The 144,179-nt window shown below is 39.6% G+C and overlaps 4 protein-coding genes and 1 pseudogene across 4 annotated transcripts in view; 3 read left to right on the plus strand and 2 right to left on the minus strand.

Annotated features, from left to right (window-relative positions):
* Window positions 1-489: 489 nt before the first annotated feature.
* USP20 (ubiquitin specific peptidase 20) lies at window positions 490-39,387 on the minus strand. Its single transcript, XM_072431838.1, has 25 exons — window positions 39,029-39,387; window positions 30,365-30,527; window positions 29,185-29,238; window positions 29,045-29,107; window positions 28,402-28,539; window positions 26,687-26,783; window positions 26,145-26,214; window positions 25,578-25,691; window positions 25,069-25,147; window positions 24,644-24,992; window positions 24,072-24,209; window positions 23,468-23,580; window positions 20,454-20,626; window positions 19,467-19,561; window positions 19,098-19,131; window positions 18,962-19,007; window positions 18,536-18,716; window positions 14,982-15,108; window positions 14,630-14,799; window positions 14,285-14,366; window positions 13,334-13,442; window positions 11,903-12,005; window positions 11,150-11,221; window positions 4,929-5,100; window positions 490-2,429 (listed from the first exon to the last, which is right to left on the minus strand). Exons 2-24 carry the CDS (start codon window positions 30,443-30,445, stop codon window positions 4,940-4,942), a joined length of 2,649 nt encoding a protein of 882 aa, XP_072287939.1. The 5' UTR covers window positions 30,446-30,527; window positions 39,029-39,387; the 3' UTR covers window positions 490-2,429; window positions 4,929-4,939.
* Window positions 15,378-16,164, minus strand: LOC140343750 (eukaryotic translation initiation factor 1b pseudogene; annotated as a pseudogene).
* A 4,760-nt stretch (window positions 39,388-44,147) lies between the features above and the next one.
* CZH9orf78 (chromosome Z C9orf78 homolog) lies at window positions 44,148-53,482 on the plus strand. The gene is made up of 9 exons (XM_072430107.1): window positions 44,148-44,326; window positions 46,017-46,076; window positions 47,967-48,018; window positions 48,467-48,537; window positions 48,642-48,719; window positions 49,593-49,790; window positions 50,409-50,545; window positions 50,974-51,072; window positions 52,269-53,482. The coding sequence occupies exons 1-9, from the start codon at window positions 44,241-44,243 to the stop codon at window positions 52,358-52,360; spliced, it is 873 nt and encodes a 290-aa protein (XP_072286208.1). The 5' UTR covers window positions 44,148-44,240; the 3' UTR covers window positions 52,361-53,482.
* Window positions 53,483-57,052: 3,570 nt separating this feature from the next.
* TOR1A (torsin family 1 member A) lies at window positions 57,053-66,211 on the plus strand. The gene is made up of 5 exons (XM_072431213.1): window positions 57,053-57,243; window positions 58,882-59,147; window positions 59,600-59,775; window positions 61,223-61,350; window positions 65,163-66,211. The coding sequence occupies exons 1-5, from the start codon at window positions 57,075-57,077 to the stop codon at window positions 65,405-65,407; spliced, it is 984 nt and encodes a 327-aa protein (XP_072287314.1). The 5' UTR covers window positions 57,053-57,074; the 3' UTR covers window positions 65,408-66,211.
* Window positions 66,212-96,068: 29,857 nt separating this feature from the next.
* Window positions 96,069-144,179, plus strand: part of ASS1 (argininosuccinate synthase 1) — a 55,515-nt gene continuing 7,404 nt past the window's right edge. The window contains exons 1-11 of the mRNA XM_072431214.1: window positions 96,069-96,222; window positions 97,055-97,243; window positions 99,365-99,421; window positions 101,718-101,792; window positions 109,029-109,099; window positions 109,457-109,487; window positions 115,120-115,210; window positions 118,748-118,832; window positions 124,597-124,661; window positions 136,464-136,595; window positions 142,271-142,427. Of these exons, the coding sequence (XP_072287315.1) occupies window positions 101,736-101,792; window positions 109,029-109,099; window positions 109,457-109,487; window positions 115,120-115,210; window positions 118,748-118,832; window positions 124,597-124,661; window positions 136,464-136,595; window positions 142,271-142,427 (689 nt within the window). The 5' untranslated portion in view covers window positions 96,069-96,222; window positions 97,055-97,243; window positions 99,365-99,421; window positions 101,718-101,735. The remainder of the gene's footprint in view (window positions 96,223-97,054; window positions 97,244-99,364; window positions 99,422-101,717; window positions 101,793-109,028; window positions 109,100-109,456; window positions 109,488-115,119; window positions 115,211-118,747; window positions 118,833-124,596; window positions 124,662-136,463; window positions 136,596-142,270; window positions 142,428-144,179) is intronic.

The following is a 144,179-nucleotide window of genomic DNA, read 5'->3' on the forward strand; positions in this document are numbered from 1 at the left end:
CAAACTTAATTAGAAGATTACTTTGTAATGATTGTGTTTCAGTATAAAGAGGAGAATGGAAGAAGAGGATGCTTTTATCTTTAAATGTCTTTGTCGGGTTATGAATGAACTGTGCCTGTTCCCACTCTTCTCTGCAGCCTGCTCCTTCCTGGGAGAACAACCGTATTATATTTGATCACTTTAATTGATGGCAATAACAAACTCTGGCTAAGGGCCATTACTGTGTTTCTTACTAAACTTTGTGTGCCTTATACTTTGTATATTGGATGCTTTTCAATTTGAGTAGAATTGACTTAACTCTATGTTTTAAAAGCCCCACTTTGCCTACCTTTTCATTTCTTACTTGACCGAATGGGGCTGGCTTCAAAACTAAGATGACTCCTCTCTGAGTTTTGTCTTTTTTATTTCTTTCCTATTGATAAAAAAAAAATCAAACTTACACAGAAAATTATTTTCAGGCTACAACAAAAAACTAATTCCAAACAGAGCAAGATTTGTGAATTTATTTTTTATTCCACCAGCTCATTGGCTGTGTAATACTGTACATATTATATAACTAAAACACAGCAGCATGCACTTCACAGTGATTAAAACATAAACATGAGGCAGATTACAGCACATTGTTTAAAGCTAAAAAGGCAAAAGTCTAGTAGATCTACAGTGCCTACATATCAAGTTGGGAAGGGATCAGGGCAGTTCTACATGAGCGGTGGGCCTACTTTACACAGCTTTGCCCCTGCTAGCAGACACCATATATAGTTCTCAACATCAGAAAGGATTGGGCCAACTTTGCCTGAGTGGTGGCCCCTACTCTACACAATGCCGCCCTGCTATCTGACCCTAAATATGGCCATAGCATATCCAACAGGTTCCTATAAAGTACAGCTTTTTTTATGATCCTTAGGTTGGAGTGCTAAACCTCTCTATGAATCAAGAAAGAGGGCCAGTCTTTTAATATTAGACAAAAAACCTGTAGTGTAAGAGTAAAAATTAAGTACTGTCATGTTTAGCGGTGCAATGCCACATTCACTTTGCAGTATATTTGTTTATATGTATTTATTTGTGGTTATCAAATAAATGCTTCATATGTTTCTAGTGACTAACCAGGGCACAGTGTTATCTGAGCTTTTTATCCCCCTGGTACACCACAGAACTATGAAGGGCATAGGTTGCATTATGTATGATGCACCTTTGCCTGGTAGACATACTGCTCCACCAGATTTTCGGGGTCACAGACCTTGGAAGAAGCATGCAACACAAGCTAGACTACTTGCTTTGGGTGGTGAATATGTAACAACTACGCAAAAGACAGCCTGGTAACTAACAAGTCTTCAAAAACATACTCTGTATTTGTATCATACCAGGCTTTCCTAAATGAGTAGGTTACCTGTGCCCAATTTGGCAAAGATACATATAGACAGATTTTTTAAGGTAATGTTATGTAAACTCCAACTTGTTCCTATATGCATATTACAACAGCGATATTAAGAGGTTAGGTTGAAGGTAAAACATTATAAATCTTTGTAGAATGCTCTCTAAATCTCCCTCCCTTTTTTTTTAACTCTTCCACAAACTGACCTCCTAAATCTGCATTAGTAAATTGTATACAAAACAGAAGCATTTAGACTATAAGCTAAATAAAGAAGGTACAATTCTAGCTTCTTTCTTTACAGCATTGTGCTACTCAAAGACTGGTCCTCTTTAACATTTACTCAATGTACAGATGTCAATTTCATGTCGCTAGAAAACAATTCTTTGTGATTTCTTCCAGTGATGTTAAAATGAGCAAAGTACAGACAGTGCTATTTAGTTCTATGGAAAGGATGGGAGAAAGACAAGCAGGATACACCCAATTTCATCCTCCTCAATAGGAATGATACCTGTGGACAGCTGTACATTTACTAGATTTTCACCTAGAACATCCAGAATGTTTATCTCTGGTGACAGCTATCTATCATGTGCACATAGCCTTAAACTTTGAACTGATCCTGCACATAGTAAATGTATTCTCTGCCCTTCACCAATGTTTTGAAAAGTGAGCATAATGTTAACAAGGCAATACTAGCAATAAGACAAGCTGGCTGCAAGCAATTTCAAAACTGCCACAATCCTAATCCTTGCTGTAAACATTTGTCACAATAGCAGCAGTCCCTCCTCCTGCCACGAGCACTATGGTAATCATACAGTTCTACCTTCTCCTGTACTAAAGATCTGAATAAATAGTTTTTAACATTAGTGAGTTTCAGCCTACATCGATCCACGGTTTGGTATACAAGGACTTGGGAAGTTCTTGTCTGTAACATTAGTTCAGAACAATAGTAAGGATAAAACAGTGTCTATGTGCAGAGCTTATCTGAAGGTGCTTCCAGGAGTGCAGTGACCTGGAACAACAGTCAATGCTTTCAATACGATTTCATGTCCAGGAGACCCTGCAAGAAAAAGAAAGCGAGTAACAAGACAAGTACCCGGCATAGATTTGATCAATAAGCAAAGCATATACACATTTGTACATTTGTATTTAGTAGTTTGTCAGGCACTACAATTTGATGAGATTGGTGATTAAGAGTTAGTGAGGTGCATATGCAAATACTCTGGACACAGTGGGTCAATGGGACAGTGAATTGCACATATGAAAAATAACCAAATATAGGGACTTTTAGGACCTAAAATAGCTGAATAAAAACCCAATACCAGAGTATTCCAAGTTTCTACATGTTTTGCTGAACTTGGTCCACTTCTTCAGGAAATAGGAGATATTAATTGTCCAGAGTGCACACTAATAGTCAGCAAAGAGCCCTTCTCACACAGATTGGTAAAGAGGACAGATGCAGGGCAGCGACATGACTAGATGAAGCAGCTTCCAGCTATCTGCATGTACAAATTTCACCACAGTCCGCAAAAATACAATTAAACATAAAATTTTGTACAACTTCTAACTTACGCTGTATTCCCGAGAAAGAGGGTAAGTCAATAAGGGTCAAATCATTTTTTTCAGGGATGGGTCAGTGATGGGTATGCTATGAAAAATGATAAAGGATGGAGAATAGACACTGAGGAGTAAAGATCATGCTCTGGTGATTGGTCACGGACACGTATTGTATATATATTAGTGATTAGTGCCTAGGGAGTTAAAAATACTTATGCTGATGATTTAGAGCTTAAGTAACATGGGTTGGAGACTATGCACTAAAGGACTCAGTCAACTAACCTCCTGTGTCACTGTCTGAATCTGTCTGTCATTTGAAACCCCTTTTTATTGTACAGCGCTGCGTAATATGTTGGCGCTATATAAATCCTGTTTATTATTACTATTAATAATAATAATAATAATAATAATAATATTAATATTAACCTGTCAGATACATAACTGGCTTTGCAGCAATCATAGAGTCCTCCCTATCTGCATTTTTAATTAGGCTGATACAGGCCACGGTATTGAGAAATAATGTGGAGTTTAACAAGAAAAGTATAGTATTATATAGTATTTTTCACTCTATCAAATTGGCGCACAATCTGCAGAATGGACAGTAAGGAGTGAAAACACAAAACAGAAAGTAATTCATTTATAAACAAATATCTGGGCAGGGTACCCTTTTACTTGGAATTTGAAAAAAGAAAAAGAAAGATTCTTCACTTGTCAAAAAAGACAGAAATGGTTGGAAAGAATGGAGATTCTGGCTAATCAATTACAATAAAATGTATTACCAAACTTTAAAGTTGCATTTACATTACACAGTTAAAGTAGTGCCATCATAAAGCATAATGCAAACATTGTATGCAAAGGGAACATTAACCTCCTTGCCGTTAAGCCCGACATTCGTGCGGGCAAAAAAAAAACGGCTAGGATGGTTAACCCTGAGATTTTTCCCATCCCCACTTACCTGGTCCCCCTGTGCTCATCCAGCGTCGTGTTCGTGTTCCAGCGTCGTCCTCCGTCGATCGTCGTCCGTCGATCTCCCTCTCCAGCGTCGGGTGTCCTTCGTCGGGTGCCAGAGGGACCAGGTAAGAAGCCGGCCAGCATCTTGTGTTCCGCCGGCCGGCATCTTGTGTTCAGCCAAGGCCGGCCGGCTTCTTACCTGGTCCCGCTGATCGTGCACGTCCTTCTTCTTCCAGCACCAGATGATCTCTAAAACGAGAACCCGTCCGGCGGAGAAAAAAAAAATGGACGGCTCCTCCCTGCGTGCGTGATGACTTCGGCGCGTGTGCGGGAAATTCAAATTGAAACTCATTCATTTATTTTGTATTGGATTCAATACAAACTCCTGTATTCAATCCAATACAAAATAATTCAAATAATTACAGAGTACATAACTGGTAAATTCAAACGCTCATTTTGTATTGGATTGAATACAAACTCCGGTATCCAATCCAATACAAAAAAATAAAATAAAAGTAAATACATTTTTTATATTCATATTATCTACTAGAACCCCTGTTCGGACATATTTCTGTAAGTTACAGGTCTACAATTTAAAAAAAAAATTTCATGAAAAACAGTGGATCACTTTTGGTACAGAAATCTAGACCTCAGTGTAACGCTCAGGTGGTTAAAACAACAATATGTAGGCAAGCTTGTCTACCTTATTTAACAAACACATTTTGTGGGTGTACCTGCTTCATCAGGGGATGGATAACAAGCTTGTGTTACCGTTTGTAACTTTGATGGTGATCATGCAAACAAGTGCAGAAACAGCAAATGGTTTATATCTTGAGTTACTAGATGAACATATATGGAGTGGCAAAAGGCACTGTTCAATGTCTGTTCAAACTCCGGCATTACTGATAGTGCTGAAAGTGCAGCTCCTTCAAAATGGGTTAGGATAAACCCCTTGCACTTTTGAACAGTGTCTGCTACAAAGATGGTCATACTTAGTATAGAGGGACACCGCCCATCGGATTTATTTAAAAAACAAAATTAGAGTAATTACTTTGGTCACTGCTAGCCAGCCCGTGTTTCTGCTTCTATCTTCTGCTCCCCATGTAAACTGTCAGGCTCTTGAGGCTGTGCGATGGTTTGTCGTATGGCTATCTCTGGGCCTCCACCATAAATGGTAAACAGGTAGTTCCATGTTTCTTCAGATATTTGGCCATAATCGGCACCTGGAAAAGACAAGAAATGCAGATATGGTAGAGCAGGAAATTATTCAATATTTCTGTTGTCTATCATTGCTAGGGGTGAGTCAGACTTTAGTACTGCAATAGAGAGGGAAAGGGTGAGCCAGGCATCACACCACAGAGAGTTCCAGGTTGGCATCTGTATATGAACCAAGCAATTCAATGTCTGGCTGTTCAGCTTGGTTGACATAGTTACAAAGTCAGGTTGAAAAAAGACATAAGTCCATCAAGTTCAACCATTAGGGAAATATACATATATCCCAGATATATTACCCTCTGGACATAGTTTGACTAAATAGTGTCCCCTCCAGTATGCTCCCTTCCCTGTTATGTATACTGAACCATTTTTTACACCTTCATCTGGCATTAGAGCTCTATAGTGGATATGTCTACAGATTATATACTCAATTCACTATGCCTGTACACACATGAATAAGGACATTTTATTTTAGAAATTTTTGTGATTTTAAAACTAATTGCACACTTAGCGTAGATTCTTGGCTTTGTAAATTCATGAATATATGCCCAAACTAATAAAAGGATATTTCTCTAGCTAGCCAAGTCACAAATGGATCTATTTATTAGGGTAGATAAAACTACAAACAAGATTCCTGCTGTCACTAGCCTGTGACATAGTCATACACAATTCAAAAGGCTCTGAGCTGGGGGGGGGGGGGAAACGTGGCCGGTTGATGGCTGACTGGGCAGCACGCTGCAAAAGCTCCTGCCCCTGCCCAGGGAAAACTACAATCAGCTCTGCATCTAAAGGATTGCTTACTTACCAGAATCATGGGGCCGCTACAGCCGGCATGATCCCTAGTATCTTCCCTCCTTTCAGACGGAACAGCCATGGCCTCATTTTTTGGAGTCCCCAGCAGCATGAGTTTAGAATTTAGATTTCCAGGATATCCAGTGGAACTCGCCACTGCAGCTCATACCATCTTTGCCAAGCTATTGGTTATACAACCTGATGTTGATATAGAAATGGACCAGGTTCATAGAACCCAGAGTCCACACAGTAGAGATCCACAACGGCCTAGAGGTGTCATCTGGTGGACACATTTCTACCGTACTAAGGGAGATATCATGCGTAAAGCTCACAATGCAAGTTCCATTGAGTATGCTGGTAAACATACCATACAGATGAGGATTTCCTTTTCATCTCATTGTTAACCAAGGTGGAAATAACCATGTCTCCCGCGATCTCTCAGATCTACCACAGCTCCTGTTGGATCTCAACCGTCCAGATGTTGTCCTCCCAGAAAGGCCAACTGCAGTTTCCTTTGTGAATCAAGGCCCTCCTACAGTTACTCACCATTCCAGACTGGCTACTCCCTCGTCTTTTACCACAGCTTCTGACCGCCCGACGGCCTCCTCCATGCCACTTCCAGCGCTCTCTCCAGAAGATCAATAAAGCAAGATGGGATTACCATCTCTTAAGTGCCTTCACCGCTACTCCTCTGGATACCTACCTTCTTCATGGTGCCTCCCCTGCTTCATCCTCAATTGTGGAAATCTCTGTTTGATCTGCATATTGCCCAGTTTCACAATGGCACCCTCTCGTTGCTTTTGATACCATTACCAAGTTGCCTGAGCCCATTTGTTGCAAACATGGTCATATACAGCACAGCCCTGCTGGTCTCTGCACTTACATGGCAGTGCCATTGAAACTATGAGATAATCTAGTGGTTGCCTTATGTAATTACGTGCAATATGCTATTGCATTTTTTCCCTAGATTTTGTACCAATTTACGTCAGTGTAAGTGGGTATTTCAGACTCTAGTTCCTATGTTTTGAATGTATTTTTCCCGATGGATTCTTGAGCTATATAAATTTACAATGCGAAAAGCGGCCCCCTTACAGGGGCATTGTGATATTTGGAAGGGATTGGCTATCAATACATTTCTGTACAACACAGCTCTTCTGGCTTGGGTATCCATATGGAACATTCGCCTTTATTATTAGATAAGTCTGTGGGTATTCCCTTTTTGTTTTGTGATTTTGCACAATAGGATGTTGCACTTCTTTTCTAGATTTTGTACTAGTAATGTGTGTTTCTTCCCGGCGAGACTGCTCGAGTCCCGCTGTGAGTCGTCACTTTACCCATATAGGTAACCCGCCTTACTAGGCGGCTTTTTAAGGTTTTTACTTTGCCCCAGTTTACTCATCGGTGGTTGGGACACTAGCCCATCCAATCTGTCGAGAGTCTTGTCCTTTTGTGTGTACCCTGACCCCCCCCCCCCATTCCCAGCCCTATACTACTTACCCTAGACCCTAACCCCCACTGACCCTTAGTCCCTCGGAAAACGTTAATTCTTACTGTAAATTCGGTACATCTGATCTGCCCATCTCCTTCCCAATGTAATCTTGCATCACCATGTCACAAATGGCCCAACAACCCCAATCCCTGAAAATCCCCACTCTCAACGCAGGGGGGCTTAACATTCTTTCTAAACAATCCCAAATCCTAAAAGGCCAACACCAGGCCACAGTACATATCCTTTTACTTCCTTTATGATTTGGCCCATCAAAAATATGGGGACAGGTCCCTCAAGCTTGTATACCAGTTTGGAGACAAATGTGGCAAACTCCTCGCAGGAGGTTTATATTCTAGAGCGCCAACCACATATCTTCCTTCCATCCGTACCCCCCAGGGTACAGCCACCTCTATTTCCCAGGACATCCTACAAGTGTTTCAAAACTACTATTCTGATCTATACAACCTCGACTCACCTCACACACCCTCACAGTCCCCAATGGAGTATATAGACTCTACAGCATTGCCGACGTTAGATCATGATATTGTTTCTCATTTAGAAACACCCTTAAAAACACTGAAGAGGATGTGTCCAAGGCCATCAAAACCACCCCAACAGGTAAAGGTCCCGGACCTGATGGTTTCACCCCAAAGTTTTATAAACTACATTTGCTTAATTTGACCCCATTCCTTACCAGAGTTTTCTCAACAATATCAGCAGACACCCTATTTCCGCCACAGAGCTTAGAAGCACATATAACAGTCTTACCTACACCAGGCAAGGAACATTCGGTATGTTCCAATTATAGACCTATTTCACTGATTAATGTGGACGCTAAGATTATTTCCAAATTAATAGTGAACAGACTCTCGCAGTACATGACATTTCTGATACACTCTGACCAAGTAGGCCTCATTCCAGGGACGGCGGCTAGGGGTAACACTTTTAAAACAATTTTACTAACACAAGTGGCCAAAACCTTAAAAGTCCCTATGTGCTTTCTCTCAATTGATGAGGAGAAAGCATTTGATAAGGTAAGTTGGGAATTATTGTACGCACCACTAAAACAAAGTAGCCTGGGCCGCACTATGGTCTCTCGTATCACAGCTTTGTATTCGGCCCCTCGTTCACGGCTCCTTGTCTGCACCAAATTTTTAATAATATAGGTACCAGACCAGAAGTTGCCCTCTGCCTCCCCTACTATACACATTAGTTATGGAAGATTTAGCAGTTGCCCCACGCACGAATCCCCATATTAATGGGGTACAGATAAGAGATATACAATATAAGATCTCACTTTATGCAAATGACCTTTTAATATACATAACATCACCTCACACTTCAATACCCTTTATGTTGAAGGAGTTTGACAGGTTTGGCTTAGTAATCAATTTTTAAGTTAATTACAACAAGTCAGAACTGCTCAACATCTCCCTTTCCCAGGCCCAATTCAACTCCATAGGCATAAACACTACTTTCAGGGTATGTAATAAAGCCCTCAAATATTTAGGAATCCAAATCACCTCAGACTCTTCCAAATTATTCACGTATAATTATTCCCCCCTACCTAGTAAAATTTAATCAGACCTCCACAGATATGACTTCTTACCCTTATCCTGGTTTGCCAGAGTTAACGCACTTAAAATGGACGCCTTGCCCCACATACTAAATATATTCCAAATAGTACCGATACACCTTCCAGCGTCATACCTACAAAAACATTTTTCATCATTTCTATGAAGGAGTAAAGGGCCAAGCATAGCCCTTTGTTCACTAATTAAACCTAAAATTAAAGGTGGAGCGGGTGTTTCCGACATCTCCTCATACTATAGGGCTTCTATACTAATAAGAATTGTGGATTGGTTTCATAACAGGGACAAGAAAAGTTGGGTGGCACTTGAGAATACATTATCTCCCCTAGACATAAGATCCCGACCATAGGTAGACACTGCACTAGTAAATACCAATCATCCTTTTCCTAAACTGACTAGATCTTTTACACGTCTAGGATAATCTCCTCTAAGATAGGTCCTTTGACCCCATTATTTGACAATCCCGCCTTTCCCCCAGCAATGAATGCAGAACGGTTCCTTATTTGGAACTTGGATAAGCATAGACACCTTCGGGACGTTTTGCCCAATGGGCGACATCAATCTTTTTCCTCAATGAATGTCAAAGATCGTGGCAATATGGTCCCTTGGTTTCATTACCGCCAGCTCTCCTATGTAAAATCTACATTCAGAGATACTCATGTTCTTCACAGAAGCACAACCGCCATAGAAACGATATTAAGGGCTACTGACTGTCCGATGCATAATATTTCCCAATTATATGCCATTTTTTTGTCAGATACCACGTCTAACTCTTTGATATATACTAGATATTGGGAGTCGGATTTGAACATGCATATTTCTAATGCTAACTGGGAACTGGCATTTATTTTGACACACAAACTTGCACTACCTTGCGCAGGAAACTAACTATAAGATCCTCTCCAGGTGGTATAGGTATCCTACAGATCTGCATGGTTTCTTTTACTTCCACCCAGACACATGTTGGGGAGGTTTAACGCAAAGAGGTACTATGCTACATATACGGTGGGAAGGCCAATCTATCCTTCGTTTTTGGATAATCTGACAGGTTCAGATGTCCCTAACAACCCCAAAGTATCATTGTTATCAGTTCAGTTAAATTTGCCAAAAAGAGTGTACAGAGCAGTTATCCCCAGGTTCTGGAAACAGACCAACACTCCCTCCATAAGAGATTGGTTTATGGAACTAGAAAAGATTTAGCATATGGAAATATTGGTAGCCAAAGACGAGGATATTACAAATATAAATCAATGTGGTCAGCATGGGATTGGTTTAAGGAATCTTCTCATTTCCAGACCTATCTGTTGGTTTCCGCCCCTTGGCATTACCGGAGAGAGTTACGTTAAATCTATGTATTCAATTTTTTTTCCATCTTAAGATTGGGTTGTCTATATTTTACGTGCACCATCATTTATTTCACTCTTGCCCCCCCCCCCCCCCCTCCCCTTATAACCCCTAGGGCTATGTTTTTTGTTTGTTTGTTCCTTTGTTTTTTCCACCCTTAAGTTATGGTTGAGTACCATTATTATGTGAATGACCTGTTATACAGATTGTCCCTCCCATTTTTCATGCTTTGGGTATACAATATTGTTTTGCTGAACATAACCTGAAACCATTTTTTATTGCTCTTCTTGTACAATAATTACATTTTTCTTCTTCCTTTGATATGTATTATATACCATATGTATGTTATGTCCACTTGTTATATGCATTCACGGGTAATTTGTTATTGCCTACTGTTGTTCTTCTGTTATTTTGCCTACAAAAACTCAAAAAAACTTGTCTGAAACAAAAGGCTTTGAGCTGAAACAAATACCGAATGTAACATTTAAATTATCGTCTACTAAATAATACGCAGCACAAGCTCAAATACCTTGAAAAATTATGTAGTATTACAGCTATATTAATGTATTACATGTTTCCCATGGAGAAAACAGAGTTCAGTCCTATTGCACTATAGAAGATATCTACTGTACCATAGAAGCATAATTTATTTTGTGTTGTATAAAGAAGAATTCACACATTTGTCCTAATTAGTTTTTTGTTTTCAGGGGCATAGTGACTTGTAGATATTCTCATCACACAAAGCTGAAATTCCATTGTGGTTATGTGGCTAGTTTAGTAAAGGGTAAAAACAAATACAGGTATCTGGAATGGGATAATATAATCATTATACGGCCTCACCTTGCTTGGGCTGAACAAGTCCTCCACTCTTTGTCAATGCCACTTTACTGTTATCTATTGGACCTGGAGGGTCTAGGTAAAAAGAAAGGACATAAATGAGAAAGCATCACAAGTAAATATTATACCTGAACCCTAAGACCTAAAATAAATATATGGAGGCAGACATACCGTATATTTGTCCACTACATAGTCAGTAACTTCTCCTTTGTAGTTCTACACTGTGGTTGTGCATTACTGTTTGTTTACGTTACTGATGATCTAGCCGTTTTGGTGATGAAACTGATTTAAAATGACTTAAATTTTACCTTCTAAACGTCAGGGCTTATTGAGTAAGTTTAGACACAAATAGATTACACTATAGAAAAGACCTGCCTGTTTAATGCCACCCTACAGTGGAAATCCACAATCATGGGTCCCAGTGCCAAGAAGTATGAACGGATGCCTCCAGAACCGTTGCCATTCCTCATGAGTTGTCTGCCCTTAAACCACTATGCTTTCAAAATGACTTCATGGCTATAATTGGCTGCCCTACATTTTTTTAAACCTAATGGCAAAACCTGGCAAGATATGAAGAAAGGAATAGGGACAGGAGTAGTGTAGGTATTTTCTCAAAACAACATTTTCAAGAGCGCCATCCCTGAAGTGGAGTTCAAATAAAAAACAAACTAGGTCACTAAAAATGTTCTTTTTTCCTAATCTTTTTTTATTCCTATACAAAATTTGTCTAGAATAAAAGAGCTGATGTAACCTTACCATTGTCTTTGCCTTTGACAAAAGCTTCCCACTCTCTGAACCACTGCATGCTGATGCAGTAGATGACACTGGGGGACTCTTCTGCCTGGAAGGCTTTATTTAGCTTTATAATACAGAGAGAATGGATTATTGTAGCATTCATCGTAGACATTTCATCACACTTGCCTAGGTTTATGTCAGCCAGAGCCAGACTGGCATGGCTACAGTTACATACAGCTGAAAATGCAATGAATTTGCAGTCATATTTAGAGCTCTCCAAGATCCTCAGGAAAAAAAGTTATACATGCTTATAAGTTTGCCAATGGATTTAAAAGGTTACCATTTTTTTTTAAACTGTTTCACTGGATAAAAACAAAAAACTCTGTAGGGTAGATTTTAAATTACTGCTAAATTGTCCAGGATTAGCCAGTCTAGCAAACCCGACTAAATCAATCAATGCAAAAATAATTTCAAAAGCCCCACAATTTCATTGCAAGATCCCCAGGTAAATTTTCAACAGTCAAAGTGCATATAACTTAATTTAGCATGCGCTGGAGGTGTGCCAGGAACAAACTATTGCTGTCCAAAAATAACTTTACAGCATGATTTTAGTTTGTCATTCAAAATATAGGCAAATCCCAGCCAGAGTATAGTGATTGTATTTAAAATACATTTATTCTTTACATAACATATGCATAACATAACGTAGCATGGCTACAATCTTTTTAATGTTTTTATATCTGTTTGGAAATCAGCTTTAAAGAGGAACTAAACCTAAAAGTGCCTAAAACAAAAAAAAATACACTTACCTTCAATCCCGCCGGCACTCCATCTTCGTCTCTTCTTCTTTCTATGTCACCTGACCCAGGCGCGAGATCGGGTGAGGTAGGTTGAGAAAAAAAACTTGCCGATCTCACTGTGCATGCGTAATATAGGCAAATTTTTTTTCTACGAAAAGGCTCCTTGGCATGCTGGAGATGCTCGGGCATGCTCAGAAGGAGCACTCAAGAGCCTCCTGGGATGCCTGGATCCCGGGAGGCTTTGTGCTACCCTTCATTCTCGATTGCCTGAGCAATCAAGATTTAGGGGGCGGTGTTGCACTCTTTTTTTTTTTTTAAAAAAGTGTTGAACTTAAAAAAAACAAAAAAAAAAACAAAACAAATTTTTACTTAACATAAAAGGGTTGTCTACCTTTTAATGTAAAGAGAAATTAGGTACTCTTTAATGACACATAATTGAATTAAATGTAGAGCCTTTAGATTTAACCACTTTATATATAAAAACACTTTAAATAATGACCGTTGAAGAGTGTTTGACATTGAAACAGGGAACAGGTTTCTGGCCCTGCATGTGAGACCGACAGTGGAATATGTGATTTTAGCACAAGGTTTACAAAACTGTTCTCAAAAATGTCTACACAGAGAGTACATCATATTTCACAATGTCTCTCACCTTAATAAAAGTGTCAATCTCAGTTTTCCGGCGCTTCGCCAAAGCTTCAATTTCTACCTGACATATTGAACAAACATAGAGATGGTTCACAGCCGGGCCGCCTCCAAATCTGCAAGGAAATTAGCAGATGGTGTCACAGAGCTGCCAAGGTGCCTCAGGCAGACCTTACCCAATCATTAAAATACTAGGCACAGACTTACACTTTCATTTTCTGAATATTATAACCTCAACCAGCTTTTTTTGATGACTGACAACATATGTGAATTGTCACAGCCATACCAATATTGTACTAGGTTCTTTTGCTGATATGTGGGGGAAAAAAGATAACAAATTACCCAAATCCTTTGCACAGTGCATAATATATTGATCCTATTACATCCATAGAATACAGCTATTACAGTGGGTCCTGGGGAGCCACATCTCTTGCTGTGCTCTTTATGATAGGCTTTTATTTCTGGTTTTCTTTTCTACTTCTGGGTTTTTTTATTTTACACTATGGAAAATGTAACAGGAGAGGGTAGAACACACAAATGGTGGAGGTGGGAACACTAAAAGTTCTAAAAATTTTGGGAGGAAGATCTCACTGCTGGAGTACACAAGAAAATATTTCCAGGGGGTGACATAAGTCACCAGGCTCCAACTATGTCTAAATCTCTTTTTTACCAAACACAGCCCATCTTTCTTAAAACTGAAAACTACCAAACTTTAGAACACTAAACTAGTCATTTGTTTTTTTTTAAGTTTTAGGAGTGCTGAGTATTACTGCATACTATTCTTACACAGAATACAATAATGTAAACATTCAAAAGATTGAACAGACATTACACAGTGCCTAAAAATTGTTATAAGAATAATTCACTCTCTAAATACGGTTGTTCAAAAATGGTTAAACTATTTTAAAAAAGTAAACAGTATTAAATGCCACATATTACTACTTAGTGACATAATTACCTATTGTACAAATACTCCCAAACATTTGGAGGCAGGATTACCACCAGGTCATCAATATAATGATACTTGTTAGGAGGAATTCCTATAAAAAAAATAACATAAGGTGTATGAACATGTATTAGGGTGTAAATCTACATGTAAATAACTAGCTACATGTGAGGCACAATATTTATAAATATGGATTAAAATACTCTTGTTTGTTTTTTGTCTGAAAAGGAAGAATGGTGTCAAGGTGCCCCTAATAATAGTCAATGCTGTCAAATACAATGACACCCCTAGCTACAAAGCTAAAAACCAATGCCTTTAATACATATGTCACAATAATGAATATATTTATTAGAATACCTCCATGTGAGCACAGGAAGCTCTGGTTGCTGATTGGTCCAGGCTCTGCAAATGTATTGAATTTATTCAGCCATTCCCGGGATATGTAGAACTGAAGCAGACCAGATTCCTTCATTTCTGCCAAAGATATGACTTTCTGCCTCTCCCGTTCTGCCTCTTCACTGCTTTTCCTGAGGGGAGAGAAGGAGACTTACTTAGAGCCAAAAGAAAAAGAGGTATGAAGTGTATGGATTGAGCAAAGCCAGGGGGCATCTACTATTTCTAAAAGGTCAGGATGTTTCAATGCAAATTCTGCTCAGGTATATTAAGATTAAAGTAAAGTCAAGCAATGAGATGGTAGATTTGCTCTTACCTATAGAAAAGGACATAGGCCTCTGCATTCTGAACCACAGTCTCATGCACTTCTGTGACGTACTGATCATCAAACTCATACCATTGACCATTAATCACATTCTGACAATATGATATATAGTGACCACCTGAAACATGACAGCACAGTGAGATTTTGGTAGTTTTTTTTATTCCAAGGAACACAATAAACACATACTCCTTAAACTCCATTTATAAAAACAGGAAATCTGACATTCCCTCAATCACAAACCCTGGTGGGAATTTTCCAGGGCCAAGTGATTCAATGGCAGTAGTTAATTCCCAACAGGAAGGTTTGAGGGAATGTCAGACTCCCCATTTTATCAATAGACCACCTTGACTGTAAATGGTCCAAAGCTACATACACCCGTGCAATAATTGTGGTTGGAAAGGATCTTTCACAATCCTTTCCAACGACGGCATGATGCATGAACAAGTGCTGTACATACAGCACCGTTCTGCTCTATGGAGAAGGAAGGGGGAGAACGACTAAGCGACACCCTGGTGCGCGTTCTCCCCCTTCGCTTCCATTACGATTGATCTGTACACACGCCAGATTCTTGTCTGATATTGGCCCTGAACCGATTATCGGGCGAGAACCATTGGACGTGTGTACGTAGCCTAAGTGTTTAGCTTATCACCCCAAGGTCACCTATCTGTAGCATCCCCAACAGAGACTGCACCTGTCCGTCTAGTAAAATGCTACCACTGTGGCTTATCACATCTTGTTCTACTGATGTCTTTCGTGGACTTCCCATTTTAGGTAACATACAGTAGGGTTTCACAAAGTAGCCAGCTGAGGCAACATATGAAGTTTGATCATTCACATTTCAGGAACCATGAACTTTTGCCCGTTCTTCCTTCACAATGCCATTTTCCAATAGAAAGTTTTCCGCTGGTCATCCTGAAATCGGTTGACTTCGCATATTTTGAATGTTCAATCACAGTACTATTACAAGCAAAATGTTCTTAAAGGCTTTTACAAGCTTATTTTTGTCATATTCATCTGTAATGCCCCATACAGTTGTCAGAGCCTTCCTTTCCTTTTGTTGTTGAGTTATTTTATTGATATAATCTTCAGTCCCTGCCAGGAGTAAGTCGACACCCTTAGTTGCATTAGCAAAGGGGTTGAAGGAGTTGAGGTTATGGATAGAGGAAATGCGATATTATTAAGAGCACAAAGGAAATTGTGTTGCTGGCTGGGCAGACCTGCAGGTACTGCCTTACTACCTCCAGATGTAAAAGCACACAGTAGATGTATGCGGTGTCACCTGAGCAGGTAATGCGGATACGCGAGCATCCTACAACAACTTCTACTGGAGCTTTAATCTGCTCGCTTTCAGTGTGACATCCAAAATATGGACAAGTACTTCATGTTGCACCAGAAGATTGTTTATAGATATATGTGTATATGGGTGTGTGTATATATGTTTGTGTGTGCGTGTAGGTACATGTATGTGTACGTATGTATATAAAGGTGTACATAAGGTACCCTATGTACCCATGCTTATACATACACTATAGGCCATATCCTAAAAGTTAGGTTTTATATTAAGTATAAATAAACAATGCAGGAAAGCATCAGTAGGAATGTTGTGTTTAAACATTGGAATCTGTTTCTCTTTGTACCAGCCATCTGGATCACCTAGAGGGGATGTCTGGTCAGTGATCATCAGACCTCAACCAAGGAACAATAAACAAACAAATAATAAACAGATGCCAGTAAACAAGATTTAGTTCCCATAACAAAACTGGTTACCAGTAGGGCCTTCAAGGAGTAATAAATCAATCAAGCCTGAGTCAGCAGAAGATGGATGCATATTTGGACAGGTGTGTTGGGGTGATGACTCGAAAATTAGATGACCACAGACATTTCAGCTCCAGCTTCCCATAATAAATTAAGCTGGGAGGTCCATTCAATTCCTGAAGTTACCTTAACCAATGCCAATCTAGGGGGGGGTGGGGGGGGGGTGCCAACCAATAGTCATCATACAGATCACACCCAGTAACCAATCCAAGAGCCCCAATGATACCTAATAAGAATTAACTGTTTAAAACTGGGAGCTAGGAGAATGGCAATGGGAAAGCCAGCCAGAAGCCAGACAAAAGCCAGCAGGAGAAGCAAGCCAGATAGTGCCAGAGGAAGCCTATGAGTATGAGTCACTGAGTAAGCAAGAAATAGTTAGCCATGCAAGAAGCATGGAAGCCAGGGAGAAGTTAGCAAGACACTGTTCTTAGAGAATAAGGCTCCTGGGGTACCCATCTACATCTTAGCAGGTAGCGATTCCTGAATGCATTCTTACATTGCCTTATATGTGTCTATGTTTTTGTTATGTTGGTTCTGCTGTTTGTAATTGCTGTATTATGTACTAACCATTATTAGATTACTACAGGGGTTTACCTACTAACAACCTTATTCTCATTTACTGTATGTTTTGTTGATTAAAGTTCCAATCTCTTTATCAACCAATATTGCTGTGAATGTTATGTTTCAACTTGTTTCTTAATAAACTGTTTTAATGACTAGCTATTACTTGTGCATGAACCTTCATTTATTGAATATATATGCCTTATATATGTGCCTTGATAGGGTGATATAATATCCATATTTATGCAGAGCATATTCATAATCAACACTTCAGGGTGACCAGAGGAAAAAAAATGTGCCAATCTCTTATGGAAATTTGCATTGTGAAGGAAGAACAGCTGAAAGCCAATGGTTTCTGAATAGTGAATGATCAAACTTCATAACTAATGATAAGGACTTTGCACACAACCCAGAAGACTGGCTGAAAACCACAGGGGAGGCAGCCAAGGCACTCACTCACTGATGTGTTTAATGGGATTGCCAAATTACATGACTTAAATTAGGGAACTGGGACAGCAAGTTACCTTACTTATAATATTGATGTCTCTGAAATGTTTCTTATCACCATTTCTTACAGACAGTAATAAAAAAAACCCAGTATAGCCAAACAAAATTGTTTTAGTTATAGCTGGCCTTTAATCAAGTACCAATCTTAAAACAAATGGGATGGATTATCTTTTGAGCTGTCCTGTACTGCATCCGACTGAATTCTTGTATTGTATGGCTAGCTGTTATTTTAAAATTTTGCATGCATTCTCCATTGAGCAATACCATCCCACCACACCAGTCATACAAGCTAACAAGCTATCTAGTAAAGGGGCCAATAAACATGAAACCAACTTCAACAATGCTAACAGCTTGTATGCTCATCTGTAGTGGGAACAGATCAAAATGACCAGCAGATTTACAAATACAGGCAACTGAGAATATGTGTAGATTATCTGGGGAAAAGTTTGGTTTTACAAAAAGTAACCCTCAGCATATAACTTCAGTTGTCTATTTCATTTTGACACATGCTTTTTGCAAATGGCAACTTCAGTTAAGGAGTTATTTTAATTACAGAATGTTACTTGTATGTGCTTTTTGATAGGATAATGTTAATGTGCTCCTATGTATTCATTTCACCCAGATTATTAATTCTATTCCACACTAGATTTTATTATACTTACTCCCTGCTGTGCCATGATGACAAATAACAGCCAATAGGTCGTATGTAGTGATATGGGACACGCAATCTTTAGCCAGGAAGGGGCGCAGATTTAGTCCCTCCAAGGGGAAAGAGACATGGCTGCTGATTTTCAAAGAATACATTACTTCATGACGGAAGCGTTTCAAGTGTATACAGAGAATCTGCAGGAAAAAGATTATAGATACAAACTTTAAAGGAATGTGTTGATTTTTATTTTTGAATACTAATAATAAATTACACCATTCCTTAAGGCTTAATTGGTGTGACATAGTTTTGCAGTACTAAAGTAAAACTTTTAGATGGCTCGGAAAAAGAATTCTGCACAATAACTGCATATGCAGTTATATTATATATAAAAAATTATTAGCTATAATATACAGAACATAATGTGAGGAGCGACACTCACCTCGGGAAGCCGTAAAACTTTACAATACTTGATACCATTTCGTAGCCTTCAGAAAAAGAAAATAAAACAGATTTCCAAAGCATTTCATTAAGTTAAATGTTTCTATAAAAGCACACTCAATGGAAAGTTCACTTACTTTTTACAGCGCTCACAACTATACATATTATCACCTAGGAGGAGACATACAAAGACAAATATGATAATTTTGCCATCACCATTTTTCAGCAGATTTCAGACAGCCATCTATCCTCCAACCACACAAAATTGGATGTGTCTACCACACACACACAGTTAGCCACTCTGCCTAGACACCAAGGAACCTACCAGCCATTATGGGCTTTGGGTTGAAATCAGAGTGCCTGACATACAACCACACAAACATGAGAAAAATGTACAAATAATGACACCTTTCATCCCAAGAACACCTTCCCACAAAATTACATACTGCACAGGTGGCCAGTCATATATTACAGTATATTTATTACAAATTAAACTTGCATCTAACCTTTCAATTCATCAGCAGCAAAGAAAGCCGCAAGGCAGTCCTCTAATGTGACTACAGGGCCCCAGAACCAGCTTGGAATGCAGGAGACAACGAACCTGTATAAACAAATCAAATAATCATGGTATGTCATTCACAAATGTCTAGTCACCTGTCCTTTTGTCAGATTTCATGCTGCAATTGGACCTTTCTGTTCTCTTGACTCTAAACGCTTGACATTAAAAAATTGGGTAGTCAAAGGTACAGGCTCAGACAAATTAATTAGGTGTGTCAGTCGCAGTGCTACACACTATAAGGAAAGGTGGCTATAGGGTTAACTTGTTATATTTGGTGGTTTTTAACTGCTGTTTGCTTTTGGAGTTTTAAAAGTTCAGGTCTAAATGTGTCTTGGAAAAAATTATAACTAATAACTAACTGGTTGCCAAGGTTAACTTAGACACTTTCTGCATCTAACCTTTTATTCCAAATAAAATCAATGAACTCCATTGTAAAATGATATTTATCTTTTTGGTTTACATAAATGCAATCATTTTAAAAGCTCTCTGTGAACTATAGCAGCCAAAGAAAGCAGGGAATGAAAGATTGATTAGATAAAAAAATCCATCCTGCCAGTCATTGTAAATTACCTTTCCTCTCAGAACTGTATCACAATGCACACGCCATTAAGAAAAAACAAACAATCCTGTGACTCATACAGTTTTATTTTAATTAATCTGCGGTATGGATAACTAGAATCTAGTAAGTTCTGGGTAATTTAGCACAATAAGGGGATTTAAATAGGTAAACAATTTCTTCACAGAGCCAGGATTAGGTGTTCCAAGATCACTAAGTTTTGCCAAGCCAGTTGAACAGGGTGTTAGAACAATGTTTAGGTGACATGCAAAGTTTTTGACCGTGTCATATTTATTGGAAAAATATTCAGTTTGCATCAGGTAGCACAATATATATTCATAAATCAGAGATCTTTGATATGTTTTAGATAAAGCTTACCTGCGGATATAGTCCATGAGAAAAGCCAGCCACCCCTGAGAGTTGTAGGCGTCTCCACAGGTGCCTGCTTTAGAGACAGCACTTTGATGAATGGTGGAATGAAGCTTTGCCAGATCCTCCTTTCCTGGGATAGGCAGGGAAAGGTCCTGAAAGGTTTCAATGGTAGAGGACACCTGATAGAAATATACATACAGTTAAATATACAAACAGGTAAAAATAAATTCAATATGTACATTACCGTATATACTTGAGTATAAATCGATCTGAGTATAAGCTGAGGTACCTATTTATACCATGGAAAACAGGAAAAATTGATTGACTCGAGTATAAGCCGAGGGTGAGAAATGCTGCAGCTACTGGCAAGTTTCAATATTCAAAATAAATACCAATAAAATTACATCAATTGAGGCATCAGCGGGGTATATGTTTTTAAATATATATTTCAATATTACAAGGAGGGCTCACTGTACACTGGCAATTCTGGTATCCAACCACCAGAGGGCTCTCTCACAATACACACTGGCAATCCCTAGTATCCAACCACTAGATCAGGGGTGCCTACACTTTTTAAATGACCAAGTCAAACTGATTTACCAACAATAAAAATGCTAAACATTTATATATATACAAGGGGTGCAGAGAAGTTCCTGGCTTTGCCCAGAAAGAAGAGAGCCAGACTTATGAAATAACACATATATTCCACATTTTCCCCCCGAGACTGATGAACTTTGTACAGCGTAGTTGCAGCTTTTGTAGACCGTTCAAATAAAAGTCCTTTGGTTGGGCCGCAAACCAGCTCTCAGCAGCACCTTGTACGTCAGATATGTCCTCAAAACGTTGCCCCTTCAGGTGTTTCTTCAAATTTGGGAACAGATAATAGTCCGAAGGGGCCAGGTCAGGTGAGTAGGGGGATGGTGGACCAATTGGAAACCCAGGGTGTTCAATTTGGCAGCCACAACATTGGACGTGTGCGCAGGTGCATTGTCCTCCAAAAAAAGGATCCCTTTGGTCAACTTTCCATGGCTTTTCATCTTAATTGCCTCCTTCAGCTGGTCCAGGAGGTTAGCATAATACTGTCTGGTGATACTAGAGCCCTGAGATAGGTAGTCCACCTACAGAATACCGTCTTTGTTCCAGAAAACGGACGCCATGACTTTTTTGGATGATTTCTGGGTTCGGAACTTCTTAGGCCGCAGGGACCCGCTGTGGTGCCATTCCCTTGACTGTTCCTTGGTTTCAGAATGTGGAGCCAGGTTTCATCCTCAGTCACTAACCTAGCAAAAAAGTCCTGTGCAGCTTCAAAACGGCTTTGGATGCTTCAACTCGTTCCTTCTTCTGTTCACTGTTCAAACATTTCAGCACCCACTTCGCTGAAAGCTTGCGCATATCTAGGATAGTGGTGATAACAAACCCAACACGCTCCCGTGAGATGTCAAGTATCTGGGCTTTCTTTTTTGTGCATTTTCGCGGGTCCTCAATAATCAGCTCATGGACAGCATCGTAGGTTGCCGGGTCAGTTGGGGTTGGGGGGCGCCCACTGCGGGGCTCATATTCAATGGTGAAATGTCCAATCTTGAAATGAGATATCCAGGTTTTGACAGAGCTGTAGGAAGGACACTTCTCCCCCAGTGTTTGTGACATCTCAGTGTGAATATCCTTTGCTGACATTCCCTGGAAAAACAAAAACTTCATGACGGCCCGTAACTCCAACGACGTGAAACTTGCTTGTGACTCCGCCGTCACAGCTTCTCACTAAAAGAAAAAACTGTTTTAAGAAACACAAGGACCTGATATTTGCACAGTTACATACTAAGATATTAGGCTGTCATATGCCCCCACACTCACTTTTCTTTTTCATCTGGAAGGGGGCAAATAGATAGATAGAGTATGGCACAGAAGTGACTGGAGCTAATGAGACATTGAATAGCAGAACATTGCACAGACATTGCACTACAAGACTGTAGTGACAGGAAAGCTACAGCTCACCTCTCATAGGAGAATGACTTGCTGCACAAAAAAAAAACTGCTGCACAAGAAACCCCCCCAGCACTGCTCACCCAGACTGACCTCTCTGCCTCCCTCCCCACCCCCTTACTGGTACACGAAGCTATCTCACACAGAAAGATATCCCTAGCATCCCTATAGACGTAGCAGCGGGCTGCTGTTTAACAGCAGGGAGGGGTAAGGCAGGGCTCTGCGATCGACATTTTGGGCACCCCTGCACTAGATGGTGACCTCCATCTAGTCCATCCATTAAAGGATGCCCTCTCACACAACATACTGGTAATTCTTGTATCTAATCACCAGAGAACGCCAAGCACAATGATCCTCTCCAGCTCTGTGATCCTCACATTCTCCAGCATTGCAGCTTCAGTAGGTCTTCTTTCAGGTTTGGAGTCTCTGGCCTCCTAACTCCTTGTGCTGGAGATTGCTGTACACAAGAAAAGAAGGGAGCAAGCACAGCACAGTGTACACAGCCCTGGCCTTAACACACCAGAGGTGTGTTGTGATGTAGGCGTGGCTTGTGTGGGTCCTGTCGAAGCCGCGCTCCATCCAGTGATGTTAGGGATTCCCTCTGCAAGCAGAGGGACACTGGTCTAGTCGGTGGTGCCCGCATCTCAATCGGGCCGATTCCTGACTGGAGTATAGGCCATGGGTGACTTTTTCAGCACATTTTGGGTGCTGAAAAAGTTGGCTTATTCTCAAGTATATACGGTATATCAAATAATACTTTTGTGTAGTGCTGGGAAAAACAACATGTAAAGTGTTAGAATAGGTGCATTTGTCAACCATACCTAGTAAAAGACATAGATTTTTTGAGGGATAAAGGAAATCTTAATCTCTAAAATTGTTTATAAGATCAGCTACATTATAAAGTAGTGCAACTTCCAATGTCTCAAGCGAACTATGTGTTATAAAACTTGTCTGATATTGGAAGAGCACTCCCCCCACTCGAAACTGGGCTCATCTTCTCACCTTTTAAGTAGTTCAGTGAACAGTACATAGTCACATACCCTGTCACAGGTGAGACACTGGACCAAGCTTAGAATGGACCCATCGAAGATATCAGAGATGACACTTCGATATTTTATCTCAGATTTGCGCTTTCCTCCATTCAGGATTTGAGCTGTAAAAGCAAAGTGACAAAGTGAAACAATCACACTTATCAAATTTATATGCTTTCCATTTTATAAAGCTTGGTATGTTATCAGAACTTAATGCCATAAGAAGTGATAACCTGTGCAGTAATCCTTGTACACCAACTTTCATGTGTTTTTTATCTCAACTATAAAATAACACATTATTAGTACTAGTTATGGTAACATTATTCCTAATATACCTAAGGAGAACCTAAACAGGATTCCTTCACTTTTCACTAAATGAGTCACTGATCTGATTCCCCTTCATGAATTGTGTTTGTGAATTTACGCCTGTCCTGTCGTGCTTTGTAAACAACATACTTGGCCAGAGGTCCACTAACTGTCTGGAACTGTATATGTTGTTGTTAATACTGGTAACAAAAAAAAGATTTTAGCCTTTGGTTTAAAAAAAATCTCTCATATAATCATGACACCATTCATCCTATTTTATGGACCTCGTTATTGTAAAAATGCTTACCTTTCTTTAAGACATAAGAATGTGCTGACCGCAAAGGGCTGGAACGGGGTGGGCTGCTGGAGAGCTTAGGGTGTGTTTCAGGAGGGTGAGGGCTGCAGGGGCGAGAGGAGCAGTTCATGTAGGCCTCATTGTCAGGTTCTAGATGGACAGAAAGAGAAAAGGAGAAGTTACGATTTTTTGAAGTTTCCTTTTTGGATTCCTTATTGACTTAAAATGTCACTGAACTATGCTAAGTAATTTCAGTTTGAAGCACCTATCTTACCACATTAGAAAAAGACCTTCTAATAAAGTGACTCCATAGATGGATATATATATAGATGCCTGCCACACCCACGGCAGCTTCCAGAGCTTGCCTGCTCCTATTGATATTATTGATATATTCCTATTGATCAATGAAGTTGTCTATTACAATCAATGTTCTAAAGGCTACTATAGAAATAAATTAGGGGCACCCAGAAGGCACCTGTTTTTTTTTTTTTCAATGAAACTGTCTCTATATAAAAGACCTAATCTTTTATACCTAAAAGGCCACATTACTTCATACTGAGGACACCGTTTCAGACAGGTCTTACCAGGTATCATTGCTGTGTCTACATCAGCATCCTCATCTGCCTGCTCAGAGCTTGTCCTGCGGTGAAAGTATGAAAGACCTCTTTCCTTCAACTTTTCCTTTTCTGAGATGGACCTTCCTGCTTCTTCCCGGATCAACAGCTCCATCTCAGCCAGGGAGCCATCTCCCCCATCCCTGTCACCTGTTTCACCTCCAGAGTCACAGGTCATGGAGTCATCATCTGCGATGCCACGTTCAGGCTCCCGCTCCAATTCCTCGTCCTCTTCTTGCTCCTGGCTTTCATGGGGTATGGGCTCCTTCAGTTCTTCATGTAATTGGTCCATCAGACATCGTAGGAACTCCTGCGTGTCCTGGAAAGTCAAGAAAAGCAAGTCAATTTATAGTCTGTAATGATAACTTTGTCCCATCCAAAATATGGTTACCTACCTGCTGAGCATATCCACGAAACAAGGGGTTAATCAGCTTTATCCCATGGGACAGACTTGAAGGCACCACATAACTAGGACTGAGAGCATACAGTTAGTTATTAACTAAAACTGAAAACTGTACAGTGTTCCCAGAAATGTTTACACTTTTCTATGGGAAGGGGAATTATTGAGACCTGCTGTCTTATCCATACACACACACATATATATATATATATATATATATATATATATATCATGTACAACAGTCTGAGGTATGCTTCATCATCCATCAACAGTGGGGAAAAACCCTAATAACCCCAATTTTCCCCAACCTTTGCCTTTTGGCAGAAGCAATTTCTATACATTTCTTATGGAGTATTGCCTGACCTATGTCTCATACTGTACTTTGTACTCCATCATTGTTAATATCAGTGAATAAAATCGCGGTCACTTCAAGCCCTATACAGGTTCTAGATGACCAATCAATAGATCAGGTCTTTGCAAAAAGAAACTAGAAATCAAGCTTACCGCTTCTTGTGCCAAAGTTCAGAGATGAGCTTCTGATAACTCTTGCAGAGTGCTGGTTTTTTATCTGTTCGCACCATTCCGCCACATTCTAGAAAGAACTGAGTCAGTGGAGGACTGAAAAGACAAAGGGGTTAATTTAAAATGATTTGCAACAACAACCATTCCAACCATTAACACACATTGATTCCAGTGGTGGGGGTAAACAATAATAATAAAAAAAAAAAACAGTTGTTCACTGCACTGTATACTGTACTGTGTATAAACTGAAATGATGAGCACATAAAGCTGACTAAACTCACAAATTTGATCTGGAAGGTCAACAAAATATATCAGCAACTATGTAGCAAGAGAGCTTGCATAAACAATCTATCTAAAAAACATCCAGCCAAGCACAACCCTTGTATTGCACAGATTATGGTGAAATGTGTTGCCGTGTATCTTCAGATCACACAAAGTAATCAGCAAGACTTGAAATACAAGACAGGCCAAAAGTGACAGCTGTTCATTTTCCCACTATGTGGCTACAGATATCTGGTAAAACTAACATGCAGCAATCTTGTAACTTACCAATTGGAAAGAGCTTGTAAGGCTGCATTCATATAACAAGAGTTCCCTATATTCTTCATCCCAGTAAGACCTTGAAGAAAGCAGTAAAGACACATTCAAAAACCATTACCAATCAAACTATTACTCTAATACATAATAAGTTTTACGTTTGCACAAAAGCAAAGATCACAAGGAACATTTTGGCAGTCCTACTTAGTGGGAAGCAGAGTTTATATATGTAATGACCAACTATGGCTGCCACAATTAAACTAATATAATTTAATAATGTTTAGTCAAGATGTATTAAAGTCTAAAGCCCCCCCCCCCCAATACAGCATAGATGTATTTCAAAAGAAATAGGTAGATATACTAATAATTTACTATGAGCAAGACATTTTTCTTTATTCATAAAAATATAAAATACAGCCTTTTATAGTGGTCAACAGCTCAAGGATAAATCTGCATGCTCACCTGAATGGCACAGCAATAGTTCAACTTCCTCCTCACCCTCAGTTAACACAAATTTTAATTACAGACAGAAGGTCTGAATATCTCTGAATTACCTCTGGGCTTTAAGTCATCTTCATCGCTCTCTGACTCGCCATAATCTGCCACTGCAATCGGTACAGATTTCAGTGAGTGAGTGGCAGAAGGCACATCCTGGAGACAGAAAGGTCAGCGTTAATTGTCTGCCACATATACACAGTGCCAGAAACACTATCATCATTTTAATGGCCTTTATAATGTCAACTGATGCTAGACAGATATGAATAAACATAAGATGGTATAAAAATAAACTATTACCTGCAACTTGTCGCCATATTTTATTCATAAATCGAGATTAAAAAAACTAAAATTAAAGTGGACTCCTTCTGATTACGGGCATTTAATAAAAACTTACATGCTTTTTTTTTACTTAACTAAAGCTGCGGTCTCATGACTTTACAGAACGGAGTCTTCCCTCTTGCTTACAGGAGGCAGGTTCTTTTCCCACGTGACTGCTTGCATGAAATGAATACTTCCTACAGGCAATCCAACAAAGTGGTTCTCTCAGGAACCAAAAGAATCTACAGTGGTGATGCCAGGACGAGGGGAGCGTTACGGCCTGGCCAACACTGACACATGCGAAATTCTGGGTTAGTAGTCCTGGGGACACAGCTAGTGAGGAACCTATACAGCAGATGTGGGTGACTAAAACATACTTTACAAAGCAAGAATAAAAAAAATAAAGGATGATTTAGAGTGGGGTGGGAAGCAGACCTCTGCAGGGGGATAATATTTGCTGGAGATTAGCTTTAATTTGTTATTGGCAGAGAATAAAGCTAAAAAGCTGGAATACTTTATTTTATCATCAATGGCTAATTATAAGCCCCACAAGGTGTAAGTGTACAGAAAAACTGCACTCTGAATTAAGGAAAACTAAATTTCCAAATCAAAAGTCCAATTAAAACACAACAAAAACATAACCATATGTTTGAGACCTAAACTTTTTTTGACTGGTTCACTTGTATTTTGTGCTACATCCCCCACCTCTTAAATGTAAGCTCTTTTGGGCAGGGTCCTCTTCTCCTCCTGTGTCATGGTTTTTATGTCTGTCTGTCATTTGCAACTCCTATGTACAGCTCTGCGTAATATGTTGGCGCTAAGTAAATACAGTTTATTATAATTAATAATATAATATTAAAGTAAGGTTGGTGTTTAATGTTTTTACAATTTTTCTCCCCCTGCTCTTATAACTGACTGCCTGCTGCTTCCAGTAATCAACTCAATAAAAATTATCTCACAGACCTATTGCAGCAAGAATTCAAATGTATTGTCCTTTGGTGATGAACCACTAAACAAATTCATTTATTGTGAGATACTAGGAAAATGGTAAGTCTAAAAACATGCCAGGTTAGGATATAACAGGGATATATCATGTGCATATTACATACAAAAACTTAGGAGAAGTCTCAATGAGCTTTCCACACATCTTAAATTTGATTGCTTTAGATTTATCAAATATATAATGTGTGGGGCTTCCTTAGAGACGCACATTTAACATACAACTTAGGTAGTTCCTTCCATCACATATTTGTTGGTAGATATTATGGAGAATGTACAGAAATTGTGTGGATTGTAGTGTGTGTGGCTTGTATCAGAAAGATATGCTGAGGATTACACGATGACACCTAATTATAACGCATATGGGTGCTCATAAAGAACACATATATTCAACATATTTAAGCATCTACTCACAGGACAGATAGCAAAAACACAAAATGCACACATGACGTACCCTGTGGCTGAACCTTGGAGACGTGGAGTGGGAGTGGGTAGGTGAGGGTGCCCCAGAGTCCAAGAACACTTCTTTCTCACAGGAGTAACACCAGACACGAAACGTGGTGAGGTTCACAATGAGATTATGCTTTTTTGCCTGAAAGAACATAAAAACCTGACATGTTGCCCATGTTCTTATTACTCTTCCCCCCCCCCCACCACCACCACCCAACCACTGCTGTATTCCCCCAGCAATGTGTGAAGACAGGTTCCTAATTGCAGAAAAAACATGCTAGGTCCGCACAATGTCATGTATGACAGGTATACTTTAAAGCAAACCTCTGCTTTGACCATGCAAGACACAATTTAAATGCCCTCCCAAGAAATAAGGAGACAGAGGATTCTGACAACCTTTTAAAAGAATTAGTGGCCTGGCTGTTATCCTAAACAGTGGTTTCAACATATTTTGACCACCTCGACACTAAGGTGTGCAGATCAGGAAAAACAGAACTGCTTATTGGCAAACATTTTCAGAGTTTAAATCTTCAACAAGGAGCAAGTAATGTCAGCCTCCTTGTTTCTGTCGTCTGTTATGACAGCTTTCTTTTTAGGCAGCAGAGGATTCACAAACCACTAATTAACAGTGTAAATGTTTCACCCACCTGGGCATGCAAAGTACTGTGATCGGCATAGGACTCCCCACATCCCACATATTGGCAGCCATCCTAAAACATAAAGAAGATGTAAATCAAGTCCTACACTGGCACATTGTAAAATATTCCCCTTATTTAAGGGTGCTCACCTGAAGACAGGCCCAAAGATTGGGTCCACCAGCTCCACATGACTCGCATGTTCCCTGTAGAAACAGACACTTAGAAGGTTAATAAATTCATCTGCAAGCTTGGTACCAGACAACATGAAGTAAAACCATAAGGAGCCAACTGCTTATGTGACCAGAATACTTCCATGTCAATTGCTGGAAACAAAAACTAACTTGGAAATGTCACATGGAGCAGCGGTCGCCAACCAGTGGTCCACAAGAAAATTTTGGTGGTCCACAGAAAAATTTGGACATTATTTACAATTTTTATGTTTCATTAATAATAAAACAAAAACAATAGTCTAATAAATTTCTATATTCTGACAATTTTCACCTTTATATTGTACTAAATTCAGGAACTGTACTAAAGATAGAAAAACAAGGCAGGCGCAGCATGACGTTAGTGTAGTGTTAAGTTGTATGAGACAACCGTTGCCAAGCCGTACGCTTCAGTATTGTTTCCACCATTACAACAGTCACCCCGCTCCGCCAATACAAATTCTCAACTGATTGTTCATTTCTCAGATCTTTAAGGTAAGTATGGCCTTAACTGTGTATTTTCTTTAACTGTTTTATTTAATGGCATCAAATAGTTTGACCTGATAGTCTTAGATTCAAATGAACCCATAATGAGTGAGAAAAAGCAAACTAATATTTTGTATTTCTTTATTAATACCAAAGATAATGCAACTAATGATAATAGTAACAATATTAATACTTCACTTCACCGTGTGCTGAACAATGAATCAGAGCCTACACAGTCCTTGTCAGCACCATTAGTAACATCATTACTTTACACATGTAATTATATTTTTAAAGAAATTTAAAAAAAAATGATGAATTTAGTAGACTGTGAGGTCTGAAAGGTTGGTGACCGCTGACATAGAGGAATCTAATGGGGAGCCCTTCTGTCCTAACAAACATCACAAAAATCTAAATGTATTCTGGTCAGTTCACACAAAAGCGACATTTTAGGTACTGGTAGCTCATGGCATTATAGGAATTTTTGGGTTACATCACCAGGCTCAGTTTCTATCTAGTTTGTTTACTCCAGTTACAAAAATAGCCCTCTTATCTGTATTCTCCATACAATTCAACAGGGATGTACAGATCCCATATAACAGCTAAACTCCATGTGATACAGGATATACAAGTAACTCACCTTGGCTTTTAAGATTAAATCTTCCTTGGTGACTTCTCCAATAGAATCCAAATGAGGGCAAAAGTCTACCATTTCACCCATTTTGAAGACTCTAAGAAGAAAAAGTCAGGAGTCCTCACTCGGACTCAGATAGCTACATAGGCAGGCAATGCTGGTTTAGTACCTAAAAAAAAATAGAAAATGCACACATAAGAAAACAGACAGCCAAAGATATGGTCAGACCACCTGATACTAAAACAAAGGCTCTTATACAGAGAAGTCAGATAAAGGACAAACAGAAATTTCTTCAGAACAGAGGAAGGTAAAGTTTTGCCAAAATCATTGCAAACTGTGTTGTATCCCTAGATAGGATTCTTTTTTAAACTGAAATGATAATTATTGGAAGTGGTGTTTGAATAAGTGTTAAGGTGCGTACACACTTCCAATTTTTATCGTTCCAATCGAACGACGAACGATCGATTGGGCAAAAAATCGTTCGTAAAAAAGTAACCAACGACGCCAACGAACGAGGAAAGTTGTTGGAAACGAACGACCGGACCGGCGGATCGGATTGGACGACGATCGTTGAACATCGTTCGTGTGTACGGTCGTTCGTTGATCGTCCAGGGGCTGAGCATGCGTGATGAACGAACGTCCGTTCACTTTCCTGTCGTGCACATAGTTCCTCTATCGCTTAAACGATCGTATCTATTGTGTGTACAATATCTACGAACGATCGTGTCGTTACCTCTATGTGCAGGATCGGTGCTATACGATCGTTCATATATATCGTGCAGGAACGTTCGTCGTTCGTTTTCCGACGATAATAATTGGAAGTGTGTACGTAGCTTTAGAGTTGGGCAAGGGTAATATATATGTAAATCCAAATCACAAAAATTTACTTTGTATATTACTGGTCAAGATTAAGCCACATAGGACAATACTGTAGTCCTGGGGTGATATAAGAATTAATATTTAAAGATTATGTATTTTCTTCATATAGCCAATATACCACGAACATTCCCACTCCCTCTTCCTAGTTATTACTAGTTTGAATGGGAGCAGTTAAATCTTTTTCCTTGCAGGAATTTATCTGCAATGTCTCAGGGTGATCTGCACCTCCATTAACTTCCTTTAAGCTCTCCACAAAATGTTGGAAAAGCAGAATGCTCCGCAATTGCACATGAAAGCCCATGAAAAAATACCTATGCTCCTGGGTGTCAAGGGGTTCACAGCACAGTTCCCCAATGCCAGTCTAAACAAGGCCAACTGTAAATGATAAATACTGTATGTAACTTTGCAGTAACTGTTTTCTACTTTCCATTCACACTCATAAAATAATTGAAACAAACTACAAAAACTGTAATATCTATTTTCTTCCAGGCAGCAGCATGATGTACAAGAGCTAAACTGAAATAATATGTGGGAGCTTGATAAATATAGGATTACAACCCCCATCATGCATCAATGTTAGATGCGGAAGAGTATCTCTGTATAGCAGGGGTTGAGAGAATTGGAATCCAGGACACAGATCTATCTGCATAATACATGGTCTCTGTATGCAGCTCCAGCTTAGGCTATTAAACTGCTGAATCACAGCTGATGATGAAATTCCCTCTGGAGAGTAACAGTGAAAAACACTGTCCCTTCTTCCATTGACCTCTTACCCACCTCTACGAGAACAAGCCTGTAGGATGAATTCATCCCTAAATGCGAAAAATAGCATTTTTTTGTAGGGTAGGGGGGTGGGGGGGAGTCCCTAAATCTTTTATTTATACCCCTTTGGTTAACTGCATATCCAGATTTGCTGTTTTTAAAGCCAAGGTATTGAAGCACTAGGATCTCTGTGTTTGAGCATTGGTGTGCCAACCGGTAACATTCTGGCCTAAAAGATTCACGCCGAGCCTGGATTTGGGAGTGAAGAATCTGTAATGCAGGAGCTTAAATTACCTGAAACTGAGATCACAGCACTGGGACAAGGAGACATTCCTATTTTTTTAGGAAATATTTTCTGTTTTTAAAAACATAAAAAATTCTCAGATCACTACTTTTACAGTTTGCTAAATGAGAATTGATTTCAGCTATTAGATCATTATACCATTATTTTAAAGGCATGTAGGGACTTGAAATTTGTTTGGTCAGTATGGCACTGTTGGCGTGTTTGCTTTTACCAAGTTGAAGTTTGATAACATGGAAAATTGTATTCCACATTTCTTAATAAATAGATCCCCATTGACTTGAGTAATGCCACTACAGGTTACTCTGCTGGACCTAGTTCTTTCTAACAATGCAGAACTTGTAACAAATGGGCATATAAAAGCTAGCAAAATACTTGCTTGTATTAAAAGATTAATAGACCGCAGAGATGGAGACATAATCCTGCCCCTGTACAAAGCATTGGTCAGACCACACAATATATAAATGGTCCATATAGAGAACTCTCTTCCCCATTATTCACTGTAAGGTCTGTGAAAATGTGGAATAGGCTCCCTCGGACCAATGTTCCAGGGAACAGCCGATTGCCTCATAGAATCAATAAAATCATATTTAGCTTCAATCCCGCAGCTCAGTCTGTCTGTCAGGAGGTTTCTTCCATCAGGTCCTGCGTCGTCCCTGTATCCGTCGTCGGCCCGGTGCAGAGAGAGCCCTAGGCGATCCCATCTTCTCCTCTCTTCTTCCATGTTCTTCTTCCTACGTCACCTGATCTCACACTGCAGGCGCGAGATCGGGTGGCGTAGATTGAAAAAAAACTTGGCGCCTTCTGGCTCATGATTAAAAAAACTAACTCCTATGACAGTGGTCACCAACCAGTGGTCCGTGGCTCTGTCCCCCGTATAGACACAACCCGCCCACTCTCCCATCGCAGGCTCAGATCTGCTACCGGTAGCTAAACATCCTGGGGGGACAGTAGCACAGGGCTGTGAACACAATTTTTGGTTGGTTAATAGTCTTTTGTGGTTTGAGGACACCTAGTACCTAGCTTGTTAATAAATACGCAAGGCACGTGCTGTTGTTGGTTGGACTGCTTTTGTGGTTGTAGAATTTGAGTGTAGTTCCCCATTGTAACATTTTTTTTATCCCCAGAGGACTCACCATGTTTGTCCTGAGCCTGAGAGACCAGAATGCTCCAACATCTGACTAGAGCAGTCTTTCACAACCTTTTTAACATCGGGGTACCCCTTGAAAAACCTTTCAAGTCCTAGAAAACCTCTTCTATAATTACTATATCCACAGGTCACAATATATTAGTATGGTGGTCAGTGAGAAAAATGTCACCCTCTCATAGATAAATCATTGGTGTCAGTGGTACCTGAGAGGTCCAATATGTTCCTTGCTCAATGAACCTTTAAGAACCTCTGGAAGAACCCTGTTGGAGAAACACTGAACAAGATGTTAGTTCTACCTCGCAGCTCAGCCATGGTTAGCACTGAAAATGTCCTCCTTGTTCCTCTCACATCCTATGCATTATTATTATTATTATTATTATTATTATTATTATTAATAAACAGGATTTATTTAAGGCTAACATATTACGCAGCGCTGTACATTAAATAGGGGTTGCAAATGACAGACGAATTGAGACAGATACATGAGGAGAGGACCCTGCCCTGAAGAGCTTACAATCTAGTAGGTGGGGGAATTTACACACAACAGGATGGGAGATATGTAGTGGTGGGAAGTAGTGACGATTTCAAAAGACAGAAGAAGATGGGTAGGCAATTTTGAAAAAATGGGTTTTGAGTGCTCTTTCAAATGAGCAGAAAGTAGGAGCAAGCCGAATAGGATGAGGAAGATCATTCCAGAGAGTTGGAGCAGCTCTAGAGAAGTCTTGTAACCGTGCATGTGATGAGGTTATGAGTGAGGAAGTCATTAGTAGGTCATTGGAGGAGCGGAGGGAGCAGCTAGGGAAGTACTTTTTTACAGGGTCAAAAAAGTAAGTGGAACAAGAACTGTGGAGAGATGTGAAGGCAAAGCACAGGAGCTTGAATTTGATTCTAAGGTGAAATGGAAGCCAATGTAGAGATCTACAAAGAGATGCAGCGGAAGAGGAGCGGTGGGAAGGATGGATGAGTCTGGCTGCAGCATTCATAATAGATTGTAGAGGAGAGAGTCGGGTTAGTGGAATACCAGAGAGGAGGATGTTACAGTAGTCCAGACAAGAGATGATAAGAACATGTACAAGGAGTTTGGTGGTCTCAGGGGACAAGTATTATGAATTATGGAATGTTTGAAAGCAGAGGGCTATTTACCAGTAGAAAGAGAGAGGTTGAATAGTTTGGTTAGGGCGGGGGCCAGGGTGGAAGAATGGACATGGAGTAGATCAGAGGGAATTGGGTCAAGCGGACAGGTAGTAGATGGAGATGATGAGAGAAGAGCATCTTTCTAGACTTCTTGATACACGCCTTGGCATGACCACAATAATGAATTTGCCCAACAAATCTGCCACCAGCAACACAATTTCTTGGAAAAAAAACCAAAAGTGCACACCACAAAAAACTCAAATTCTAACTTTCAGAAGGAGGTCAGTAATGGCAGCTATACAACATAATCTACATGGGACTAACAAGTCTGCCATTCAGGGTAAAAGAACAAGTTATCTTGCAAGACCATCCATGACCCACAAGTTCACTTTCCCTGTTGCTTATTTTGACCACCTCAAAATACAGCAGGATATGTGGGTTTGAATGAAAAAAAGTGGGAGAGTGTCTTTAAACCGTGACACATTTCCTAATTTTATCCCCATCCAAATACAATAACACAGATCAGTGCACATGCGTATTGACAAAACTGCAGAAAGGAGAACAGAGAGCAGACAGATGACTCATCAGCGTCCTGCTGCTCCTTCACTGTCTTCAGGCTGTGGTGTGCTCCTGACCAACCTGTTCTGCTCATACAGTGACACAGACCAGTAATTCGAGTATTAGGAGAATTAAATATTTTATGTCTTATTGTTTCCTCTAAGTGAAGAATGTAACCAATCGAGAAAGAAACATCCACCCAACCGTCTTGAAATTCTACCAACATAAGGATCGGTATTCCACCCATTTTATGTGACGATATAAAGGCTTTAGAGTAACGTGCAGATTTTAAAGGGCACCTCATCCAGTGTTCATTAACCAGGGTTCCTCCATGAGAAATGTTTGTCCCTCAGGCCAGTATAAGTGACACAGATGATCTTTTGGGCTTTCTGTAAGGGTGAAATTCTTCCAATTCGAGGGAGATAGATAATGGATACCCAAGGGGTTAGGGTTCATGAGGTTGCCAAGCCAAAGCATCACATTAGATATTGAATAAGAAATAGAAGGTTTTTAAGTGGCAACACTTTACTAATTCTTAGTATCATGTGCTATAAATAGGCCATCTGTGCTTAGAACATTGTGATAAACGTCTATTGCAATACCAATTGTACAATATTGTCTAAGGTCTTGTACGTTGTTATCATCTCGACGCGTTTCACCACCTGGCTACTTCAGGGGATTGGTTGGAGACTTATATTGTTAGTTGGTATTCAGGCGAGTGTGAAGAATGAAAGTAGCAATACAGTTAAAAAGATATGTTCGATGGGTGGATGGTGGTAAAAGGAGAGAGTTATTGAAAGAAGTTTTCTTCCAAGATATTAGGTTATGAACCTAGGTGGAAGTTTGTCCAGATGTGCGTACTGGCTCTATATATATATATATATATATATAGTTATGATATTGAAGGAAAAAGCTGGGTTATATTAAATCAACGAATGTGGTGCCGATTCATAGCCAGAGAGTTATATTCGTCCTACTGGCCAGCAATATAAGAGGAATTGTTCTCACTGACCACCATGCTAATATACTGTGAGCTGTGGATATAGTAACTAAAGCCAGGGTTCATTGAAGACCTAAAATTTATTCAAGGGTTCCTTCATGTTAAAATAGGCTTTAGAGTAACATGCATTGGTGCACTGCAGAGTCGTTGATTTTAAATGGCCTCTCCGCCACCAAGGCAGTGCAGATCTGACACATTGTGGTGCATGATGCTACTTTCCTGTTTTCTCAGGCATTTTATTGCAATGCCAGACACTTTGGCATGTGGTGCAATAGTGCAGGATTTGAGGTCCGTGGGCAAACTTATCAGCCAAAATAGTTTTTTTTGTATTGAAAAAGAGTTGGGAAAGATGTGAAGCCTCTACCAGGTTTTTACTGCAGTCTGCTCCCCCCCCCCCCCCCCCCCCCACCTGACCGCTGACCACTGTCATTGGGACAGAGTTCTAAAGTTGTCACCAGCACAGATTAATGAACAAAAATCTATCAATGGGGATTTGTTTTAAAAGTGAGGCTTGAACCTTACAATCTGACCCATCTCCTTTAATTCTACCAATAAATACATACTGTTTCTGACTACACCGATAGAATGGATGGTCTAGGTTGGGCCGCATATTACAGTGTTTGGTGCATCATTTAAACAGGCACTGCACACAGGAAGCTGGCTGACAGGTGGGTGGAGATCGGGGTTCATCTTCTCAATTGCTGCTCAATAACTGCAATTGTAATGATGAGCTGTAGGGTTTCCCCTCATTTCCTGTTCTGTCTGACACTGACAGAGGGGACACAGATAGAGATCATTTTTATCGATGTCTCCCCTCCAGATATTCACCCAGAACTCAGAAATTTGTATTTGGTTCTTGGGTAGTTCAGGGAATGGTTGGCCTTGATCAGGATTTATTTTTCTAGAATTGGGGTGACGGAGAGAACTCTGATTGTTTGGTAAAGAGTTTAAGCTCTCTATGGGGTCTGCGGGGGAGGAACTTCTGTACAGCTCAAATGATGAGAGCGCCAACCCGGTGCCTTGCTGCACATATCACAAAATAAGTCCATCGTGTAAAATAAGCCAAAACGTGTTGCTTGTTAATATGTTGAACCCGAAAGAATAGCCCCAATGGATAATCAAAAAGGAGTGGACTCCAATTTTCCCAGCCTGTGGTTACATATAGTGTTCCTGTGATAGGAAGAGAAGAAGGGAGGGAGGGAAAGCCAGGCTTCTGAAGGGCAACCAGAGTTAAATTTAAAAACACAAAATGTTGTTGTTCCAACAACATAATTTAAAAGATGGAGAGCTGTGTCTCTATAAATGAATCCTGGGCTAACATATAACTACTAATTTCGCAAAAAATAGCAATATGGTTTAGTATCATACTGGGTTAGCGATAGGGGTATGGTGTCCCACCCGACGTGTTTCGCCGAAACCGGGCTTCCTCAGGGGTAAGGGGAGACTTAGTATTATTGCTGGGGCTTTTTACCACATTAAGAGCCTTGTGATACCGAATTGCTACTTGTAAGTAATTTGGACGTGCTGCTGGTGTTTCCAGATCTCCAAGTGGAGTGAATGGTGTGATAGAAGCTTGAAATGTTTATTCCAGGGCTTTCATATGCACAATGGTTATGACATCTCTGTCTTAGTAAAAGTAAATGACAGCGGGGAAGATAAAGTATTGTCTTCTCATATGGAGTATTTTTGTTGTGGTATGGGGGTGAGCTGCGGGCAGCTGTCCAAAGGGGACGATGTCATAACCATTGTGTATATGAAAGTCCTGGAATAAACATTACAAGCTTCTGTCACACCGTTCACTCCATTCAGACATCTGGAAACACCAGCAGCACGTCCAAATTGATATCGGTCTCACTATCAAATCATTTACAAGTAGCAATTAGTACCTAGTATGATACTACACCATATTGCTATTTGTTTGCGAAATGAGTGTTTATTTGTTAGCCCAGGATTCTTTTATAGAGAAACGGCTCTCAATGTTTTAAATTATGTTGTTTGAACAATAAAATGTTTTTTTTAAATTTAACTCTGGTTGCCCTTCAAAAGCCTGGCTTTCCTTTCATCCTGCTTTCTCTTCTTCCTACAGATACACAAAATGTGATGCTGCATACTTGCAATCCTTTAATTATCCTGTGTCCCCGTTGGGGGGGATCCACCCTCACTTCCTCTCAGGGCAAACAAACAATTATGGGGATCCTCTACAATGGGGATACAGACCGGAGGATATTTTTAATTGGGCAAAGAAAGATTAGAACTTGTTTTGTACAGTCTTTCCCGGGGACAACCACAGTCCGTGTTTGTTTTTACACATATCACATGGACAGGAAGTGAGGGGAAATCTCCCCAATGGGGTCACATATAGAAATATGAACTAAAAGAAACTGCAAGCTGGACATAAGCAATACCCAAACCACTAATTATCCAAAATGAGTACAGTAAGCCATACTTGGTGCTTGCCATGGCACAGTGCATGTTACATACCTTTTTTTCATAGTCAAGCCCCTACATAAAAAACATATATATATATATATATACCATACTTGGTGCTTGCCATGGCACAGTGCATGTTACATACCTTTTTTTCATAGTCAAGCCCCTACATAAAAAACATATATATATATATATATATATATTCACACGCACACACATCAGCTTTTTCCAGTTTGTGTATATATAATATAATATATTATAAATATAGTATAATGGTTTTATCCCAGCCCAGTCTGGATCCCCAGTTCTGCTATGTAAACATATAACATTTATTCTATACTGCCATGTAAATAGCCATTGTCACGTGACAGCTTTGCTATGGCTGCAGAGGTGAGGGTACCCTGTGCTCACCAAAGCAGTGCCAGTCTGTGGGGTGCAGGGTGATGCTATACTTACCTCCCTATGCTACTGCTGCCAGCCTTCTCTTCCCCATCTTTATGCAGCTTTTGACGGCTGAACGCTGGCTCCACCCACATCTGCCAGGGACAGGGCGTGGCGTTGGCTGCATCAGAAGGGCAAATTGAGGTCATCACCGAGCGCCGGAAGTGCAGCGCTGCTTGCGTTTACATGATGTAGAGGGGGAGAAATAACTGGAAAAACGAAGAATTGAGAATAGTTCGAATCCGGTAAAAGGATCGTCTGTCCAGAGGATGTGAAATAGTCTGCTTAGTGCGAGCAAGCTACTTCCTATCCAGTACAAGGGCCTTATGATGCCCTCTAGTGGTCAGATCCAAATAAAGATAGGAAATAGCTCGCTCATACATGATGGCTAAATCCCATCCAGTAAACGGACCTTGTAATGCCCTCTAGTGGTCAGGTCTGGTATACCGATAGGAAATAGCCCGTTCATACATGACAAGGCGAATTCAAATGCAATACTAGAGCCTTATGATGCCTCCTAGTGGTCAGGTCTGGTATAAGGATAGGAAATAGCTCACTCATATGACATGGCTATTTCCCATCCAATACAAGAGCCTTATGATGCTCCCTAGTAGTCAGGTCTGGTATACCGATAGGAAATAGCCCGTTCATATATGACCTGGCTATTTCCCATCCAATACAAGGGCCTTATGATGGCCCCTAGTGGTCAGGTATGGTATAAGGATAGGAAATAGCTCACTCATATGACAATGCTTATTCCAATCCAACGCAAGGGCCTTATAATGGTCCCTAGTGGTCAGTTATGGTATAAGGATAGGAAATTGCTCACTCATATGACAAGTCTTATTCCAATCCAATACAAGGGCCATATAATGTCCCCTAGAGGTCAGGTCTAGTTTGAAGATACTGTAGGAAATAGCTCACTCATATATGACATAGCTATTTCCCATCCAATACAAGGGCCTTATAATGCCCCCTAGTGTCAGGTCTGGTATACTGTCAGGAAATAGCCTGTTCATATATGACATGGCTATTTCCCATCCAATACAAGGGCCTCATAATGCCCCCTAGTGGTCAGGTCTGGTATACCGATAGGAAATAGCCTGTTCGTATATGACCTGGCTATTTCCCATCCAATACAAGGGCCTTATGATGGCCCCTAGTGGTCAGGGATGGTATAAGGATAGGAATTAGCTCACTCATATATGACAAGGCTTATTCAAATCCAATACAAGGGCCTTATGATGCCCCCTAGTGGTCAGGGATGGTATAATGATAGGAAATAGCTCACTCATATATGACAACAAGGCTTATTCAAATCCAATACAAGGGCCTTATGATGCCCCCTAGTGGTCAGGGATGGTATAATGATAGGAAATAGCTCACTCATATATGACAAGGCTTATTCAAATCCAATACAAGGGCCTTATAATGTCCCCTAGTGGTCAGGGATGGTATAAGGATAGGAAAAAGCTCACTCATATATGACATGGCTATTTCCTATACAATACAAGGACCTTATAATGCCCCCTAGTGGTCAGGTCCAGTATAAGGTCCTTGTACTGTGCATGCGTGAGATGGACATTTTTTTTCCCTTTTCACGAAAAGGCTCCTTCTGCGCATGTCTGAGCATCTCAGTGTTACAGTCCGTTCTGTGACTGAGGTTAGATCCGTGAGACAAGCTGCACATGGGGTTATCTGACAGTCTCTTTGTTTTTACTTGTTTCTGTGTTGTTGTTTGTATTGAGCACTCCCCTTGCATCAGGTGCAGCTGGTGGTCATTACTGCTCCTCCATTTAGTCTGGCCTCACACTTAATCCTATGCGGTTGATATTCACTGCTGGGATGTGAAGAGCTGATGTGTTGTCCGCTCCAGCTTCTCTAGTTGCCATTAAGATAAGTTGAACTGATTTTGGTGTTTTGTTGTTCTTTGGTTGTTACTAGGCCTCAAGGGGACATTGGGTCTTTCATCAGGGAAGGAACCAGTAGTCTCAAGCCCAGTCACTACTCCTAGGTCTATACAGGGCTAGTAGGGCCTAGGTTCCAGTGTATGCGTATTCCCACCATCCGGGGCTTTTCATTCTGTCAGGGCTAGGTTCGGTTGTCCGTAGGGGCTGACTATTTCCTTTTCCCTACCATTGAAGGCCTAGTCCCTTGTATTTATCTTTCTGTTTTCCTCCCCTCCCCGTTATCCGTGACACTCAGAAGGAGCACCTAAGAGCCTCCCAGCATGCGTGATGTAAGGTATCCCCGGGGGCTTTGCACTCCTATTCATTCTCTATCACCTGTGTTTTTTGTTTTGTTTTTTTTTTTTAAAAGGGTGTTGCAAAAAAAAAATACAGAATTTTTACTTTACATTAAAGGGTATGCTTTAATGATCCCCTTGGCGTAAGGTAATGGTAGAAAGATAACTTTGGGTAGTTTGCTGGTCAAGCTCTAAGGTTTAAAGACTTGTATGAATTGGTAGAGAGAAATCCTCGCAGAGGGAGACACAGGCTCATGGTACCTGGAGGAGATTTCATTGAACAGAGGAGGTGTGGGTGACATCTTTGAAAATGTGGAAGGCACACAGGTCTCTGTGCTGCAAAAATACTGTGTGAGACCCGTGCAAGACAGCTGTTTGCATTGGAGTGCTGAATCTGTCCCCTGTCCTATGAGATAATCCTACTTTAGGAAAGTGTACTACCAGCTGATTGGGCGTGTACAGTGATGTCACAATCAGCCTATCCTGCTCTGTCTGTGCAAGCATCTCTTATCATTTTCTATGGGGTTTTGCTTCAGTGTGGGCTCCCAGAGAGTGGGTGTGTCCTATAGACCTCACCAATCAGATGTGCCCCGCCCACATTGTATTGTGAAATAATCCCACCCCTGGTACAGCAGCAGCATGAGATCAGTGTCCATGCTGCTGTCATTAACCCCTTATATCTCCCACACCGATTATTGTACAAATGTGAAATTTTCAGGGTACACAGGGGACCCCGAGAGCTGATACAAAACTTAATTTCAGCCTCCTGAATATAATGGGTAGCCAGATACAGGGTCTCAACAACAAAATTCAAATAGGAAATAGAGATTAAAGTGGAACATTACTGTGCATGTGAGATCACTATTTTATTCTTTCAATGACAAAAAAGTTTGTCTGTAAGACGTACGTATCCCAGGAGGCTCTGCGCGCCCAGTTAGTCTTTACCGCCATGGCACTAATGACCGAATGGGACGGGCTTTGTCTTTTTGCATTGTGAAATGTGAAAAATAAAAAAACAAAACCAAGGGTTATCTACCCTTCTATATGACATAAACATTTTGGTGATTGGCTATTTGAAAACCAGGGTTGCCAAATGGAGTTTGCATATTGGGGACCACTTCCATGGCATTGAGCATTAGGGTACTGCCAACTGTCTATGCGCTGTGGTGGCTTACATATAAATTTGCCCATTCAGCAAACGTTAAGGCTGCGTACAGACCGGGAGTGAGGTGGTACTGCGGGGACCCTTTCCTGGAACCCTGGCTCGGGGGAGACATTCGGTACTGCTCACTGCTGGCTGGAGTTATTTATTTAAATAGAAGGGTAAATAACCCTTTGTTTTGTTTTTTGTTTTTTTTTTAAACACAAAAAGGCAAAGCCCCTCTTATTCTGTTATTACTGCTGTGGAGGTAAGGACTAAATGAGAGTGCAGAGCCTCCTGGGAGATGCACATCACGAATTCCAGGAGGTTTGGGCTCTGAGAATGGGCATGCACAGGAGGGACTTTTCTGTTTTTAAAAAAAAGAAACATGGGGATCTCACACATGCGCAGAAAGAGCGATATATATATATATAATTTTTTTTTTACAAATACAGCATACGTCACGGATCTGTGCAAATAAAGGTGTCATTCACTTTAATGGGAAAAGATCACGGATTCTCATTAGGGGGGCTGAAATTGGGTTTAGTATCAGCCCTTGGGGTCCCCTGTGTACCCTGAAATATGCAAACTTCATTTGGGGTCCCTGGTCCTGAAATAACCAATCCCTGCAATTTTATAACACTTTTTGTTTTTTTATTTTTCAAAATTTTTTTTTAAACACAAAAATGCAAAGCCCACCCCATTCTGTCATTTGCTCCGTGGCAGTAAAGATTGAGCGCAGAGCCTCCTGGTATACGCACGCCATGAATCCCAGGAGGCTCCCAGAAAAGGCATGTGCAGGAGGGACTTTTGTCATTGAAAAAAGAAAGATGGCAATCTCACATGTGCAGTTTTATCAGCATTTTTATTGGAAATTACAGCTTCATACGTGGTAAATTTTTCTTTATTTTTACTTTAGTTCCACTTTGTTGAGAAAAGATACAAGACTTTTCTAGAGCTGCCCCCAGTCTCTGGAATGGTCTTCCTCGTCCTATTCGGCTTGCTCCTACTTTCTGCTCATTTAAAAGAGCGCTCAAAACCCATTTTTTCAAACTTGCCTACCCGGCTTCTTCTGTTTTCTGAAACCACCAATACTTCCCACACTACATATCTCCCATCCTTTTGTGTGTGAAATTCCCCCACCTACTAGATTGTAAGCTCTTTGGGGCAGGGTCCTCTCCTCCTGTATCACTGTCTGTATTAGTCTGTCATTTGCAACCCTATTTAATGTACAGCGCTGTGTAATATGTTGGCGCTATATAAATCCTGTTTAATAATAATAATAAAAAAGATCCTGGATTCTTATTAGGACTTTGTTTGGGACCCTATATCTGGCAACTTGTCATGTTTGGGGAGCTGAAATTAAGTTGAATATTAGCTCTCGGGGTCCCCTGTGTACCCTGAAAATTTCACGTTTTTACATAAATCGGTGTGGGAGATATTTAGGGTTATACATTGGGGGTAATGATAGCAGCACTCGTGCTGTTGCTATAAGAGGGTAGGATTATCTCACAATACAATGTGGGTGGGGAGGTCTAACTCCTGGTGTCTAAAGGACACGCCCACTCTCGGGGAGTTTACGCTAAAGTAAAATCCCATAGGAAAATATATGAGAAATGCGCGCGCAGACAGAGCAGACACCCCCCACCCGCTGATAGTGACGTATTTGTACACGCCCAATCAGCTGGCAGTACGTTAATTATAGGATACCCGGCTTCACGTTTAAAACGTAAAGCTAGGCCCACTTCCTGTTTTCTGCCTGTCGTCACTTCCACTTCCGTCTTTGTGTTTGTTGTTATTGCCTTACTTTGCATCGGAAAGAACGCGTGGAAAAATCAAAGATGCCGGCGGGGAAGTGTTTCAGAAGACGTAGAGCCTCCAGCTCGGATGAAGAGGAGGAAAATGAAGTGGTGACCAACGAGGTTAGGTGAGTGATATCACGAAGAACATGGAAAAAGGGCTGCAAATCTACTGGACTGCATGGAGGGTGTGCTGGGGCTTCTATATTATCACCTGCACAGTATGTTATCACACCCTATTATTATTATATATACAATGAGCAGCATGGCCCGGGGAACCCTGCATACTAAGGACTCTAAACCAGGCCTCAGCAGAGGTGTCTGGGGGCTCTAATATAATATTATTAAGTATTATAACATACACATTAGGTATTATATTATAAACAATGAGCAGCGTGGGCCTCCTACGTCAGGCTAAAGCCTACCCAAACTCAACATTTTACCTTTACATAGAAGGGTAGAGAACTCTTTTATGTAAGGTAAAAATTATCGTGTTTTTTTAAGAGGAAGTAAACTGAATACCCAAAACAAAAAAAAAACACCTTTAATCCTGCGGGGCAGTCTGATCGATCCAGGGGTGCCCTGCATTGGGTCCCAAATCATCCCGGCATCCATCTTCGTCACCGCCATCATTGCCTCTTCTTCCTACATCATCCGACCCAGGCGTGAGATCTGGTGACATAGATGGTGGAAAAAAATAATGGAAATATCACTTCGCATGCGTATGAAAGGCAATTTTTTCCCTTTTCACGAAAAGGCACCTTCTGAGATGCTCGGGCATGCGCAGCAGGAGCACCCAAGAGCCTCCCGGGATGCCTGATGTTGGTATCCCGGGAGGCTTTTGTTCTCCCATTCATTTACCTAGACGATCAAGAATTAGAGGGTGGTGCGGCACCTTTTTTTTTTTTTAAAGGGTGTTGCACTTAAAAAAAACTACAGAATTTTTACTTTTTCATGAAATGGTTGTCTACTTTCATGTAAAATGAAATTTCTGAGTTTAGGTAGGTACGCTTTAAGTGCAACACCCTTTTTAAAAAAAAAAAAGTGCGGCACCATCTTTTTAAAGCTTGCCTAAACTCAAAAATTTCAGTTTATAATAAAAGTGTAGACAACCATTTCATGAAAAATAAATGATTCTGTTTTTAAAAAAAAAAAAAAAAATTGCAGTACTGCCCTCTAATTCTCGTTTGCCTAGGCGATTCAGAATGAATGGGAGCACAAAGCATACCTACGTCATACCTGTGTCAGGCATCCCGGGAGGCTCTTGGATGCTCCTTCTGCGTATGCCTGAGCATCTCGGGCATGCGCAGAAGGAGTCTTTTTGTGAAAAGGGAAAAAAATTGCTGATTCCACACATGCGCAGACGACCAAAGAAGATGGCAGCGCGCCATGCTTCTCCGGGCCGAAGAAGAATTCCGGGAGGACGCAGGACCCAATGGAGGGAACCTCCGGATGAATCAACAAGATTTTTTTTTTTCTTTTTTTTAGTTTCATAAAAAAAGGTTTTTAGTTTTAAACTTTTTTTAGTTTAGTACCGCTTTAAGATTCTGATCTAATTTTTCCTTCTGGTAGAGCTATACAACTTGATCAGGGACCTTCCCAGTAATTAGATCACAAAGAGGTAGCATTACATTTGAGAAGATGAACCTGCCTGTCAGCCAGCTCTCTGTGTGCAGTGCAGTGATTGACTTGCAATTTGTTTTAAATTTTGTTTTGCATGAAACTGCATTGAGCAGCAGGCAATGGAGAACAGAGACTGTTTTGTCAAGCTGTCTCTTTGTTGAGTAATAAAATGTTATTTATTTATTTTTTGAGCAGAATGAAGCTTGAAGCAGCAAAAGAAATACAGAGCTTAAGAAAACGATCAAACGGTGTCAGGTAAGCATGTGCCCCCTCTTGGAGGTATGAGTTGGTCAAATCACTTCGTGTTTTTAGCTGGGCACACCAACTGGCACTTTTCAGCAACCATCCGGCTGTTTTTGGATGGTTACTGATTAGAGGCCACCACCCGCCTACTTTTTCTTCCCATCCAGCTTAAAAAAAATTCTTGGTTGAGCACTGTAATATATATAGAGGATGGAGCTATTATCTGCTGTCTTTTTTTTTTTTTTTTTTTTATAAATCAACTTTATCTTAAAAACGGCATTTGATCATACAGACATATGGTATGCACTAAGTACCAAGGAAAAAAATATATATATTTATTACCTTTGTTAAATACATGCACATTTGATCTGCCAGAATAGCATTTACCTTAAACTAAAGTTCCACTTCTCCATGTGGAATCAGACAGGTTATTAATAAAGAAAGGGGCAGACAATGGTCCTTCTGCAACAATCCTTCCTACCTACCTGATCTCTGCAGGTTTGTGGTTAAAGCTGCACATGTGCTGTGTCAGCTTTAGTTGCTTGGATACCTGACATTCCCTGCGTTCTCTACGCATGCTGCGAATGAATGTACTCCTGCATGTATCCCAGCCAATAAACATGGCCAAAGTTTGTCTACTGGAAGATGGTGGCCCCCTGCGAGGGAATGGTGCTGAGTAACAAAGGTCTAGTTCCTCTTGTTGCAGGCTGACAAGTTCAACACGGGATTCTGGTTACCTAAGCAGTGTCAGTTGTGCGTAGTATTTTTTTTTTTTTTTTTTTTTTTTTTTTTTTTTTTTTTTTTTTTTTTTTTTTTTTTTTTTTTGCTAAACTTAAACCACTCCGCAATTTCTAATTATTCTGTGCAATAAGATTTAGGAGGGCTCTTTGACATAACACAGGAAGTGAGGACAAGTATCTTTAAATTTGACAAGATTAAGCTTTTTGACCTTTTTGCACTTATCAAATAGATGTTTTGTAATGGTATATGTTGAACAGCAAATAATAAAAGTTCAATTTGGGGGGTTTACATAAACATTAAGATGTGCATGTAGTTATTTTTTACAAATTCTAATGGGCAGCAGAGATGTGAAGCAGAAATGTAGAGGTTTGGGGCTTCATTTATTCGTTCTTTCCAAGACTAGAGAGGATAGAATATCATGGGAGAACCTGGGTGATTAACAAACCTGGAATCATTGGCAAATGTTGAACCAAATCCATTCCAGGTTTCTGGCCTTCAGTTTTTATTTGTGGCTGTTGGTTAATAAGGCTGCCTACAACAGTGAGTGGCCAATAGAGAGATACAGGAGGTGCTAGGGCAAGATTTCTAGATCATGAAATGTGGCCACAGTATGCACAAAGAAGCAAAAGATAGCGGGGTAAATGCTGTAGCGGTTTTTGTTTAGTTTTTTTTTTAGGGCTGTATAACTGGTCCTGGCTTCACTTCTAAGTAAGTTACTGACTTACTGACAATAATGCAGTGAAATCAGCACTTCAGAACATATTTGTTACATGTCTTTAGTTCACTATGTACAGAACCCCAAGCAAAAAATAAAGCTCGAACCTATAGTCTAAGCAAGCCATATATTGCAACTCAGTTCTTTACTACCTTATTTATTTAGGACGCAAGAGAAAGGCCCTCTGAAAGTGTAAGGTGCTGGGCTGAATGCCAGTTACTGGTGGAGTAACTTACTTTAAACCTGAAAATGTTTGGATATTTCGTTCTTGCCTTGCAGCTAAACAAAAGGTCAGGAAAGAAAATGCAAATTTAAATGGACTTCTTGTCTCCAACATGCTGTTAGTAAAACATAATTTCTTGGTAAAAATTTTATAACGAAAATAATTTTCTTTATTTCCCAGAGGGTTTTGTGATTGATGGTTTTTTTTAATATTTATTTTGCAGTGCTGCAGCGCTTCTGGTTGGTGAGAAGTTACCAGAGGAAGCAATACTAGTGGTAAGTTGGACCTAAGAGATCTGTCATACGTTTTTCAGTGTATGCAACTGTATTCAAGCTTTGTTGGAAATTTAGAAATATGTTTAGGACTAACCATGGGAGAGAAAAGTGCCCGATAAACTCCTGACCTCTCAAATAATCAAATGTAGTTTACTGTAATAGTTCTTCCCATGGGATTTTTTTAAACAAAATAGAAATAAATTGATACTTGCAAATTCTATTGAATCAAACTAGTGAGACATTGACTATACATTAAGTGGATCTGTAGACAAAAAACATTTTTTGTATAGTGGGGTAGTTAAAAATCCTTGTCATGATTTTTTTTTTGGCAGTTAGGCCAGTGTTTAAAGCTTTCAGGAAAGTGACTGGTTCCTTTTAAGCTTCAGTTACTGCATCACGTTGATATTGACAGTTGAAAACAGTCAAACTTAATTTTGTTTCTTTCCAGGACGATCCGTTCAAAATAAAAACTGGAGGGATGGTGGATATGAAAAAACTGAAAGACATTGGAAAGGATAGGTAAATGTCTCTTCTGCAAACATAAAATTTATGTTATTTTGTCATTTACTACTTGCAAGATGTGAGAAGTAATGCCATTTATCTTTTTTCTGTGTTGTCTTCAGGCTCGGAGAAGAAGAAGATCTGAACTTGGGCACGTCATTTTCAGCAGAAACCAACCGGCGGGATGAAGATGCTGACATGTAGGTTTAGGATGGTGTTCCACAAGTTGCTGAGATAGTGAAATGTTGAAACCCCTTGATAGACATGTCACTGTATTAGTCTAATAAAGCAGACCTTCATACAAAAGTGTACAGACAAAATACAAATGCTAACTGTTTCCCAAATCAAAATACATAAAATTTTAAAAACTGACACTTCTGAGGGTTTTTCTCCCCTGGTTCCCCGCAGTGTCATTTATGCATCCAACCCCTATACCACTACTGTAGTAAGTTGGAGAAAGAGGTTTTCCAATAAAATGTTATACATTGAACAGAGGCACTAAATTACTATAAATTGTTTTAAATTATATTTGAATACAAATGTACGAAAGGCTCCTGGGACTTTTTGCGTAGTTAAAGGGATTACAGATTTGCCCTTGGTTATAAAACCCCCAATTTTTTTTTTTAAATCCTTTTCAGGGTGACACTTGCACTAGAACACCAATCAGAATTTTTGATCGATTGCAGAAGCCCTGTCAAATTTTCTTTTCTGTGTTCCATTTTTTGGGCAAAGGTCCCCCTCTTACTGTTCCAGAGACCCCCCAAAAAATAATTGTTAACCGGTAAAAGGCTAATAACAAAAACATGACTGAGGTTTATTCCCAACTGATTAAAAGTATTTGTACTGCTACTGTGTTCAAAATTAAAATGAGAGATTTTGTAGTATGAAAGAAGCCTTACAAAGAAATTGAATGCAGTGCTAGCACAAAGAATATCCTCTGTACTGATACATGATTTTCCCTGTACTGATACATGATTTCATTCTTACTGGTTGATTTGTTACAATTTTCAATATTTTGTATCTTTGTTTCTTCTGTATCTTAAGCTTACAAATGCCACTGTTACTGATTTCAGGATGAAGTATATTGAGACAGAGCTGAAGAAAAAAAAAGGAATTATTGAAAACGAAGAGAGGAAAGTGAAGCCTAAGAGTGCAGAAGATTGTTTATACGAACTCCCAGAGAGCATCAAGGTCTCATCTGCCAAGAAGACAGAGGAAATGTTATCAAACCAAATGCTCAGCGGTATCCCAGAGGTGGACCTGGGGATAGAGTATGTGTCATGGTTACACTGTAGTCATTTTAAACTCCTTAGCTCTTTAGCCCAATCAAGCACATTTTTATAACATTTGCGTTTACTTTTCTGTGAAGTGAAGGTGTGTGCAGACACAGAGCTGTTTGTATGTGCTTCAAAATGCATTAAAGGCATGTGGCATACTGAAAGGATAATTGGGTAACAAGCTATTTTAAAAATTAACCATTTCATATATGATTGTTGACTGGCAATATGTAGCAACTGCCTAATGTGCACAGACAAGAGATTCACCCTGGTCTTACCATGAATGAAACTATAAAAAGTAGTCATTTAAAAAATGAAGGCAATATTACTAGTAGTGATTAGTGTTTCCATTGACAGAAGAGGGCAGATCTGCCACAGTAAAATAAATATAACAGGAATAAGGAACACATTACAAATATTTATTTGTAAGTACTATATCTCGCTATTTCTACATTTATATTGAAATATTGGATAAACAAGTATATCACTCTTGCCGTGCTTAGGGGAAACCACTGAATAACATTTTATTTTCTTTTTCATTTCCCACAGTTCACCGTTAATTATAAATAATATGGTACAAACTTCTGACCCTAATTTTCATTTATTTTGTAGGGCAAAAATAAAGAATATTATCTCTACAGAGGAGGCTAAAGCTCGTTTATTGGCTGAGCAGCAAAATAAAAAGAAAGACAAACAGACCTCCTTCGTACCTACCAACATGGCTGTCAACTATGTGCAGCATAATCGATGTAAGAATAATGGCTGAGAATGGAGCGTGCAATATACTTGAAATGTTTTTTTACATAATTCCATAGCTATCAGTATGACAAATGTCAAATTTTATTGGGGATTTAAAAACCTGTACATTTGCTTTTAAGATATTATTAGCAGTAAAAAATGTCCGTGACCATGTATTGAACAAGCACGAAGCACTGCTTGTCTTTGCAATGAGCAGGACTTCTCTATGTGCATATATAATTATAGCCTTTGCATACAAGCATGTAAAGACTACCAAACCTTTAGATTTTTAGCAATATGCTTTGCAATTTATTATTCAATTCAACATTGCAAAACATAAGCTTTTGATGGCTTAAAACATTTTTTATGTTGGTTTTTGTGTTTGTTTTTCCCCACATCTGCCAAATTAACTAATTTACATAACTTTATTTGCATCCAGTTTACCAGGAGGACCTGAATACTCCTATAAGGCGCCACAAGGAAGAACCCAAAGCTCGGCCTCTCCGTGTAGGAGACACAGAAAAACCAGAACCAGAGAGTAAGCGTAATTTATGGACAAAAGATAAAAAACGTTGTTTCCCTTTTAAAAGCATTGTTGTCCAATGCTTGTTCTTAAATGTAGCATGAAAAACAAGTGATATATTTTTATTAAAATCAAATATGTCACATGGATCTGCTGTAAAGGACTTTGATATAATTATCACAGTCACACACAGCACCCTTGGTACTCCTAAAGTGAACTTGTGCTTGGATCCAGACAGGGCAAACAAACAGGTTAACTATTTGCACAGCTCTCCAGTTAAACGTTTCTTTGTTGTCTGAAGAAAAATAATTTTCTTATCAAGCAAACTGATCTGTCTGTTTTGTCAGATCAGTATTATTTTTTTATTTTTCAAGTTTAACCCCCCTGGCAGTAATCCTGAGTGTGGCTCGGGGTTAAATTTCATTACGAAAAGCAGTAATGCCGAGCAACACTCGGAGTGGACTTGAGGGCTTACCTGGTTCTTTAGAAGCCCGCAGCGTTTTCCAGCTGTGCCGGGCCAACATCAATGTCCACTTGGCGATGCCCAGCCAGCATCTGCGTCCCGTTGGTGATGCCCGGCATCTGTCTCCTGGCCTCGCATCCTGGCGTGTGACTGTTGTAGATGCAAGACCAGGGGATGCAGATGCCGGGCAGACATGCAACATGTGTACAGGTGGCGTGCATTGGGTGGGCGGGACTGGTGGGAAATTTAAAATAAGTATTTTTAAAAGTAAAATGTATTGCTTTGACATTTAATAAAATACTAAATCATACCACCAGGGAGGTTAAAGTTTCCACCAATTTAATGCGTTGCGTTATCAAGAGCATTGATGTGTAGTTTTCCATGCAAGTAAACTCAAACTTACTGCCACACACTGCAGAATTCTGCATTTGAAGCACTACATTGCTCAACAAATCTTTGAAAACATCACTTGAGACCTAGTCTTTTAAAGTGTATTACCCTTAAATGGAAAGCTACCTCTTCCCAGGTGGCCTTTTGATATTTAGAGAGATTTAGTGATTGAATGCCATATTACCAATGCAAAAATAGGTCCAACACATTACTTAAGGAATAATAAATAATAATAAGGAATAATAATTAATGATAAATTATACATAGAAACTTTTTTATTTTTTTTTTTTTTTTTTTCCTTCTTTACCTGTATATAAAAATGTATTAAACTATCCTTTATCTGCTTGTTCATTTTCAGAATCTCCACCCAACCGCAAGCGTCCATCAAATGAAAAGGCCACGGATGATTATCATTATGAGAAGTTCAAGAAAATGAATAGGCGTTACTGAACATACAAAGAACTACACTGTTCTCTATTCAAAATTACTTTTTGGCACCTATTTATAAAAGACAACATTCATTACTTTGAGATATGAGTAGCTGTCACAACAAGGAATTGCATGAAGCAAATTCTCTCCTTGGAATAGTTCATCCATCTTTATTTTATGTCCAGTTAAAACCAGCAACTTGTGTCCATGCTTGCGTGTTTCAGGTTAATGGGCTGTCTATGTGTTGTCATTTTGGGTTTATGCAAACCCTACTCAAGCAGCTTTAGGTTTTCTGCTTTCTGCTTTTTCTTTAGCTTTAGGTTTTTTGCGTATTCTATTCAGGCTATATTAAGATCGCTCTTAGGTTGTCAGTTCTGCCTGTGTCAGGCAATGCAAGCCTTTACTCATAGCAACCCCATAGCACCCATGCTTTGGATTGATATAAGTCATTATTCATGGCTGCTTCAGGTCGTCTGTGATTAAATAAATTGTATAGCGTCATAAAATTAAATTTTTGAAGCTAGACAAATAAAAATCGTAAATTAACTAATTGTAGCAGGTTTAGGCTGTCTTCACCTTTATTCCAAATTTGTTATGATTTTGCATTTTGAGCCTATACAATCATTAATTGCAACTTAAGTTGTTTATTCGTACACATTTCAGGCTACACAAGCCCTTGCTCATAAGGTATTTTGTCTTATGTGTTTTAGGCTATGCAAACTCTTGCTCATAGTAACCTCATGTTATCTGCGTATTTGCATTTTGGGTTTATACAATACCATAGAAACATTGTACAGATAACATTGTACAGTCAAAAATATGTAACCACCAAGTATTGCTGGTTTTCACCAAGGATGAAATAAAGATAGCACTTTGTTTTTTTTGTTCAAGCAGCACTACTTGTGTGTTTTGTTATACACACCAAGGAATCTCCTGGTTTCCTCTTGGCTTACAATATAGAAGCAATTTTCCTGGTTAATGTTTTAGTGTTTTGCTGTTTTATGAATCCCCTGTAGCAAATTATTGCTGGTAAAGTAATTTGTTATTTTGTGCAACCTCTTTTGATTGTCTGTATCTATATGAGCTGTAGGCTTCTTCTGTTTTAAAGGAGGTGCGGCTGAATAAATATTTTTTAATATTTTATTACAATTGTGTAATTATTTAAACAAGACTCTGGTTTAAATGCAAACCCCCCACCTTGCTATCTGTAGCTGAAGAGCCAAATACCCTCCCAATCCAATATTAAAATATTTTCTGCTGATTTGTATTATAAAGTTGTGTATATCTTTGCCGTGGTTAACTTACCATTTATTAGAGGGCTCAGCTCATACTCTAGAATCGAGTCGAGAACACTGCTTCTTACACCTTTACAAATCATTGTTACCACTCACAGTACTGACTGCTGGGGTACAAGGGTCACACAACAAGTGTCAAAAAGCTGAAAATTGTTCACCAGGGATTCAGATTTTTTTTTTCTCCAGGCCTGTAGGTTTTTTAAAAGCAGGGCTGTAAAGTCTAAGTTGGAAGCAATTACTAAAAATGTGCCAACACTGACTCCACATCCCGCTCTTTAAATTAAAACTGCCACAAAAAACATGGAGAATTAAACTTAGGCACATGATAAACAAAATAGATGAGAATGTTACTTTTAGTAAAACAATTAGGTACAGGATGCAGTGATATTTCACTGGCTCCATATGTTTTCTGGAACAGTGATTAGGCATTCTTCATGAAAGGTCAGGGTCAGCAACCTTTTTCACACCTGAATACCATACATAATTTTAGCTTGCTAGAAATCCATTACAAAACAATAGACATTAATATGGAGTAGGTCCCTTCCCCCCTTCTTTTGCAGCTACCTCCATGCTTCCAAGAAAGTTTCCTACAAAATTTGAGTGTGCCTGTTAAAAGTTGTTGAAGGGCTTGGTGTGTTTCACTCAAATTCCTCCAAACCAGACTCCTCATTCCATGTTTTTATGAAGCTGGTTTTATGCTTTGGGGGACAGTAACTCTGAAACCGACTTTCCCCAAACTCATACCACAATACTGGAAGTGTGTAATTGTCTAAATTTCTTTGTATGCTGTAGCATTACCAGTACCCATCTCTGGAAACACCAAATAATTTTGATAAGTGTCCTTTGGCCATATACTGTATTTCTGTAGTTCTTTTCTTTTACATTTTTTAAGGAAAATAATAAGCACCAAAAGGTGTTGCATTTAAAAAAACAAACAAAAATTGTACTTTAAATAAAGGGGTCTACCCTTTTATGTTAAGTAAAAATTCTTAGTCTAGGTATGCTTTAACTAGCTTCCCCCCAAAAAATTGACCTTAGATTGTATTAAAGAGATATGACTAGGGACATTACATTGTGAGCCCCTTTGAGGGACAGCTAGTGACATGACTATGGACTTTGTACAGCACTGCATAATATGTCAGTGCTATGTAAATATAAGATAATAATAATGTAACTGTTGGCATATAGCATGTTTACTGCTTACATCTCCTATTCCAACAACAAACTTGCCTTTCTGTGCCCAAATCATTAGGAAAATCCTGGAATGGACCCAGGACACTTGTTAGGGGGTCCCAAGTTAGATCACCAGGGGAGCCAACTGGTGGCCAGGTCCACCACTGCTAATAGACATTAACCCCCCCGACCAAGGTATGATTTTGAGAAAATAAAAGCATTCTCAGATCAATGACTTTTAAATCTACACAAAGCGTGATAAATCCACTAGTTATATACAATCCTATTGCAATGTGTGTGGCCAAAGACAAATCTACAAAATATGTCTGACTTTTCCAGCTGGCCACCATATTATTATTACTACACAGTATTGATATAGCGCCAACATATTACGCAGCGCTTTACAAAGTCCATAGTCATGTCACTAACTGTTCCTCCAAGGGGCTCACAATCTAATGTCCTTACCTATGAATGTTAAAATTATGTTAACATAACTGCATGTTTTTGGAATGTGGAAGGAGACCAGAGTACCTGGAGGAAACCCACGCAAACTCCATGCAGATAGTGTCCTGGCCAAGATTTAAACCTGGGACCTAGTGCTGCCAATACCAGTGTGCTAACCACTAAGCCACTGTGCTGCCCCTATAGTGTCTCTTATCAGTAGAGCAGCAACAGTCTATACTTCATCACTGCTGTTTACACTTAGCTAGCAGTTGGTAATAAAAAGATTTATCATCACTGAGAAAAGCTACTGGCATCAGAATAGGGACTGAAGAAAGACTGCGAAACATATTTCTAACTGTTAATAACACTGTTATTCGTCCCTCCCCTCAGGCACGTTGTCTTGGTGTCACCTTTAATTCTGCCCTCTCATTTACCCCCCATATTCAGAACATTTCCAGGTCCTGTCACTTTCACCTACGCAACATCCCCAAAATCCACCCCTCCCTGTCCCCTGAGACCACCAAACTCCTTGTACATGCTCTTATCATCTCCCGTCTGGACTACTGTAACATCCTCCTCCTCTGGTATTCCACTATCCCGACTCTCTCCTCTACAATCTAATATGAATGCTGCAACCAGACTCATCCATCCTTCCCTCCGCTCCTCTTCTGCTGCATCTCTTTGTAGTTCTCTTTATTGGCTTCCATTTCACCTGAGAATCAAATCCAAGCTCCTGTGCTTTGCCTTCAAATCCCTCCACAGTTATTGTCCCACTTACCTTTATGACCTGATAGAAAAATACTCCCCTAGCTGCTCTCTCTGCTCCTCCACTGACCTTATAATGACTTCCTCACTCATAACCTCATCACACGCACGGATACAAGACTGTTCCTGAGCTGCCCAGACTCTCTGGAATGGTCTTCCACATCCTATCTGGCTTACTCCAAAGTTCTACTCATTTAAAAGAGCACTCAAAACCCATTTTTTTCATACTTGCCTATCCATCTTCTTTGCTTTGCTAAGCTGTCTCTTAAAACCCTCACTACTTCACACCACTCCATATCTCCCCTCATATTGTGTGTTACTTCCCCCACCTCCTAGATTGTAAGCTCTTCTGGTCAGGATCCTCTCCTACTGTGTCACTGCCTGTATCTGTCTGTCATTTGCAAACCCTATTTAAAGCATACCTAAACTCAGGTAAAAATCCTGTTGTTTTTTTGTTTTTTTTTAAAGTGCAACACCCTTTTTTTAGGGCCTAGGGGATTGCGAATGGGACAGAAGAGCCCAAAGCTCTTTGGTGCTTGGGCATGAGCAGAAGGAGCACCCAAGAGCCTTTTCCTAAACAGGAAAAAAAAGTTTTTTTTCCCAAACTATGATACCTGATCTCGCGCCTGTGTCGGGCAACGTAGCAAGAAGAGGAGAAGATGGTGGCGCCTAGCGTGCTGCCCCGAACACAGATAACGGGACGACACCGGATGGAAGAATCCTCCAGGCCAATCGACTGCTCTGCAAGGTAAGTGTATTTTTTTTGTTTTGGGTAGTTTTGAGTTTACTTCCTCTTTAATGTACAGCACTGCATAATATGTTGGTGCTGTATAAATCCTGTTTATTATTATTATGTATAAAATTATTATTATTATTATTATTATTAATAATATTAATAATATTAATAATAATAATAATAATAATAATAATGATATTATATTGAAATGGGGAAACAAAACCTGTTTGCCCTCAGTAAAGATGGCCGCTGCTGTACACACCACACCGGAAGTTGCCTTTTGGGCAGTAGGGAGGCTCCTCCTCCTGCTTTGGTGGTTAAAATGAAGCTGTTCGGGGCTGCTCTGTGGTTCTTGTTGCCGCTCAGTGCACGATGTGTGGAGCCGATTTCCATGACCTTTGGGGCCATAATCACAGGAGTCATCACCTACTATGGTCTAAACTGGTATTCCCCGGATCAATGCCAGCTCGAAGGAAGGATCAATGCTACAGGTGAGCTGGGGGGACTACAAGCTCCAGCATGGCCTGGGCATGTTGGTATTTTTAGGGCCTTTATTGCTGCAATAGGCAATGTGTTCATGTCTAGCATATGTTGTCACTGTACAATCTGTGATCTCTTGGCCCCTGCCTGATGTGATTGCATTGTTTAGGTCTCTCCTATTACATCGTACAGAGATTGTATGGTCAGATTGTAGTGTGTATGGTTTGCTTAACTGCTAATGATTGGGTGACCTATGGAAAATGTCAGCAATAACTGTGCCATCTGGGACAAATCCCCACTTCCTGCTTCTAAAATGTGAGCCCAGACAACATATGTGCACATCTCTGTTCATTTTACACTGCCCGTGTCCCTTTTAGCAGATTTACTCTCACTTCCTGTTTGGTACACCTCACAGGAAGTTGCTTCCTCCTAGACATCTTTCTTTATTTTATTGTCTGCTGGGGAGATTTCTCATGATTTCCTCTCCAGGAAACTTAATGGGGGTATCATTGATGACTACTGCAAAGATGTCCCTCACCTTTTATCTTAGTGGCAATGGTCACGGGGACAGGAAGTGATAATGAACAGGAAATGGCAGGAAAAACCTTCCTGATTCTTGTAATGAGGAGTATGTTTAGGTTAGAGTTTCACTTAAAACTTGCTGGAAAGCATTGTCACCATCCAACACATTTCGGTATCAGAATTGCCTTGTCCCCTAATCTACTATTGATACGAATATGATGATAAAGGTAGGGAACCAGGGGTGCCATGGAAGCTGGGGGTCGAGGGGTACTTCTGTGCTGGGCCGTGATCCAAAAAGCTTAAAAGAATGGGCCCAGGATGTTTACCTTGAAATTTCCAATAGCAGCCTTGCAGGCAGCATCCACAAAGTTCATTTCTTGCTGGGCTGATGTAGAAACAGGCTGCTGTACTTGTCTGCATTGAAACTACAAGTTTTGAGCATTTTTTTGCTCCTCGGGGGCGGGTCCTCCTGTGTGGATCTCTTTGGGGGTGCCACTATTTGTCCCCACCACCCAGCTTTGCTTAGCCTTTCATTCAGAAATGTAATTATATTTCATCTTACACTATACTTTGTGGATGTGGATGTGCATTGGGTTGTCTGTAATGATGGTTGAATTTAAAGCTGATTGAAAAACAAAATTTGCCAACCAATGGCCTTGGGTGCAGCCAGGAACTCACATGCAAAGTTATTGACCAATAGTAAAAGCAGGCAGGGAGTTTGTCCTTTTTAAATCTGAACTCTTTGAAGATAAATAATGTTCTGTTTCTATTGTAAAATGAAATTTATTTTCCATATACAAGCGCTACAATTTTCTGATGAGGTATCAGCTTCTTGCAGCACCGGGGGAGCTAGGGGCAGGGAGCCAATCAGGTGATCTGTAACGAGAGAGCAGAAGGGAGACTACATTGGTCTGCTGTTACTCTCTCACTATCCAATCAGCAGGCTTGGGGTGGAAAGATGACGTATTTTTTTTGTTCTAACTGTAAGCGGTGTCATCTTGTAGGGCGAGTTAAATCTTAAAAGCGGATACCTGGAATTCATCATCTATAATTACATTCAAACTTTTATCAGTGTCTTTGGTATATTTGGCTTTAACGTTTCTCATATCTTCAATACTCTCTTCCAGCTCTACAGAAAAACTTTGAAGACCGAATCTTCGGGCAGCACCTGGCCAAGCGGGTGATCTTAAAGGCGGTGCCTGGATTCTTGGAGAACAAAAACCCAAAGAAACCTCTAGCCCTTTCCTTTCATGGCTGGACCGGTACCGGCAAGAACTACGTCAGCCAAATCCTGGCCCGCCATATTTATCCTGAGGGTCACAAAAGTAAACACGTACATCAGTTTGTGGCTACGCTTCACTTTCCACATGCTACGCTGATAGATGTGTACAAGGTGAGACAGAACCAAAGGGGTTTCATTTCATTACATTGTACTTGTATTGTGCTACTCGCACAGGACTTTTGTTGTCCAAGAAGGCAGATTTTGTGTCCCCGTTGGGTAGATTTTCCTAATTGCTCCCCCTCCTGAGAATAAAGACGAGGAATCTAACATTTGTGTCAGTTGTCTTAGGGATGGGTGTCCTCGGCTGTATGACCACAAATGTCTCCTTTTTGTTCATTGTAACATTTTCAGTAACATTGGGGTAAATCTAGAGAGTGAATTCCCCCAGAAGGGGTGCAGACATATTGTTACATGGAAGATGTATCATACATTATGGGATCTGCCTAGCTGATGATTTACCCTGCTAATAAAAGAAAGTTCAAGCCAAAACTGTTATGATATTGCTGACAAAACGATTTAGATTGTTGCAGTTTATGGAATTGTTGTTGTTTTTGAATTTACAGGACCAGTTACAGATGTGGATTCGGGGGAATGTGTCGAATTGCGAGCGATCCATCTTCATATTTGATGAGGTTGATAAGATGCAGCCTGGTCTAATTGACGCCATAAAACCGTTCCTTGATTACTACGAGCAGATTAATGGCGTCTCCTACCGCAAAGCCATCTTCATTTTTCTTAGGTAATTGCTGAACTGCTGTATGTAATGGGCATATATACCACCCCGTTCTCCTTTCCAGTCATTTATGATTGATAGAATCTATACATGGAAATAATTTTATCTTATAAATATTATTATTATTATTGTTGTTTTTATATTAATATAAACATTGAGCTGATCTTCTATTACATGTACACTCATCCCCACTTTATTGTGTACTCCTGTTTAATGCAAATATCTAATCAGCCAATCACATTGCAGCAACTCACTAAATTTAGACATGTGGATTTTATCAAGATGACCTGATGAATTTCAAACCAAGCATCAGAATGGGGAAAAATTATGATTTAAGTGCATTTAAATGTGGTATTGTTGCTGCCAAATGGGCTGGTCTGAGTATTTAAAGTTGAACATTCAAAGGGAAAAAAATCACATACTGGTGAAAAGCCGTCAATCCATCCACATTCTGAGTCCAGCACTGTTCCAGTTTCCTTCTCTATTCTGGCACTGGATAGAACGAGTGCTTCCATCTTCTTCATATCACGCGATCTTGCACTGTGGAGGAGTGAAATTGGGGGATGTGTCTTGCTGCAAATGCTAAAAGAAAAGAAAGTGTGCTGATCTCACTGCACATGTGTGAGATCGGTACTTTTTTCTTTTTTATAAATAGAAAATATTATATATAATGTTATAGGAAAGCCGCCTGATGATGCATGCCCAATCTCAGGCATTTGCAGAAGCCACCCACAGCCTCCTGGAATATGCAAAGTAAATATTCATGGAGGCTGCAGATTTTCTTTGACACCAGCCTACCGTAATATTGTTGCTGACCATGTCCATCCCAGTATGACAACAGTGTACCCATCTACTGATGGCTTCCTCTAGCCGGACACCGTACCATGTCACAAAGTTCAAATCATCTCAAATTGTTTTTAATTTTTTTTAACACAAGTTCATTTTACTGAAATGGCCTCTACAGTCATTACATTTTGGTCCCATAGCGTACCTTTGGGATGTGGAAGTACGGGGGATTCACTTAATGATCAGCTGACAAACTTGCAGCAACAGAATGCTGCTTTCATGTGGAAAATAGTCCTGAGGATGCCCCATAGAACTTCAGCAATTCTGAAGGCAATAGGGAGGGCAACCTGGCACAAGCAAGGTGTACCTATTAATGTGGCAGGTGATTGGAGATGATGGAGGGTTAAACCGCCTTCCAGTTTCTTATATTTCTCAGGGACTTTGTAGGTGACATGGCTATGCTCATTGTGGGGTACTTCACTCTCCTGCTTCATGTAAAAATTCCATGTTATGGAGATTGTTGTATCAGAAAGAGCAGCCGAAACTGACTTTTTAATCGCATTGTTCTGTCATGGCAGAACAGAGAAGGTTCTATTCTTCCCATTTGCATATAGTTGAATTACCAGTACTTCTTCCTGATGTCTGACCTACATGTTCTTTTCTTCAGTAATGCTGGAGGGGAGTACATCTCGGAGTTGGCCTTGGATTTCTGGAAGAAGGGAAAGAAAAGGGAAGATATCAAGCTGAATGATGTGGAACACCATTTATCCCTCTATGCCTTCAACTCAAAGGACGGTGAGTACAAAAGCAGAATAAACATATGGCTCAATAAATAAACCACAGTCTGTGTATTCAGAATACTGTCGTTAAAAAAAGGTAATGGTGCAAGTGCCATGGAATAATCCTCTCAAATGATATCTGATGATGCTGCTTTTTTGCTTCCTGAATGCAGTTTAGGAGTAAGAATGGCTGCAGGCAAACTAGTTAATTACAGCCTTGTGACTAGAATAGGTAACAATGTCTTCATTACATGAACAGGGGGTGACATTGTAGTTTAGAGAATCAAGACAAGACTGTAATGTAAGTGATTACTTCAACACTACAACTCCTTGCATTCTTCATGATTGTGCTGTGTATAGGAAAGTAATGTGCCTCAGCTTCTTCTTAGCCCCTTAGACACTGGGCAGATTCACTGTGACAATACCCTTAGCCCCCCTTCAGACTGAAAACCGTTGAAAACCACAACGTTAGCTGTTCCAAGCTTCCTGTTTTTTTTTTTTTTTTTTTTTTTTTTTCTTCCTGTTTTTTTTTTTTTTTTTTTTTTGTCAGCCACAGTATTTGGCAAATGCTATGTTGTGGTGTTCTGTCGCTATTCACTGCACCACAAGGTATTATAGGTCATGTCTAGTCCTCCAGCAACAATCCTAAAATGATCAATCCTAATCATGATCATCTGCAGCTCACTGTGGTTCGAACACGTCCCCAAGTAATGGAAGCAGCTGGCCACTCAAGAGTGGCCAGAAGCTACATGTCGTGTCCAGGCATTTTGCCACAAACCACTACAACATGAATGCAAATGCTTGCACAAAACTTTTCCCAGTGGCTCACATACATTTGAAGTGGAGCTGCAAGTCTGATTGAGGCCCACTAGGCACCATCTAGAAGTAGAGTGAGCAGCACAGAATTGCTCCATGCTGTACTTTATATTTTTATAATTTTTTGTTGTGTAGAGATACACAGGGGACACATTCTTCTGTCTTAGATTCTTCTTTTCTTTTTTCATGTTTTTTAGTACATCAGACTTGTACAAGGTGTAAGTATTTGTGGGACTACAAGTTTCAGGAAAAGTTAAAGAACGACACAAAACACTCAGGCACTGCTTAATTAAAAGTTAGTACTAGATGTGTACAATGACCTAAAACGGCAACATCCATCAGAAAGACTGGCTTTACCCCAGGGAAGGCCAATTTCCATATCATCTAACTGGGAAGAGTAAGGCAGGGAGAAGCTGGCATTTTTATACACATATCCAGAAAATGTCAGCGTCACCACTTAATTCTATGATATCTGTAGGTAACAATTATACACTGATCTTAACCAATCAAACCTTTACATAACCATTGCTAGTTAATTTTGGAAGAACCTCCTTGTTACATTATAATATGAAAAAAACTTGCAATTGTTAGTATGAGAATAATATTTTGTATATTACCAGTTGCTTTCTTTCTCATGACCCATTAGTACATAACAGCCATAACTTTGTTCTTATCAGGTAACTCCCACCCCAACCTAGTGTGTGAAGGAGGACACAACATGTTCAAGGGCACAGACTACACAAATCCACCTGTAAATCCACAACACATGTATTTAACTTTCTAAAAAAGATTAACTGTTAGGTGGCTCTCCAGAGGAATATTCAGAAAGCCTCATTATTCCTGCTACACTCCACTCTTGTATACTTGGATTGTAGTGGACAGGCGGAAATAATGTAACCTTGTACCTCGAAGTACCTGGGTATAAGAGTGTCATTTGAATCCCATTTGTCATAATAATTTTTAGCAGATGGAATAAAAGTCCATTGTCCTTCTAGTAATACAACATGTTTTATGTTAGTGTACAACTGACTGGTGTCCTCATACTGCAAACAGTTCATATATAGGACTCTCTAAATATATTGACAATATTCAAATCATAACTAAAAGCAAATGGTATTGCAGTGCACAACCTGAGAGTTTATAACAATTGTAGGTTTTTACAAGCATTTGTATTCATCTGGATTACCATAATCGGACCATTTAGGATTAGGCATCTTGGGTACTTTGTCTCTTTGTCATTGCTGGCACATGGTCTCCAATCTGCTCTCACACCAACTGGGATAACCTGTGGGCAGGAACATATAAAGGAGTATCATTTTCTTTTAATAACACTAGAAAAGTATTAGCATCACTACAAGCAATAATTTCACCTTTGTGACTTTTACTTCCAGGAGTATGCACTTTTATTTTACCACTTTCAGTAACATCATCACATGGAACTACATTTTTTATTATTCAGCTTTGTTCATGACTTTCATTTTTCAGACAGGGTCAAGTAGAAAATGAAATGGTGCTCATTTTGTGACTCAACTATAAAAGACTATACTACAACATTAAATCATTTGGTGTGCTAGAAACACCATTCTTTGTTTCTGCAGGACAGGAATTCTTAAAACTTATCTTTGCATTTGATTGTTTTAGCAGCTTATAAACATTTAGAACAGTGGTCGCCAACCTTTCGGACCTCAGGGACCAAATTCATAATTTTAAATCCTGAGTTTTTTAAAAAAGTTAAATACATTTGTAAAATGATCTTCCTAGAGGTGCCCGACAAGGACTGTAGAGGCTCGGTTAAGTGAAGTATTACTATTGTTACTATTATCATTACACAGTGTTTATATAGCGCCATCATAGCAGCGCTGTACAAAGTCGACAGTCGTGTCACTAACTGTCCCTCAAAGGAGCTCACAATCTAATGTCCCTACCATAGTCATATGTCATTAATGTAGGCTAAGGTCAATTTTGAGGGGAAGCCAATTAACCTTACTGCATGTTTTTGGGATGTGGGAGGAAACCAGAGTACCCGGAGGAAACCCACACAGACCCCCGGGAGAACCTGCAAACTCCATGCAGATAGTGTCCTGGCCGAGACTGGAACCTGGGACCCAGCACTGCAAAGGCAAGAGTGCTACCTCTGAGCAACCGTGCTGCTACTAGTATCATTAGTTGCATTACCTTTGATATTACTAAAGAAATGCAAAATATTTGTTTATTTCTCACTCGTTATGGGTTTATTTCATTCAAATCTAAGACCAAACAAGAAATGATAGTTCTCAAAGTCAAACTATTTGATGCCATTCAATATAACAGTTGAAGAAAATACAGAGTTAAGGTCATACTTACCTAAAAGAGCATCTGAGAAATAACAAATAAAATAAAACAATTAGATGAGAATCGGTATTGGTGGAGCGGGGTGACTGTTGTAATGGTGGAAACAATACTGAAGCGTACGGCTCGGTAACGGTTGCCTCATACAACTTAACACTACACTGACCTCATGCTGCGCATCCCTTGTTTTTCCATCTCTAGTACAGTTTGTGAATTTAGTGTAATATAAATTTGAGAATTGTCATTCAGAATATAAGAATTTATTAGAATATTATTTTTGCTGTATTATTATTTAAACCTAAAAATTGCAAAAGTCCAAATTTTTCTGTGGACCACCAAAATTTTCTCACAGACCACTGGTTGGCGACCACAGGTTTAGAAGGTAGTGAATTTAAGCAAACCCTTGATCATTCAGTAATCATTTGTTACCCCTCTGCCCTCTACTGCACCCTCCTGGAAGCACAGTAAATAGAGATCTGAATGAGGAGGTTGCTCAGAATAGGTGTCAAAATTCTGAAGACTTGCCTATTGTTGAAAACCCTGCGCTAAAACTTGGTCAGAAAATCTTAATATTCCTTATTTTAATACAGTGTTCCCTGAACTGCTATGCATATTACTACTTGTCTAAGTCACTGAATCCTTTTATCTGTTAATTCTAAAATGTTGTGTTGTCTCCATCTACAGGTGGTTTGTGGCACAGTAGCCTAATAGCCAAAAACTTGATTGACTTCTTTGTTCCTTTCCTACCAATGGAATTTGAGCATGTCAAGATGTGCGTGAGGGCCGAGCTTCAGCAGCGTGGATTTATAGTGGATGAAGATATAGTCATCACAGTGGCTAAAGAGATGACTTTTTACCCCAAGGAGGAAAAAATCTATTCTGTTAAGGGGTGCAAAACTGTGTCTTCAAAACTTCAATATTATCTATGACCTGTCTCGGAAGTGGTCTTTTTGAAGACTATCTTTGGACTTCATACAGGACGGCAGCTAAGATGATGGCTTGTCGCCTTTTTTTAATTGCTATGCAATCATGGAATCCAGATTGACAGCTGAGAGTGGAAACCGCCAGTTGCTGGATAGTGAACTGTGAATTCTGTTGGAGTCAAAATCTTGGAAGTTTCATAGAAAAACCACTGAAAAAAGACCAGATTAACTTTGCAGAGGGTCTTGAAGACCAACAAAGATAAATAAACTGGGAAAACATATCGTTAAAGGATATATGTATTTTGCGTGGACTTGTTATCCACCCTTACTGTGCCTTTTGGTGGAGTACAATAATTTAAAGCCTTGGGTTTGCTAACTCCATGCCACTGCTTCAGCCCATGTCTGTTCTTTGGACTATTAAGCCTTAAACACAGAGCCCATGGCCTGTATACCGCAAGTACCATCCCATAATGATCTTTATTTAACATCCCCAAAGTGGAGCTGAAGGTCACATTAAGACTTTCTGCTGTCCGTATGAACTAAAGCCGGTGTATATCAGGCTTACGGTACACATTACTAAAATATTGATACCCATCATGAGTTGGCTCATTCCATTCCCTCACTATTTCAGACTGTTGGCTTACAGAGAAGACACTCCCCACTGCAAGCTTGATTTCTTTCATTTGGCATGTGGCAAATTCATATAGATCAGTTTTACATAATTATACTGGTTGAGCTTGAACTAAATTTATTGAATCCTGCAAATAAATAGAAACCTGTTGTTTTATAAACTTTTTTTATTTGATAAAATCTGTTGTATACCTTTTTTTAATTTTTATATTTTTTTATTGAGCTTTCTCAGGTGGCTTACAAAGCACTTTTCTGCTAGTAGGGACAGGAAGTCTGTTGCCTATCAATTTCTAACTTTTCAGAAGCGCATTAGCCAAATCTTTATTTCTGGCATTAACAATGCCCAATGATAAGTCATGAGGTCTGGAGTGCAGGTTGGTTTGGATTTCTGATTGTGTCAATAAGGACAAGTCTCAAATGCTGGTAGTGGATACCCATAGCGCCTCCAATAAACCTGAGATTGTTGGTTCCTTATATTCATGAGCAGAAGCCCCAAAGGTGACATCAAGCCATTCTCCTTCTGCGGTCACTACACTATTGTGACTAAACACATCCTACACAACTATGCACTGATACATATATCTATGTTATGTCTTTAGGGACAGGAAATCGAGTAATCTTCCTGCTAAAACCAATGAGACCCCCCTGGGGTTCTAAATCTTTCCTACAGACACTCTGCCACCACCAATCTGACCACTCTTGGGAATTTCTTTGATTTCAATGAAGTCGTGTGTTATCCTGGCTTCAGAAACTTCTTGTTGTGAATGAGAACAGCCTAGTTCATACTTAATACACTCTCTAAAATTACTGCACAATTACGTTGCTGCTTTATCAGTCAAACCAAACATAACTTATGCTCTATTCATCTGCTGGTCCTCAGAAGCAATTAGTGGTGCCTCCTACCAAGCCCATTGTATTTTCAAGATAAAATAGTATGGGCGTGTGGAGAACAAAATTTGAACTCCATCCCTAAAAACACATATTTAGGAGTTACTTGGGGAAGGATTTGCAATCTCACTTATATACACATTTTAGGGTCTGGAACCTGTACCCTGTGCTTCATACGCATTCACTCTCAGTACCAGAATATGTCATATGCTATGTCCCCCTCATACTAGCCTGCACGGCAACCCTAATTCTCTATTAAAATAGAACTAAACCCAATTACTAATCTATCATATAATCTATAACATGGTACTGCAGCATTCATTAAGGACCAGTTTAGAACTATGCACCGCACAAAATGCCCCCCCCCCCCATATTAGTGCATAATAACACGTATACCACACATGTGCAGTGCCTTTATTTTCTAATGGAATCCCAATGCACCCTCCCATGTGTGGCAATGCAATAAAGTGAGTTGCCAGTCAAACAGGTGCATGCATTCTTATCATATGCTTTAGGGTGTGAATGGACTGCTCAAAAACTCAACATTCATCATTGCACTTGAATTTAGGCAATGCATAGATGTAAATGTGTCCTAGATAGCCCTGCCATGGGAATCATCGTTCATTTCACTGTGTAAAAACACATGCCAATGTGTGTGCATTATGTGCGTGCTAAAGCATACGCTTTTTATATGAGCCCTCATATGAATCCTAAAACTATGTTTCTGAGCTACAGGAGTTCAGACTTTACTTTCTTGAGCAACATGCTTGCTCCAGGTCATTGACTTAGAAAGCTTTAAAGTCTGGAGGCAGACAGGGAATTAGAATTTTAGGAAGGTGCACTGGCAACTTTTGTAATAAAGCTGAACATGAGGTAGATGTGAAGGACACAAATCTTTTTATAAAACAGGAATTTCAGACATTCTCCCAAACATTCCTTTGTATCTTTCAGGTCTGTGTGTTTCAGTGGTAGTAATTGATTCCTACAAGGGAATGCTTGAAGGAATGTCTGATTCCCTGTTTTAAAAATAGCGCCCCATGTGTATGTAACCTAAACTTTTTTGTTTGTTTTTGATGGGGTGGAATGGTAACAACTTACTGAGTAGACTCGCTGGGCCTGATTCATAAAAGCCCTCCATGGCTGTAGAGAATACACTTTCATCAGTGAAGCTGGGTGATCCAGCAAACCTGGTATGAATCTGGTCCAGGAGTGAAAACTTTTGCTAACATATAGCAAAATACTTTTACTAAATCCATTCCAAATTTGCTGGGTCACCCAGCTTTACTAATGAAAGTGTATCATCCCCAGCATTGGAGAACATTAATAAATCAGGCCCATTGTCTCCAACTGTTCTGGAAAACTTTGACATAAAGTGGCAGGAAATTTAAAATCCTACAATTGGCCCAGTGACAGTTATCTAAGACAGGAGGCAGAAGTTTTCACTTTTCCTGTTATGTTTCTAAGATAGGAACCAAAGTGAAATCCTTCCAACTGAACACAAGACCACAAAAAACTGATTCTAATCTATTTCAAATATAAAATCATGTACATTTATGAAATATTAGAAAAATTATATACTCTGTTGTTTTCAGAAAAATAGCCGTGTGTTTAAAAAAGTTAATAAAGCTCAAAATGTGTTTCTTTTATTTTTATACATACAACACAAATTTGTGTTATTGCTTTACAGAAAGTGAAGAAAAGGGAATAGTGGGTTCAAATTAATAACAGTGTCTGCATCTTTACAAACTCAAACATTCATTGTATAAACTGAAAAATATTTCAAGATTTTGCTTTTCTTTCAATCACTGAGCTAATAAATGTTTTGGGAACTGCTACACATCTGTGTTGCATAGAGTCCACCAGCATGGAATATTTGGAATGTATTGCACAATTCTTCTGCATTTCTTGATTTTTGCCTCAGAAACAGCATTTTTGCATTTCATTCCACAAGTTTTCTATTGATTTAAGGTCTGGGGATTGGGCTGGCCACTCCATAATGTCAATCAAGACTTTGCGCGCTCACTGGTGTGTATGGGGTTGTTGTCTTGTTGAAACACCCATTTCAAGGGCATTTCCTCTTCAGCAAAAGGCAGGATGACCTCTTCAAGTATTTTGATGTATTCAATAGGAATGAGCGAGATGGCCTCTGACAGTCTCGCAAAGATTTCCTCGAACTTCCGATGGGTCCGCAAAATTTCGGTCAACCGATTTTGTGAATTCCATTAAAGTCAATGGACCAACTTTAAACATTAGTAGCAAAGCCCCTATACATGTTAGAACCAGCAAATTTGCTTGGTATGTGTAGGAGAACAGTGGCAACAAGGGTAAAATACAAAAGTTCCAAAAGACCTTGTGGTTTTTCAGAAAATGGCAGGTAAAGTGACAGCAGGCAAATAGGATTTTTTGCGTGATGGACAGCATACAGAAGGCAGCAAAAACATTAGGACATTGAGAAAGAGTGACGCTACCTGTGAACTCAACCCACTAGCTACAGTCTCTGCCATCAAATTAGCAGGAGACCTCATTGCTAGCTGGCATCATGACCTGGATGACATGTTCGGAATGTCACCAATAAAGTTTTGGAGAAGTAGCGCGGTGACATTAGGCAAAAGGATGGAGGACCAGAGACGGAGCGTGGGTCAGCGAGAATAGTAGCAGTGTGTGGCCACTGGTCAGCTATCACCGGGGAGACCGCATTGGTAACTGGCATCTAGAGCTGGGTGTAGTGCATCATCAATGCCACCCAGAAATGTGTAAAACTCTTTTTGTGAATGGAGTACTAACAGGCAGCAGCAGCAGCAGGAGCCGGTGGGCCCTGAGAAGGAGCATGGACCGCATGGGTAATAGTCGTCTAGAGCTGGGTGTAGTGCATCGTCAATGCCACCCAGAAGGGTGTAATACAATTTTAGTTAATGGAGTACTGACAGGCGGCAGCAACAGCAGAAAGAGGAGGCGGTAAATGGCATCTAAAGCTGGGTGTATTCTATCGTCAGAAATATAACTACCAAACGGTCTTCTTTGGTAAATAGAAACAGGTATCAAACACTAAAATATCTGTATTGGGCTTCCCCAATGTTTGCAATCCCGCCTAATTCACACAGCAGAAGCTGCAGAAGGCTGACATTTATTTGCATTAATTTCATTACCATTTCTATATGGAGTCTGGTGAACGTTTTCTGGGCTGTATTATTGGGAAGAGTACTTGTTTTCCATGGGGACTGGGGGTTTTCCTCCTCATCGAACATCTACTGTGAAGGAATGTTTGACTTGGTATCTAAATATGCCGTCTGCACAAGTACATTTCATGAACATCAAACAAACATTGATGAAGCAAAATCCTAATATGTGTTCCAACCGTCCATTGTCTGCTACTTTGCTGAAAGTGTTTGCTCTGAAAGTATCGCACCTCCTAGATTTGTGTCAAGCTATGTTGGATGGTATGCTTGCTGACTTTATATTGTTAGTTGACAGCTGTCCTAATGCTCTTCGCCTAGCAAAAGCAGATGCTTTAGCTGTGACTGAGAACTTATGCTCTGAGCTTCCCAAAGAACTTCAGCAGTTTTGTGTCCTACAGCAAAAGAGAAGAGAAAAGGCTTTAAAAGAATATGATGTTACCAGCCATGGATTCCAGAATGATGGTGAGATAACAGAAAACAAAGCCATGCCCTCTAAATGGGTCATTCCTAAAATAAAATTGGTGCTAGGAGACACCTTAGCACATACACACTTTTTCCTCTTTGTTTTAGGAACCACAGAACAATATTATATTTTGTTCTCTCATGTATCAGCTTACTGGTAGGATTCATAACAAATAAATAACATTTGAAAGGAAGAGAACTACTCTAATAATGATACAGTTGTATGTCTGCTTAAATACTTCAGAAAGTCTTGGCTAGAGTTTGTTGTTTTTTTTTTATTAGTACATATATATGTGGGGAAAATTAAGCATAGAACAACTTAATGTACCTCTACTCTATTTTTGGGTTTCATCATAGTCTGTTAAAATGTAACATTGTAAAAATATAGCTACTTTGGTTTGTTTAATACAACTGTTTCAAATATTGGGCATTTTGTACAATACATTTGCCCATTTCCAAAAAAATTGCTAATGTAGTTAAAAAAATATATATATACATATCTGTATTTATTTTAAAGTAGGCCAGAAATTTTACTGTGCGAAACGGTCTTCTTTGGTAAATAGGAACAGGTATCAAACACTAACATATCTGTATTTATTTTAAAGTAGGCCAGAAATTTTACTGTGCGAAACGGTCTTCTTTGGTAAATAGGAACAGGTATCAAACACTGAAATATTTGTATTTATTTTACAGTGGACTGGAAATTTAACTGTACCAAACGGTCTTTTTTGGTAAATAGGAAGTGCAATTGATTTTATTTACCTTTAGTAAATGTAAAGTGTGAAAAAAATGACCAATACACAATATAGATTACACTAAATGTGCCGACTGCTGACAATTTAACAAAACTGACCAGCTAGTAACTCATGTAAAAGAAAATGCCCTATAAAACACAGAACTATGCAGCTAACAATGAACTAAGAAGGCTCTTACACTGTCCCTGTCACACTACAAGTCTCTCCCTGTGTCTATCCTCTACACAACTGGCATCTAGAGCTGGGTGTAGTGCATCGTCAATGCCACCCAAAGGTGTACAATTTTACTGAATGAAGTACTGACAGGCGGCAGCAGTAGCAGCAGGAGGAGGCGGTGGGCCCTGAGACGGAGCAAGGACTGCATTGGTAACTGTCATCTAGAGCTGGGTGTAGTGCATTGTCAATGCCACCCATAAAAGTACTATTTTAGTGAATGGAGTACAGACAGGCGGCAGCAGCAGCAGCAATAGGAGGAGGCGGTGGGCCCTGAGACAGAGCGTGAACCCCATTGGTAACTGGCATCTCGACCTGGGTGTAGTGCATCATCAATGCCACCCAGAAGTGTACAATTTTACTGAATGGAGTACTGGCAGGTGACAGCAGCAGCAGCAGAAGGAGGCGGTGGGCCCTGAGATGGAGCACCCCAGAAGTGTGTAATACAAATATCTGAAATTTGTGATTAAACGTAAAAGGGTCAGACCAAGATGTTTTCTGCACCAGCACTGTTCCTGTGGTCTGTGGTGCCGGAAGCGGTAGGAAGGTGGACAATATTGCTAGTTTGCATCATGGAGTGGATGATATGAATGCCAACCCTCAATCTTACAATACTTAGCTGAAGAATTTGGCAAAGGCAATGGTACCTATCAGTGTGGCAGTACTGGGGGTTTTCATCTGTAGTTTGTTGGCCTCCCTGAAGCAGCAGAAAAGTAAAGTATATTGCTATCTGGCACAATGGCAAGCATGACATTGGCAATGAATGCCACCCCTGTACGTTGCCATAACTAGCGGAAAAATTCAACCCAGGCAGGCTCAGCTGACAGGATGTTGGTGATAGGCAGACACATACTCAGCACAGGAGCAGTGTGGGTTCACAGAGGCATCTTGGTTGGCCAATGAGTTCTTGTGTCAGTCAATCAGTAACATCTGGGGATATGATAGTTATTAGTAACCCACCTTTTGTTCATTTTCAAATGTCATTTTGACATTTTCCGGTGACAGTTGTGATCGGTTGTCCGTGACCACACCGCCAGCGGCACTGAAGGTTCTTTCGGACAGAAAACTGGATGCCGGGCATGAAAGAAGCTTGATGGCATACTGTGCCAAATGCGGGCAGATTTCAAGCCTGTTGACCCAAAAATGAATGGCGTCACTCCTGTCAGGACAGGCATCCTCCTCATAACTGCTGTTGTCAACACCACCACCAGCCAGAAAAGAGCCAATGTAATCATGCACCATGCGCTTCATACGTTCTCGATAGTTATGTCCCCGCACTTCACTTGTTTGAGTTGGCTGCATCAGGTTTCGCCAGGCATCCAGAAAATCCCCCCTGCCTTGGCCTAGATTTTTGGATGTGTGTGGCCTGCTGCCACTACTGCTGCTGCTGCCGCTACAGGGGGATTCGGTGGAGGAAGTGTCCTCCTGAGCTCCCTGTGTGGAATGTGGTGCGTGGAACTCCTCACACAGCCGGTCGCATAGTATTCTGCTCAGACGGGCCATCTTTTCTTTCTCTTGCGCAGGGTTGGTAACATTGTTACAGCAAAATGCTGTAATATTTTGTCTTTGTAGTGGCGATCCAGAAGGGTGGCAGCCAGTAATCATCACAGTTTTTGATGCTGCAAATGCAGGGGTCCCTCCTTAGGCATCGCAACATGTGGACACAGATATGAAATAGGGTTCCCTGGGGTCATCCTCCTCCTGTCCCTCAGTAGGCCCCAAAACATCTTGCAGCCACAGTGTTGGCCCTGTTGTTGCACGCTATCTTGCCTATTTTGAGCCGGGAGGCCGTCAGCCAACCCTCAACCTCTCTGTGCAAAGCGGACAAGAGTTCTCTGGCGGTGTGACTTGTCGAAAAGAGAGTGGTTGATGGTAGAAGGAATGCAGGAGGAGGAGGAGGAAGAGGACTGGGGTGGCCCATGCTTTCCCACCACACCCCTCGGCGGGGGTACCAGGTGAAGTATTGCCTCTTGCAGATTACCGCTCACTGAGCTTTGCAAGGCCATCCTGTGAGTAGTGAAGGACAGTTAGCGTCCCACTCAATGCCTGGTTGTCCAGCTGTCCATGGTGACGTGGACAGAATGCCAATGCCCAGATGCGCCAGGTTGGGCAACACCACGCCTTCCCCTGTAAACTGGGTACAGCTGTGCGGGAGAAGTAAGGCCTGCCTTGTATATTCCACCGCCGCTCGGCACAGGCCATCAGGTCATGGAAAGGAGCCGAGTCCACAATTGAAGTTTATTGACTCTTTTGTTGGTTGAGCCCATAGATTGATGACCTGCACAGAACTTCAGTAGAGTGGGCTGAAGGGACTGGGAGCTAGGAGAACTGAAGGGGTCACTGGAGTACCCATGCTGCAGCGACAAACGTCGCCTGACGCCACGAAACCTGCGGGCAGAAGCTGATACTTAATTGAGGCTAGAAGTCTGGCTGGCACTAACCTCCTAAAACATAGTAGCAATGACAACTGGAGGTGGAGAAGGAGTCAATGGAGGTGGAAGAAGAGACGATGACGTGGTTGCACCTCCCTAAAGGGAACACAAGTACTGCTCCCACTTTGGTTTGTAGTTCTTGCGCATGTGGGAAAGCAGGGATGTTGTACCCAAATGTGATCCGGCATGTCCTCTGCGGATCTGCCTGTGGCACAGGATGCAGATTGCTATGCACCCGTCATCGTCTTTTAGTGTCAAAAAGGACCACACTGGAGAGGTGCGTGCAACCACTCTGCTGCTCTTTTTCTTTGCCTGCTGGGTGCCCTGCGTCTGCTCCAGCTCCATCTCCCCCACGGTCATATCGTCTCTGACTGTTCCCCAGCCTGTGTCCACTCCTCTGTCTCTCCTTTGGGACTCACATGAGGCAGATTGGCGGCCCCTTCTATCCCTAGTCTGTTACTGCTGCCTTTCCTCTACGTCTGTTTCGGAACTGGTGCTAGCCCTTACACGCACCAGTAGTTCCCAGGTGACATCACAGTTATCATTATCCTCATTTTCATCTAGGACAACCTCTGCAAAACGCAGCCACTGATGCAGAACCCTCGCCCAGCAAGTGCTGACCACACTTTCCAAGGGTCTAAAAGTCTGTCTCCTGCTCTGAAATTCACAATGACGGATCCTTAGGCTGTTCGTCAAACAACAAGGGAGAGTCATCGGGAGGTACAGACACATTAGCCACGCTAACTCCTGTGTTTGCTTCTGTCACGGCCGTGCTGTTTGCTGCTGCTGCTGCAGAAGAAGAGCCTGCTGCTCTTGAAGCCCTTGAGACCCAGTCCACAACACTCTCCACATGACGTAGCTGTATGATTGTATTCCACCCTCTCAATACATCCACCAGCGTACTGGTGCTCTGCACACATCTCAGACTTATTTGACAACTTGTGCTGCTGCCTCCAACAGTTTGTTGCTGCTGCTGTCCTACAGTGGCGGACTCCCGAGGAGTATGCCCCTGCCAGATGCAGCAGGTCACGCAACGCCATGCTTTCCCCTGCGTCTACCACTCATCTTTTACTTATTCGGGCAAAAATGCACCTGTACCTGTACTGTTTCTTTGGTAAATAGGAACAGGTATCAAACACTGAAATATCTGTATTTTTTTTATAGTAGGACAGACATTTTTCTGTACCAAACAGGCCTCTTAGGTAAATAGCAAGAGGTATCAAACACTGAAATATCTGTATTTATTTATAGTTACCAAACAGGCCTCTTAGGTAAATAGCAAGAGGTATCAAACACTGAAATATCTGTATTTATTTATAGTAGGACAGACATTTTTCTGTACCAAACGGTCTTCTTTGGTAAACAGCAAGAGGTATCAAACACTGAAATACCTGTATTTTTTTTATAGTAGGACAGAAATTTTTCTGTACCAAACTGTCTTCTTTGGTAAATAGCAAGAGGTATCAAACACTGAAATATCTGTATTTATTTATAGTAGGACAGACATTTTTCTGTACCAAACGGTCTTCTTTGGTAAATAGCAAGAGGGATCAAACACTGAAATATCTGTATTTTTTTTATAGTAGGACAGAATTTTTTCTGTATCAAACGGGCTTCTTTGGTAGATAGAAACATCAAAAACTGTAGTATCTGTATATATACAGATATACAGATGGCTCCTAAACGGTGTGTCACAATGCACGTCTCTCCCTGCTTCTGTCCTTTATACAGAACACAAGATGGAGTAACTAACCCCTCCCTCCTTCCCTGTATATATGTCTGTGCTCAGATCTCTCCTGATTGGCTGCTAGGCCTTGCTGTGCATCCTGGGAGCAAATGATTCGCCCCCAGCCATAATAGTTGTTGTTACTGCACCCCGCTTTTTCCCTCGTTCGTTTGGCGAGAACACAACCTCATGGCGAATCACAAGACCGTTCTCGCTTACATGTTCGGTAAGCGAGAAAGGCCTGATTCACTGCTAGATCGAAATTACAATTCTCGCTCGCTCATCCCTAGTATACAAACTGATCCATGATCCCTGGTATTTCATAAATAGGACCAACAACATAGCGTAAGAAATGTTACCATATCATGATGCTTGCACCACCATGCTTCATTGTCTTCACAGTGTACTGTGGCTTGAATTCAGTGTTTGAGGGTTGTTTGACAACCTGTCTGTGGCCCCTAGACCCAAAAATAACAATCTTGCTTTCATCAGTCCACAAAATGTTCTGCCAGTCAATGTGTTAAGATTTTGCCGGGGCTTCTTGCTGATGGCTTGGCTTCGAATAGCCATCTTCTAATTGTTACAGTACTCACAGGAATAACTTTAGACCTTTGATCTTCCTGGAGCTGATCATTGGAGAGTCTTTGTGTTTTTGGCTACTCTATTTGAATAGTAGTTTTCTGTCTTCTTTCACCTCTTTCAGGTTATAGTTGCCATTGTAAAGCATTTGAGATCATTTTAGCTGAGCAGTCTATCATTATAAACGTTTCTTAATATCTTTTCTACTCTCCAATCAATGCTCCAAGTATGCTGTTTTTCTGAACAATTATGGAACGACCCATTTTACTCAGATTTTCAGGGAAAATGCATTTTAACCAGCATGTACAACATTTGGGGGCTGACAAAAAGTTTGGGTGGTCCATTGAAAGCTAATGCCTGTGGGACAGAAATGGAAGATAAGAAACAGGAGGCAGTTGGTTTTTCGATTTGGAGACAACCTACAAACATGGAATAGTAGTTTGTTTGCTACTTGGATGCTGTTTCCGATGTCTTCCGCTGCTGTTTGACACCAATTTCAGATCTGGGCAAGCTCTATACACTTCAGTGTCCTCCCCAGCCCTTTTTATCCGGGCGCACCACCCAGCACTTTTCAGTGAACCACCCGGCTGTTTATGTGTGGGTTACTGATACGTTGGGTCATAATACAGGGGCTGACATTCGCCTACAATTTCTTCCCACCCGGCTTCAAAAAGGTTCTGGGTTGAACATTGCATTTTAAAGATTATCCAGGCTAAAGTCTCATTTGTGTCCTGAAGAAGATATAGCTTCCATGAAACATGTCGATGTTCATTGAGACGAAGTATGAACTTTGTCACTGTGTTTTGCTATGAGCTATTTGTTTTTAATGAATCAAATATATGTATAGTTTTAACTATTTATGAATTGTTGATTATGTAATAAAGTATATATTTTTTCTATTTTTTGTAACCCAAATGGTACATTTATCCGGAACATGTGCCTCAAAAGTCCCAAATAATCTTGTTGCTTTCTTAAATATTTGTATTTAGGGATGTGTCACTTTTTGTACTAAAGACTTAATAACTAAAAAACTTGCTATGTCATTATAACTAGCATTCTCTTTTCTCCCTTTCTGTAAAGAAGTAACAATAATTTGATAAATGTATTGATTTGAAATAGAATGTGCAGCATTTCTAATCTATTTGCATGTATGGAAACAAAAGCTCTTATAAGGATTTGAGTTTTATTTACTTTTTTAAAAACACTGCTATTATTCTGAACACAACTGTGTATAAACAAAGTTGAGAAGTTGTGAGTGCATGTGCTTCTATCTCCTTTGCCACCAAACCTCTAAATAAAATCTTCTGCAATCAATTAACTTTAGATGTCACATAATCAGTTGATTAGGGTCCGACTGTGTGCAGTCAAAGTGTCACAAGATAGTTGTATGAAGACATTAAGTTTAAGGAGCAGTTCAAACAGGTCAGAGTTGTGAAGAAATACTGTCAGGGTTAGGGTAAAAAAAAACACTTCCCAAACTTTAAATTGTTCACAGCGCACAATAAATTCATTATAACAAAATGGAAAAAAAATATAGCAGTACTAAAAACCTGACAAGAGAAGGCTGCCCACCAAAACTCACACACCAGGCAGGAAAGACACCAAGGATAACACCGAATGGGCTGCAAAATCTACAGCGGGGATAGTAGCCTCTGTATTTTATTTTAGAGGGACTAAATAGAAGAGTAACTAGAAAATAAAAAGTAGTTTGTCCAATGGCATGTAGCAGACTTCTCAAACACATGGAAAGTTGTTTTCCGGTCGGATGAGACTCAAACTGGTCTTCTTCTCCACCATGGGAACCACTATGTATGGCACAAACCCATCACTTCCCATCAATCAGAGAACACCCTTACTACAGTAAAGCATGGTGGTGGCAGCATCATGCTGTAGGGATATTTTTCATTTGCACTGATATAAAAATTGGTCAGAATCGAAGGACAGATGGGTGGCAATAAGTACAGGCAAATCTTGAGGAAAACATGACGGAGATTAGAGATGTGGATGGAGGTTCACCTTCCATCAGGACAATGACCCTAAACCTTCTCCTAAAGCTACACTGGTAAAAACTTTAAATGTTGTGGGATGGCCTAATCCAAGCCCAGATCTCCATATAACCGGGAATCAGTGCCTTCAACTTGAAGATTGCTGTACACCGAACACAACCATCTAACTTGAAGGATTTGGAGCATTTTTGCCTTGAGGAATCGGTCAGTGGTTAAATGCAACAAGCTAATAGCCCAAGAGACTTGCAGCTGTAATTGCAGCAAAAGGTTTCCCCAGAAAATATTGACATTGGGAATGGGGGAATGTCCTAGTTATTGTTTGTAAAAAACATTTTGCATCTATGGGCATGTTGTGTAAATTAAATGGTGGGAACCCCTCCAAAACCCATTTTTGTTGCAGGTTGTAATGTGAAAAAATGGGCATTCTAGTTAGTTGCTATGCACAAAATGTCTTTTATTGTTCCTATAAAAATCAGGTTTCTTACTTCTTCATAATATTGCCTTCATTTTTTTCCATTTAGGTATTTTTTGATAGCTATATGGCAAGTACACAGTGACATTTATACACTGGTCAGTTTCAACCATAAAAGGCTCCTCCTATTGCACATAAACAGACCTGACCCATCCAGGCTTGGACTCCACAAGATCTGTAAAGGTGTCTTGTGGTATCTGGGAAGAAGAGGATATCAGCAGATCTTTATGTGACACATTTTCTCCACTGAGTTTTTATAGTGCACCCTGCTGCTATCTTTCACCTAGATATACAACACACAATCAACCTGTCAGTCCAAACCTCATTTTTTTTCATGATTCTGAAGCTCATGTGGCTATTGCAGGCCCTTTGTTGTAGTCATGGACCATGATTAGCTTGAGCATTCTGACTGTTCTGCATCTACACAGTCCCATATGCAGAAAGCTGCAATGCACCATGTGTTCTGACATTGAATTGAGCTTTGAGTGCCCAAAATCTTGATTTATTGGTTGTCCTTTGTTGGACCACACTTGGTAGATACTTACCACTGCAAGCTTTGCACCCTCCAAAGAACCTCAGCAATTTGGATATGCTCTGAACCAGTTGTCTATTTGCCACATTTTGGCTTGTGTCTCTTTTATTCATATCCTCGTATCATCCTAACATATCATCTTCAAGATCTAACCTTTTGTTTGCTTCCTAATATATCCCACCCCTTGAAAGGGGGGACTATATAAACACTTTACAAAATATTTCTTTGTAATAAGAGTTGTGGAAATGTGCTAAATTTTTTCTTGTTTTTCCCTGTGGAAAAAAGATGGCCATCCCTTTTAATAGGCGTAAAGAGAACATGAGGACAAGGTTTAACTGAATCCTTCTAATTATTCCAATATTGTTCTTCCCCTCAGTAAAGGGTAATAAGAAGTGTCAGATGCCAGGTTGTGTTAGAGATAAACCTTGTGATTCCATTCCTACTTTCTAACACCTGCAGATCAGAGCATACATCCATAAACTGCAATACTACAACAGCATAATTACCACCGCATTCCAAGAAAACCTAAACATGAAAAGCCAGGTCATGCTTCATTTGGAGTGGAGCAACCAGCAGCTGGAGAAAGAGGAAGATTTAAAAGCAAAAATTCTGCCAAATGCAATGGGTTAAAGTGAATATCTGCTTTAAAATTGTGACCTTTATGCCTTTGTTCATTTATGGACTGATTTGGAAAGTTATATTTTCCTTTACAAATGTATGTAACCTAGGTGTCAAAATTGTTTTTATGAATAACTTATCAAGTATTTTTGATTTTTTACTAAGCATTGCACCACAGAAACTCCCTGGCTTGCTCCACTTTATGAGCAATCATAAAACCCATTATTTGGGTAGTTTTACAAAGGATAAACAAAGGAAACCAGTATTGAAAGAAACCAAAAGCTTGGCATAGCCGTCCTTCTTCAGAACATCCTTGTTGTTTGGCAGTCTTTGCTTTCAGCTTTGATGTAGAATAATGTAGAAGAGCTTGTGATCAGGTTTACCCTCAGGGCCAAAATTATACCGTTGGTGGATAAATCCTCAGCTTTTGTTCTTCTTCCAAATTTCCCTTACTGCTTTTGTCTTGTCTTTCTAGATCAGTGCTGCACAAATCCAGTGTTTGAGGACCAGAATCTATACGCATTATTTATATTTCTTTATTAGACAGCAGTAATTTCAGCAAGGTGTGGTCAGAAAATAGCATGTATTTAGCCTTTGGGCACTGATGTTTCACAGTCCTCTTTTATAAAAATTGAAACCCTAATGAAAGCATTGAACAAGCTATTTCTCCACTGGTTTCAAACCGCCCTTACCCCATCCTTCAGATCCTGTTCTTTGCCTATTGTGAGAAAACTAACAGGTATATGTTATTGGAGGGTATTCTCCATGAACACACCTTCCCTGTACTCCTCCATTAGCAGGTATATGAGATACCTAATACTTCTGACACTCACCCCAGTTCCCAATAATGGATCACTTAGTGCCAGATCAACCAATTGGCATGCTAAGCTCTGTCATAGGTTCAAAAAACATGTAAAGACCAGTGACTGGGTACATCATAGTATGGTGTGTTAGGCTTCCCTTTCCAAATAAATGGGCTCCAATACACCATATTCCAGAAATACTAAATGCATTTTTTATGCAATGTTGAAAAAAGGTCCTGGGCAGCACACACGTGTTTTGGGGTATTATTCACAAAGAATGACGCCAATGCACATATTTAAGTTACTGCAAAGTGAATAATAGGAATGGGCATTGTGGTGGTGCTAGGCCAATCTCCTCCAGCCTTGTTAGCACCCTTCCTATCCGGATGCACATGCTCCAGCAATGGATGTCCACAATTGTTCAGATCTTTCTGAAAGTGAGTGGTAAGCATATACATGCCTGCATTTTTAAAAATATTTGGAAAAAAAAACTTTTGGGATTACATTAACATCCTGAAGCTTATATGAGATTTTAGGAATTCCATTTTGAACCAGTACTATTGTACTGCCCCTGTGTAACAAAGCCAGCACACACAAATATGATACAAACACGGTCCAGTAGGCAGTGTGCATGTTTTTCCATTCCTTGATGACAATACGCAGCCTACATTGCTATAAAAGGTTGAAAAAATGAAAAAGAGAAGCGTTCATAATTGAGGTCAGGGTATGGAGCCATAATGGACACAATGCAGGAGGCTGTTGGGGATTTGGCAACCTGATGACTTGGTTTCCGTCCAGCACTGTTGCAACCTGCTGACATGTCTGTGCCCCTCTCTGGGAAAGTCATATGATAGAGCAGAACAAACAGGCAGTGGCCTTGACTTGGGATAACCCACTGAGAATGCAAGAGACACAGTGTATCAGGGTTTTAACTGTGACCAACGAACAAAATAGAACACAAGAAGCACTGATCATTTTCATAGTGCAGTAAGAATTAGAGATTGACAATTCCTCCACTTTATGGGGCAATGCAAGTCACTACAGGGAACGTCACACTCCACCTTGTATTGAGGGTCCATGTCTGTCCCTTGTACAGTTGAAACTCTGTGCATGCTATTCTTTCCAACAATATTAGTTTTATATAATATAGTATACATATGTTATAAAATGATAAAATATTTTTCAGGCTTTTTACCATTTTTTGCATGCCAGTGTATGACACTAGCACTAGCAGTCAGCTAAAATTAGTGGTATATTTATGATTTCTTCGACATTCACCCCCATTGAATTGATAGCCTTTACAGTGGCTCAATCTGCATAATAGACATTATTTAGATGCTGGTAGATGTTGATCTGATGTTAAAACCTATAAAAAATGTGATATTTGACTATAAAGAATGTTATATTACACTTCTCTAAAACTTTTGATCGGCCAGTGTCAGTGAATGGCTGGGCTGCCTTCGGACGTTTTTGGGAGTTCCTTGTGCTTAGCCTGGTTGACTAAGTTTGCATATTTCTGAGTTTAATGCCACTTATCAGAGCTATACACCAGAATAACACTATATATGTTTTTGCAGTCTTCTTTTCACCAAACCTTGATTAATGTAAATGAGCAGATTTCATTGAGATCCATACATTTTTTAGGTTCCTTTTGGATAAAAAAGTTGAGAAATCCTTCCTTTGGTTATTGAATTTATTATCTAATACTATGATACACCAAAATAGTTTGGTGGTGGGGAAAAAAAATCATGTGTAAAATAGTACAAGGTTTGTATATAGGCAGAGGACAATGCATAGCTGTTTCTTGTTCCAAGGAGCTAGCATCATCTGTTAATTCTGAATGCACCCCAATGCACATACAATAAAACCAAACACACCTGTACTAAGAATAACCCTGGCCTGGCCAGATCTTATTTCCATATGTGGTAGGATGCTGACCCTGTACAGGAGGAGCAAGTGGAGAAAAGTACAGGTCCAGTGGCTATATATATATATATATATACCCCTAAAATAAATAAACCCTCATCCTATTTTCCACTCCCATAGTTACAAATCTGTAAAACAGGGAAAGTTATAGAAGAAAATCTAAGACAAAAGGATGGACATCTGGAGCAGTAACCACCACCAAGCACAATAACCCCACCAATCATCTTTGATTGAAGTTTTTGGAGCTGGCAAATATTGGGCTACGTATCTTTAATATACAACTGTAGGAATTTGTAACCTTCTGCTATTTGGTAAACACCAGGTTCCAAAATCACATTTACATTTCCCAATTTTAAACAGATTACAAAATTATCCTGGGACAGGTCCATACGCTGTTTGATCTGCTGTTACGTTTACTGATGATCAGCCAATATTTGAGACGTCAACACCGTGTGTCAACACCAGCAAACGCCTTGTTTCATCACATGGTCAGTCCTCCACCCCTAGCCAGACAGTTCTGCCTGTAGAGGTCAAATCACCTGTCTGATACAAAAAAACAAGGACATATTGTGAAGGCAGCCACGTTGACACTTGGGTCAGAACAAGGGCGTTTGAGGTACATTTGGGCCTCTGCATCAACTATCACAACCTCTCATCTCATCATTTTTCAACCTTTTTCTAAAATATGATATCTTGATTTTTTATAAAATATTTTTCTGCTGATGGTCCTTTTTTATCTCTCTGTTGTTTCAACCTCCATAGCCATTGCTGTATAGATATACTAATATTGAGTCAGTAAGCTTGGTCTGGGCTACCATATGGAAATTGTGGCTCATTCCTGTGGAAGTTCCAAGCCTCACCATTTTCTTATTCTTTCTTATTCTATTTTTTCTTTCTTCTTGATATCTTTTCTCTTATTCTCTGGATGTTTGTGGTTACATTCAGCAATAGGAAAGTAGTGAATGCAGGGGGCTTTGAGGGGAGATTGAAATTTCTTTAAAGATCATGAAACATGAAGCCATCTCTTTATACTCTCATTTAGCGGCCACTAAACTTAATTAGGACATTTGCACATATAATTAATTAGGACCTCTGCACATATAATAATAGCAGGTTGCCTTGAACAGCAGAAGGTTTTACTACAAAACCACAAGGCACTGAGCTTATCTAGAAGGACATCCTAATTAGGGATGTGCCTTGGGCACCATGATGTCTATTGTAAAAGTTGCAAGCAAAGATGGTGTTGGCCCCACAATGAGCCATATGAGCGCTTGACAAGCTATGAAATATATACAGCGTACTGATAATATTATATAAGTATGCACAAACAGTTCTTTACTGATGATGTGTACTGTACTATCATCTACAATCTCTGTGGCAAAATCCAACTTTCTAATTCTAGAGTTGGCCATCAAGTCGCCACCAAACTGTACGATCCTCCTTCATGTCTTACATTGACCCACCTAAACACTCCACTCTCCATTTGTTGTGGGATCAGATCCTAATAACCAAAATTGGGACTTCTCGGATATTTTCCTTGATTGGAGATCAATCATTTTTATACAAGATATTAACTGAATATGTGACTCGCAATACCAGGAAATGACAAGTATTGTGCAATAAAGACTAGTTTTACCAGATCATCGCCATGTCCCTTGAACATATTCCTCAACTGTTGGCTAATCTGAGCGAATTGTATTTCCCGGTTTTTAAGAAACCTCCCAACTTCTAATGACAATATTTGTTTAGACTTTCTAAGCTTACAAGATACCAAAGGCCAAAAATTTAGTTACCTGTCCTGAAGAGGCAACAGGAAGTGAGAGAGAAGAGGAAATCACCTGTAAAACAGTTGTCACCTATCTGGGGGAAAAGCCTAAAACTTTGGATTTTTTATCATTTCCATTTTCCTGTTGGTACTGTTCCAAAGGATAAATTGGGGTAGGCTTTTGGATTTTTTTTTTTTTCGTTTGACAGGTTAGAGGTTTGAACTTCCATCATACCTTAATTGCTATCTGTCTCTCTTTAGGGATATTCCCCTTCTTCATTTACTCTTGTGACCCCTATCACAAGGTGAAGTGAAACCCAAACGTTTTAATTGTCACCAGGACAGAAACAATCGAGGGGAAATCTTCCAAACGGGACATTTGTTTTGGTGTTATCTGTCTAACTCAAAATCCTAAAAATTTCAAAGGGCTCTATTTATAAAACAGGGAATCTGACAATTCCTGGTGGCAATCAATTATTGTCATTGAAACACATGGACCTGGAAGATTTCCACAATAGGATGTTTGGAGGAATGTCTGATTCCCTGTTTTTTAAATAAATCTCACAGCTTTCCCACCAGACAGGTCCTCATACTGCGTAGCTGATAATTATTATTACACAGTATTTATATAGCACCATCATATTATGCAGCACTGTACGTCCATAGTCATGTCACCAGTTATCCCTCAAAGGATATATGTCTTTAACACAGTCTAAGGTCAATTTTTGGGGGAAAGGCAATTACCTGACTACATGTTTTTGGGAGGAAACCAGAGTACCTCGGAGGAAACCCACACAGACATGGGGAGAACCTACAAACTCCATGCAGATAGTGTCCTGGCCCAGATTCAAACCTGGGACCCAGTGCTGCAAAGGCCAGAGTGCTACCTTTGAGCCACCATACTGCCTTAATAGGTCTAAAAAAGATAGTAAAATCATAACATACAGTGTATAGTCACCAAAAAAGGTGCTAAGATTCTCCTTATTTTGGGGGCTTTTCCTCTCATTTCCTGTTGTGTCTACAGAACTTGATTTTAGATATATTTAGGTCCACTTTGAAACTAAAGGCTGTGACTACACACCTTATGCCTCTCTGCATGGATACAAGGTTGCATGCTAGTTTCCAGTGTCTTAGGTCTTTTAGATTCTAAGCTCTTCTGATCTGTATCTGACTGTCATTTGCAACCCCTATTTAACTTGCAGGGCTGCTTAATATGTTGGCGCTATATAAATACTGTGTAATAATAATTATAATAATAATTATAATGTAGGCTCTTCGGGGCAGGGTCCTCTCTTCCTCCTGTGTCACTGTCTGTATCTGTCTGTCATTTGCAACCCTATTTCTTGTACAGCGCTGCGTAACATGTTGGTGCTTTAGAAATACGGTGTAATAATAATATTAATGTAAGCTTTTCTGAGCAGGGTCCTCTCCTCCTCCTGTGTCACTGTCTGTATCTGTCTGTCATTTGCAACCCCTATTTATTGTACAGTGCTGCGTAATATGTTGGTGCTATATAAATACTGTGTAATAATAATAATAATAATAATGTAAGCTCTTCTGAGCAGGGTCCTCTCCTCCTCCTGTGTCACTGTCTGTACCGGTCTGCTAATTGCAACTCCTATTTAATGTACAGTGCTGTGTAATATGTTGGCGCTATATAAATCCTGTGTAATAATATTAATATTAATAATGTAAGCTTTTTGGGGCAGCGTCCTCTCTTCCTGTGTCACTGCCTGTAGCTGTCTGTCATTTGCAACCCCTAAATAATATACAGCGCTGCCTAATATGTTGGTGCTACCGGTATATAAATCCTGTGTAATAATATTAATAATAATAATGTAAGCTTTTCTGAGCAGGGTCCTCTCCCCTTCTTGTGTCACTGTCTGTATCTGTCTGTCATTTACATCCCCTATTTAATGTACAGTGCTGCATAATATGTTGGCGCTATATAAATTCTGTGTAATAATAATAATAATTATAATGTATGCTCGTTGGGGCAGAGTCCTGTCCTCCTCCTGTGTCACTGTTTGTATCCGTCTGTCCTTTGCAACCCCTATTTAATGTACAGTGCTGTGTAATATGTTGGCGCTATATAACCTATTTAATGTACAGTGCTGTGTAATATGTTGGCGCTATATAAATTCTGCGTAATAATAATAATTATATTGTAAGCTCCTTGGGGCAGGGTCCTCTCCTCCTGTATCACTGTTTGTATCCGTCTGTCATTTGCAACCCTATTTAATGTACAGTGCTGCGTTATATGTTGGTTCTATATACATACAGTGTAATAATAATATTAATGTAAGCTCTTCGGGGCAGGGTCCTCTCCTCCTCCTGTATCACTGTCTGTATCCTTCTGTCATTTGCAACCCTATTTAATGTACAGCGCTGCCTAATATGTTGGCGCTATATAAATACTGTTTATTATAATTAATAATAATAATTATAAGCTTATTTGTACTGGGTCCTCTCTTTCTCCTGTGTCTTTGATTGTGCTTGTCTATTCTCCAGGTTTGTCAATTAAAAACCCAATTTATTGTACAGCACTGCATAATATGGCGGAGCTTTATAATAGATAATAATAATATTAATATTAATAATAGATTAATAGGGAAATAGGAGAAGTAAGATCAGCATTCACCAACATGAGGTGTTGCATAAGGACATCAGATGACATGAGGATGAGTAATTGGCAGGTGAGATGCCCTTGGCACCTTGGCAGTTACTAAACCCCTGGAAATCAGTGATTGGTGCAGGAACAGCTGTGACAGCTAGCCAGGTATGTGACGTCATAGTCACACCTCCTGCCCCCCTCCCCTGCCACTGCTTGCTATGTAAAGGATGTGTTGTATGCACATGAGCACAGACTGATCAGCTTGCACTGTGAGTATTCCATACCTGCTGCATGTATTATGATTTCATCTGTTCCATTTCCTCTGCTCCTAATCTCTCTATTCTTCTCTTTTGTTACGTCTGCCTTTTCCACCATCACCCCCTGTGTCTATAGTGACATTCATGTTTGAACAGTGCTTGGCTGCTTCTATAAAAAGGCATGCCAAAACAGGGTCCAGCAAGCAAGCTTTCATCTTAGGGAGAAGCATTGCAGTCACAGTAATGGAAATAGGTAGTGAAAGAAAATCTGAGATGTCTAGCTGCATGGGTATCCAGTGCTTTTGAGTCACTGATCTGAAAGAAGTAAGAATGTTTAACTTGCTTAGTGCTTCTAAAAGTATCAGAGCGAGCCAGGAAGCTAGTATTTTCAGATAGAGATCAGTAATAAAGGCTACAGGGGTCCTTAAGGGTTCAGGTAAATTCTCATGCCTCTGAATAAAATAGAAAGGTGAGAACAGTACAGAGATTCCCATGGCATCACAAAATGAAATGATTATTCTGATTACCTGCACTGGGATCCAGAGCAAGACTTTTTTTTTTGTGGGTAGATTCCCCTTACTTTCTATCATCTTCTTCTTCTTATTATTATTATTATTATTAATAATATTATTATTATTATTAATACAGACAGTGACACAGGAGAGAACCCTACTCCAAAGATGTACAAACTTCTCATCACTTTCTTTTATTTCTAGCCACCAAAAAATATTGACAAACCTTCTAAACACTTTTCAATCTATTAAAAACAGATATCAGTAATCCAGAAAAACTTACCTTATGGGACAGCAATACCAACCAAACAGGGCTTTTTATAGCCAATTCTTGTTCCATTGACAGCTAAATAAAATGTTTTGGCTGAGGAAGATTTTATGTAGTGTAGTGAAGTGTATATGGGTGGCGGGTTAACTTTTATTCCTGTTTTATTTAACCGTGTGCATGTTTGTGAGCCCATTCTGCATCTGTACAAAATACAGTATGATTGATGAGAATGGACTTGGAGGGTACAGTAAGGGGTTGTTTTAAATAAAAAAGTGATTGTCACTGTATTATTATACACTTTTATTATGGTTCATAATAAAAGTTGGGGGAACGCGGCTTACCTGTAAACTTTTACAAACTAATGCCTCTAAAATAGACATAGTCTAGGTTATTGACAGTTAAAGTATATTTTTGGGGGGAAGTGAATTAACCTACTGGTGTGCAGCAAGGCAGGAATGTTAGCCACTGCACCAACCTTTGACATTGATAAGCATAGTCTTGTAATGGCGGTGGAAGCAGTCCTGTAAGGACGGTGGGAAGATGACCTGTGAGGATGCTGAGCCAATACCTGTAATGAAGGTGAGCACAGTCCTGTAATGACTGTATAGATGGTGAGCATAGTCCTGTAATGACTGTAATGAAGGTGAGCACCAGTCCTGTAATGACTGTAATGATGGTGAGCACAGTCCTGTAGTGATGGTGAGCATAGTCCTGTAATGACTGTATAGATGATGAGCACAGTCCTGTAATGACTGTATAGATGGTGAGCACAGTCCTGTAATGACTGTAATGAAGGTGAGCACCAGTCATGTAATGACTGTAATGATGGTGAGCACAGTCCTGTAGTGATGGTGAGCATAGTCCTGTAATGACTGTATAGATGGTGAGCACAGTCCTGTAATGACTGTATAGATGGTGAGCACAGTCCTGTAATGATGTAATGACTGTATAGATGGTGAGCACAGTCCTGTAATGATGGTGAGCACAGTCCTGTAATGACTGTATAGATGGTGAGCACAGTCCTGTAATGACTGTAAAGATCAGGGGCGGGAAACTCCGGGTAAGACATAAGGGAACATTCCCTCTTCTGTGTATGCATTGCAGAGGAGAAGGATTTTCCTTCTGGGGTGCTCCTGGTAGGGGCTGAGTCATCAGTGAGGGACTCGAGAGAGAGTCCGGCCTAGTGTGCCTTCTTGACCTCCTAAAATGGCCTAGTAACCAAAAAAGTTTGCTGACCCTTGGTATAGATGGTGGGCACAGTCCTGTAATGATGGTGAGCACAGTCCTGTAAAGACTGTATAGATGGTGAGCACAGTCCTGTAATGATTGTAATGATGGTGAGCACATTCCTGTAATGACTGTATAGATCAGGGGTGGCAAACTCCGGCCTTTAGGCCAGATACGGCCTAGCCAGTAGTCTGTTCCAGCCTAACACTCCCCGGTCGCTCAGGCCTTATGCCGGCTGGCAGGGGTCAGCAACTCTTGGCTCCGAGCCGCCTGCCGGGGTTAGAGGTAAGGGAACATTCCCTCTTCTCTGTATGCATTGCGGAGGAGAAAGATTTCCCTTCTGGGGCGTTCCTGGTAGGGGCTGAGTCATCAGTGAGGGACTCGAGAGAGAGTCAGGCCTAGTGTGCCTTCTTGACCTCCTAAAATGGCCTAGTAACCAAAAAAGTTTGCTGACCCCTGGTATAGACAGTGAGCACAGTCCTGTAATGACTGTAAGGGTGGTGAACTTACATCTTTAATGGTAGTGATCCAGGACACTGTGAGGTAAAGGGGCACAGAATTTTTTTATGGCAGTAAGGATGGAGAGCACAGTCCAATAATGAACTTAAGGATGTTAAGCACTGTTCAGTAATGACTGTAAGGACAGTGGGCACAGTTCTGTAATGACCTTGAGCACAGTCCTGTAATGCCCTTGAGCACAGTCCTGTATTGCCCTTGAGCGCAGTCCTGTAATGCCCTTGAGCACAATCCTGTAATGCCCTTGAGCACAGTCCTGTAATGACCTTGAGCACAGTCCTGTAATGACCTTGAGCACAGTCCTGTAATGCCCTTGAGCACAGTCCTATAATGCCCTTGAGCACAGTCCTGTATTGCCCTTGAGCGCAGTCCTGTAATGCCCTTGAGCACAATCCTGTAATGACCTTGAGCACAATCCTGTAATGACCTTGAGCACAGTCCTATAATGACCTTGAGCACTGCCCTATTATGACCTTGAGCACTGCCCTATAATGACCTTGAGCACTGTCCTATAATGCCCTTGAACACAGTCCTGTAATGACCTTGAGCACTGTCCTATAATGCCCTTGAGCACTGTCTTATAATGACCTTGAGCACAGTCCTATAATGCCCTTGAGCATAGTCCTATAATGCCCTTGAGCACAGTCCTATAATGCCCTTGAGCGCTGTCCTATAATGACCTTGAGCATAGTCCTATAATGCCCTTGAGCACAGTCCTATAATGCCCTTGAGCGCTGTCCTATAATGACCTTGAGCGCTGTCCTATATTGACCTTGAGCACAGTCCTATAATTGCAAAAGGCACAGTTCATCATTCTGCGGGCCAACAATCTATGTGATTGTTGGTGCATTTTGCCTGCTTTACAGATCAAATTCTCGGCGTGCTAAACTCAAGACCCCCAAGTTCAGGAATGTGTTGAAGAATATCCACCACAATTCATAAAAGCTTATTCCTTAAAGTATTTCTCTGACCTCATTCTTAGGACCAATTTGTGGGATTGACGACTTGTGACAGACGGTCACACCCTTTGCTCAGACATTTATTATCATCTCAGTGCATTTCCTTATCCCATGGCTTAGTTCCAGCTTCATTTTGTCAGATCCTGTAACATACAAGGCTGTTTTGGAAGTAGAATGTGCAATCAGAAGGGTAGTGCAACCTCCTAACTCTGATCAGAGGTGCCATGACCTCCTTTAGTACTTTCTTCCCCATTCACACATCAATGGTTCCATAATCTGATCATACTACATTTATTATTCCTTTAGGCTGCCACATTAGAGGCTGTAGTTGGAAATCAGAAGATAACTTAAAATGTATATGAAGCTTTCTTTTTAAGTTTTGGGTAGAAGAGAATAAAACTAGTCCGTGTCCAGTTTGGTAAATTTCCTCTAAAAGTTGTCCCCATTACAAGATTACCTTCACCTTTCCTTCGGGTATTTTTGGATTTCCTTTCACCAGTGTTGGTGACAATGGTCATCGTGACACGTTGAATTAACCTAACCGACACACAGAATTAAAACCTAGTAGGTAATCATCCTTCCCACACATTGTAAGATTCACCCGCACTTTTATTCCCAGTGACCAGGGAAAAAAGTGATGGGAACTCTAAAATGTGGCTGAAAATCCCCAAACTCCAAAGGTGGCATGAAGTTCTTGGAGCTTTAAATATCAAAAGATACCCAAATCTATCTGAAATCTCTTTTTTGGTTGATGTGGTAATTTCAAAGCTTTGAAAGTAAGGAACAATAACCAGGAACGTCTTTTAGGGAAGTGTGTTACACTAGATATTAGTGATCTATTTGAGGAAGTAGTCACAGTGAGTGGAGTAGATTCATAGCCTGTGGACACAATACAAAAGCAAAATAGAAAATGAAATATTATAGCAAGCTTTGACTTCTTGACACATGTAAAACACCCAAAGCCAAACAAAATATTTCACTTCATTTAACTTCCTCTTCTTTTCCTGGAAAGTACCTTTTCGTAATAACTCTAAAATCAATTAGCATACACCCATACATACACCACATATTTTTTTTGCTGGAGCTTTAAAGTTATTTGTAATTTGCTGCTAAGCTACAATCTACCTAATACTTTTCCAAAGTATTGTGAAGGTTTATCTAATTTATTTTTTTAGTATAGCATGGTACAAACAAAATAGATTTGTTTGTTATTATAATTAATATTAATAATAATAATATTAATATGAAATAGTAATAAGAATAATAGGAATATGAATAATAATATTAATATTAAACTATATTCATATAGCACCAACATAGCTCACTTTAAACTGATGTTTTCCCCAGCAGAATAGAGTATCCTAGTTTGGAGATCCCAAGGTGCTCCGAAAGCCAGTAACTGGTGCCTACATACACATGGAGGTGCCTTTTTTGTACCCTTACTAGGTAATTTGAGCCTACAGATTAGTTTTAAAGCACGGCCACAACCTAAACTTTTTTTGACTGTGGATAAAAAAGGCAAAATGCGATTGTATTGCAATCCCTTTTGGGAAATTTTCCCATTTCCTGCTCTGATAAGAAAGAGAAGTAATCAACAGACAGGACATAATAGGAATATTATTGAATATTAATAATCCAGTCCCCCTCATTTTTAGTTTTGGAAACCTAGCCTCCCTACTGAGACTACTCACATAAAAGAATTCCACTAATGGATACAACTTTTGTGTTTTCAATTTTACCCACCATGTAATGGAGGATCTTTATGTGTTGCTATGTTGCTTATTGTGCACCTGATCTAATTGTTATCAGATTAAGTGAGAATTATCAGATAGATGGGTACATGTAGTAGAATGGGGAGCTTTAGACATTGCATAGGGCAGCTAACTTATCTTTAACTTTTTTTATCTTCAGGGAACTCTGTGACAGCTGTTATTGTACACACTGATCTGTTGCTGCACAATCACCTAAAAGGTCAGTACACACCGTCCTCATATCTGTGCATATTCTCATAGAGTCATGTGTGTTGGATATTTTCAGTACACATCTGGAGGAGCCAGCATGCATGCCTATGCATGTTTTAATAATGACTTTTTAATGCAATGACTTAATATTTAGTAATCTGGAATTTGTATTGCAAGTACCATTTTTGCAGAACTCCATAGGAATCCCAAATGTCTGAAAAAAAGGTCTTGGGTTTCTTTGTTATGCAAATCCTGACTTCCAAAAGTCAATGATTGACCCCTACTGCTTCTAATTTATACCTTATTCACTGATCAAATAGCTACATTAGAAACTTTGACGAAAACAAGAAGTTGTGTGCCTATAAGCAAAACGGCACTAAGGAACATTTCAACACTTCTTGTCTATGTAAGAACAGAACATGGCTCAGTTCCCAAGCAAAACAAAAGTATATATATATATATATATATATATATATATATATATATATATAACAGGACACGGTACTATAGGGTTAAAAACAAGAACTATAGGGGGCAGTGGGGCACTGGGAATTGAATTTTGATCATGATGTCTTTTTGGTCTCCCATATATATATATATATATATATATATATATATATATATATATATATATATTTATTTATAAAAAGGTTTAGAACCATCCAGATTTATTTGCAATTTGTTTCCCTGTGAGGTTGATCCCCCTTCACTTTTTCTGTGGATGAATGGAATGATAGATTTATCTGGAGGCATACACAACATTCAAGGTAACCCCATCACTACAAATAAAATGTAAAAAACAATTAAAATACCCCAAAAACTCTGCAAAAGGAAATAGTAAATACTTACTTCTGCAGTGCTAATGAGCACCACTCAATCAGTGCATAGTAATAACCCATGAAGTCCCCTCAGAATCCGTCACTGCTGGGGTTGTCGCTCACCCGGTTGCCCATTGTATTCTGGGTTCCTTTCAAAACCATTATCTGTATGCAGACAAATTAGACCTAAGGCTGGGTACACACGTGCAATATTTGTCATATTTGTAATTGTATGTACAGCACTCGTTCATGCATCGTGCATTTGTTTGTTGTTGGAAAGGATCATCCAATATCAGCATATGGGAACCTATCGTAAAACAGGGTTTCCCCAAAAATAAAAAACACATTTTTATTATGGCCACTCTAGCTTTCCCCCAACTCCCCAAAAACATGTAGGTAATTTAACCTCGCCAGAATTGGCATGTGTGTAAAAACTGGAAGCGCGGTGTGATTTGCAGGCAGAGCGTAAATACCAAAGATTATTAATAAAACTACATTAAAAATTTGATCAGTTAGTGGTGGTGGAGTTTTTCTTGAGTAATGTCTGTAGTTTTAATCAATTCACTTTCATATTCCTTTCCACGAAAGGCTAACTGATTTCCTTTTTTCATTTCCTTTGAGGAAGGGAAGGGCAAGCATTGTAATAATTGTAGATATTACTTCTTGTTTTTCCAGCAGTAGGCTGCCAGCTCCAAATTACTTTTAATTCTTGTTCTCATCTGTGGGATCCTGGAACTGCCTGACGCAGTACATACCAGTACATACCAGACTCACCAAACTTACCCTGTCCCAAATCATCTGCTCTCCTAAATTGTTCTATACCATTGGACAAATACATGAAATTTGTATATAGCCAAATATATCCTTCTCAGATTCATACCATGTACACACATTACACAAATGTAATTTATGACAGCTTACCAGTTTTGTTGGATGAAATGGCTGCATGAGTTTTAATTTTCACCTTGTATTCCTGCTAATAACACATTTCCTGTCGAAAGGTAACAACATTCATTCACTGTTCTATATATATCAACCTTTTTCTGCTGAGGAACCCTTAAAATAATGTTTATTTTTCAGGGAACCCCTGCTAATTGAATTGAGAAGCAATGTCCCTGACATTGGTAGTCAGTGGAATAAATGCCCCCCTTTAAAATGGTTATCAGAATGCTACCTAAAAAGACAGCTAAAACTATCATTGGTGTTCTGCAGCTGATTCAGCCAAGTAACATTGGCCCTGGACCCACGCAGGCATCACCAAAAACAAGATCAATCAGCCACAGTTTGAAGAGGGGTCCTGTCAGTTTCACCTGAATCCCCTGAGACCAAACTCCTTGTACATGCTCTTATCATCTCTCGTCTGGACTACTGTAACCTCCTCCTCTCTGGTATTCCACTAACACGACTCTCTCCTCTACAATCTATTATGAATGCTGCAGCCAGACTCATCCATCCTCCCCAGCGCTCCTCTTCTGCTGCATCTCTTTGTAGTTCTCTCCATTGGCTTCCATTTCACCTTGGAATCAAATTTAAGCTCCTGTGCTTTGCTTTCAAATCCCTCCACAGTTCTTGTCCCACTTATCTTTCTGACTTGATAGAAAAATACTCCCCCTGCCGCTCTCTCTGCTCCTCCAATGACCTACTAATGACTTCCTCACTCATAACCTCATCACACACACGACTCCAAGACTTTTCTAGAGCTGCCCCGACTCTCTGGAATGGTCTTCCTCGTCCTATTCAGCTTGCTCCTACTTTCTGCTCATTAAAAAGAGCGCTAAAAGCTCATCTTTTTAAACTTGTCTATTCATCTTCTTCTGTCTTTTAAAAAAGTCACTACTTCATACCACTACATATCTCCCCTCCTATTGTGTGTAAATTCCTCAACCTCCTAGATTGTAAGCTCTTTGGGGCAGGGTCCTCTCCTCCTGTGTCACTGTCTGTATCTGTCTGTCATTTGCAACCTCTATTTAATGTACAGCGCTGCGTAATATGTTGGCGCTATATATTAATAAATATTCAGCTGCAAAGATTTCTGGCAGAATCAACAGGTATTTGCACTCATGACATTGGGATGACTTCCTCAGTCACTTGCTGCTCTTTCATATCCAATCAGCAGACTGCATGCAGGTGGAGAAATGACACCACTGCATCCTTTCTATGGTGCTATGGTATATAGCTGTAATGGGTATTATATTATTTTATTATTATTATTATCCAGTATTCACATAGCGCCAACATAGTCCATAGTCATGTCCCTCAAAGGGGCTCACAATCTAATGTAATGAACAGGTAGAGTGTTGCCATACAACCGGCTGTTCTATGAATTGCAGAACTGGATGACCAGAAATACCAATTATCTGGGAAGTAAAACCCACCCCTATATGTACTTCACATTTCTCGGCTATTACTGATCACCTCCAGAAAATACTTGTTAAGCACCCACCATTTTCAGGGGCTCAGCAATAAGGTATCCGTATGTTTCCTTTAATGAGTGTATTTAATATCTTTTTTTATCATTTATAAAATATTTCACAAATTATGAATGATACCTTGCCAGTGTATAGTATTATATTCATTCTCGTATATAAGTGAATCCCAATGCCGGTAATAAATGTCTCTGATTGGTTTCTCATTTAGGCAAACATTGGCCAGAATGAAGATTTCGAGGAAGCTCGGAAAAAGGCGTTGGCACTTGGAGCAAAAAAGGTAGAAAGACCATTATAGCTCTTTTATTATCAAATTACTTTATTCTTTACAAGATTTTTGTTTATTAAAAAGAAACTATATTTGATTTTTTTTTCTTTGTATTCCGGGATCTCTGAAATATTACACATGAATGGTCCATATTTACCTAATATGTGCTAAACAAAAGATTTGATTGGACAGGGGGATGGACCTTCACAAACCCTTTCTTCGAAGAGTTTGTAATATTTTTATGAACTAGGAAGTGCTTAAATTTCTTCTGAAATAGTCAATAGTCTGCTTTACAGAGTGTAATAAATTGATTCTGTAATAGATATATATTATACATGGTATAAGGTCCAACATGTAATGTCTGGTGATCTACAGCAACCAATCAATTTAATGATGGAAATATGCATTGTGATTGGTTGTTAAAAGCTCAAAAGTTTAAAAGTTGTCAAAGTACAACTTTATTTCTTGCACAGTTATATTCAATAAGCCTCTGTATGTATTCTGGACATACTGTGCTAAAATGTTAGAGAGAGAGTTATGCTGAAATGTTAGAGAGAGAACAAGTAGTCCCTTAAATAACTAAGAAAAAAATCATGCTTTTTGCATTTCTTTTTGGCTGTGAATGGTCACATTTAGTTATTTAATATTATTATTATAGGTTATTTAGTGTAACAGCTGATTGTATTTGATATATACAGATATATGACAATACTGAGCACAATAGATAAATCTAGGATCCCCGAAAGGCTGGTAAATGCCCTATACAGAGCTGGCCTCCCCTCCCATATAAAATATGTAAGGAATCCTCTTTATTTAAATGTCTTACCCTATTACCCCACCCCAGGTCTACATAGAAGACGTACGTAAAGAGTTTGTGGAAGAGTTCATCTGGCCAGCAGTGCAAGCCAATGCCATCTATGAAGATCGCTACCTTTTGGGCACCTCGCTGGCTCGTCCATGTATTGCCCGGAAACAGGTGGAAATAGCCAAAAAAGAAGGAGCCGAGTATGTCTCTCATGGAGCCACCGGAAAGGTAAGGTGTTCAAAAAATAATAGCAATATTTAATAATTTTTAGATTATGACATGGCCTCATAAATTTAAAATTTAACATTGCAACCCAAAAAAGTGACACAAAACAACTGCAAACACCTTTACATTTACCCAGTTGCTATTCTGTGGCACATCTAAAAAAATGTCCACCAGGTGGCAGTATAGGCCAATGATTTGCTCCTGGCTGTGCAGTTGTAATTCCATACATTGAGCTGTATGCAAAACAAAGAGAACAAACATAAAGGGAACAAAAAAATATTATATTGGGTTATATTTTGAAAAAAAATGGAAAATGGGTATTAGAAGATAACAAATTTACCTGAGCTTAATTATTAAAAATAAGAGGAGATTTCAAATGTTGGTATTTGCCATTTAGCTGTCATCACTCAATATCCATAATTTTAATCATAAATGCTTGGATTTATAATCAGATGGGTTCAAAGTGTCCAGATCATAAAACAGTCAATTGACATTTGATGATTTATTGAGTTCTGATGTCAGCACTGATATTGAATGGACAGCTCCTTTAGACAATAAAGAATCTAACCGTTCTTGGTGGGGGGATGTCAGGATAGAATAAAGAGGCTGCCATGGCTGGTGACTTTTAAAAAGTTATCAGTTATTCTTGTCTATAGTCAGTGATATTCAATAAACAAGCTGCTCTTGCAGTTTCCTTAGACACCAAATATTTTTTATGCAGCTCAATTTCTGCAGGATCTAAATGACTAATATTGGTGTTCTGTTGAAAAGGAAGTCTTAAAACCTTGCTCTACTTGGATACAACTTTTTAGGCTTCTAGTTGACACCATGTGCAGTTTAAAGACCAGTTCTGCTGCCTTCACATTGCCTCCATAACCTTCCATCCCAGAAACTCCAAACAGTTTAAAACTTTATGATGTGAATCAAAGGAAAACTGACCTAGTATAAGTTTCAACATTTCTTACTATAAGCAACAAAATAAAAAAAAAAAATTATCCTTTGTTAAGGATTTCTAGTGATTGCTGCAATACACCAATCCGCCACTAGGGGGAGACAGAAACCAATGAAATAATTTTTTGATTTGTAGTGGAAAAGTAACACAGCGAAAGTTTAAACATAGAATATGAAAACATTGCGCAACTTGTATGCATACTATTGGTCGATTGTAGTCACAGCACATGCCGAACAGATTATTCATGTTTATGAGCACATCAGGTGGTGATTTATTGTGCAATCATTTTTTAACCATCAAAGGAAAGGTGTGCAAAGGTTGGCTTCAGCCAGGTAGTAATGGTCTCCTGGACAAATAGTGAAATGAGGGACACAGATGACAAAAAGCCAAAGAGGTTTTAAACTTTACCTAATACATATAAAAGCTTAAAAGAAGGCCCACCTGGAGATCAATTTTAAATTAAATCTTCTTTTTTTGTTTTCTCTGACTTCTCCTGTCTCTGACTTTTTAAAAAAAAAACCTTTTTGGATTCATTACGTATCTGTGATCTGATCACAGGGATGCTGTAATTCTTTGTGCAATGCAGGTAGATCATGGCTGGTGGGAGGGTCATGTAGGGTGCTGCACATGGTCTCCAGAAAACATCATAATTCCATGCCTCAGCCCTGATACAAGCAGTGAGCATGTTGGGAGTTCCTCTGTAATGATATTTTGGTGTACATGCTGATCCCATGATCCTAGTTTATTTTTCTGCCCTGGTGTTACAGGGGTGTCAGTGGGACACATAGACCCTGATTTATCAAAGTTCTTCAAGGCTGGAGAGAATACACTTTCATCAGTGAAGCTGGGTAATCCAGCAAACCCGGAATGGATTTCCTAAAAGTCATTAGCTATTTGTTAGCAAATATTTTTAATCCTGGATCAGATCCATCCCAGATTTGCTGGATCACCCTGCTTCACTGATGAAAGTGTATTCTCCCCAGCCTTGGAGAACTTTGATAAATCAGGGCCATAGTGCAGGGAAATCTCCCCATCGGTGTCACTGACCACATTAAAGCCCTTCTCTATCTCTCCCATTCTCTCCACACTATGACTATGGTGGTATTGTATGGTGTTTGCAGCTATGTGATCTATGTCTGCCGTCTGCTTACCTCCTCGTCTCTCTCTTACAGGGGAATGATCAGATTCGGTTTGAGCTGACCTGCTACTCTCTGCACCCAGGGATCAAGGTAAAACCGAAAATGTCTTTCTGTCTATTTGCATCCCAATAATCTTATTTGTCAGCTTTGTCATTTCATAAAGCTCTGCAAAGCATTTTTGGTTATACAAATGGCCACATAAAGGACCCTCATTAAAAGTCATAATATACACAGATTTGAATCTGTGGACATTTCTGTTCCTCCAAAGACAAGGTTGAACCGGGAAATAAAAGCAGATCCCCCATGATGCAACAAATGAGGCAGCATGGTGGCTCAGTGGTTAGCACTCCGGCCTTTGCAGCGCTAGGTCCTATGTTCAAATCTCGGCCAGGACACTGTCTGCATGGAGTTTGCAGGTTTTCCTCATGTCTGCGTGGGTTTCCCCGGGTACTCCGGTTTCCTCCCACATCCCAAAAACATGCAGTTAGGTTAATTGGCTTCTTAACCTTAGAATATGGTAGGGACATTAGATTGTGAGCACCTATGAGGGACAGCTAGGGACATGACTATGGACTTTATACATTGCTGTGTAATATGTTGGTGCTATAACAATACTGTGTAATAATTAAAATGCCTTATGTGTCATCTAGCATGTGGAGGTATGGGAGCATGTGACTAAAAGAAAGTCACATGCTCCCATACCTGCACGTGTTTCCTTTTGCCCACCCCCAGTGGTGGAATGGAGCAGCAGGTAGTGCAAGTAAAAGCAAAAGGGGGTATTAAAGCAAACCTGCATAGGTATAGCACAGAATTGCTATTAAGACAGCATTAGGGCACTGAGACAAAACAGATAGATCTGTCACTCTACAAATAATTTATTATACCTGCCGGCATCATTTATAAATTCCTTTAAAGCAGTCCTGATACATAATACAGCTTACCCCTTTTTTGGGGGGAATTTCACCCCAATCTGGCACAGTTCGCTGTTCAGGTACTGGGGTGCTAAGGTCTCTGCCAACAGACTCCAAAATTCATTGCTCAATTGCTTTAAAATCAGCCTTATGGAGTACCCAAAGAAATGTGTAACCAAAAAGTTCACATGGAATTTACCTCTAATATAAATATATTGGGCCTTATTTATGATATCTCTGGATAAGACCAGAGAAGATAGACTATGATGCAGGAACCTGGGTGTTCCAGCAAACCTGGAATAGATGTGGCCCAAGATGGAAATCATATAGCCAATGATTTTTAAGGAATCCATTCCAGGTTTGTTGGATCACCCAGTATGTGTAGGTACATATATATTTACATAGTGCCAACATATTACGCATCGCTGTACAAAGTCCATAGTCATGTAACTAACGGTCCCTTAAAGAAGCTCACAATCTAATGTCCCTACCGTAGTCATATGTCAATAACACAATCCAAGGTCAATATATAGGGGGAAGACACTTATGGAAATTGTGTGGTTTTAGGATTTGAGAGAAAACCGGAGTACCTGGAGGGAATCCACACAGACACAGGGAGAACATACAGACTTCATAGAGTCCTAGTCGAGATTTGAAAATCTGAAACCCAAGGCGAGAGTGCTAGCCATTGAGCCGCTATATATATACAGTATATTTCATATTTATATATATATATATATATATATATATATATATAAAAATATATTTATATTTATAAAGTAGGCTGAGCCCCACCAAAACATTGGTTGCTAAAAAAAAGTTTCATGTTTTTTTTTCTTCATATATATATATATATATATATATATATATAAAACATTTATAATGAAGCTGTAAGTTTTTGTTGCACATACTTGCAACATAAAATGCAATATTTATCAGTTATATATAAAATCAATTTTTTTGAAACCATAGTAGTCTGTTCTGGTAAATATATATACGCATGGTTGGTGGAAAATTATTATTTGAATGCATACATCAGATTAAGTGAGCTACTCCAAGGGGTAATTGATAAATAATGCATTTTATTACATGTACGTGCAACAAAAACTTGCGGATTCATTTTTGGATAGAGTAGGGAGGGATGAGCACTCCTTCCAGCCTTTTATTGATATCCCGGTAGATTTTCCCACATCCACCAATAATAATGAATTTATTGAACAGGTAGTGGTACTGAAATGAAAAGTACAAACTTAATAATAAATAATCATGAATAAAATAATATTAATAGTAATAAAAATAATAATTAATTGTTGATAAACCCTTTCATCCCTATACAGGGGCATGAAGGGGATTAATAAAAAATAGCAGACATCGAAAAGATCATTTTTGTAAATACAAGATTGTAAATATATAGATCTATAGATTTTGTTTCATTTTTTTAATAGAAGGATTTTTTCTCCAATGATTTTTTTCAGATTATTGCTCCATGGAGGATGCCAGAATTTTACAACCGTTTCCGGGGCCGCACTGACCTGATGGAATACGCCAAGGTATCGTACAATCCAATCTCCTTGTATACCACACTGTGCTCCCACATTTAGCGCTCTCTGCATGTCAGCTTGGCGAACCACAATTATCTGCTTTCAGATACGAGGAATGTTGACGACAGATAAAGAGCGGCGTCTCATCTCGTCTGCTTATTTAGACTCTTAATGGAAACATCGCAGACGTATATAAAGACAGACAAGACGGTGCTTAAGACTCCGATCAGAAATTAGGGGGTATTTTACGTTTAACGAAAAAAAAAAAGTGGAAAATTGCTAACGCTAAGTGCTAAGTGACAGATTAATCTGCCGTCAGCCAGCAGCATCTTGACTTGGGGGGTATTGCTTCTTTATAGTAAAGTCGGCTCGCTGCAGTCACCGGCGCTGTGATGTGCTGACAATACAGCAATGTACGCAGTCTGTAAAAATGATTTGTTTATTTGTATGCAAGGCTTTTAAAGAATTATTGTTTGGTATATTCAGGATTGAATACTCTCCAAATCTCACAATTTTAGGATCACCCAAGAAAGCCAAAAATAAAAAAATAACCCTTGTTACAGGAATCTTTGGGAAAATATAAAATGAAATATATAATATAGTTCATCGCTAGCATTAACTGAACACTTTTATGCTTTTTTCTGAGTACCCCTATAGTCCTAAGATATGGTTGTGCATTTGTTTTTTCTTTTTTTCTGGCATTTCCTTTTATTTCTGTGATCTCGCTAGTAGCACACTTTCTGTCCTCGAGTGAAAATATTCACTGTATTTTATCCATGGCGCAGCAGTGCTGTCATCCTAGTACAGAAAATGTTTTAGGGTTACAGAACACCTCCACTTCTCCTATTCTCCATAGATTTATCAAAATGCTGTAAATGGAAAAGGGAGCAAAAAGGATTAACTTTGTTTTGGCTTTTACAAAACTACATAATGAAATCATGTGATCAACAAGTAAATGGTTTCCTGACACAACCTTTCTCAAACTTTTTTTCGGGGGAACCCCAGCGATATTTACTATACCCGCAGATCACAGTATATTAGTGCAATGGTCAGCAGAAAGAGTTGCCAAAAAAGATGATTGGTGTCAATTAAACTGACCTGAGAGGCACAAATTGTTTGTGGTTCAATGAACCCTAAGTAACATCTGAAGGGTTTAATGGAACTCTGGTTGATAAACACTGCCTTAGTATTTATGTAGGTCCATGTTGGTGTTACATTGCAGGCACCTTGTGAATCCCAAACCCCTACCGCATTGCGTAGCCAGGCAGGTAAAACCGGCATTTTCTGTTTACCTTTGCAGCTTTCTGTGTCACCTTTCCTTTTCCAACTTGATCAGCGTTGTTGCATTTCTAATTAATTGAAAACAAAAAGCTGCATCAATAAATAGTGTTGGAATGAGAAATGTGCTCTGTGGTGTGCAGCAGAAACAGTGTTTCTACTTTTATTACAAATGTAGGTCTCTGATTTAATTCCAAGCTATGGCGCATTCTCGGAGCGCAGATTCACACAAGGCTTCTCACCAGCCACCTTGGCTGTGTGTGTGGGATTCCTGTTATCTCCTGTGTGTGTGCGTATGTGTGACAGATATGCCCTCTGGCACACCCTGAGATGGTGATTATTACCTATTCAGAATAAACAAAGAGCGGCATTAATTGACTAACAAGCTCTTGAAAACTAATGAGAGCCCCGGAGCAAAGCAGGCAGTGGAGCATGACGCTTCAGCCTGAGAATGAGAAGGACGTTAGTACAGAAGACTAACGGGCCCATCTGGTATCTACATTCACTTGTCTCGTGGTTTGGAATTTTTTTTCCCTATCCTGAGAAGACTAGAAAGATGTAGATATATGAAGCATGGTGCTTGTCCACAAAAAAAGTCCAAGTCTTGGGTGACATGGTCTGGGATTGTTTCAGTTGACCATGTCTAGGTTTAGTAACGATATGTGGCCAAAATTTGAAGTCAGCTCACTACCTAAATATATCGAATGGCCAGGTTTTTTCTTCCCTGGTGGCTTGGGCATAATTCAAGATACCAATGCCAGGATTCATAGGGCTCAAATTTAGTGGATAGGGAGCATGAGATCATTTTCACACATGGATTGGTCACCATGCTCCAGTCTTAAAGCCCAATGAGAATCTTTGAGATTGGAGCTGAAAAAGACTTTACGTTGTGGTCTCACTCTCCTATCATCGATCAAAATCTTGGCAAAAAACAAATGCAACTCTAAGTTTGCCCACAGCATTTTAATTCTTGGAAATTATGAGTTGCAATCAGGCCATTGATGATATACACTTGTGGTTTCCACTGACAACTAAAAATAAAAAACTAAACAAAGGAAAAGGCAACTATGGAATTACCATTCCAAATGGCATTTTTACACCTTAAATGTTGATGTCTATATTCACACAAAAGGATAGATTTTTGTTCATGTTTGCCATTAATTTCATTGTGAATTTAGACATCATCAATAAAGGATATTTCCATTGGGGTAGAGATGTTGAGGAGTGATCTTGATGTGAGTTTTCTCCTTTTGTATTTTTGTGCAGTTGCTAACTCTCTTGACACTTCCTTATATTTCCTACTTTTAGATCTGGCATTTGCAGGATACTTGAGAATCATTGGTCAAATACCTAAAAAAGGTCCCTTATAATTGTCAGTTTTTTACAATTCTTTTCTCTGTTTTTATTGCTGTTTTTGACCCTGCTGGGAAGATTTACTTACTGGGAAGAAAAGACAAAATTTTTTGGGTTCATACCCTTGCTTGCATTTGTATTCCCACCCCATCTGTTCGTCTGTTCCCTATTCATAGCTTTCTTGCTCCGAGCTATATTTTTGTTCAAAGGAAACATCTTCTTCATACGCTTTACACAAGCAAAGTATCTATTGAAAAGGTAAAGAGACTATGTAAGTGAGAAAGGAGTTTATACAGATCAATATCAGTTAAACCCTTGTGTTGCTTTAAGAGGCTCCTCTCACTCCCTCACCTAAGCACCCCTCCCTTCCCTTTCCTTTTCTTTTTCCTAAATGACTAGAGATAAACTGTCCCATCAGCCCCCGAGGCAGTGGATTTATCAGGAATCTTTCAGCAGATAAGTAAAAGGCTGTCAGTTAACTTGGGGCCTGGCTATTTATTAACAGGCGGTGACTTTAACCAGGATTCACAGGGGCCTGCTTTCCTTTCACTGACTGTCATTGCATTCCATGGTTCCTGTGCTGCCATTCACAAGAGAACCAATTCATCCATGCCACCAAGAAAAGATACAAATTGCAGAGTATGTTATGGGCTGGTCATAAAAACCTTGCAGGAACAAAAGGCGAGCTGCTGAGAATCTGGAAGTCATTAGGGGGCAAATGAAAAAGGGTTACGCGCATTAGGAAGGGGATTTTGCTTTTGATTAATGTGTTTCCTCCCGGATTTCAGATGCTCAAAAACGCCCATAGACAGGACAACCTGTGAGAATGATAGATGGAGAAAGATTTGCCAGTGTGCAGCAAAACAGCCCTGGTTAGCCAGTGTTTGGATATACAAAATGGAAATGTTAATGCCTTTTCTAAATAGAAAAAGGAAAGTGTGCCAAGCAATAAGCAGAAGAAGGCCAAGTGGTCCATTAATTCTGCTACTTTTTTATTTTTTGGTGCTTCTTTTTTTGTTCCAGTGTAGGTCTATGTTGTCCCATTCATGTCATGATTCACTTACTGGCCTGTCAGGGAATGTGTTGAGTGTTGACCTCATAGTCTGGAATTTTGGCTGTTTTTGAATATTTTCCTAATATTACAACTTATAAATACCATTTGGATAGCTAGTTGAATCATATAAAATAATAAATATACAGCTGACCTTTTATGTCTTCTATCCTAATCTTTTGACTGGGCAATGTACATTTGGTTGTGTAAGTTAGTAGACAATTGCAAGCATTAGGTTGCATGTAGTGTATGCATGAAAGGTGCATTGCAACTTGGGCATTTGGCAGTAATCAGAAATGATCACAGTAATTTTAGTACCAATTTAAACAATACAAAGTTAACTGCTCTGGAAAGTTTATACTGTTTTAGTTGTTCCAAGACTTCCAATAAAAGTCATTGTAGGTTGGTGGTAGAATTCCATATAGTATTGAGCCACATGGAGGGCTCTCTTCTTTCTCTTGGTACTTATGGACCTTGTGGGTTTCTCCTTTCATCAGTATCATCTTATTGGTAACATAGCATTGAATACTTTCATATCTACAAATGAATGTTAACCTAGTCTTTTGCTAAAAAAACTTTTTCCCATTTGGACCCAGATCTGGCTATGGGTAGCTATGGGCCCTATGTTAAATTTAGGGGAAGGTTGTTGTAAAACTACTTTGGTAACAAGGTAAGAAAAGTTATCCTTTTTATCCTATTTATCTGCTATCTTAGTTATGATTTTAGGTATATTATTCAAGGTTCCATGGAATACTAGGGTTCCTAGGGATTCCTCTAATTGTGGCCTTCTATTTGATGATGCCTGAATAATTCTGGGACAAATACCACTTGATAGAGCCAACTGCATGACTCTAATTGATGGGGTTTTTTTGTGTATAAAGATGGTATTCGAGCCACCACCACATTTTTTCCGCTGACCACCAATTTAAGAGGCATTTTTTCTTTATTAACTCCCAATAAAGTGGTTTTAGAGGGGTTCCCCAAGATATAAAAATAATTTAAAAGGTTGATCAAGGTTAAAAAGTTTGGGAAAAGCTGCTCTATAATATTCCTCTTCACTCCTCTGTTTAAGTAGAGGAGCTGAAGCAGCAGAAAAGGTTTTTAGGCACTCCAAGAACATTGACATGCAAGAAGGAATGAGGTTGTACTATGGAGAAATCTTCCTTGGTAGTATTAGTCAAATTTTGTAGCTCAAGTGAATAAAAAATAATTTGTAGAACAGAAAAAGTCTGCGTGTAAATGTTAAAAAAAAGTTTTTATTCTCAGTTGGTTTTGCCTGCAATTTTTTTTTAATTAATGGCAGGCGCATAAATGGTGCAATAACAATGAAAACCTCCTAAGAAACACTCTATAGTTTCCCCTTTTTATCATTTCATGTCCTGGTATTGTGAGACCTGGTGAAGAGGCCAACCAGCAGCATCTAAGCGCTGACATGAGCGATCCGCACCACATTATAATGAAGGACAAGTCTATGTAACAATGAAGTGTCTCAGGGCTGGTGACATCTTCATTAGAACAGCTCAGGGCTTTCTTTAAATAAACTGGGCAGCTCATAAGTTTGAATGGCTCTACAGAGACCTCTGAGCTAAACATTAGCTAGCAGCCTTTCCTCACATGTGGGTGGCATTGGCCTGTGCCTATTAAGACAAAGCTTTGGGAGTGGACGCGGGGGGCCTGTTTTTTTCTTCTTTGTTCTGTTTATTGCTTACCCTTCATTGCCTGGCCCAGTGAGGGGGACACATTCTGTGCAAGCTTGCAGACCACCTAAGGGGGGCCCCACCTAGGCCCTGGTTGAGATTCACGTCTCCCTGCTATGAGTTTGTTAACATATTAGCGGCCCCACTGAGACAGAAACAATTTTGAGTTATTCGGAGCAGTCGGAGTGCTGCGGACGTAGCTAACGATGGTGGAAAAAGGTTTTTTTTATTTTTGAGTGTACGGGAGGAATACATCAGCAATGTTACATGAAGTGTAAGGTTTTTGTGCTGAACTTGTGATTAAATTCAAAGACAGTGCCGATGTTTATAATGCATAGAATCCATTGACTATTCAAACTCATGTATGTCTGTGCTCGCTCACTTGTACATCCAGCCCTCTTACTATGCATAGTGTGTGTACAATCTATTTCCTGGGCCACCAAAATAGCCATTTGTATTTTGTTCAAGCAAAACAGTAAGTATAGAGATTTAAAATAAGCTAATTGACTGCTTAAAGTGTCACTCCATCTTTAAACTGATACTGCAAAAACACAGTGAAAACATAATGTTTGTAAATAATATTCTGTACCTTGATGTATAAATACGTTGATTGGGAATATCCTTTTATTGCTCACACCAGTGCCACTATGATTAGACACTGCCCCTTCTCTCAACCCTTCCTTCTACCCCACTACCTATTGCCCACTACATGTACATCAGTGGAGAGCGCTCTCAAACAACCTCCTTTGCTGGGCCTGTTGTTATTGTAAACACCGGGGAGTTCTCCCATTGCCTACTGGTTGTTAGGAAGTGCTCCCTGCAGATTTACATCAACATGTCAAAGTGGGCAGAATGGATGGTGGTTATGCTTGATCAATATCGGGGAGCTGTCGATCTCTTAACTGGTCATGCACCCATCAACCAGTGTATGCCCACCCCATTTATTGGCATGACAACATTTAATATCGCAGTGGGAAGGTAGTTCAGGAATATGTTATCTTGTTCCCTAAGGCTAGCAATAGAATATTTTTGGTGCAGAAAAAATGTATTTTATTTACTGCATAATTAAAAAAAATCCAAGTTATTGTAAGTAAACCAGTCGGGGAATTTATTTTGCTTTATTTGCTTCATCTGGCACAATTTCATGGTAAAAAGCCACTCCCCTCATCATCTGAACAGTAGCAGATATCTTTCAGCATGTTAATTGTCCTGTGTTTAAAACAATCATTAGTAGTGGTAACATGTCTTGGAATTTTCAATTTGCAAAGAAGGATTTTCAAGTAAATTGAATTGTTTTGCACAATTTCTAATATTTTATACATGTATGAAGAATGCTACAATGCTGTTTCTGTTTATTAAACAAAGATTTCAAAGAATATTTGTCATATCTTCCTACAAATAGCCCACCCATGAGCAGCCATCCTTGTGTAGATCAGACTTTCTCAACCCCCGAGGAACCTTTGAAATCATTTTAGGATCTTAGGGGACCCCTACTAAAACAAATAAAATGGTGATCAGTGGAATGAATTCTAGAATGCTAGAATACAACATTTATGGACAGCTGAAACATCATTATGTTTGCATATTGCAAATGGTTCTACCAAGTGGTGTTGGCCCCAGAATTATGCCAGTAACATCAATTGGGAGGTCAGTCAGCCACAGTACAAGAAACCCCAGCAACCTATGTTGGAACCCTGGTTGAGAATGGCTGGTATAGATTGTTATACTATTTATTGTATTCCAGTGACCATCTATAACCCACTAACAAGTGGAAACGGTGGACACACAATACAGGTCTACAAAAATGGTTTCATCTGCTGAGTCAGTTTTTCATCATAGACTTATAATGTACATTTTCTTTTTCAGAAACATGGTATACCTGTTCCAGTGACACCCAAGAGCCCCTGGAGTATGGATGAGAACCTCATGCATATTAGGTAACGTTTCTGGTTGGGGAGATTTTGGGGGCTCATTTACACCACCATTTGTGGGCTGTATTGCTAAATGCTGTCAAAACAAGGTTAGGTAGAAAAAGACTTGTTTTCAATGTTGCCTTTCGGTTGTGTGCACTCAACAAAAATTTAGGGCAGGCTTTGTTTTATAGCAGTTAGTTACAATGCACTGGAGCCTGTCTAGGGAGTCCAAAAAGAAATAATGCATGTCTAAATGTTGTTCATTATACAGGTATTAATGAATGCATTGTGGTATGGACAAGCCCTTATGATTATTATCATCTTGTATTAATCTAATGCAGCAACAAAATTGTAATTTTAGTTACCTTGTGTTCTTTTTAGCTATGAAGCTGGAATCTTGGAAAATCCAAAGGTGAGCACTGAATTAAGTCTATGTATTCAAATATAAAGTTTACATTTTTAGACTTAAAAAAAACATTTTATTACTGTACATGGCTTATCCATATTTTTGTTAGTGTATTTAATGTAGATGTTTGCAAATTAGCCACTAGAGGGAGCTCTTTGTTAGACCCAACACTTTCCAGCAAAAAATACAGAGAGTGCATTGTTTTAAATGACAAGTGGACTTGCATTGTTAGAAGGATCAGTGAAGTGCAACCACAGTGTAGGTTTGTCAAAGCGAAAGAAACACCCATGTATGTAATGAGCAAAATTGGCTGCCCGTATGTACATATTGTATATAATAATTTCCTATAGAACTTAGAAACTTTTTTTAATTTTAACTTAACACATACTACAAATGGTATTGATGTCACACTGATCTTTTTTATGTCATTGAAAAGGCTGTATATTGCCCTAAAATGACTATCCATGTTCTGTCCTGGGGAGCTGACAATCTGTAAGGAAGCACTGATATGCAAGGAAGCCTGGAGCCCAGTGAGTGATCAAGACATTGTCTTCATGCTCTGACAGTCACTAAGAGCTAGGTAAACGATCTGTCAGCACTAATTACGCTATCAGTCAGAGCCAACAAGCCTGCAGGGCAGGGAAGGAGCTTGGAGATGAGCCGTGCTGTGGCAGAAGCAAGAATCCACTTTGTTCCAATATTATGATAAACATTTCAGTCTCTGATCAGCTTGTCAGCCCAAGTGGCTGGCCTGTTTAACCCCGACTTGCAGCAAAATGTACTCTGATCCAGGTAGACCTTTCTCGCTTGTTATTATTTGCTGTGTTAAGATACCTGCAGACATAGGAAAAAATAGTATATGGTTAGAACTGAGAAAGTCTGCATGTCTACGGGCTCCTCTCCCTCCCAATGAGTAACATTCGAGCCCAAAGTTGATCACCTGGGAAAGATTTTCCCACTGATCACTATTGTTTTTCTTCCAAACCTGCATTGCTTCTTCCTTCTCCATGGGTTCACATCAATTGTACTATTTTGGTGTATAGGTATGATTGCACCTCTCCACTCAAAACCTGTAAAAAAAAAACTTGACACATAAACTCAAGAAAATTGTCATAAGGAAGAATAATAATAGTGTTACCCAAACCAACGAATCTGGCACTCTTGATACCTATCTTGGAGTGCCAGATCTAATCAGCATAGATTGGCAAGAAGAAAATGACCCTCATAATGGGCCTGATTTATTAAAGCTCTCCAAGGCTGGAGAGGATACATTTTCATCAGTGAAGCTGGGTGATCCAACAAACATTTCTTGAAAGTCATTTGCTACCAAATGTTTTGAATCTTGGACCAGATCCCGGTTTGCTGGATCACCCAGCTTCATTGATGAAAGTATATCCTCTCCAGCCTTGGAGAGCTTTAATAAATCAAGCCTATTATGAGGGTCCTTTTCTTCTTGTCAGTCTATGCTGATTAGATCTGGCACTCCAAGATGGGTATCAAGAGTGCTGGATTGGTTAGTTTGGGTAACACTTATATTATTCTTCCTTATGCCAATTTTCTTGAGTTTATGTGTCAAGTCAGACCAAAATTTGATCATACTATTAAAAATTTCTTCCAGAATACTTTGTGGCCAGGTTGTCGTTGTCCTTAATTTTGACTTGTTTTTTTGGGGTTTTTAAACTGAACACAAAATGTATATCTATCTAATTTTTCCATATTCACTGTTTGGTCAAAAAAAGTCCCCAAGCCTATTGGTCAGGTTCAACAAATCAGTTCCCAAAACATGAATATACTGAATGACCAGGTTTTCCCATTAATGGATTTTTTCTTCCCTGATCGTACGGGCTTCTGGCTTAAATTATGATGTGAGTGGATTAGGGAGCATTAGACATCATTTTCACCATTGGCCACCATAGGGTCCAGACCTTTTTGCAAATTTTTGGGATGAGCTGAAGAAGACTTTTAGCAGTGTTCTGACTCTCCCATCATCAATACAAAAAGAAAAATGAATGCAACATTGGAATTAATGGAAATAAATGTTTTGACATTGCATAGGCTTATTGAAATGATACCACAGGAAATGTGTGCCATAATCAAAGCAAAAGTTGGTCAACCAAATATTTGAGGATGTGACTTTTTTGGCCAGGCTGTATATCTCTTATTCTATATGTCTATCTCTCTTCTATTAGTTTTTGACACATATCCATACAAATATCTATCTGTCTATCTGTCTCTGTCTATCTGTCCAACCTCTCTCTCTTTCTTCTTGGGCACCTTGTCCTCTCAGGCCGTATGCTTAGAACTGGAAGGATTTATAAAGAAAGAGAAAGGAAAAAAAACAGATGGTTGGGTCATTTTCTGCCTCCATGAGAGCTGATTGAGGGGCAATGAGGCATTCTAATGTTAGAAAGATAGAAATTTACTTGCTTTAACTTCATATGGCGCTTTGAAAGAGTTCATTCAGCCCGGGACACAACAACATCAACGGGGTGAATAAAACCATTGACGGCACAAGCGGCCTTACACTAGCATTCACTTCATGGCCCATTTGCTGCTAATCTGTTCACCCCTCTCTGCTTCAACCTCTCCCTTTTCTCTCACACTCTTTTTTTTTTTCTTGCTCTCTTCATCCCCCCCCCCCCTCGACATTTTTCCCCTATTTTTATTATTATTATTTTTGGCCATATTTTTTCCTCTTTTTTTCCGCCTCTGTTCCTTCCTCGATGACATCGCTGCAGCAGCCCCCCTGCCGGGCCGGATAAATGGAAAAGCCGCCGATACAGTGGCACCGATGACATGTCATTTGAACCGAAGTCTTTGAAAAGAAAATAAAAAACGTGGCTGACAATAAAAGGCAACGGCGAGACCGAGTTGTCGCTTTATTTCTATTTGGTTATTTTATTTAATAGAGGTTGTCAGCGGCGGAAGGTTCGAAAATTGGCCTCTAAGTGACTTTGATTTCCAGTGTTTAGTAAAGAGATTTGAATTGGGATATTTGGCTGCTGCCCTGCAGACCCGACCCCCCTTTTTCACTTAGCCTGACCTTACCAACCAATCTAGTGTTCAAGTTTCTCTTCTCTCTCTCTTTTTTTCGTGACACATGACATGGAACAATAGGTGGTAAACTTTAGGCTTGCGGATAAGTGGCTTGCCCGTCCATCTGGCTGTTCATATTGACTGCTGTTCAAAAGTATTTGCTTTGGGCCCCTGGTTCTCGCAGTCCAATGCTTAAAAATTAAGAAGTAGACTGTTACTAAACAAATACTTTTGCCATAAAGATAGACAAGGCTTGATGGGTCTCTGAAATGTAAATTATTTACAGTATTGCCTATTCTTCTTATGTGGAAACCTGAATAATTTGTCTGTGCAGTCCAGATGCCCGCCCATTAATGTCCCTTTTCACTTACTCATGTTCTCTTTGCTTTCACAACTCTCTATTGAGTTATCAGGTACTTCTAGGTATGAGGAGCTTGTGATTCAACCTGTGTGACGGAACCGGCCAAGTGCTGTCACAGGGTCATGGGAAGTAAGAGCAAGATGTAAATGCTCTGAATGCAGAACCTAATAATGACACTGGGCTGTCTTTCTTTACTACTGATGTGTAGACAGAGAGCTGTAAAGCTAAGGAAACGGACGATTGTGAAACTGGAGAAGGGATGTTAAAGCTAACTGGTTGCTTTGTCCTGCATTATTTCTTGGAAGTCAATGGGAGCCATGCTGTGACTGTGCCTTTTCCAAATATTGCATCGAAAGAGCAATCAGATAACAAAGAGGTGAAGAAACAATTTTTAGACTGGCCTAGCTGGTGATGAGGAAAATTAGCAAATGTCTACATGTCAGCTTCCTGCACTCCTCTGCACAGCAGCATTAAGCTTGGGAATAGGGCAGTCAGCATACTAATCCATCAGCCAGGGACTGATTTTTTGTCCAATCTCAGGCTGGGACCAGGCTGCATTGCCTAATTCTAGTCCATGGGTCACAACGCTGGATAAACCGAAATACAAATTCTTTGGCATCTACAACATATGCCTATCCACACCATACCCTGTCTGCCCGGAGTTCAGTTTTAATTGAGGGGGGCAGAGAAACACAATTTAGGTGTGTGGTTTTAAGGAAACAGCTCATTTATTTATCCAGCTTTAGAAACAAACAAAAAATGTTAAGAAGTTATATTTAGAGCTCTGGCATTGGGAACAGACCCCAGGAGCTTGCAGGTGTGAATTTATCCTGTTTGATGTATGACGGTGATAACTACACTGTATTTTGGGGGCAAAATTTGTCCCTCTGACAGGTGCTTGTGCGATACTGTAAATTAAAATATATTAATCCACAGCTGTGAGGTTTGTGCATTGGATCTAGATTTCCTCTGTTTAAAAAAATGTATTAAATATATGAGCAAATTTCTAATGTTCTAATGTTTTTATTGTATATTAAAGGCTCTAAAAACAACAAATGTTTTTACATTTAGAAGTTAATGGAATGAGTAATTTAGCAAATGTAAAATATCATTTTTGCATTCGTCCGAGTCCAGGGGCTGACATTTTTTTTCCCCTCCATCAGCTGTTATGCAGCTAGCATTGCTATGTGAGCAGTTATCGGTAGGCACCCGGGCCATACAGTAGGTGTCTTCAGAATTCATTGCAGACCATGCCGAGTAAGCCGGGTACTTCGTTGATTGACAAGCATTAATACGCCCACAAGTCAGGGACAGCAGGCAATCAAACGGGCCAAAGCGGATTTTAGCCACTAACCCAGAAAGGCCATGATTGATGAGTGCTCCATAAAGGCGCCTCTTCATTGTAACTCTGCCAAGGCTGGAATTAGGCTGATGCGTTTTTAGATGAGTTTTAGCTTTGTTCTCCTCAGCTCCCCTGGATGTATTAACCTTGGGGACACTGTACGAGTGCGTTCCAGCGGAGCACCTGCTGGGGTCACCCAGTCCCATTTGTTTCTCCATCTTTGCAGAATAAACTAGTGTGCAGCATAGAAGGCCCCCATCTTTATGCAGAAACCCTATATCTGCCAGATTCTGGAATTTATCTTGCAATGGATGCAGTCAAGTTTTTTCTGTGTCCCTCAGTATATAAAGCTGAGCTTACAGGAAAGAATAAATATTTAATTGAAAACAAAAAGACTATTAATGTTAAATTCCGTCAATATTTTAGAGATGTGCAGGAGTCACAATTGATGTACTTGTGAACGGTCTGACAATTCTATTAAGACAAGTTCTCTGATATAGACATCCCTGTTTTCACCTGAATTTTCTATGTTATGGTTAAAGAACTACAACTTGGTCAAGGATTATACCTGCCTGTGATTGGAAGGTGAAGGAGCAGTAACATGCTAAGAAATATAGTCCTGTTCATCCCCTCAAAAAGCCAATTCCCTGTGTAATGTATTAAAGCTTGATTGGCTCACATCAACACCTTTTCCTTAAGCCCAATTTATTAAATAAAATGTGTATTTCCTTCCTGTTATACCATTACTTTCCTGACTATCATCTACCTTCTTTTACTTATCAAATGCCCCCCTCTTGCATGCCATGCCTAGGCCCTATATAATTCCAAATGCCTTCAATATTGTTGCTCAACAACCTATGTGTATTATAAATTATTGGTGCCGTTTTATTATCTTCCAGAATCATGCTCCAGATAGTCTGTATGTGAAGACTAAAGATCCAGCAACTGCCCCCAACACCCCGGACATTTTGGAAATTGAGTTCAAAAATGGTAAGCATCTAAAATCCTCATATAGCAAAAAAGCAATGATAAGTTGACAAAAACAGGTTAACTACAGGGAAAACAAAATCTAGGAGGGGTTGTTTACTATTAATGCTTCTGGAGGTGCATGGTGGTCTGCATGGAGGAAAGTTATTTTTTTATTGGTCTTCTTTAAAATCCTCTTACATTGATTGTATTAGCACTCTTCTGTCCAGATGTGCAAAGTCACTTTAAGTGTATCTGATTCAGTTTTCCCTGACTTCACATTGGAGACACAATTGATGAAATGTGAATAAGTAAGGTGCATTGTGACCCAGTGCCCACCAATGTCAGTTTACCTTTTACTTTCTTCATCTGCCACTTTACCATAGAATTCTTTTACCTCTCTCTGCATAACCAATTATTTCCGAATTGTATGATCCAGCAGTCTAGAAAGTAATTCAGTGCTCCCTCGGAAAAGCTTGCATTATGGCACTTGTGTGCTCTGAGCCATTATTTTAGGCGCATTGCTAAAACCCCTTTTTTCCTCCCCAGACCTCGATTTTTCAAAGGACCCCAAAATCTACATAAATTTAGCCTAGGGCTGCTGTTCCTTCTCTATGCAGCGGGTACACTTTATTGATTGGCAGCATACCTTAATTTGTCATATCAGTGACATACTGATCCCTATGTAATTTTAGAATTCCAGGTGTGAACAGTTCAAATGTTTTTTCTCTTTGACAGTGTTAACCACTTCAGCTGGTACAGTTCATCTGGGATTTTTCCTTCCATGATATCACAGATGTTACCCATGAATGTCACATATTTTCTTGCTTGGTCAGTTTCTTCACCGAGAGAAGGTTTATTTTAAGAGTAGTAATATATAGTACATCATTGATCTATATCTTTCTAGTCACTCTTTGGGATAGGGTAGATAACATTTCTCTATTCATTCTGAGACTGTTTGCTGTCCATTAGCTTTTGCAATTCTTACTTTCCTCAAGCCTATATGAGAAATGTTTCTAATTTTTCATATGGCTTGTAGCACTTATAGTCAAAGTACAAGGTGAAAAATTATGCACATTATATGTGATATACCTTCTTTTTTTCTTTCTTCTTTGTTTTCCCTGTTTTTTTTTTTTTTTTTGCACACTATACATTTACTATAGTTGTTATTGTGGTCATTGATTCATGTTTTATAATCTGCCTAATTGGCTGCTTCTTCTTACTTTGGTCAACCTGAATTGTTGAGGTTTCAAAAAGGCAGTGCATTGTAACATACAAGGCAATACAAGCGTGTTTATTAAAACATGCCACATGCCTTTACAGTAAGGAACCCTATCATTGTACAGAAGTTTGCCCCCTTTTCCTCCAGTCTAAAAAAAAAATAGTATTTTTAGTGGTGACCTGATGGGTAATATCCAACTGGACCCTAAAGGTGGATGAGAAAGGACAATAGACAAAGAATATGGAAAAAGTAGTTAAACCATCACTCTAAGGCTAAGCATACGCATGCACTAGGTGTCATTGGAAAGGATCTTTGACATCCTTTCCAACGACATAAGACTGGATGATGGATGAACAAGTGCTGTGCATATAGAGCTGTTCTGCTTTATGGAGAGGGGAGAAAAGAGAACGATGGAGAGGTACTCCACTGTGGTCTCCCCCCTTCACCTACATTACGATCGTTCATTGTCCATCGTCCGTGGATCCACCAGGATGGTCGTTTGGATGATGGAGGACAAGCACTGTACACACACAAGATTCTCCTCTGATATCAGCCCTGCGCTGATTATTGGACGAGAACCATTGCACGTATGTACATAGTCTAAGTTTTCTGACCTTTGCAAATACTTTTTAACGTCTAGTCAGCTAAAACCAGTAAATGCCGTTTAGGTGTGCAAGTACTTTAGCCTAATGACCACTTGAATCTAAAACTGTGCCAGGAGAAAAACCAAAACCAAAGAATTTGTCTATTCTATCCTTTCCCAGTTAGCTAGGATATCTGACTATAGCCATATAGTTGCCACCATCATTTTGTGTGTGTAAAGGTTTATATTTTGTAAAAACATCACAAATATCACAAAAAGTCACAAATATCTTTACAAAACTCTGCAACTGTTTGACAGTTATTCAGATATCAAATATTTCCAAACAAGAGCCCAAATCTTATTTTCTGATCTAGGATAACAGATCCTTTTCCTTGCATTTCTCCTTATAAACCTTTATGGGCAATGATTTTAAAACGATGGCTTGCAGCTGCCAGCCATCCCGCCATCCTGCTACAAATATATAGCAACTTATTTACACGTGGCATTGTGGCGACTCATGGCATTGTTACGGAATACCCCTAGGAAATTAAAATCCGGTCATCATCTCATAAGAAGACAATGACAGTCCCATTCAGCCTAGTCCATCAGACTCTCTATTCAACCCTCACTTCATTTATTTGAAGTTCTAATCTAATTATTGACTATTTGAAACCTATAAGCTGCGGATCAGGGAGCAGAGCGCAAAAGTGACGAGCGGGATCCAGTCCACATGGTGGGGAAAAAAAAACCCTTTAAAAATAAATAGGATCTCCAGATTGACGAAAGGGGCTTAAAGTTCATTATTGCAAAGAATTACATTTAATAGCAAAAGAGAGTGAAAGTGGTCTGTTAAGAGTTGATTGGCAGTGAATAGTGCAATCAATGCTAATAGGGGGAACAGATGGGGAAAGATTAAGTAGCAAACCCCAGGCCCAGCTCTGCTTTGTGGTAGAACAACTCCTTGTCAGATTGCTAATACATTTATTGCTCATTTCAGTTTGAAAAAGAATAATAACCTCATTCTTTTCATAGTCTGTCCTCTCCCTCCCACCAGTAGCCTTTTCCATACCCCTACTTTGCTCTCCCCCTCTGCCCCAATCCGATCACCACACCCTGTTTTGTGGAAGGTGTAATAATTAATTCATAGGGTCTCCTTTTGGCCAGGCGGATTTAACTTCTCGTTGATGAGAGCAGACCACCCCCCCCTTTTTTTTTTTTGTCCCGAGCTGTGACAGCCACAAAACTTGCTTGGCGCCCTTTGAAACAGACATTATGAGAGGGTGGGTAGCCAAAGCCTTTACCGTGCAATTGGGCCACCAGCTCCCCCCCACCCTTTCCCTCATTCCCATTTGTCAGGCTCAAATCTCCGAGTGGTGGGACAGAAGGTGCTGGGCCATAAGACAAAGGCAGAGCGTGAAATGTAATTAGCAATGGTGCTGGTTGCAATTTCACAGTGTATGAAATGAAAAGACAGGGCGACAGAAGAGACAGCAGTGGGGTGGGGGTCTTACTTTTTATTGCCGTTTTCTATTTTGGCCTGAATCTGTCCCCTGCTCCCCACCCTCCTGCACCTCCTGATACTTAAGAAGTTACTTAGAGTTCATAACTGTCTCATCCATTTAATGCCGTGTGTTGTGTTAGAAGCTCCTTTACACTCGTTGCAAAGTGCTCCATTCCCCAAAGGGTTTCTGTGTCTCTAAATCCCCCTCCTTCCATCCGTGCCCACATGTTATGTCTGTGCTTGTCTTTTTCACAGGTGTCCCCGTGCAAGTCACCAACTCCAAAGATGGTACCCGGCACCAGAGCTCACTGGAGCTATTCACTTATCTCAATGAAATTGCGTAAGTTTCTTATGTGCCTGGCAACAAACAGTACAAAATACATGCAATTACTATATATTGTAGAGATATATTTAAGAAGAAGTACTTACTGTAGAGAGACACACTCACAAGGCTATTTCCATGTGGGTGGATGAGTGGGCAAGTGTCCCCACAGGGTCCTGGTGCTCATTTTTAGATTGTCATTGGAACAGGGATAGAGGAGAAATCATTCAATGGGGACACCTGTTCTGATGTTTTTTAATGAGTTTTATTATGGAAAGATTTTTCTTCCATAAAGAGACACAAAGCAATAAAAACTAGGTGTTCCAGCCCATTAGCCCATGTAAAATAATTTTTTGCTATAGAGTTTAGATGTTGAAATCTATTATTATAAGCAAATATTCCCTATTTATTTAGGGACCTATAGTGGTCATTGTGTTCACAACCAGTTAAACAATCAATGTCATCCTGATATTGTTTACCTGGGATTACCACCATGCACCTATAGACCAATTTAATCAAGTCCTTCTCCACTCTGCTTGGTTCACCCCAACAGGTTAATTGGCAGGATGCTGCTTACTATAACAACCAGCAGAGATTGCAGAGCTGTAGTGTTGTTGCTGTAAACAGCAGGGAAGCACTGCAATTACCTAATGATTATTAGGGAGTGCTCCCTACTGATTTAGCCTGTTGCAAGGTGGATGGCTGGTGATAAACCAAACAAACGTTGAGTGATAATGTCCCAGTAAAGCTACATACACAGATGATTGTTGGCCAAGATGAATGGTTGTGCTCATCTGTGGTCAAAATCTTGTATGTGTTCAGTGGTCCCCAGATGTTTTATCAGTCCAGGTGAATTGGGGACAACCGCTGTACTTTCCTTTTGGAGGAAGGGACAGCAGGGTGCCTTTTGCTCATCCTTTTCCCTCCCCTTCTTATAGAACAGAACAGTGCTGTACAGCAATAAATTATTCAACTGTCGCTGACATATTGCAAAAGTTTTCACACAACCACACATGCGGCATTTGTAATTTTTCGTCCAAATTTTGATTGCTAATATGATCAAAGTGATATCACAAATGTGATTAACAGATAGAAAGCAGCCTTTGTGGTTTGAATACTTTGGAAGTAGGGACAGTTTTAGACAAAATGGGACCCTGGGGCAAAATCAAAAAAGGGGCCCAATTGGGAAGCTATTTAACTCCCTGCACCCCTGCCATTCTGTCAATTGGAACATAGGGGAAGGTTTGCTCTCTAGACTACTGCCCAAGTCTCACTCCTCCCTGTAATAGCCCTGATAGAAAGAACAATCATTATATTTATTATTATTATTATTATTATTATTATTAATAAACAGTATTTATATAGCGCCAACATATTACTTAGCACTGTTTAGAGGTAGCAAATGACAGACAGATATAGACAGTGACACAGGAGGAGGAGAGGACCCTGTCCAGAAGAGCTTGCAATCTAAGAGACATTGCATAGAAGCTACAATATTTGATCAGATTTTATTTAATTCATCTGCTGATTAGAATGTGATTCTTCGTCAGATGAAAATCATATCAAATGTGTGAATAAAAGTCACATATGTTACCAGCTTTGGAGCTCAGTGTCCCAGCCCTTTTCATGTCGCCATGTAGACATGTTTGCTATTATTTTCTGCACTTTTAAAATGATAGTAGTTCTCTGGAAGCTTTCCTCTGCCCCCATCACACAGTCCAGTAGCCATTTAGCTCTTCATTAACCTGCCTACCTTCAAGGCCACTTTAAGAGTACTTCCAACTGGAGGGTCTTTGTGCTTTGCACAAGAAACAATGCATCTATTCTTATGCAGAGCAACAATCCACTGCCTGGGAAGTAACATGAGAGATAATGACAAAACCGGACAAAGGAATTCTTAATAAGAAACAACAATGTCAAGTTGCATTGTTTGCTGAAAAAACACATTCGAGTTAGGAGAGTTTGAGTTAGGAGTTTGCTTTCTTTCAGTTGGATTGATTCAGAAGGCAGTGGTTGGGTCATGGGGGCCCTCTTGTGGGCATAGACACAGTCTCATCTAGCTTTTGTAGCGGAGAGACAAAAGAAACTGCAGAAGAACTACAAAACCCAGGAGGTCCATCGGCTTTGCTGCCCCCTCATCTGATCCACACATGTGCCTTCAAGTGTAACATTGATGATCCATGAACGCTTTAAGGATCTGAGCTCTATGAACTTAACGCAAATCTATCAGTTAGGGATAATAGAAACTACCATTGCTGAACTCATTTTTAAGAATGCCGATTGCAGAAGCTGATCATTTGGGTTTAGTAGTGTCAGTCGCACTTGAAACATGCATGCAGATAAATGTGTGAAAATTGCTGAACACCTGATCTGCATTCTCATTCCGGGTCATTGATTCAGAAAGTATTAAAGGCAGAGGATCAGAACACCAACCAGCCAAGTTGTAATTGTTAGAACCAGGTCAGAAAAAGCAAATAGATATTATGTTAAGGTTAGAGAGAACCATAAACTTGGCAATTTCAGTAAATCAACAACTTTTTATTGTTATTACACAGTATTTATATAGCTCCAACATATTATGCTGCGCTGTACAAAGTCCATAGTCATGTCACTAGCTGTCCCTCAAAGGAGCTGACAATCTAATGTCCCTACCATGGTCATATGTCAATAATACAGTCTAAGGTCAGTTTTTGGGGGAAGCCAATTAACCTAACTGCATGTTTTTGGAATGTGAGAGGAAACTCAAGCAAACACGGGGAGATCCTGCAAACTCCATGCAGATAGTGTCCTGGCTGGGATCCAAACCTGGGACCTAGTCCTGCAAAGGCCAGAGCGCTAACCACTGAGCCACCATGCTGCTTTATTATAGTTTAAAAATAAGAGATCAGAGAAAGAATTTTTTTAATTTTGTCAAAAGCATTTAGATTTAGTTTGGCTTTGATTGCAGAAATTTTAGTCCCATCTGCGTTGCTTGCAGTTGAAACCACTATGTTATATTTTTCCAAAGCTTTACAATTTTTTTTATAATTGGAACTGAATGTTGGGTAATTCAAGTCAGATTGCCACATGTATGACTACATTTGTAAAAAACTTAGAACCTGCAAAGGAGGGGGTGACATACAGAAGTGTATTTGGGTGGCTTTTTTTTTTTTTGGCTAGGTGCACACAGGCCATTTTTACTATTGTAATACTATAAGTGCAAGTAACTGTAGCGATCAAATGGTATGGACCAGTGGTCGCCAACCTTTCTGACCCAACCTTTTCAATTGTGATACACAAAAAACCTTTCGGACCTCACAGACCCTTAAATTCATAATTTTAAATTCTGTGGATCATTAATATGAATTTTGTTTAAAAAAGATAAATTCATTTGTAAAGTAATGATCTTCCTAATGGTACCTGACAAGGACTGTGGAGGCTCTGATTCATTCATTCATCAGCTCACGTATTACTATTGTTACTATTATCATTAGTTGCATTATCTTTGGGATGACTAAAGAAATGCAAAATATTTGTTTGCTTTTTCTTACTCATTATGGGTTTATTTCATTGGAATCTAAGACCAAACAAGAAATCATAGTTATTAAAGTCAAACTATTTAATGCCAATAAATATAACAGGTAAAGAAAATACACAGTTAGGTCATACTTACCTAAAAGAACATCTGAGAAATAAACAAATAAAATAAAACAATGGGATGAGAATCGGTATTGGTGGAGCGGGGTGACTGTTGTAATGGTGGAAACAATACTGAAGCGTACGGCTTAGTAACTGTTGCCTCATACAACTTAACACTGCACTGACGTCATGCTGCGCCTGCCTTGTTTTTCTGTCTCTAGTACAGTTCGTGAATTTAGTGCAATATAAAGGTGAAAATTGTCATTCAGGATATAGGAATTTATTAGAATATTATTTTTGCTTTATTTTTAATAAAACATAAAAATTGCAAATAATGTCCAAATTTTTCTGTGGACCACCAAAATGTACTCAGGGACCCCTGGTTAGCAACCACTGCTGGGGAACATATTGTGTCTCATTGTGCAGTCCGGCATACAGGTAGCATATGATGATTAATGGCACATATTTGGTGCATTGTGCAATCATTAGCGAATCATTTTTGCTATCTATTAAATGTGTGCTTTGTTCCATAGGAAGCTATTTGTTACACCTGTGAAGGATTTGGGTTTATTAGCTAGTGGTGTTCGTAGCACAATTCTACTTGTAAAAATCATCTGTTTCTGATACACACAATATACGCTGATCGTGCACCGTTTCTCGCTCATATCCTAATCCACAGCAGTTTATACTGTGCTTTGTTTAGCGTGCTCTATGTGGTATTTTACCACTCTCTCTGCTATTATAACCCCATCAGTGGTATTTTATGGGGTGATAAAAACAATTTTAAAGTCCATTGACTTGAGGTTGGAGATAACTGAGGTTTAACGGATCTGTCTGTGGAATAGAACATAAAATAGAGCCATATTAGGAGGTGATAAAATAACAATTTCAAGATAAAATGATGATTTTTTTTGTAAAATAAATAAAGCCATTTTAAAAATTTTTGCCCCTGAAAAGCCCAATAGCCACTTTGCAGGACTTCAGATTTTTGCAATGGAACATTATACATGAAAGTGGCAGCATTGCAATGGTTAAAAAATACTGTGCAAAATTCAAGGCCGGCAATGCAGAAAAGGAAAAAGGAACCCACTAAGACATCATTAAGCGCCTATTACCCACTTGTGCTGATGATTAGACATTTTTATTTATTAGCAACTTCTAGAACCTGTTTAGACCTATCTATTGTCTTTGGGTGATACGGTGCTATTTGTGAAGGAAGGGGGATCCCTGCAGCCCAAATTCCCTCTTACTGATTCCCCAGCCCCCAGGCTGGTACACTATTATTTTCTAATGACACTCCAATGCATACAGTAGGTCTAATGGGACCTTTAAACAAAAATATTCATCCTAAAAAGAGTTAAAAAGTAGCTGTCATAGCTCTTCTATTCACAAACAGCGCCTTTCTCCCCAAACACAATTTCTGCCTTGGGAATACGACGTATCATTTTCCATAGATCCAAACTGACTACAATTTACACATGAAAAAATATGGTTTCTGTGCAAAAAATACCACATAGGGTTATAAACCCTATATGAACTAAAAACACATTTTGAGCATTTGCAAGCAGATTTTTTTGTGATGGTAAAGACAAAGGCTTACTTACATTTATGTTTTGTAAATTTTCAGGATAAACTATCATACTAATTATTATAAGAAGTAGTGTTAAAAGTATAGAAAGTGCAATGATCCCACTAAAAACAGCAGCATGTAATAAGAATAACGATCGTTTATTATGCAGATTGAACAAATGGCACCCCATGGTTAAAGCTACATAAGCTGCTTGTAGTAGGGACCACTTACACTCATTTAGAGCATTGTTTCATCATTATTCACTACTAAATGATATTTGTGTAGTTTACACCCCAGGGAGCCATTTGTTCCAGCTTGGTAGCAATTGATCGCTTCTTATTTTTATTACAAGGGATTTTAGTAGCGTCACTCTGCTTTACTATATATATATATTATTCTACAACACATATAAACTGTCTAGTACTAAAAAAACAAAAAAAAACAAAATAATATTAAATATTATATATATATATATATATATATATATATATATATATATATATATATATATATATATATATATATATATATAGTGATAACTTTTCCCATGTAAATAGATTTCTGTAAGTAACTATCATTTTGATATCTTTGCAGGGGGAAGCACGGTGTTGGCCGCATTGATATTGTTGAGAACCGTTACATCGGGATGAAGTCTCGTGGTAAGTGACTAGAAAAGCCGATCTGAGTCTAACTTAATACGCACCATTATCTGATTGTACCATCTCTATAAATCAATTTAGATTTACCTAATCTATATAGCTACTTAAACAATGTCTTCAATTTGTATCCAATCAGGCAGACCCTTCTACTACATAAATGTTTGTAGATTTGGTTTTACAAGTATTATATAGGCGACTGAGGCCAGAATGTTATAAGAGAAGGCAAAGGATTTAAAGTGACAAGGAATCTGTTCATCTTGCCGAGTAGAAGCGCCACCATGTATTGCTTCCAGATAAGGACAATCTTTACAATGTAACCAGCCTTTCCCTCCACAATTGTCCCAAAATCATATTCGTTGCTGTGTGTCCATGGTCTACATATCTGCCCATGTGCACTGTGATAACCCCAGAATAGTGATCACTATGACCATGTGCACTGTGATAACCCCAGAAAAGTTATCGCTATGACCATGTGCACTGTGATAACCTCACATTAGTGATCACTATGCCTATGTGCACTATGATAACCCCAGAATAGTGATCACTATGACCATGTGCACTGTGATAACCTCACATTAGTGATCACTATGCCTATGTGCACTATGATAACCCCAGAATAGTACCCCAGAATAGTGATCACTATGACCATGTGCACTGTGATAACCTCACATTAGTGATCACTATGCCTATGTGCACTATGATAACCCCAGAATAGTATCACTATGACCATGTGCACTGTGATAACTTCACAATAGTGATCCCTATGTCAATGTGCACTGTGATAACCTCACAATAGTGATCACTGCGCACTGTGATAACCCCAGGATAGTGATCACTATGTCCATGTGCACTGTGATAACCCCCAGAATAGTGATCGGTATGCCCATGTGCACTGTGATAACCCCATAAAAGTGATCACTATGCCCATGTGCACTGTGATAACCCCAGAAAAGTGATAATTATGTTCACCTGCACTGTGATAACCGCAGTAAAATGATCACTATGCTTATGTACACCGTGATAACCTCAGAGTAGTGATTTTTATGCCCACGTGCCCTGTGATAACCCCAGATTAGTGATCACTATGCTCACATGCACTGTGATAAGCCCATAAAAGTGATAACTATGCCCACGTACACTGTGATAACTGCAAAAAAAGTGATCACTATGCCCATGTGCAATCTGGTAACCTCACAATAGTGATCACTATTCCCATGAGCACCATGATAACCCCAGAAAATGGATCATTATGTTCACGTTCACTGTGATAACCGCAGTAAAGTGATCAGTATGCTCATGTACCCTGTGACAATCCCCGAGTAGTGATCACTATGCTTATATGCACTGTGATAACCCCACAATAGTGATCACTATGCTCATATGCACTGTGATAACCCCACAATAGTGATCACTATGCTCATATGCACTGTGATGTGATAACCCCACAATAGTGATCACTATGCTCATATGCACTGTGATAACCCCACAATAGTGATCACTATGCTCATATGCACTGTGATAACCCCAGAAAAGTGATCACTGTGCCCACGTGCACTGTGATAACCTCTGAATAGTGATCGCTATGGCATTTTTACAGTCAACTTTAACTACACCTGTACACACTGCATACAGTTTTGTTCCATTCAATGTCAATGCATAACAGCTGTCAGTTAATCCCAAAATGTAAGAAAAAAATTCTTTCCACCACTTGTGTATCCGGACACTTCATGGTAAACTACACTTGGTTAATGAATGTATTGTATGCATGCTGTAACCTGTGTATTGTGGATGTATGGTTTTTACCTGGAGGATACCATTTGGTTATCTGGGCACAATAAGTGCATTAGTGGGGTATACACATATACACATATACTTTATCCAGTGAGATTCCCTAATGTCAGTTTCCATCATTTTTTGACGGCCGCTTCCTAAATAAGACATCAGCTGGTCTGACCTGCAAAAAATAAATTGGCTGCTGAAATTTAATTGGTGGCTGTTCACAACTCTTCGCCTCCATCCAGCTTTTACAAAAGCATATTTGCTGCACCACGGCAGTAGGAAGGTTAACACAAGCCACAGGTACCAGCAGGGCAGAGGGCGCTTGCGCAGGTGTGTGCCACTAGTTTCACCATCATTTTATGTGACAGCATGTCTCATGGAGCTCGCCGCCGTTCCCTTAACAATAGACCGTTTTCCAAGAACGCAGAAGGGCAGCTAAAATTGCAATAGATTTGATGCATATTATGTCTTTTCACAACCTCATTATCAAATTATGGTTTTTGCACTGAAGGAGGCCTAATTAAGTGAAGTAAATTAAATCTGTGGGAGGGAAGAAGTGCTGCAAGCTCAAGCTTTTAATTTCGCCAAAAGAACAAAAGAGGGTTTTTTTTTCTTCTTTTCTAATTTAATTGTTTCTTTTTTTGTCTCTGGTTTCTTTATCCATTTAATGAACCCTGTATGGGAAAGACAAGAAAGAGTGATTTAATTTAACATGTTAGTTTGAAGTTTCTGAAAAGTTATTTTTTTTTTTCTAAATGGTTAGTGGAGGATGCTGGGTAAGTCCTATGCTCTACCCACACGTAAAACGTTTTCATCTGACTGTCAGATTGAACCAATCGGATCAATGCAATACATAGAATAAAATAGCTTTCATCAATACATTTGCATTGCATTTAAAAATATGTTATTAAATAAGTAAATCAATGTCGTGCCTTAACATGTTTTGATACAATCATCAGGTTGATCCTTTCAGATGTATCCAACGCAGAATAAAATAACTTTCATCAGTGCACTCGATTAAAATGAACATAGTGAAAAAAAGTAATAAAAGTGATTAGGAAATTAATAATTTCACAATTATCAGCTTGAAAAGATGATTGAAATGGTAGTAAAAAGTGATCAGAATATCAAGCTGGCCTTTTCATCTAAAGAATAAATTATTAAGTGTATGGCCATAATAAAAGTCTTGGGTAACCTCCAATAAGGTTTTCTGTATTCTATTTAGAAATATTAGGGATGTATTTTAAATTCCATAACCAGTAGTGACCTCAGCATGTGAATGTAGGTGCAAAGATATAGCCAGCTGATCCATAGTGAAATCACAATTTTTATTCTGCAAATTGTTAATCTTATGTCTGCCATCTCCAACCTTACAAACTTCTCTATTTGATAATGAGGCTGCTTGTCATTTTAGTGGACCAATACATATTTTGTTTCGCATAAAATCCTAATAAATACTATTGAAACTAAAATAGAAATGTAGAGACCTTTTACAGGAAAAATCAACACCTAATTCTTAATCTCTTTAATTATACCAAACTTACAATTAGATTGGTGCCCATTTAGCATTTGTTACAATAAAGAATTGTTTCATTCAACATGGCATGGCATTTCAGCAACATGGAACACGGTTCAATGCAAGATGTAACTGAACTGTGCCGTTGTTCCAACGCACCGCAGTACACAGCCTGCAATGTTTAACTGCCTGTTACTGCAACACAAAGATATGAACAGAGCCGAAGAAATTCTTTTTTTCTAGGTTGGGTAGAGTCTTGCAGATTGTTTAAACTGCAGACATCCCCTAAAACCTAAAAAGCATATTTTTAGAGACCTGACCCAAAAAAAAAAAAAAAATGTCCAATTACTCTTCTTTGAAACAACTATTTGTGCCAAAAAAATGCCGTCCTGTTGTATGAGTAGAGTCAGTGGCACAGCGGTCATTCCCAATCATTTGTTCATTGATTCATCAAAGCAAATTGAACCCCCCATGAACGATGTTGGGGGTCCGCCGTACATGGGTTAGATTTTGTCTCAGGGCAAACATGACCATTCATTTCAAAAGATAATTTAGTTTGAATCTTAGGAGTTTCCTTATCAATATAGAAAATAGACCAAGTTGCGGGAGATGGCAAGGCTGTAGATGGGTTCTAAACCCAAAGTCTTTGTTACCCCTGGCCGGGTAAATAAATATCATTTAAAGTGCAACAAGAATGCCCGTTAGTCCTGCCAGTAATCCAATGGGCTTGTATGTTCCAGTGCAGTCAGATATCTTAGACAGTTTTCTATATCTTGTATTAGAGTGACATGTCATGCATCTCGCCCTGTATAGGGGTCCAGAATAGGTCAAGGTAATAGAGTTCCACATTGTCCATATCCTTTAATGGCGGCTGTGTGGGAGCTATCCATCTCCCTTCTTTCCTATAGTTTTGTCGGCGCTTACAGCCTGCTGCGATTTAGCTGCCGACAGCTGTCACAGCATTGAAAATATAAAAATAAATTTGCTCCCCCCTTTTCTCCCCAGCCCGCTGTGAGCCTGAAAAGAGACTTATATATGGAAAAGAAAAAAATGTTGACAAAAAACAAAGATATTATGTTATTTTCATGGTGTTGTGATAACTTAATCACTTTCCCAGAATCCACTGCTGCCTTGCCTTGTTATTCTATGCTGCCCGAGTCTGGGAAGCGTAAAGCAAAGCTTCAAAAATGATTCCTGGAGGCCTGGGATAGAAGAAATGTTTAAACATTTTCCCCCACCTGTGACCCTAACACTTACCTTCTCCTTAACTCTCGCCCTCCCTGTAATGCTAGCCCATACCCTAAAGCTACATACACCTTTCTAATAATAGTCCCATAGTCCTCGCAAAAATCTGACGTGTCCCCAAACATCGTTCATTGCTGCTGGAGCGCAGGGATAAGGTAAGAGGGTACCCCAAAGTTACCCCGACTCGGGGTTACCGATTTTTGCATTTTTTCCCACCCCGAGTCACACTCGGGAATACGGCTAGGGGGGATAAGCAACCCCGAATGTCCCACTCGGGATTACAACTAGCGGGGTTAATAGGGAAGCGATAGGTTGGGGTTCTCTGGTTTCCTCCCACATTCCAAGAACATGCAGTTAGGTTACTAAGCTTCCCCCAGAAAAGACATTAGACTGAGGTAGGGACATAACTTTGTACAGCGCTGCGTAATATGTTGGTGCTATATCAATACTGTGTAACAATAATAAAAACATAATAGGCTGGAATTTGTCAAAAATCATGGTGACATCACCCACACCACCCAAAATCATCAGACACCCTTCCTACTATGAAAGATATTTAACAAAGAACAAGCAATCGAATAGTAATGTTTATAAAAATAAAGCTTAGACATCCCCTTGAGGGCCCCAAGGTTCCTGCAGGCACCCCAATGGACACCTCCTGCAGCTTGGACAGCCCTAAAGGACCCCATAGCTGAGCTGTTGGCAGTTAATCCCTGAGGTGAGGTAACATTAATGAATATTGCTTTTATTTCATCATTACCTTAGTAACAGTGTGGCTTTTCACCTCCCACCTCTACAAATATGCATAGATGATCTTTCAAAATAGTTTTTTAGAACCACAATCTGCCCAATTCTGTGCTGTTTATTCAACCAATCAAATTGCTCATTGAATAAAAAATTTGCATATTGATGCAAGTGCTTTTGGGTAATGTTTGATATCAAGTTGTTTGCTTTACAAATGTAATATTTTTTCTTTTTTTGGTGAAAACTAATCAGTATGAAGTGAGTGATATTTTAGTGACTAAAGAAGATAATTCTGATAAATAAAAAAAAAATGTTACTCTCCATGACTCTAGGTTTTTGGTAGATTTAGGGGTATAAATACTGGTCATGAACATTGCTAGTTTAGGCAGAGCGAGGATCTTGGGTAAGGGAGCTCGAAGGCCTACCAAGGGACCAATGGGAGCTCAGCAGCTGGCTCACACCACAGCACACACACCACACTAGCAAGCCATCGGCTACACAGCTACACACAGTGCTTGCAGTGCCATATCAAAGCCACATTTCCACATGCAATTGCCAGAGGTGTGTAGACAGGTGCACACCGTGTTGCGGTGCTTCAAAGCCAATGGAAATGTTAGCGGCAGAGGTCAACACTGTGTTGTAATGTGCAAAGCCACATTTCTCCCACAGAAATGCTATATGGCAGCTGCTGGCTGCTTCCACTCATCAGTCACCCTGCTGCCTACGTCCCCACACAGCAGCATTCATTCATCCATGCAGAAATTCTATGTGTGGAGTGCAGTCTGTGATTTATCACAAGTCATTGCGGATGTCTGGGTGGCAGCTACGGTCCATGTAATGTGGGGGTCTGCAAGTCACCCCGCTGTTGTGGACGACAAAGGAATTGTAAGGGTGGCCGGCTGGCTGGAAGCTTCCAGTGTGGCCACAACGCAGCACATTACACCACAACCACACACCATTCACCTTCCACTGCTGAACAACCAGCAAGTCCCCAGGTAAGGCCGGCCTTGGTTTTTTAACCCCCCAAGCATTCTAATTCTCTCCGTATTTCCAATGCAAAAAGCATTGCATTTTTTTTTTTTTGCATGGAAATTTGTTTCTCATTGTAGGCTATAATTCTTAGGCATAATTCACCTAAATATGTCCAATATTTATTAAATGTAATATTAAACTTTAAATAAAAAAACACAAAAATCTTTTAATAATAAATTATAAATCTGTTAATAATAAAAAATAATAAAAATATAGTTAAACATGTAATAAAACTGTACAGTAGCATGTAATATATATACATATACACACACACACACATAAACGCATGCACCGATGTCTCATGGTAAGAGGCTTTCTTTATGTTTTAACCCCCCTAGCGTTCTAATTCTGTCATTTTTTGATGCAAAAAGTGATCCTATATTTTTTGCGTAGAAATGTTTGTTTATATTGTGGGCCTGTAATTCTTAGGATTAACTCCCGGGTATATTAATTATATTTATTTATTATATTAGAACCATAAATTATAATATAATACAGAATTATAAATCATTATTATAAAAATAATGAAATATTAGCCCAAAACAATGTAATTTATCGAAAAAAAAAAATTTTTATCAAAAATTTCTTACTGAAATTTTCCAAACAAGGGTGCAATATTATTATTGCGTTCAAATTCCTCCAAAACAGCGTTTGCGTAGGCGAGATGTCTTTTGGATGCCATGTGTCTCCAGCAAACAGTCAGGAACAATCAAGGTCAAAGACAAAGTGATGAAATGATACATTCAGGAAGTGATCAAAAGGTCAGGGATAGTGGGCAAAATGTAAATCAGGGCACTGGGCAATGATGCTTGGTGCACTACAATATGTACTTTTACTTTTATTTTATGTTTTGTGTGTTTTTTACTGTAAAAAAAAAAATTAAAAGCAGATTACATAGTAATCTGCTTTTAAATTTCCTGCCCCCAGAATACATAGATAGGTTGCCCTACACTACATTTTCTGGTAGACTTAATATTTACCCTGTCTGTATCCTGTCTGTCTGTATTCCTAATACTTACATTTTGTGTAGCCCATATATCAATCATTCCTGCAACCCTCACACTAATTCAACTCTTACAGTAAAGCTACGTACACACTTCCAACGGTTCTCGCCCGATAATCGGCTTAGGGCTGATATCGGATGAGAATCTGAAGTGTGTACAGCACGTGTGGTTAATCGTCCGAACGACCGTCCTGGTGGATCCACAAGGCATTTACTGGTTATAGCTGACTGGATGTAAAAAAGTATTTGCAAAGGTCAGAAAACTTAAACAACGTACATACGTGCAATGGTTCTCGTCCAATAATCAGCGCAGGGCTGATATCAGATGAAAATCTTGCGTGTGTACAGTGCTTATCCTCCATCATCCAAACGACCATCCTGGTGGATCCACAGACGGTGGACAACGTTCGTTTGTTCAACAATCGTAATGCAAGTTAAGTGGGGTTACCGCTCCGTCGTTCTCCCCCTCCCCTCTTTATAGAGCAGAACGGTGCTATATGTACAACACTCGTTCATGCATCAAGGAGTGCTTAGTCGTTGGAAAGGATCTTGAAAGATTCTTTCCAACGACTATAATTGCACGTGTGTATGCGTCTTAACACTCCCTGTACTCTAACACTAAGGTCCGAGCTTTGAGGTTACACAGTGATTTTTGCAAGCATTCATGTAATTTGGCAAACTTATGTAAATAAATAAAATGAATAAAAAAAGCAAAATTTTTTCCATCACACTTTTGATATGAAGACCTTAGGGACCTTTCATCATTTTGGTTTTATGTGTGAGCGCTGGTTGCCTTACTGCCGCTTACCAAACATGGCCAAGCCAATCTTGCAGATGTGGAAGACGGGCGGTAGATGGGGGCTGTCTTACATTACTCAGTTTATCATAACGTTGGACTTCATCTGAGTCTATTGAGAGTAATTTTGAAGACACACTGAAAATAGGAAGGTTTTAACCTCCTCACCCTGGTCGCCAGTTTTGCGGCTGACTTGGCAGGAAATCTCTTGTGACAACGACAGTCCTTAATAAGCTTTCAAGATGTCACCTGGGTCAGCGGCAAATAGAATTCTCCGCTGGAGAGTAAAAGAGTTGTGAAATTAACAGACGTCTTGCTATGGCTGTGTAGTTTTGCTAGAACATTCACATAGAGTTTAGAAAGGACATTAGGCTTGGATGCAGATCTGAGATAAGATGTGCCCCAAAAGTACCTGTCAGCATAGATATGTAGGTGCTAGGTAAATGGCTTAGCTTAAATACATAGATGAGTTGTCATTTCCTGCCGAATAGATTTGTATTTCATTCCATGAAGTCCTGAGTTTAGCACAGCTTTGCCATGGAGCACAGTCCTGTCTGGCAGCAGTAGGGACCTCATCTATTGTATTTTCCTTTCCAGGTGACTGTATATTGAAAAGAGAAGCTGCTTTCTGATGAACTCATCTTTATTCAGCAAGCAAGGGAACAAACATGCAGCTAATTAAATGCTGATACTATTGGCACCTATTGCAGAAGTCAGTAACTTGCTATGTACTAAAGCAAGGACGAGAATGATGACTTCAAAGCTTGCACCTAAGTCAACAGTGTTGGCTTCTATATTTGTTCCTAAAGCTTCTAACTGTTGAGTGACTAGACATTGGGCATGCCTTACCAGCCTGACCAAGTTATAGTGTTTTGGCAATAAAGCACTGTCCATTGTAGGCCTACCTTCCATCATTCTTCGAGCAAACAAATTAATCTAGAAAGGTCTGCTATTCCATTGGATGCTGGAGAGCCTTCCCAAGCTGTGAGATCTTCCCAGTCTGTACACCAACTGGGTCTGTTAGGAGACTTTATTCCAGCTGAATTTGTTCTTTGTACTATGTTGTTGGTGGCACATGTAAAGCTAGACAGGAATGCACAATTTTTGGGGGGCAGCAGGAACAGAATAGTGACCTCTGGCAAGGGGGTCCCACTTTTGATGCATGCAATATAAGAAAATTAGGATTGACTAAGTTCACTGGTGTTTCTAATTTTACCTAGAATACTGGACTGATCCTTTAATTATTATCACTTTAATTAAAAAGCAACTGATTACTGCAAACTAAATACACTTGGATGCCAAAAATTGCAAAAGTGCCATTATGGATGACTAAACAATATTTGTAAAAAAGGCCAATTATTGTAAAGAAAGCAAAAGCGAGACAGCCTGGAAAAAAATGTTAGCTAGTGGCCCCACTTGCTTGGCAATGACTAAAGATGTCTAATATTTAAAATGTACTAAAAATTGCAATTCTACGTTCTTTTTTTAAAATATATTATGAATATATCTTGTGTAATATATCTTCTGATTTTTATTTGGCATCATCCACTTGTAGTTCCCTGCACAGTAGCACAAGTAAAGTTAGATTGATCATTGTTGGGTAGCACTAGAGGCCAATCAGGTGTGCTGCATTCACATGTGGGACAGGGAAGAGGGCAAAGTGAACCAGAGAATGACTTTTTTGTGCTGCTGCTATCATTTTATTACACCCTGGGGGCAGGAAAGTGGCCAGGCGACGTTGCCTAACAGTAGTAGAGAAAAGTCTGATCACCAACCTAGCTGTGTGGTCTGCTAGAATAGTAAAATGTAATGGAAACCCAAGTTGTTTTTAATCTGTAAATATAACTTATAACTAAAATTATCATTTATATTGTCTGGTTTTCTAACACTTGCAATACTGCCAACATCCCCAATATACATTAAAGAATACAAAAGCAAAATGATACTGGACTATAACAACAGTAAATATCATAAATCTTTTATTTCCTTCATTTAAAAGTGACAATTTAAATATGCATGTCTCTTCCCATATCCAAAGTTTCAGGAAGAGTCTAAATTAATAGAATATCAAATAGACTCTTCCTGAAACTTGATATATAGGAAGCGGCATGCATATTTTAATTGTCACTTTTAAATGAAGGAAATAAAAGATTTATGATATTGTTATGATATTTCCTGCCGTTAAAGTCCTGTATCTTTTTTGCTTTTGTATTCTTTTATTATATCTAAAATTGAAAAGGTCTCTCCTTTTTAAGTGCCCATTTCCATTGCCCTTTTGTTGAGTGCCCATACCTATGACAGTATTAATGTGAAAGATCAGATCTGTGGACTCCCTGCACCCAAGAGTAGCATAAGAGGTTCTGATCTGTAAAATATGGGCCTACATTTGGTGTTTCTCCATCTGACAATCATTGATCAATGCCAACACCTGTAGTTTTAGTTTTCATTAAAATGGGGGCCGCCAGTGGGCCACATGCATGTGCCAGGTGGTCATTAACTATTTTTGTTCACTTGGTGGTAAAATGTGCTGTCATTGATGCCAATTGGAGGAAGGTAGGTTGAGAAGAACATTGGTAACCAAAGAATACAAAGACTGATGCTGCAGTTTGGTGATGATTTTAGGTGGGAAACAGACAAGGCATGATCATTTCCCAGTCTCTGTGCCTTACCATGGTAGGTAGACTTTGAAAAGGTCTGTTTTAGTGTCCTACAGTTTACCTAGCTTGGTAAAAGACAAATGCATATCTTCTGTTTTTTCATGCTGACATTAAGATCCAAAGTCCTGACTGCACTCTGACCTTGCTTGATCATTCACCTAGTCACCCAAAGAAAGCCATGCAACTAGCATTTTCAAAAAGAGGATGACGGAATCACTCTCAACCTTAATTTCATGATAGGATTCCTCTAAAGTAAACACATTGGATGAAATGCCTGCATCTGCTGCATCAAATCTCTTTTCTGGCTCCAGTTTCCAGCTAACATTGGCTCAGCACAGCATGCCAAGCAAGTTAGATTCTTTTTGTGTCCAACATAGTTTTCCTGACAGCCAGAGAATAAACCTGTCAGTGCACCAGGCTCCTTTCCAAGAGCACGGACACTTATCTAAATGAGCAATGATCCTTAGGAGAGATCTGTCTAAGCTTTGTTGCCTGTTCTATAGCTTTCAGTCACAACGTGAGACTCCAGGCTTCCAATCACTCCTGTTTTAAATAGTATTATTTCCGAAAAGCGCTTATGCTTGGGCGAAAGTGAGAGTGAAGTAGGGGGATTGCAAGGGAGGGGAGGCATGGAGGGGGTACAAAGAGAACTGTTATTTAAGGCCCTTCTTCCCTATGCCTCCTCTCCTGCTCTTGGGCTTTAATTACAGCCTTCCTGCGGGAGTCCAGTGGGCTCGAGACGGTGAAGCGATCAGTTCGTGAAACCTGTCATTTCAGCCTCTTCAAAAAAGGGGAATCTACACATTTTCACCACAAGGTGCGAAGTGGTCTGTCTTTGCCCCCAGCAGGGGAGTAATGACACATAACACTTTGCGGCAAGCTGAGAGTGAATGAAGTCGGACTGCAGTTCTGCTGTCACAGGGCTCATTAATAGTGTCATTTGACAGCAATTTCAGCTTCATGTATCCTTCTCTTATTCTCTCTTTTTTTTTTCTCTCTCCTCCCTCCCCATTCCTGGAAAAATGGCTAGGTATCTATGAGACGCCGGCTGGAACCATACTGTATCAGGCTCACTTAGACATCGAGACGTTTACCATGGACCGAGAAGTGCGCAAAATAAAGCAGCAGCTGTCGCTGAGGTTTTCCGAACAAGTCTACAACGGTAGGTGATGGCCCCGAATTCCCAAATCTATCCTGACTTTGTATAAGTATAACACTGATGGCCTGTGTTAAATGAGAACTCATCCTGTACTGGAGCATGCATTACCATCATACGGTCAACCCCAGCTAACAAGTACATGGTTCAAAATAAATGTGACCCCAAAATCTATTTTTCAATATGTTTGGCATCACTGTATACGCCTCCACCAAGCAAACATGCAATTGCTGCAAATTTTCTTATCTGGTAATCCTAACAAAACTACCCGTTGCAAGCTGACAATACCAAGCTGTTGCCTTACAATTGTTGGCAATGTTGTGTGCACACTCCATGCTCTAGCTGTTGAGTTGTCTATCAGGTCTGCGGGCTTGTATGATAAGTTGACAACCCTTCTTCTAGTTGTGAGTCAGCATAAGGAAGCACTGTGACTGGTAGGATCACTAGGGAAGAATCTTTACAAATATTTATGCCAATTCCCCCCACATACACCAACAATTGGTATTGTAGGGTAACCACTGTTGTCAGGGTAGTAAGGCCAGCTGCGACCAAGATGTTGGAGGGTGGGGAGGTTATCTATGGTTTAAAAGTCTAGCCTTGCAACACCCACGGATAATGGTAGGTCCAGTTGGTCATCTGAATCCATTGACAATGCTGGTTGGAAAAAACGCATAATCCTTGCCATACAGCATCCACAGATAATTGTAGGTCCAGATGGTCTTATGAATCTATTGATAATGTTGTGTAGAAAAAAAAAACACAAAATCAATGGATACAACTAACTGTCTGAAAATGGCCATGCCAACATAGAAGTAAACTCAGTACAAACGAAGATTATTTTTATTAGTACCCTGGATAGCAATAAAAACCTGATTTGGGTTTTCTTCTACCCTCACTCTATCCTTAAAGGAAACATTTGGACTAGATATTAATATTGGATCTTAGATACTTTTTTCTTATAACAAACTGGGTCATTTTTTGCACATCAGGTAAATATTCTACATTCCTAGTATCCAATCGAAAAATACCTTGATAATAAAACTTGAGTCTGATTGGGTATAGTGGATTTGTATTGTGCTGCTGTATTTTTTTTCTGGTCTGTTACAAAACCCCCTTTTATACTGTAACAAGTGGCCTTCTAGATAAATCCATCCTGGCCCCAGGGAGTGAGGGCTCTGTTGGAGTCTAAGGGACAGATGTGCTTTGGTATTCGGTTCCCGGGAGACAAGTGTCAGTCCTTTCTTCCTGCAGCGACTAATGTTACCTTTGGAGAATGCTATAGAAGGTGAGCTCACCTGAGCAGGCTCTCAGCCCACAGCAACCCATATGGGCCCTGATTCCTGACCCTGATAAAGCGTAAGGTCAGAGCGCAGCCTGGCGTCTTTAATCTAGAGGCCACAGGGGAAGAGATCGAGGACATAGGAGTGGAGTTATTGTAATCGGCTTACAGATATCCAGGAACCACATAGTTGATAAAGTTCAGCGATAGATTTCCAGTTTTCTGTGATTACAATCAAGCTGTCATTAAATCCCCAACCATATCAGTTCATGGAAGAAAAAAGGGGAATTCCGACTCCTACAAAGTTGTTTTTTAACAATGTGCAAAAATTGGCATATGCTGCTTAGGGTACCTACAGACCTAAAGGGCCGGTCCACTCCTATGTGATATTTTAGTTAAAACCTAAGCCTGGTGGACTAAGATAGCCGCTGGCTTCTTGGATATTCCACCAGTGAGATCTCTCTACCAAAATTCGGAAATCTGCTCCTGACTGCTTGAGAGTTTTGGGTGAGTCTGCTCGTAATTGTGTGTTCCAGCTTCTCCCATTACTTTGTCTAAAAGAAATTTTAAAAGAAAATAAAGTATAGGAGCATCTCATAGACTCTACCAATTAATGAAGTGTAATTTTTTTGGAAGACTTACTCTTTAATAATCCAGTCATTGTTTTTAGATCATGTGAATACTTGTCCTCTCCAGGAGTACAAAAATGCATGTTCAATAGAGTGTTTACACTAATGGGTGCCAGCCATTTTTAAAGTAAAATACTACTAATAAGCTAGAAAAAAATTCACGCTGACCAATCTAGGCCAAGGGTTGTGTTTTTATCATGTACATTAACAGTAAAATATTCTAGGCAATAGCTCATTTTAATTAAGAGTCTTTACTAGCAAAGGTATAACTGTAGTCCCAGCAGACCATGTGACTGCTATGGGGCCCAAATGTACAGGGGGCCTTCATTGATTGACTAAACAGTGATTTATATACTGTAGGTAATACCAGCATTAGGCAAATACGTTAATATTACATATAATATTCTGTTATTGCCTTTGAAATAGACAGGAGCCAGCCATAGAGCTCCCATAATAGTTTTGGAATGGGGAACCATCCTGCATAGTTATAATCCTGTATATGTTTATGTCAGGGTTATTATTCAGAAAATCTACACACTGTTTTAATCTTTAAAATAAACCTGTATAAAAACTAATATTATTATAAGCACACACATGTGCTGAGGTCACCTTATGTGAAAAATACAATAGTAGAATGATCTGTAAATGATCAGGGATACAAGCAACTGAAGCTGTAAGTGGATCCTAGATTATACAGGGAAAGAAAACAAAACTCAATTTTCCAACACCATCATATTAAGGGAGCAATTAAAAGGCAATAGGAGGCAGAGTCATGTTGAACTTTTACATAACTTGCTGCAATGTTCTTCTTCAATCCAGAGATTTTCCCATGCAGTACTTTATTGTGCCAGTAGGTGCCCCTAATGTGATAACCAACATAATTCAGCCCACCAGGTTGTCCTGCCCCAGCCTGTGAATGGACAGGAAAAGAAAAAGCAGCATAGAGATGAGTTCATCTCTCTTGTCACTCTTCTTTCTCCTCCACATGGAATGATTGGCTCCTGGTGCTGCTTCTTTCACATTCAGGCTTGCATTAATATATAATGAATATAAATAGATTTAATGATGAATAAATGATTATAGACTTGAGTTCATTTTTGTCTTTTTTATCTGCCTACAGTTTAGCCTTTACTTTAGTTCTCTGTTTAACCTCCTATAAAAGAAATTCAAGGGCTTCAACTGCTGATCTCTTTCTGAAAACAGCAGATTCTGATGTATGTGTAGATCAGGAGATCTGACTTTACTTGCTGCATGCTTATAATTACATGATCGTACTAAATCCAGAGACAGCCAGACAGCTAGCATTTCAGAAGGAGGTCAACAATGGTAACTAATTTTACAAGTTCTGAAAACAAGTTCTCTTTAATCTAATTGCTGTCTGTGGGCAACATAAACTCTCCACATTTAGCACAGGTTGTACTTTACTTATCGTGCTCTTCAATCATGCAAAAACAGATTGACTTACAGAACCTGATTTAGCAGTCATGCCCCAACGCTTGCAAACTGTTTTATGTTTTATGTTTATGTTGTCACCTTCCAAAAACGTAAAAGGAAAATGTCAATGCATTTCGGATGTTTGAGACCTCGTAAAATATTCATTCATATGAAAATTTCTGTTGTGACAACATTGCCTTGCTATCCTAAGATCTGTTTATAACCAGATTGTAGCTGTCGTTTTTTTTCGCAATGCCTCTACTTTCCTGTTTGCTTTTTTCTGTTACAGTGACAAAAGTAAATCATTTACTGGCGATAATGAAAATTATCGTTCCCCTACTATTGTCTTTTTTTTTTCTCGTAATTTTAATACAGATGAGCTGCAAACAAACAGCTAAAAACCAGGGTGAATAAATGCTGCTCAAAAAATGGAAGAGAACAATATAATCACATATCCGATCTTGATTATTGCAATATTCAAATTGAAATTTGTCATTGATGAGCATGGTGTAATTCATCGAGAACAAATTGATCATTAACCCATGGAGAATTAGATTCAAAATTGCACTGAAAATGAAAAGAGAAAAATTGAAATTTACAGAATGATCCAACATGTGTGAATTTCGTGATAATTCATAATCTGATTGTGTGTACAGCCCCTATGTGTCAGGGTATGCGAGACGGTGGATAGTTCCCTGGGGGATCTCCTTCCAGATTAGAATTAGGGCATCAGTAGGCATCATCACTGATTAACAGGACCCCCGCTCCTGGGCAGTCTGTGGTGCTATTTTGTAAAGCTTGATGCACCAATGCATAATGTCCCAGAGGGTCTGAGGAACGTGGCAACCCAACAATGGCATCCAAGCCCTCACCAATGAGAAACTGCCTACACACACTTTGAGGACACGTGAGGCCAGACATTGTCCAGCACCAGGGTGAACTCACTGCACCAGCAAGAATTTGCCTCTTTTTCTAAATAATAGGAACTATTGGCTAGTACAGGCATAAGCAAACTACAGCCCGAGGGCCGTATTCGGCCCAATTGGGATGTTTTGGGCAAACTCAGAGCCTGCGATGGGAGAGTGGGCGGGCTGTGTCCCTGCACACAACCTGCCCACTCTCTTGTCGAAGGCTCAGATCTGTGATGGGAGTGGGTGGGGTTATGCCATCATGACTTCACATTCAGTGGCATCATGATGGCATAACCCCGCCCAATCTCCCTTTGGCCCGGTCCCTCTGTCAAATTTTATTTCAGATTGTAGCCCCTGATTAAAAAAAGTTTGCCCACCCCTGGGCTAGTACATGGAGGTCTGTGTGACCCTCCATGGATCTTCCTCCTCCCAGACCATCACTGACCCACTGCCAAAACCCTCATAATGGATGATGTTGCAGGCAGCATAACATTCATCGTGGTATCTCCATGATGACTTACATCTGTTACATATGCTTAAGTTGATTGGCTTGCCCTTGCCCTCCCTATTGTTTTCATTTGCAATTGATTCACAATCACTTAAGCTTCCTAACTGGACTTTTTAATATTCTAGAAGTTAAATTGACTTGATGTTATACTGTGATGATGGAGGGTAATTTATATTACTATACTGTATGTGAATTGTTTTACCTAACAAAGGATTTAGAATTTACTTGTGAGTAGGGGAACCCCTGCCAGGCACCATCTTTAAGTCTTGTACCTGCCTGCAGACCGCACTACTGTTAAGGAAATCAGCCTGGTCCAGGACCTGTGATTGCACAATAAAATAGTCACTGCACATCCTTGCCCTATTGTTCTATTGCCTTCTCTAATTTGTAATGAAAAGCAATGGAACCCTTTTGGCTCAGACTAGTGGTCCCTTTTTTTAGTTCTGCTTTACTTTGAATCACATAAAGCTAAAATAAAGACCGATTCAGACTAAGGGGTACTATTGTACTGGACCTTGATCAAAAGAACTTGGCTTTTGCAATGCTGGAACTTTTAGACATGGGGTAGGGGGTCAGAAAGTTTACCTAGTCTGGAGCCCAGAAATTTCTGGTGGCACCTTTGATTCAGAAATATATTTCCTGAATCTAAAAGTACATCAAATATGTTTACATGAACTATTTACTGAAAATATTACTATTCAATAAGTTTGTAGAATCCAGTTGATTTTAATCGGTCACAAAATCCTTGCTCCTCATAACTTTACAAAGGTCTACCATGGAAAAAAATTCTAGAATTCCCAGTTTGGAATTATACCAAGAAATGAGATATCTACATACTGATGTGACTTTTTATTTCGTTGTGTTATAAGTCAATGGAATGTCTTCACATGGTTGTTGATGTACTTTATTTGTACTTGCAGGGTTCTGGTACAGCCCCGAGTGTGAATTTGTTCGCTCATGTATCACCAAATCTCAGGAACTGGTGCAAGGAAAAGTACATTTGTCTGTCCTGAAGGGACAAGTTTATATACTGGGAAGAGAGTCACCACAATCACTGTATAACGAGGAGCTGGTGAGGTAAGTATCCAACTTTCAGTGGTTACTCAGAAATGTGTGCTCTGGACTGAATAGTATACAAGGTTATCTATGGCCATGTTTTGGTAAGAATAAGGAATATTTATTGTATATCTAAAACTAATCTTCAATTTGAGTTAAATTTAGCAGACAGGAAATGAGGGGAACTTTCCAAAAGCATCCCAGGCAGAAATAAAATTGCTATACTTTAGATGAGCAAGCAAAGGCTAAAATGCCTGTAATGTCTCTGTATCCCTGTTGCAGATCTTCATTACTTCTTGGTTAGTGATACTGTCACCAGAAAGACACTGAGCAAAAAATGCTGTTTTTTAAAGGGCAGGACACAGCGGCGCACCCTCTGCTTATCATTCCCTTCCCAGAGAACAGAACAGCATTGCCTGTACAGCACTCATTTATTCTACTGTCACTGGCAACAATCACTCAACATATTTTTCAGTGACAATTGTTGCACATTTGTATGTAACTTTAGACAGTAGGAAACAAAACAGGTGACTCCATTAAAAGATTTCCTTTCTTTTCCCCTTACAATATGACTCCCTTTAAATTTTGGATCTCCATTTTTTGTCTTTTGCAATAATGCTCAAGAGGACGAATGCAAACTTTTTCAGCAGTGGAAAAATCAGAACCAGTTCCAATAATGCCCTACTATATTGTACAATAGGCCTGAGGTTATTTTTACCAATGCTCAGCCATAAATAAAGGAGCTCAATTATGAGACAGCAGATATTGACATCTGTTTTCCAATATGGACTTCTTCTCTATGCACACCATGGCCCTTTCCATTCCTGGTAAACCAGGGAACATACCTGGTGTGTATGTACTTGTATCCCATCAATATGTACTCCACTGGTAATACACCTGTCATAGAGTAAACATAGCATACTCTTTCAGCTTTGTCCCTTGCTACAATATATAATAGTACAAAAATAATTGATAGAGAAGAATATTGCACTTGTGTGTGCATTGTCCTAGGGCTTCTAACTGATTACCAAATTCAATTAAAAAATGGATTCACCTGTCAGTCAGTTGGCAGTGGATCTGGTCTTGGATTTTGTTGGACCAGATGATACCGAGGGCCTGGGCCTTTTGTGTTAAAGGAAATTAGTAATTATAGGCTAGTGCTATTTTTGTCAAATTGTCCGGTGGCATAATGCTTACAATAATGTATTGCCTACATTTGCAATAGCTGACTTCATGACCTCATCGTTTGTTTAGTTACATCTTAACTCCACACCAGTCATTGTCAACCAGGGTTCCTCCAGTGGTCCTTCCGGCTGATTGACGGCCCAACAAATGGTGTCTGTTCAGTTCAGCACCATTAGGCAGAGACAGCAAGATTACAACAGCGATCTTTTTCCTGTTTAGAAGGATTGCATTTTGATAACCACTTTGTGATGGACATTTTTACCTATAAAGCAATAATTCTTCCCGCCAGCCCTAAATGAATTTATGTTTTCATGGGTTCCCTGAAACCTAAAATTTGTTTCAAGGGTTCTTTTGATGCTCTATCCAATACTATCATCGGGAACACACTTTTGGCTCCATTAGGACATTAAGCTCCTTTACCATTGTCCTATCAACATTATTTATATCTCTGTTGGAGAAAAGGAAGAGGTATCTTATACTATCATCCCTGTTACCACCTACCTTGGATGCCCCCTCTTTTTTTTTCACCCACCTCCTCCCATCCATTTCCAAATCAGCAGCATCTTAAACCACCTCCACCCCCCTCAT

This window comes from Pyxicephalus adspersus, chromosome Z (assembly GCF_032062135.1).
Source record: "Pyxicephalus adspersus chromosome Z, UCB_Pads_2.0, whole genome shotgun sequence".
Lineage (NCBI taxonomy): Eukaryota > Metazoa > Chordata > Amphibia > Anura > Pyxicephalidae > Pyxicephalus > Pyxicephalus adspersus.

Coding starts and splice junctions, on each gene's coding strand:
- TOR1A (XM_072431213.1), top strand. CDS start 57,075: ATGAAGCTGTTCGGGGCTGCTCTGTGGTTCTTGTTGCCGCTCAGTGCA. Junction 57,244..58,881: donor AGGAAGGATCAATGCTACAG/GTGAGCTGGGGG, acceptor ACTCTCTTCCAG/CTCTACAGAAAAACTTTGAA. Junction 59,148..59,599: donor CGCTGATAGATGTGTACAAG/GTGAGACAGAAC, acceptor TTGAATTTACAG/GACCAGTTACAGATGTGGAT.
- CZH9orf78 (XM_072430107.1), top strand. CDS start 44,241: ATGCCGGCGGGGAAGTGTTTCAGAAGACGTAGAGCCTCCAGCTCGGAT. Junction 48,538..48,641: donor AAAGACATTGGAAAGGATAG/GTAAATGTCTCT, acceptor TGTTGTCTTCAG/GCTCGGAGAAGAAGAAGATC. Junction 50,546..50,973: donor CTATGTGCAGCATAATCGAT/GTAAGAATAATG, acceptor ATTTGCATCCAG/TTTACCAGGAGGACCTGAAT.
- USP20 (XM_072431838.1), bottom strand. CDS start 30,445: ATGGGTGAAATGGTAGACTTTTGCCCTCATTTGGATTCTATTGGAGAA. Junction 26,215..26,686: donor AGATGACTTAAAGCCCAGAG/GTAATTCAGAGA, acceptor GCTTTCTTCAAG/GTCTTACTGGGATGAAGAAT. Junction 19,562..20,453: donor CTCATGGACTATATCCGCAG/GTAAGCTTTATC, acceptor TTGTTTATACAG/GTTCGTTGTCTCCTGCATTC.